At 50.7% G+C, this 144179-nt stretch overlaps 3 protein-coding genes across 3 annotated transcripts; 2 read left to right on the forward strand and 1 right to left on the reverse strand.

The window, feature by feature from the left end:
- The first annotated feature begins 11636 nt into the window (after positions 1-11636).
- PKLR (pyruvate kinase L/R) lies at positions 11637-21314 on the forward strand. The gene is made up of 11 exons (XM_082275184.1): positions 11637-11750; positions 11829-12008; positions 13179-13270; positions 13342-13473; positions 13775-13961; positions 15130-15400; positions 17143-17293; positions 17470-17622; positions 18057-18223; positions 19351-19532; positions 21111-21314. Exons 1-11 carry the CDS (start codon positions 11717-11719, stop codon positions 21215-21217), a joined length of 1656 nt encoding a protein of 551 aa, XP_082131310.1. The 5' UTR covers positions 11637-11716; the 3' UTR covers positions 21218-21314.
- Positions 21315-30045: 8731 nt separating this feature from the next.
- HCN3 (hyperpolarization activated cyclic nucleotide gated potassium channel 3) lies at positions 30046-75065 on the reverse strand. The gene is made up of 8 exons (XM_082275722.1): positions 72674-75065; positions 43383-43812; positions 41157-41318; positions 35531-35749; positions 35291-35437; positions 34962-35202; positions 34524-34688; positions 30046-31420 (listed from the first exon to the last, which is right to left on the reverse strand). Exons 1-8 carry the CDS (start codon positions 74710-74712, stop codon positions 30324-30326), a joined length of 4500 nt encoding a protein of 1499 aa, XP_082131848.1. The 5' UTR covers positions 74713-75065; the 3' UTR covers positions 30046-30323.
- A 45661-nt stretch (positions 75066-120726) lies between these two features.
- CLK2 (CDC like kinase 2) lies at positions 120727-138850 on the forward strand. Its single transcript, XM_082242775.1, has 13 exons — positions 120727-120841; positions 128521-128693; positions 129641-129866; positions 130826-130922; positions 131229-131295; positions 135947-136063; positions 136179-136345; positions 136424-136518; positions 137281-137410; positions 137497-137579; positions 137667-137746; positions 137849-137939; positions 138410-138850. The coding sequence occupies exons 2-13, from the start codon at positions 128521-128523 to the stop codon at positions 138593-138595; spliced, it is 1512 nt and encodes a 503-aa protein (XP_082098901.1). The 5' UTR covers positions 120727-120841; the 3' UTR covers positions 138596-138850.
- Positions 138851-144179: the final 5329 nt, after the last annotated feature.

Here is a 144179-nt window from a genome sequence, read left to right on the forward strand (position 1 = left end):
GACTGAGAGCCCCCCAACATTCCCCTCCCCCCACACCCAGACTGAGAGCCCCCCAACATTCCCCTCCCCCACACCCAGACTGAGAGCCCCCCAACATTCCCCTCCCCCACACCCAGACTGAGAGCCCCCCAACATTCCCCTCCCCCACACCCAGACTGAGAGCCCCCCAACATTCCCCTCCCCCCACACCCAGACCGAGGGCCCCCCAACATTCCCCTCCCCCACACCAACTGAGAGCCCCCAACATTCCCTCCCCCACACCCAGACTGAGAGCCCCCAACATTCCCTCCCCCCACCTAGACTGAGACCCCCAACATTCCCCTCCCCCCCACACCCAGACTGAGAGCCCCCCAACATTCCCCTCCCCCACACCCAGACTGAGAGCCCCCAACATTCCCCTCCCCCCCACCCAGACTGAGGGCCCCCCAACATTCCCCTCCCCCACACCCAGACTGAGAGCCCCCAACATTCCCCTCCCCCCCACCCAGACTGAGAGCCCCCCAACATTCCCCTCCCCCACACCCAGACTGAGAGCCCCCCAACATTCCCCTCCCCCCCACCCAGACTGAGGGCCCCCCAACATTCCCCTCCCCCACACCCAGACTGAGAGCCCCCAACATTCCCCTCCCCCCCACCCAGACTGAGAGCCCCCCAACATTCCCCTCCCCCCCACCCAGACTGAGAGCCCCCCAACATTCCCCTCCCCCCCACCCAGACTGAGGGCCCCCCAACATTCCCTCCCCCACACCCAGACTGAGAGCCCCCCAACATTCCCCTCCCCCACACCCAGACTGAGAGCCCCCCAACATTCCCTTCCCCACACCCAGACTGAGAGCCCCCCAACATTCCCCTCCCCCACACCCAGACTGAGGGCCCCCAACATTCCCCTCCCCCCACACCCAGACTGAGAGCCCCCCAACATTCCCCTCCCCCACACCCAGACTGAGAGCCCCCCAACATTCCCTTCCCCCACACCCAGACTGAGAGCCCCCCAACATTCCCCTCCCCCACACCCAGACTGAGAGCCCCCCAACATTCCCCTCCCCCACACCCAGACTGAGAGCCCCCCAACATTCCCCTCCCCCACACCCAGACTGAGAGCCCCCCAACATTCCCCTCCCCCACACCCAGACTGAGAGCCCCCCAACATTCCCTCCCCCACACCCAGACTGAGAGCCCCCAACATTCCCCTCCCCCACACCCAGACTGAGAGCCCCCCAACATTCCCCTCCCCCACACCCAGACTGAGAGCCCCCCAACATTCCCCTCCCCCACACCCAGACTGAGAGCCCCCCAACATTCCCCTCCCCCACACCAACTGAGAGCCCCCAACATTCCCTCCCCCCTACACCCCGACTGAGGGCCCCCCAACATTCCCTCCCCCCACCTAGACTGAGAGCCCCCCAACATTCCCCTCCCCCACACCAACTGAGAGCCCCCCAACATTCCCCTCCCCCACACCAACTGAGAGCCCCCCAACATTCCCCTCCCCCACACCCAGACTGAGAGCCCCCCAACATTCCCCCCCCCACACCCAGACTGAGAGCCCCCCAACATTCCCCTCCCCCACACCAACTGAGAGCCCCCCAACATTCCCCTCCCCCACACCCAGACTGAGAGCCCCCAACATTCCCCTCCCCCACACCCAGACTGAGAGCCCCCCAACATTCCCCTCCCCCACACCCAGACTGAGAGCCCCCAACATTCCCCTCCCCCCCACCCAGACTGAGAGCCCCCCAACATTCCCCTCCCCCACACCCAGACTGAGAGCCCCCAACATTCCCCTCCCCCACACCCAGACTGAGAGCCCCCCAACATTCCCTTCCCCCCCACCCAGACTGAGAGCCCCCCAACATTCCCCTCCCCCACACCCAGACTGAGAGCCCCCAACATTCCCCTCCCCCACACCCAGACTGAGAGCCCCCCAACATTCCCCTCCCCCACACCCAGACTGAGAGCCCCCAACATTCCCCTCCCCCCACACCCAGACTGAGAGCCCCCCAACATTCCCTCCCCCACACCCAGACTGAGGGCCCCCCAACATTCCCCTCCCCCCACACCCAGACTGAGGGCCCCCCAACATTCCCCTCCCCCCACCCAGACTGAGGGCCCCCAACATTCCCCTCCCCCACACCCAGACTGAGAGCCCCCCAACATTCCCTCCCCACACCCAGACTGAGACCCCCAACATTCCCCTCCCCCACACCCAGACTGAGAGCCCCCCAACATTCCCCTCCCCCCCACCCAGACTGAGGGCCCCCAACATTCCCCTCCCCCCACCCAGACTGAGAGCCCCCCAACATTCCCCTCCCCCCCACCCAGACTGAGAGCCCCCCAACATTCCCCTCCCCCCACACCCAGACTGAGGGCCCCCCAACATTCCCTCCCCACACCCAGACTGAGACCCCCAACATTCCCCTCCCCCACACCCAGACTGAGAGCCCCCCAACATTCCCCTCCCCCACACCCAGACTGAGGGCCCCCCAACATTCCCTCCCCACACCCAGACTGAGACCCCCAACATTCCCTTCCCCACACCCAGACTGAGAGCCCCCCAACATTCCCCTCCCCCACACCCAGACTGAGGGCCCCCCAACATTCCCCTCCCCCACACCCAGACTGAGAGCCCCCCAACATTCCCCTCCCCCACACCCAGACTGAGAGCCCCCCAACATTCCCCTCCCCCACACCCAGACTGAGAGCCCCCCAACATTCCCTCCCCCACACCCAGACTGAGACCCCCAACATTCCCCTCCCCCACACCCAGACTGAGAGCCCCCCAACATTCCCCTCCCCCACACCCAGACTGAGAGCCCCCCAACATTCCCCTCCCCCACACCCAGACTGAGAGCCCCCCAACATTCCCCTCCCCCACACCAACTGAGAGCCCCCAACATTCCCTCCCCCTACACCCCGACTGAGGGCCCCCCAACATTCCCTCCCCCCACCTAGACTGAGAGCCCCCCAACATTCCCCTCCCCCACACCAACTGAGAGCCCCCCAACATTCCCCTCCCCCACACCAACTGAGAGCCCCCCAACATTCCCCTCCCCCACACCCAGACTGAGAGCCCTCCAACATTCCCCCCCCCCCACACCCAGACTGAGAGCCCCCCAACATTCCCCTCCCCCACACCCAGACTGAGAGCCCCCAACATTCCCCTCCCCCACACCCAGACTGAGAGCCCCCCAACATTCCCCTCCCCCACACCCAGACTGAGAGCCCCCCAACATTCCCCTCCCCCACACCCAGACTGAGAGCCCCCAACATTCCCCTCCCCCCCACCCAGACTGAGAGCCCCCCAACATTCCCCTCCCCCACACCCAGACTGAGAGCCCCCAACATTCCCCTCCCCCACACCCAGACTGAGAGCCCCCCAACATTCCCTTCCCCCCCACCCAGACTGAGAGCCCCCCAACATTCCCCTCCCCCACACCCAGACTGAGAGCCCCCAACATTCCCCTCCCCCACACCCAGACTGAGAGCCCCCCAACATTCCCCTCCCCCACACCCAGACTGAGAGCCCCCAACATTCCCCTCCCCCCACACCCAGACTGAGAGCCCCCCAACATTCCCCTCCCCCACACCAACTAAGGGGCCCCCAACATTCCCCTCCCCCCCCACCCAGACTGAGGGCCCCCCAACATTCCCTTCCCCACACCCAGACTGAGGGCCCCCCAACATTCCCCTCCCCCACACCCAGACTGAGGGCCCCCAACATTCCCCTCCCCCCCACCCAGACTGAGAGCCCCCCAACATTCCCTCCCCCACACCCAGACTGAGGGCCCCCCAACATTCCCCTCCCCCCACACCCAGACTGAGGGCCCCCCAACATTCCCCTCCCCCCCACCCAGACTGAGGGCCCCCAACATTCCCCTCCCCCCCACCCAGACTGAGAGCCCCCCAACATTCCCTCCCCCACACCCAGACTGAGGGCCCCCCAACATTCCCCTCCCCCCACACCCAGACTGAGGGCCCCCAACATTCCCCTCCCCCCACACCCAGACTGAGGGCCCCCAACATTCCCCTCCCCCCCACCCAGACTGAGAGCCCCCCAACATTCCCTCCCCCACACCCAGACTGAGGGCCCCCCAACATTCCCCTCCCCCCACACCCAGACTGAGGGCCCCCAACATTCCCCTCCCCCCACACCCAGACTGAGGGCCCCCAACATTCCCCTCCCCCCCCACCCAGACTGAGAGCCCCCCAACATTCCCTCCCCCACACCCAGACTGAGGGCCCCCCAACATTCCCCTCCCCCCACACCCAGACTGAGAGCCCCCCAACATTCCCCTCCCCCACCCAGACTGAGGGCCCCCCAACATTCCCTCCCCCACACCCAGACTGAGGGCCCCCCAACATTCCCTTCCCCCACACCAACTGAGAGCCCCCCAACATTCCCTCCCCCACACCCAGACTGAGGGCCCCCAACATTCCCCTCCCCCACACCCAGACTGAGAGCCCCCCAACATTCCCCTCCCCCACACCCAGACTGAGGGCCCCCAACATTCCCCTCCCCCCCACCCAGACTGAGAGCCCCCAACATTCCCCTCCCCCACCCAGACTGAGAGCCCCCCAACATTCCCTCCCCCACACCCAGACTGAGGGCCCCCCAACTTTCCCCTCCTTCTACACCCAGACCAAGGGCCCCCCAACATTCCCCTCCCCCCCACCCAGACTGAGAGCCCCCCAACATTCCCCCCCCCCACACCCAGACTGAGAGCCCCCCAACATTCCCCTCCCCCACACCCAGACTGAGAGCCCCCCAACATTCCCTCCCCCACACCCAGACTGAGAGCCCCCCAACCTTCCCTCCCCCACACCCAGACTGAGGGCCCCCAACATTCCCTCCCCCCCACCCAGACTGAGAGCCCCCCAACATTCCCCTCCCCCACACCCAGACTGAGAGCCCCCCAACATTGCCCTCCCCCACACCCCGACTGAGGGCCCCCCAACTTTCCCCTCCTTCTACACCCAGACCAAGGGCCCCCCAACATTCCCCTCCCCCACACCCAGACTGAGAGCCCCCCAACATTCCCCTCCCCCACACCCCGACTGAGGGCCCCCCAACTTTCCCCTCCTTCTACACCCAGACCAAGGGCCCCCCAACATTCCCCTCCCCCACACCCAGACTGAGAGCCCCCCAACATTCCCCCCCCCCACACCCAGACTGAGAGCCCCCCAACATTCCCCTCCCCCACACCCAGACTGAGAGCCCCCCAACATTCCCTCCCCCACACCCAGACTGAGAGCCCCCCAACATTCCCTTCCCCCACACCCAGACTGAGGGCCCCCCAACATTCCCCTCCCCCCACACCCAGACTGAGACCCCCAACATTCCCCTCCCCCACACCCAGACTGAGAGCCCCCCAACATTCCCCTCCCCCACACCCAGACTGAGGGCCCCCCAACATTCCCCTCCCCCCACACCCAGACTGAGACCCCCAACATTCCCCTCCCCCACACCCAGACTGAGAGCCCCCCAACATTCCCTTCCCCCACACCCAGACTGAGAGCCCCCCAACATTCCCCTCCCATACACCCAGACTGAGAGCCCCCCAACATTCCCCTCCCCCTTACACCCAGACTGAGACCCCCAACATTCCCCTCCCCCACACCCAGACTGAGAGCCCCCCAACATTCCCTTCCCCCACACCCAGACTGAGAGCCCCCCCAACATTCCCCTCCCCCCACACCCAGACTGAGAGCCCCCCAACATTCCCCTCCCCCTTACACCCAGACTGAGACCCCCAACATTCCCCTCCCCCACACCCAGACTGAGAGCCCCCCAACATTCCCTTCCCCCACACCCAGACTGAGAGCCCCCAACATTCCCCTCCCCCACCCAGACTGAGAGCCCCCCAACATTCCCCTCCCCCCACACCCAGACTGAGGGCCCCCCAACCTTCCCTCCCCCACACCCAGACTGAGGGCCCCCCAACATTCCCCTCCCCCCTACACCCAGACTGAGACCCCCAACATTCCCCTCCCCCACACCCAGACTGAGAGCCCCCCAACATTCCCCTCCCCCACACCCTTACTGAGGGCCCCCCAACATTCCCCTCCCCCCACACCCAGACAGAGCCCCCCAACATTCCCTTCCCCCCCACCCAGACTGAGAGCCCCCCAACATTCCCCTCCCTCTACACCCAGACTGAGAGTTAGACAGGTTGGGATCAGTGGGGATCAGCGGGGCAGGTTGGGATCAGCGGGGCAGGTGGGGATCAGTGGGACAGGTGGGGATCAGCGGGGCAGGTTGGGTTTAGTGGGGATCAGCGGGGCAGGTTGGGATCAGTGAGGATCAGCGGGGCAGGTTGGGATCAGTGGGGCTGGTTGGGATCAGCGGGGCAGGTTGGGATCAGTGGGACAGGTGGGGATCAGCGGGGCAGGTTGGGTTTAGTGGGGATCAGCGGGGCAGGTTGGGATCAGTGAGGATCAGCGGGGCAGGTTGGGATCAGTGGGGCTGGTTGGGATCAGCGGGGCAGGTTGGGATCAGTGGGGCAGGTTGGGATCAGTGGGGATCAGCGGGGCAGGTTGGGATCAGCGGGGCAGGTTGGGATCAGTGGGGCTGGTTGGGATCAGCGGGGCAGGTTGGGATCAGCGGGGCAGGTTGGGATCAGTGGGGATCAGCGGGGCAGGTTGGGATCAGTGGGGCAGGTTGGGATCAGCGGGGCAGGTGGGGATCAGCGGGGCAGGTTGGGATCAGTGGGGATCAGCGGGGCAGGTTGGGATCAGTGGGGCAGGTTGGGATCAGTGGGGATCAGCGGGGCAGGTTGGGATCAGCGAGGCAGGTTGGGATCAGCGGGGCAGGTTGGGATCAGTGGGGCAGGTTGGGATCAGTGGGGATCAGCGGGGCAGGTTGGGATCAGCGAGGCAGGTTGGGATCAGTGGGGCAGGTTGGGATCAGTGGGGCAGGTTGGGATCAGCGGGGATCAGCGAGGCAGGTTGGGATCAGCGGGGCAGGTTGGGATCAGCGGGGCAGGTTGAAATCAGTGGGGATCAGCGGGGCAGGTTGGGATCAGTGGGGATCAGCGGGGCAGGTTGGGATCAGCGGGGCAGGTTGGGATCAGCGGGGCAGGTTGGGATCAGTGGGGCAGGTTGGGATCAGTGGGGATCAGCGGGGCAGGTTGGGATCAGTGGGGATCAGCGGGGCAGGTTGGGATCAGTGGGGCTGGTTGGGATCAGCGGGGCAGGTTGGGATCAGTGGGGATCAGCGGGGCAGGTTGGGATCAGTGGGGATCAGCGGGGCAGGTTGGGATCAGTGGGGATCAGTGGGGCAGGTTGGGATCAGTGGGGCAGGTTGGGATCAGCGGGGCAGGTTGGGATCAGTGGGGCAGGTTGGGATCAGCGGGGCAGGTTGGGATCAGTGGGGCAGGTTGGGATCAGTGGGGCAGGTTGGGATCAGCGGGGATCAGCGAGGCAGGTTGGGATCAGCGGGGCAGGTTGGGATCAGCGGGGCAGGTTGAAATCAGTGGGGATCAGCGGGGCAGGTTGGGATCAGTGGGGATCAGCGGGGCAGGTTGGGATCAGCGGGGCAGGTTGGGATCAGCAGGGATCAGTGGGGCAGGTTGGGATCAGCGGGGCAGGTTGGGATCAGTGGGGATCAGCGGGGCAGGTGGGGATCAGCGGGGCAGGTTGGGATCAGCGGGGCAGGTTGGGATCAGTGGGGATCAGCGGGGCAGGTTGGGATCAGCGGGGATCAGCGGGGCAGGTTGGGATCAGCGGGGCAGGTTGGGATCAGCGGGGATCAGTGGGGCAGGTTGGGATCAGTGGGGATCAGCAGGGCAGGTTGGGATCAGCGGGGCAGGTTGGAATCAGCGGGGCAGGTTGGGATCAGCGGGGATCAGTGGGGCAGGTTGGGATCAGTGGGGATCAGCGGGGCAGGTTGGGATCAGCGGGGATCAGCGGGGCAGGTTGGGATCAGCGGGTCAGGTTGGGATCAGCGGGGATCAGTGGGGCAGGTTGGGATCAGCGGGGCAGGTTGGGATCAGCGGGGCAGGTTGGGATCAGCGGGGATCAGTGGGGCAGGTTGGGATCAGTGGGGATCAGCGGGGCAGGTTGGGATCAGTGGGGATCAGCGGGGCAGGTTGGGATCAGTGGGGATCAGCGGGGCAGGTTGGGATCAGTGGGGCAGGTTGGGATCAGCGGGGCAGGTTGGGATCAGCGGGGCAGGTTGGGATCAGCGGGGATCAGTGGGGCAGGTTGGGATCAGTGGGGATCAGCGAGGCAGGTGGGATTCGCTCTGACAGATCCGCTCCGTGTGAAAGGGGCGGTAATCTGTGAACCCCGGTCAGATTTTTCCCACCATTGGGGAGATTTCTCTTCACTTCTCCACTTCCTGTCCCATAGACAAACAGGAAGTGAGGGGCCCCCCAGGTCACCAGGACCGGTGTCCCCATTGGAAGATTTCCTCTCCATTACTGGTCTGGTGACAACCCCAAATTTTGGGTTTATCAGGACAAATAGAGAAGATGAATCTCACTACCGGGGACACAGACAGCAAAAATACCTGACACCCCTCCCCCACCCCCATCCATCTAATACAAAGTTTGGCCACCACTGATACTTAAAGCTGGAAGCTGATTGGCTGCCATGCAGAGCGGCTCCAGTTTTGGTAAATCTCTCCCATAACCGACACTGATACTGACCGGTGTTATTTAGTATCAGTGTCAGTTAGTATTAGTCAGTGTTGGTGTCAGTTGGTGTCGGTGTCGTTTGCTGTCGGTGTCAGTCAGTGTCAATTGGTCTCAGTTTCAGTTGGTGTCAGTTTCAGTTGGTGTCAGTGTCAGTTGGTGTCAGTTTCAGTTGGTGTCAGTGTCAGTTGGTGTCAGTGTCAGTTGGTGTCAGTGTCAGTTGGTGTCGGTGTCAGTTGGTGACAGTTGGTGTCAGTGTCAGTTGGTGTCAGTGTCAGCTGGTGTCTGTGTCAGTTGGTGTCAGTTATGTTGGTGTCAGTTGTGTTGGTGTCAGTTGGTGTCAGTGTCATTTGGTGTCCATTGGTGTCAGTGTCAGTTGGTGTCAGTGTCAGTTGGTGTTAGTGTCAGTTGGTGTTAGTGTCAGTTGGTGTTGGTGTCAGTTGGTGTCGGTGTCAGTTGGTGTCGGTGTCAGTTGGTGTCAGTGTCAGCTGGTGTCGGTGTCAGTTGGTGTCAGTGTCAGTTATGTTGGTGTCAATGTCAGTTGTGTTGGTGTCAGTTGGTGTCAGTGTCCATTGGTGTCAGTGTCAGTTGGTGTCAGTGTCAGTTGGTGTCAGTGTCAGTTGGTGTTAGTGTCAGTTGGTGTCAGTGTCATTTGGTGTCCATTGGTGTCAGTGTCAGTTGGTGTCAGTGTCAGTTGGTGTCAGTGTCAGTTGGTGTCGGTGTCCGTTTGTGTCAGTGTCCGTTGGTGTCAGTGTCAGTTGGTGTTGGTGTCAGTTGGTGTCAGTGTCAGTTGGTGTCAGTGTCAGTTGGTGTCAGTGTCAGTTGGTGTCGGTGTCCGTTGGTGTCAGTGTCAGTTGGTGTCAGTGTCAGTTGGTGTCAGTTGGTGTCAGTGTCAGTTGGTGTCAGTGTTAGTTGGTGTCAGTGTCAGTTGGTGTCGGTGTCAGTTGGTGTCAGTGTCAGTTGGTGTCAGTGTCAGTTGGTGTCAGTTGGTGTCAGTGTCAGTTGGTGTCAGTGTCAGTTGGTGTCGGTGTCAGTTGGTGACAGTTGGTGTCAGTGTCAGTTGGTGTCAGTGTCAGCTGGTGTCTGTGTCAGTTGGTGTCAGTTATGTTGGTGTAAGTTGTGTTGGTGTCAGTTGGTGTCAGTGTCATTTGGTGTCCATTGGTGTCAGTGTCAGTTGGTGTCAGTGTCAGTTGGTGTTAGTGTCAGTTGGTGTCAGTTGGTGTTAGTGTCAGTTGGTGTTGGTGTCAGTTGGTGTCGGTGTCAGTTGGTGTCTGTGTCAGTTGGTGTCAGTGTCAGCTGGTGTCGGTGTCAGTTGGTGTCAGTGTCAGTTATGTTGGTGTCAATGTCAGTTGTGTTGGTGTCAGTTGGTGTCAGTGTCCATTGGTGTCAGTGTCAGTTGGTGTCAGTGTCAGTTGGTGTCAGTGTCAGTTGGTGTCAGTTGGTGTCAGTTGGTGTCGGTGTCCGTTTGTGTCAGTGTCCGTTGGTGTCAGTGTCAGTTGGTGTTGGTGTCAGTTGGTGTCAGTGTCAGTTGGTGTCAGTTGGTGTCAGTGTCAGTTGGTGTCAGTGTCAGTTGGTGTCGGTGTCCGTTGGTGTCAGTGTCAGTTGGTGTCAGTGTCAGTTGGTGTCAGTTGGTGTCAGTGTCAGTTGGTGTCAGTGTCAGTTGGTGTCAGTGTCAGTTGGTGTCGGTGTCAGTTGGTGTCAGTGTCAGTTGGTGTCAGTTGGTGTCAGTTGGTGTCGGTGTCCGTTTGTGTCAGTGTCCGTTGGTGTCAGTGTCAGTTGGTGTTGGTGTCAGTTGGTGTCAGTGTCAGTTGGTGTCAGTGTCAGTTGGTGTCAGTTGGTGTCAGTGTCAGTTGGTGTCAGTGTCAGTTGGTGTCGGTGTCCGTTGGTGTCAGTGTCAGTTGGTGTCAGTGTCAGTTGGTGTCAGTGTCAGTTGGTGTCGGTGTCAGTTGGTGTCAGTGTCAGTTGGTGTCAGTTGGTGTCAGTGTCAGTTGGTGTCAGTGTCAGTTGGTGTCGGTGTCAGTTGGTGTCAGTGTCAGTTGGTGTCAGTTGGTGTCAGTGTCAGTTGGTGTCAGTGTCAGTTGGTGTCGGTGTCAGTTGGTGTCAGTGTCAGTTGGTGTCAGTTGGTGTCAGTGTCAGTTGGTGTCGGTGTCAGTTGGTGTCGGTGTCAGTTGGTGTCGGTGTCAGTTGGTGTCAGTGTCAGTTGGTGTCAGTGTCAGTTGGTGTCGGACAGTAATCTGCGCTCTCTGGGAGTGGGAATGTCGCACAGGCGGTGGGGATTGGAGGGGGTGTGTTGGGGGGTGTGGTCAGGACAGGTATATATAGAACATTGCGGGTTCTCTATGGTAACGATGTGTTTTACCATGAAGGGGTTAATGGTCCTGCTCAGGGGTTAATGACTGTTATAGGGCGGGGAGGGGGAGGGGAGGAGGTAAGTTGTCTGTTATAGGGAGGAGTATCCCTTCCCCTCCCCCTCCTCCACTTCCTGGATTGCAGCTCAGACAGACAGACAGATTATTATCAGGTACAGGGAGGCGACCACACTGGGGGGGACAGCGATGGGGGAGGGGGTGGATTGTGTCCCTATTACTTCCTGAATTCTAGATCTATGTATCCAAAATGTACTACAACTCCCATCCTGCACAACTACCACCAACTTATTACAACCCCCCCCCCCCCCTGTGCTACAACTCCCATCCCCGCGTAATTACAACCCCCCCATCCTTCCCTAACTACCCCCCCATCCTTCCCTAACTACCCCCCCCCCCCAGTCCTACCTTAATCACAACCCCCCCCCCCCGTGTGGTACACCTGGCCATGCTCAGTATTTCTCTCTCTGCCAGCATGGTGGCGCTCCTCTCCCTTCACATGTGATGAGCGGCTGATCTGACCCTTTATGCCCCATTACCCAACCAACCCCCCCCCCCCCCCCCCTTCTGCTGACTGGTCATTTTCCACTAGGAGTTGTCACTATTTAACCCAGCCCCCCCCCCCCCCCCCCCCCCTGTGCGCTGTGGTGTCCAGACTGACCGCATTGTATCTGTGTGCGTCCAGAGAGCGGCTGTGTGGTCAGAGGACTGTGGGGGATGGAGAGAGTCTCCTCAATGGATGGTGTGGCAGGTAGGTCCTGTCCCGGGACTGTGTGTCTGACATGTCCGTCTTCTGTCCCTCATCTCTCTGTCTGTCTCGGGGGAGCAGCGGGCCGCAGACGTCTCTCTGAGAACATGGCGCAGCTGACCCAGGATCTCGGCACCGCCTTCTTCCAGAAGCAGCAACTCAGCGCCTCCATGGCGGACACCTTCCTGGAGCACCTGTGTCTGCTGGACATCGACTCCGAACCCCTGACCGCCCGCAACACCAGCATCATCTGCACCATCGGTAACCACCCCAACCGAGACGTAATGGGGGAGACCCAGGATAGGAGGTGGGGGGAGGGGAGGAGACCCAGGATAGAGGGGGGGGGGGGGCCAACACCTCCCGGGGGGGAGACCCTGGATAGAGGGAGACCCAACACCTTCTTGGAGCACCTGTGCCTGCTGGACATCGACTCCGAACCCCTGACTGCCCGCAACACCAGCATCATCTGCACCATCGGTAACCACCCTAAGGGGCCCCTCCCTAGAGGAGACGTAATGGGGGGAGACCCAGGATAGAGAGGGAGAGGAGACCCAGGATAGAGGGGATGGGGAGAACCCAACACCACCCAGGGGGACCCAACGCCTTCCTGGAGCACCTCTGTCTGCTGAACATCGACTCCGAACCCCTGACCGCCCGCAACACCAGCATCATCTGCACCATCGGTAACCACCCCTAGAGGAGACGTAATGGGGGAGACCCAGGATAGAGGGGGGGGGAGGAGAACCCAACACCTCCCAGGGAGACCCAGGATAGAGGGGGGGGGGAGAACCCAACACCGCCCAGGGAGACCCAGGATAGAGGAGGGGGACCCAACACCTCCCGGGGAGACCCAGGATAGAGGGGGGGGGACCCAACACCTCCCAGGGAGACCCAGGATAGAGGAGGGGGACTCAACACCTTCCTGGAGCACCTGTGCCGGCTGGACATCGACTCTGAACCCCCTGACTGCCCGCAACACCAGCATCATCTGCACCATCGGTAACCACCCCAAGGGGCCCCTCCCTAGAGGAGACGTAATGGGGGAGACCCAACACCACCTGGGGAGATCCAGGATAGAGAGGAACACCCAGGATATCGGGGGGGGGGACCCAACACCTCCTAGGGAGTCCCAAGATGGAGGGGGGGGAACCCAAACCCCTTCTGGGGGCAGCCAGGATGGAGGGGGGGGGGGAGAACCAAAACCTCACTGGATGAGCCAAGATGAAGGAATGGGACCCAACCACATTCTTGGGGCAGCCAGGATAAATGGGAGAGCCCCACCCACCTCTTGGAAGAGCGATTTGTAGAGGGGGGGGGGGGAACAAACCCCTTCCCGAACTAGCTGGGATAGAAAGGGAAGACCCAACCACCTCCATGGGGCAGCCATAATAGTGCTCGTAGGCCTCATTGCATGTCCTCATTGTGTCCCAGGCCCAGCGTCCCGCTCAGTGGAGATGTTAAAGGAGATGATAAAGGCTGGACTGAACATCGCCCGGCTGAACTTCTCTCATGGGACACACGAGGTGAGCATATGAGGCGATGTTACCAGAGAAAGTCGTGGCGGCTCCTCCACTAACCATTCTCCATCTCCCAGTATCATGCAGGATCCATCAAAAATGTCCGAGAAGCCACAGAAAGTTTTTCCACAAACCCCAAGTTCTACAGACCGGTGGCCATCGCTCTGGACACAAAGGGGCCGGAGATCCGAACCGGGGTCATCAAAACCGTGAGTAGGATGGACTGACTCATGGGAAAGGAAGGGTCTCCCCAACTGGGGGAGGGACCTGGTCCCTCATGGGTCTCCCCAAATGTGGGAGGGACCTGGTCCCTCATGGGTCTCCCGATTTCTCCAGCCCTCTCTGAGCAAGATGTTTCTCCGGTTTCTGATTGGATACTGGAGGCTCTACTCATTCTAGCTGCCAGGGGATGACGGTAGCTGGTCACATGATCACACACAATCGGTGTGAAATGGTTTTGGTGTGTCAGATGCCATTGGGGTCATTTCTGGACCTCTTGTCTCCTTGCAGGGGGAAAATGCTGAGGTGGAGCTGGTGAAAGGTTCCCTCATTAAAGTGGTGACTGATGACGCCTTCAAGGAGAAGTGTGATGAGAAGACCCTCTGGTTGGACTACAAGAACATCTTCAAGGTGGTGAAGGTTGGAGGACGGATCTTTGTGGACGACGGACTCATCTCACTGCTGGTCAGAGAGATCGGTAAGCGGGTTCTCAGAGATCGAAGGGGGGGGGGGGGAGTAAATGAGTTCTCAGAGATGGGGGGGGGGGTACATTTTTGGGGTTTATTGGTGGTATTTTTTGTATCTGAACGTCTCGTGCCCATCAGAATAACGTCTTATTGGCCGGAGATTCTGCTGAATCCAAAATGACTTCCCACCGATTTTGCAATTTTCTGATCATGGGGCGGGAGGGGGGTGACCCCAATGTTCAGATCATGGGGCAGGGGGTGACTTCTTGAGGGGGGGTGACCCCCAATGCTCGGATCATGGGGCAGAGAGGGGTGACTTCTTGAGGGGGTGACCCCAATGTTCTGATCATGGGGCAGGGGGGACTTCTTGGGGAGGGGGGTGACCCCCAATGTTCTGATCATGGAGCAGGGGGGTGACTTCTTGGGGGGGGGGGGGGTGACCCCCAATGTTCTGATCATGGGGCAGGGGTGACTTCTTGGGGGGGGGGGTGACCCCCAATGTTCTGATCATGGAGCAGGGGGGGTGACTTCTTGGGGGGGTGGGTGACCCCCAATGTTCTGATCATGGGGCAGGGGTGACTTCTTGGGGGGGGTGACCCCCAATGTTCGTATCATGGGGCAGGGGGTGACTTCTTGGGGGGGGGGTGACCCCCAATGTTCTGATCATGGAGCAGGGGGGGTGACTTCTTGGGGGGGTGGGTGACCCCCAATGTTCTGATCATGGGGCAGGGGTGACTTCTTGGGGGGGGGGGTGACCCCCAATGTTCGTATCATGGGGCAGGGGGTGACTTCTTGGGGGGGGGGTGACCCCCAATGTTCGTATCATGGGGCAGGGGTGACTTCTTGAGGGGGTGACCCCAATGTTCTGATCATGGGGCAGGGGGGACTTCTTGGGGGGGGTGACCCCCAATGTTCTGATCATGGAGCAGGGGGGGTGACTTCTTGGGGGGGGTGGGTGACCCCCAATGTTCTGATCCTGGGGCAGGGGTGACTTCTTGGGGGGGGGGTGACCCCCAATGTTCGTATCATGGGGCAGGGGGTGACTTCTTGGGGGGGGGGTGACCCCCAATGTTCGTATCATGGGGCAGGGGGTGACTTCTTGGGGGGGGGGGGTGACCCCCAATGTTCGGATCATGGGGCAGGACTCAGGAGGTTATATATTTTTTTCTTTCTTTAAAGGTTCGGACTTTTGTCTGGCGGAGGTGGAGAATGGGGGCAACCTGTGCAGCAAGAAGGGGGTGAATCTGCCAGGGGCAGAGGTGGACCTCCCGGCACTGTCTGAGCGGGATCGGCTGGACCTCCAGTTCGGGATTGAGCAGGGAGTGGATATGATATTCGCTTCATTCATCCGGAAGGCACAGGACGTCCACGCCATCCGCCAGGTGCTGGGCGAGAAGGGGAAAAACATCCGAATCATCAGCAAGATAGAGAATCACGAGGGGGTCAAGAGGTGAGATGGTTGTGGAACACCGGCACCCCTAGAGGGTCCTCCTGGTTTGTCTCCTCCAATTCTGTCTGCAGAGTATCCGGAAAGTTCTCACAGCGCTTCACTTCTTCCACATTTTATGTTACAGCCAACATGGATTCCATTCATTATTTTCCTCCAAATTCTACAAACCCCTCCCCCATAATGACAACGTGAGAGAAGATTGTTCGAAATCTTTGCAAATGTATTAAAAATCCCATGAACATAAGTATTCACCCCCTTTGCCATGTACATAAGTATTCACCCCCTTTGCCATGTACATAAGTATTCACCCCCTTTGGCGAAGCTCCTTTGGCACCAATTCCAGCCTCCAGTATTTCTGAGTATGATGCTACAAGCTTGGCACTCCTATTTTTGGGAAGTTTCTCCCATTCTTCTTTGCAGGACCTCTCAAGCTCCATCAGGTTGGATGGGGAAGGGTCGGTGCACAGCCATTTTCAGATCTCTCCAGAGATGTCCAATCGGGTTCAAGTCTGGGCTCCGGCTGGGCCACTCAAGGACATTCACAGAGTTGTCCCGTAGCCGCTCCTTTGTTATCTTGGCTGTGTGCTTAGGGTCGTTGTCCTGTTGGAAGATGAACCTTCGCCCCAGTCTGAGGTGCAGAGCGATCTGGAGAAGGTTTTCATCAAGGATGTCTCTGTACATTGCTGCATTCATCTTTCCCTCCATCCTGACTAGTCTCCCAGTTCCTCCCCACACCATGATGCTGCCACCACCATGCTTCACAGTAGGGATGGTATTGGCCAGGTGATGAGCGGTGCCTGGTTTCCTCCAGACATGACGCTTGCCATTCAGGCCAAAGAGTTCAATCTTTGTTTCATCAGAGCAGAGAATTTTGTTTCTCATGGTCTGAGAGTCCTTCAGGTGCCTTTTAGTAAACTCCAGGCGGGCTGTCATGTGACTTTTACTGAGGAGTGGCTTCCGTCTGGCCACACCCATACAGGCCTGATTGGTGGAGTGCTGCAGAGATGGTTGTTCTTCTGGAAGGTTCTCCTCTCTCCACAGAGAAACGCTGGAGCTCTGTCAGAGTGACCATCGGGTTCTTGGTCACCTCCCTGACTAAGGCCCCCCCTCCCCCGATCGCTCAGTTTGGCCGGGCGGCCACTCTAGGAAGAGTCCTGGTGGTTCCAAACTTCTTCCATTTACAGATGATGGAGGCCACTGTGCTCATTGGGACCTTCAATGCTGCAGAAATGTTTCTGTACCCTTCCCCCGATCTGTGCCTCCATACAATCCTGTCTCCGAGGTCTACAGACAATTCCTTGGACTTCATGGCTTGGTTTGTGCTCTGACATGCACTGTTACCTGTGGGACCTTATATAGACAGGTGTGTGCCTTCCCAAATCATGTCCAATCATCTGAATTTACCACCGGTGGACTCCAATCAAGTTGTAGAAACATCTCAAGGATGTACATGGGATTTTTTCCTTTCTTATTTTTAATAAATTTGCAAAGATTTCAAACAAACTTCTCTCGCGTTGTCATTATGGGGGAGGGGTTTGTAGAATTTTGAGGAAAATAATGAATGGAATCCATGTTGGCTGTAATATAAAATGTGGAGGAAGTGAAGAGCTGTGAGAACTTTCCGGATGCTCTGTATATAAAGGCCCCCCCTGGTTTGTCTCCTCCTCTCCCCTCTATATAAAGGGTCCCCCCCGGGTTTGTCTCCCCCCTGCTGTGTTCATGGTGACCTTTTTCTGCATAAGGTTTGATGAGATTCTTGAGGCCAGCGATGGGATTATGGTCGCCCGCGGAGATCTTGGCATTGAAATCCCGGCAGAGAAGGTGTTTCTGGCACAGAAGATGATGATTGGACGGTGTAACCGGGCTGGAAAACCAGTCATTTGTGCTACACAGGTAAGACCCCTCCCCCCCATTCCTGCCCTAATGAAAAGCATTTCCAGAAAGCCAAAATCAGAGCCATGGTGACCCCCAGGTTAGGAGGTTGAAGGTCTCTTCTGCCCCCTGGTTACCCTGGATCGGGGCTTGTTTGCCGATCTCCATGATCTGATCCATATCTCTGTCTCCTGTAGATGTTGGAAAGTATGATCAAGAAGCCACGCCCCACCCGAGCCGAGAGCAGCGACGTGGCCAATGCCGTGCTGGATGGAGCCGACTGCATCATGTTGTCAGGGGAGACGGCCAAGGGTCTGTATCCGGTGGAGGCGGTTCAAATGCAGCATGCGGTAAGTGAGAACTCCGAGCCACATCACATTGGCATGTTAATGAGGGAGAGGGGCAAGGGAATAAACTCCAGTTTTCTGTGTTGTGGGGGCGTGGTCCTCATACAGAGGTGGGCAGGGAAGGGGGAGGAGATCATATTTGTTACAGAATATCCTAGGGTCATTAACCTGGACTATAATCCACATCAATCCATGTGTCCGAGGCAGCCAATCTGCTGCTTGCTTTCATTATCCAACTTCCAGAAGCTGAGACGGTGGGAGGAGCACAATGACCAGATCTTAAAGGGGAACCCCAGACGCATCAAATCTGTCCTTATCAATGTGACGATGGGGGGGGAGTGTGCCCCACCTTCCTATACCCGAAATCTGCCCCCTCTCCGCTCCATCGATTGATCAGTCTTGGGGTTGGGTTGCTCATGTAATCTCTCTCCTATCAGATCGCTCGGGAGGCCGAATCCGCCATCTACAACCATCAGTTGTTTGAGGAGCTGCGCAGGTTGACCCCTCTGACTCAGGACCCCACAGAGGTCACCGCCATTGGAGCTGTGGAGGCCTCCTTCAAATGCTGCGCTGCAGCCATCATCGTCCTCACCATCTCCGGCAGGTATGGACTTCTCCAGGACACGCCTCTGATGGGGGGGGGGGGAGGGTTGTTTGGTCCTTGAAGCCAAAGGGCCAGCGGTGTGGCCCTTGGGCCCCAGCAGTCAGCAGAGGAAGCAATGGTTTGTAAAGGAGCTTATTATAGCCGTCCTCTCTAGCCGGTCCCCCAGACTGTCCTACAGCATGACCTCTCCCCTAAGAAGTCTTCAGCCTTTGTCTTATGGTATTGTATGTGGCCCTAAGGAGATATCGGGAGGGGGGGGGGGCACGGGCCCCTTTTTCTAAGCTGATAGCCATAAAGTGTCTTCCCAGAATGAAATAATGAGAACATTCACCCTGCCTTCCACCATGCCAACCGTTCACCCACCTGTCCATTCTGCCTTCCACCGTGCCAACCGTTCACCCACCCATCCATTCTGCCTTCCACCATGCCAACCGTTCACCCACCTGTCCATTCTGCCTTCCACCATGCCAACCAGTCACCCACCCGTCCATTCTGCCTTCCACCATGCCAACCAGTCACCCACCCGTCCATTCTGCCTTCCACCATGCCAACCGTTCACCCACCTGTCCATTCTGCCTTCCACCATGCCAACCGTTCACCCACCCGTCCATTCTGCCTTCCACCATGCCAACCAGTCACCCACCCGTCCATTCTGCCTTCCACCATGCCAACCAGTCACCCACCCGTCCATTCTGCCTTCCACCATGCCAACCAGTCACCCACCCATCCATTCTGCCTTCCACCATGCCAACCGTTCCATCTACCCTACTTTCTACCCTGCAAGTCCCATCGGTTAGGTGTGCCCAGACTGTGCCATATTTCTTCAGTACTGGTCCTGGGCCCCACAGATAGAAGAGGGACTCCAGAGATTCCTGAGACCTTACAGGCCCCCGATCACCATACAGATGACACGCCCCCCCTCCCCCCCCGGGTCCTATGGCAGAAGGGATGCTGGGGTCTCGGCATTCTATAGAGAGCTGCAGATACGTGACTGAGGTTGAAGGTGCAAACAGTCATTTCCTTCGTCATGAAGGGTCCCGGGACCCCCCCTCAGTGGATTCCGTGTTATTTCTCCAGCTGATCCATCATTCTGTTCTATTGATATTTGGATTATCTTCTCCTCCCAGGAGTGCTCAGCTTCTGTCCCGTTATCGCCCGCGCGCTCCCATCATCGCAGTGACCCGGAATGAACAGGTGGCTCGCCAGGCTCACCTGAACCGCGGAGTGTTCCCAGTCATATACCGGGAGTCCCAGCTGGAGGTCTGGGCCGACGACGTGGACCGGAGGGTGCAATTCGGCATTGAAGTTGGTAAGACGGATGCAGAGATTGGAGGGTTATAGAATTCTAATGTGGGGAAGGGTTCCCGACACCTTCCTAGGGGATATGGGGGAGCAGCTAGAGAAGGGGTGTGTATGGGGGAAGGGGGGGTCCTGCATGTGTACTGGGGTGCTCTGTGTGTATAGAAGGCTTACAGTTTACTGGGGGTGCTATGTACGGGGGGGGGGGGGGAGGGTTCTTTGTGTATGAAAGACCCTGTGTTTATTGGGGGGGGGGCACTAGGTGTGTATGGGGGTTCTGGATGTCTACAGGGGTGCTCAGTCTGTATTAAATATCCTGATTTTATAGGGGGGGGGGGGGGTTGTGTATTGAGGAGGGGGATTTGTATGTGTATGGAAGACCCTGTTTATTATTATTATTATTATTATTATTATTATTATTATTATTATTATTATTATTATTATTAGTATTATTATTAGTAGTAGTATTTATTATTGCTGTTATTTATTATTATTATTACTGTTAGTATTAAAATAGCAATAATTATAATATTTACTATGATTTATTATTTGCTATTACTAATATCACTATTCCTTTTTATTAATATTATCACTAATAATAGCAATATAAATGAAAGCAATAATAAAATCGAAATATTAGTATTTATAATGCTATTAGTGCGATAATTATTGCTATCAATAACATTTATATTACTATTTAATATTGTTTACCATTCTCACTATTGATTTGTATTATGAATATTCTTATTAATATCAATATAAATATTTGTGGTGTTGTTACTATATTATTATACATTAGTAGTAATATTCATAATAAAATAAATGAGTGATATTAGTAATAGTAATAAAAAGTTTATTAGTCGTAATGGCAATAATTTATATAATTTTGTAAATACAAATCTTTTATATTGCTATTTTTATTATTGGTGCTAATAATCATATTGCTATTTACAATTATTAGTAGTACTAAAAATAGTGTTATTAGGAATAGCAATAATATAATAGTAGTAATCCTATTAATATTGTAATATTAGCAGTAGTTATAGCAAGAATTATAGCAATAATAGTGATATTAGTAATAATAGCAATAATAAAAATAATATAAAAATGATTAGTGATATTAGTAATAAATATAATGTGAATAGACTGTGTATATATTTGGTAATGAATATTCGGGATAATAATGGTGATATTAGTAATAATAAATATAATATAAATAATAATAAATATATAAATAATAAATATAAATAATAAATATAATATAAATAATAATAAATATATAAATAATAAATATAATATAAATAATTATATAAATATAAATAATAAATATAATGTGAATAGGCTGTGTATATATATATATTTGGTAATTAATATTGGGGATAATAATGGTGATATTAGTAATATAAATAATAAATATTAATAATAATAAATATATAAATAATAAATATAATGTGAATAATAATAAATATAGGTGTATATATTTGATAATGGTGATATAAATAATAATAAATATAATGTGAATAGGCTGTGTATAGATTTGGTAATGAATATTCGGGATAATAAATAACACACATTTTCTATCGGACAGGGAAAGTTCGCGGTTTCCTCCACAAGGATGACATCGCCATCATCCTGACGGGCTGGAGACCCGGATCCGGCTTCACCAACATCATGCAGGTTATCAGAGTGTCGTAGAGCGATTGTCGCTGGCAGACGCGGCTGACCCACAGAGCTAGCACTCCACATGTATGTTTCCAGGGTGACCTTGTCAATAAATCTTTCCACAGCTTTATTGGTTGTCTCTTCCTTGTTTGGTGACGTTGTCCCCCCCCCTCCCCCCCGGCCGCGGCTGGACGGAGAAGGTTTGATGATTGAGGATTTAGAGACGGGAATTATCCCGTAACAGATTATTGGCCAATAAGCCGCCTGTACTTCCCGCCACACAGAGGGGGCGGCAGCGAGCGTACAGGAAAATGGGTTTACTCGCCATCTGTCCGCAGTGCTCTTTAGGGGGCGATAAGCCTGAGATGGGCGTTCGGGTTAATCCCATCCGGGGGGGCTAATGACAGGAAATTGTGCGTCCGGCCGCCTCATTCCTGACCCCCGCTAATCCATTTATGTTCAGGGAGGGACAGCTGTGAACATGGCACCCCTGCACTGGAGATTGGGGGGGGAGTGTAATCGGAGCCCCCCAGCATCTGAAATAGACGAGTGATTCCGTTCAGCCAGCTCTGTGATGCAGGCACCCCTGCCTTATAGCACAGTCAGGTCCTCACTGCAGTAAAAGCTGCACAGCTTGCTGAGGGTTGGGATTGGATGGCGAATGAGCAGAGACTTACAGATTAGGTTATCTTTGCTCTCTCCTCCAATCAGGAAGCTTCATTTGTCAGAGTTGCAGCACTTGGTAACACAGGAGCAGCTCACCTGTCACTGTGCTCTCCTCCTGTTAGCGATCTGCCTCCTGCAGTGATGCCACTCCCCCTCTCCCAGTCTGAGTGGTGTTGTGCAGAGACTGACAGAGTGACTGGATGGATGCCTGTTTATATTCTAAGCAGAGAATGTTCTAGTTGGCTGAAGTGGTGCCCCCCCCCCCTAGTGCACTCCAGGGCTGCCCGTGTGGGCCCCCCCCTAGTGCACTCCAGGGCTGCCCGTGTGGGCCCCCCCCTAGTGCACTCCAGGGCTGCCCGTGTGGGCCCCCCCCTAGTGCACTCCAGGGCTGCCCGTGTGGGCCCCCCCCCCCAGTGCACTCCAGGGCTGCCCGTGTGGCCCCCCCCCCCAGTGCACTCCAGGGCTGCCCGTGTGGCCCCCCCCCCCAGTGCACTCCAGGGCTGCCCGTGTGGCCCCCCCCCCCCAGTGCACTCCAGGGCTGCCCGTGTGGGCCCCCCCCCAGTGCACTCCAGGGCTGCCCGTGTGAGCCCCCCCCAGTGCACTCCAGGGTGGTCCGTGTGCCCCCCCCCCCCTTCTAGTGCACTCCAGGGCTGCCCATGGGTTCTTGTGTTCCCAGTGGCTCCCAATGCATTTCAGAACTTCCGGTGCACCTGTGACCACCCAGTACTCTCCAGAGCTTCCTGTTTCAGCCAATGACCCCCAGTGCATCCCCCATGTCTCCCAGAGATCCCCAGTGTCATCCGGTGCTCCTCCATCACACTGGTGTCTCCATAGTCTGTGGGACACTTCACTTGTCTGGTCTACTCACCCGGACTCCCTTCTCTCTGGTGATATGGACCCGTCTCCTATACATTGGTAAATTTTTTTCTCCGAAGGGAGATTGGGGGTGGGGGGGTAGATCTGTGCCCCCTAATATTGGATGGGTGGCTCTTCCTAGGGAACGTTGATGACCTCACGCTGACCAGAAGGTGACCGGCCCCATCCAGCTGTCCATGTTTTGTATTAAACCATGTCTGACCTGATTTGCAGCACGCAGAGGATTACGCTCAGTACTTTCACCTCCGGCTCTGCCCTCAGTGTCCCTCACGTTCCAGGAAACCACGGGAGGCGGAATCTCTTCTTGTATCATTCTATTGTAGAAATATCCTTTTTGTGGTTTTAATCTGCAATTGCTGCAAAAGTCTCGGAGTCCGGTCAGGATTTACCACACCCTCCTCTGCTCCTTTAGCTTGGCCTTTCCTTGAAGTATTTGAGCTCAGATTCAGAGATCCCTCTGCTTAGAATGTTCCATCCCCAGAACTGTCCTCCTATTTACTGCATGAGGAGCTTTATTCTTGTGGAATACCTGCAGAGAGTGCGGCACGGTTACCGGTAAGCTGTGGGTGGAGCACCTATAAGTGATTACCGTAATGGTAAACCCGGCCATTCATTGAGGAAGTGCCCTGGTATGGCCAATCCCAGTAACTACAGAACCCTGGAAGGTTGATTTTCACGGTTATGAAGAGGAAAGGTTTTGGGATCTGGGGAGGGGGGGAGAGAAACAAGAAGAAAAGACTCTTTGATGGTTTTACGGATTTATTTACAGAACTTATTTCCAAACAGGCTTTATATGTACAACATAAAATAAAAAAAGTCTGATGTTCCATTGAGACGATCGTCATGTAGATCAGTCAACTCCCCAACAATGTTACAGCCAGATTCTATGGCTGAGATGAGCTTGTCCCAGCTACGTCCATGGAGAGTCCATCTTTGTCCCACCTGTGTCTGACATGAGAGGATTCCTCATCCTCTACATTCATATACTTCACATACTATATGTCATGTAATGGGGTGACAAACATTTGAGCCTCTCGCTGCAACTACATGATGATGAGATACATGGAAAACCTACTACGCGTCCTCCAAGGTCTACGACGTGTCCTCTGGGATCTACCCTAACATCGGGATGGGTTTACATCCATGATCTGATACATGGAAAACCTACTACGCGTCCTCCAAGGTCTACGACGTGTCCTCTGGGATCTACCTTAACATCGGGATGGGTTTACATCCATTTACAGTTCTCTGGCCTCATAGTATCCATTGATAATAACATCCATGGAGAAATAAGCCAGCTACCCAAGGTTATCTACATTGGCCTACAAACAGGACACCACTCATGATCTCAGATTTGCCCCAGAATAAACTATATGGCCAAAAACCTGTGTACCCCTCGCCATTACATCTAGTTGGGACATATCATTCCAAAACCATGCCCAGTAATGTGGACTCCCTTCTTCCCCTTTGAGGATATCACAGTTCGCACTCTTCTGGGAAGGCTTTCTACAAGATATTTTGTCTGTGAGAATTTGTGAAGTCAGGTAGTAATGTTCAATGAGAAGACCTGGTTCACACACCAGGCCTCATTTTCGGAAACCATAATAGACCTGACTTGTGGATCAGGTCCCACATTGGGCACCACAAAAGTAGACCTGGCTCACCATTCATCCCAGGATGAGGTCGAGGCTCTGTGCAGGACACTCAAGTTCCTTCACACCAAACTGGTTATCCATGTCTTTATGGAGATGTTGGCTGAGAAGACCTGGCTTGTTCCAATTCATCCCAAAGGTATTCAGTAAGGTTGAGGTCAGGGCTCTGTAGAGGACACTCATGTTCATTCATGACCTCAAACCTACTGAACCTCTTTGTGATGAGAAGACCTTATTCCCAAAAGTGTTCCTTAGGGTTAAAGGCAGGTACTGATGTTGGATGGGAAGACCTTATATCAAAGGTCTTCCAAAAGTAAGGTTGAGGTCAGGGCTCTGCGCAGGACACTCAGGTTCCTCCACACCAAACTAATCAAACCATGTCTTTATGGAGTTGCCCTCCTCTGACCCTAGCCATTAACATTGAGTTGCCACTTTTTGTGGCTATACCATCCTTCACTCTTCTGAGAACTTTCCACAAGATTTTGGAGGGTGGCTGTTGGACTTTGTGTCCATTTGTCAGGACAAATGGATGTTGGATAAGAAGACCTGGCTTGCATGTTGGGCACCAAATAAAGACCTGCATTGCAGTCAACATTCATCCCAAAGGTGATCAGTAGGGAAAGGATCAGGGCTCCGTACAGGACACTCGAGTTACTCCACACCAAACTAGTCACACCATGTCTTTATAAGGTTGACTGCTCCCTTACCATGGCCATTCATATGGAGTACCGCCCCCCCCCCCCCCCCCCCACCATAGTGGAAGTTGCTTTCTTTGTGGCTATACCACCCTACACTTTTCTGCAAAGACTTTCCACAAGCTTTTGGAATGGGTCTGTGGGAATGTGTGCTAATTGGGGAGGTCCGGCACTGATGCTGAATAAGAAGACCTGGCTCACACATCAGACCTGGCTCAAAATTAGCATTTCTGTTCATACCAAATGTGTTCAGTAGGGTTGATGTCAGGGCTGTATGCAGGACACTTGAGTTCCTCCATGGCATCAAATCCACTGAACACTTTTGGGATGAGAATACATACATAGGGTTAAGGGAAGGTACGGATGTTGGGTGAGACCTTATACCAGTGATGGCGAACCTTTGCACCTCAGATGTTTTGGAACTACATTTCCCATGATGCTCATGCACTCTGCAGTGTAGTTCAGCATCATGGAAAATGTAGTTCTAAAACATCTGGGGTGCCAAGGTTGGCCATCACTGCACTATACCAAAGATCTTCCAACAGTAGAGTTTTAGCGTTTAGGTCAGCGCTAAGTGCAGGACACTAGCATTCTTCCACACCACCCTGGTCACACCATGTCTTTATGGAGCTGGCTTTGTACACGGAGGGGGGGGGGGGCACAGTCATGCTGGAACAGAAAAGGGTCTTCGCCAAACTGTTACCACAAGGTTGAAATTGTGGACAATATCTTTGTATGGGGGAGGATTACCAGGACTCTTCACTAGAGTCACCTGGACTTCATCATTTGAGGGGTCCACATACTTTTGACCATATAGTGTAGGATGAACTTTTCATCTGCCTCCATGCAGAATCTAGCTAATATCTCAGTCCTATCACAGACGCTACATCTAATTTATGAAGGAGTTTGACCATCTTCCCAACGTTCCAGCCCTGTCACTGTTATTTGATCATGGAGGATGAAACCGGCTTCCATATTTTACCATCTCTAGATCTATCCACCACCATGATAATGTGTTCTGAATCTCTACCCCCAGTAGGGTCATCCACCAAATGTCTCCTCTCCTGGTACAGTTCCACCATTGTCCATGGAGATGGAATAGCAAAGTGCCCTGTTCTACTTCTGCAACTCTTGACTACTTTTACTCATAAAAAAAAATATTTCCTTAACCACCACCGCTCAACAGTGATAGGATGACTACAGTTTTTACACCCCATAGTGGTGACGTGATTTTGTCACTGACACAACATAATGTGTGCTGAACGTCTATGTGAACGAGGGTAGACTTCACATTTTTTTAGCAGCCATGAGAGACTTCATGTATTTTAGATAAAGTGCTAAAAGATTACGGTCAGTGTAAATACATGACATATGTTCAATGTGATACTAAATTCATTGAATGGAGCCAACATTGTGTGACCTAATAAACCGTACTGAAATACCTTCATAAATGGAACTGTCCATAACTACGTATGAAAAGGCAGATACGGAATCTGAGGGACGTCACAGGAACATTGAGGAGCACACAGAACGGCCATCTTCCAGTAGATAGCCAAGTTTGTGGTGAAGTTTATTCATAGTTCGCCGGTGCCAGATAAATTGTTGGTCTTTTCTACCTCATTGTATCCTTTTGTTCCCAGCCTGTGTGCTCAGAAGGGCGGCTGAGGCCTTGTCTGTCATGTATAGGGCATCACCTCTCCTTAGAGGGGTGTCTTGTTGGTGAATAAGCTTAGGAGTGTGTTAAGCCGAGAGGCAACAGCATCACATCCCTTCAGAAAGACTCCGATGTAAATGTATTACGAAATAATTCCCTTTTTCTAAGAGCTGGAGACTCCAGGCACTGAGAGACCTGCAAGGGTAAACGCATGGGCTTATTCAGAGCCAGCAAGTACTGATGTATATAAGAGCAAGAAGGAGATTGGTTTTGGCAGGGCCCGTTTTCAACAATTTCAAGAGTGAAGAAATTAATTTTCTTAGTGAGGAACATGGGCAGAAAAGAACAATATAGAAGGGATGGAAGAACGGAACTGTGGACTGGGTACCAGATATTGAGTAGAGCAGAAGGCAGGAGGCCCCACACCTCAGGATAGATTAAAGCGGGGGGACCACACACCTCAGGATTTAGTAAAGCAAATGGTGGGAGGCCACACGCGTCGGGACTGAGTAGAGCGGGAGGCGGGGGCCACACACCTCGGGATTGAGTAGAGCAGAAGCAGGGAGGCCGCATACCTCAGGACTGAGTAGAGCAGAAGATGGGAGGCCACACACCTCAGGATTGAGTAGAGCAGAAGCCGGGGGGCCACACACCTCGGGATTGAGTAGAGCAGAAGCAGGGAGGCCGCACACCTCAGGATTGAGTAGAGCAGAAGCCGGGGGGCCACACACCTCAGGCTTAAGTAGAGCAGAAGGTGGAGAGGCACACACCTTGGGACTGAGTAGAGCAGAAAGCAGGAGGCCACACACCTTGGGATTGAGTAGAGCAGAAGATGGGAGGCCACACACCTCAGGATTGAGTAGAGCAGAAGACAGGAGGCCACACACCTCAGGATTGAGTAGAGCAGAAGCCGGGGGGCCACACAGCTCAGGCTTAAGTAGAGCAGAAGGTGGGGAGGCACACACCTCGGGATTGAGTAGAGCAGAAGGCGGGAGGCCACACACCTCAGGATTGTGTGGAGCAGAAGGCGGGAGGCAACACACCCCATTATTGAGTGGAGCAGAAGGGGGGAGGCCACACACCTCGAGATTAAGTGGAGCCGAAGACTGGAGGCCACACACCTCAGGATAGACATCTTGGTATAGAGAGGTCTCAGAGGTTGGAACAGAGGTTTTAAAAAGGTAGCATAGCTTTTAAACTGGTAAGGAACTAGGAAAGGTCTACGACATTGAGCATTGGTGGATAGCTTAGTCCGAATTTAGGGAAGAAAAAGATGCAGAAAAAATCGGCAAATTGTCAGCCATGAAATACCAAAATATACTTGACAGAACCTTAGCAAAGCAAAATCGGACAATGTCGAGTTCCAAGATGTTTCTGGGGGACAAGGAGGGATTGGATGGAAAAATTTGTGAATTTTTGGTAATGCGTTAATTTTTTAGCTGTATATAAAATATAAGATTGGCAATTCACGATCCATTTAGATGGCACATTCAGCGTATGAACCTGCTACCAGCTGGGGTGATCCGGGAAATGGACAATATGTAAATATCAGAGTTCATGAGATCGAAAACATGATTAGCTTTCAAAAGGAATCCTTCTGCACAATCTGTAGTACTGTGGATATTCCAGGAAAGCAGCTTAAGCCTCGTACACACGAGTCGAAATTCGGCCGGGAATTTTCGTCCGACGACCGATCTGCCGATTTTCAGCTTGTTAGTATGGTGCTCTCGACAACCGACTCCGACTTTTCGGCCGAAAACATTCTGGTGTGCAGGCTATAAAATTTTTGTCCACCGTCAAAACACGTCCGATTTTCGTGCAGTCAGTACAGATTTCGACAGGGAAAAATCTTATGAGCAAGACTGGGCATGCTCAGAGAAGAAAGAACACAAAGAAAGGAATCCAACACATGACATCACTTCTGAAGTATAATTCTGTCGGACGACAAAATTCGTGTGCAGTCTAGAGCACATTCCAACCAACAGACACCACTCTGGACAAAAGACGAACGACCAGTCGGCGGAAATTCATTGCGTGTGTACGAGGCTTAAGAGAATAGAAAGTCTAGGGTGGACATTAGAAACCTGGAGACCCAAGAAGAGACCTCATGGAATTTGTGACTCTAGAAAGTCTAAGGTAGGCATTAGACACCTGAAGACCCAAGAAAAGACCTCAAGGAATGTGTGATTCTAAAAAGTCTAGAGTAGATATTAGCCACCTGGAGACCCAAGAAAAGACCTCATGGAATGTGTGACTCTAGAAAGTCTAAGGTAGGCATTAGACACCTGAAGACCCAAGAAAAGACCTCATGGAATGTGTGACTCTAAAAAGTCTAGAGTAGATATTAGCCACCTGGAGACCCAAGAAGAGACCTCATGAAATGTGTGACTCTTGAAGGGACACAGAAAATACAATACCTGGAAGAGGCTGGGGAGAAGTGGGGAGCCTAGGAGGTCCATGGAATTACTTAGGAACTTGGGAAAAACACAGAGAAACTAAAAATTTAGGAATACTGGAGTCAGCGAGAGGATAGAGAAGTCAAGCACAGGGAATGTGGGCAGAGGGCCTTATGTCTACTCAACATGTACTCCATCCACCTTGCATTGTTCCTTGGTCATCCCAGGTTGCAAACCTCCTAACTGCAGTTGGACCATTGAGCCTCAGTTATCACTATTAGGAACAGCAACTGGAGGGTGTATGCAGAACCCAGTAGACACCTCACTATAAGATACTTCTTAAAAGTGGTCCAAAGTCTTAGCTTACTATCTGCTTATCTGTAACAAGCCACAAGTATATGGTCAAAGCAAGAGAATTTGGAATGTCCTGCTCATTGGTCAAATGATTGTCCAGAAACTCATATGTAAAGATTTACTTCTAGAGTATAAAGCTATGCGCAATATGTAAAGCCTCGTACACACGCAAGGATTGTTGGCCGACCGATCGGCCGTCTTTTGTCCAGTGTTGTTGTGTTGGTTGAAATGTGCTCTAGACTGCACACAAATTTTCTCGGCCAACAAAAACCAACTTCAGAAGTGATGTCATGTTCTGGTTTACTTTCCGTGTGTTTTTTTCTTCTCTGAGCATGCCCAGTCTTGCTCATCTGATTTTTGTCTGCCGAAATCTGTACTGACTGACGGAAAATCGGCCGTTGTGTTGACGGCCAACAAAAATTTTATAGCCGGCACACCAGATTTTGTTCGGCCGAAAAGTCGCAGTCGGTTGTCGGAAACATCATACTAACAAGCCGATAATCGGCCGATCGGATGGTGGCCGAAAATTCACGGCCAACAATCGTTGCGTGTGTACGAGGCATAAGGCTTGGTTACCCTCTGAACAGTGACAACCTCATGTCTACATTTAAGAAAGATCCCACTCCGCACCTAAGGATAATGGGCCAGTTGTTGAGCTTCTGCTTGGGACAGGTCATGTCTGGGAGACACAATGGAACTTGAGAAAGGCAGTGTTGGTAGAAACAACCACATTAGAATACAGCTGGTTCTTGGATTGCACTTGCAAATGCTCTGCGTGGATCAGAAAGCGTTTGGATTTTATTTTGGCCCTGTAAAGAGTTGTCAGTTTCTCAGGCCATTCATTCGTTACATGTTTGAGGGGAACTTCGGTTTAGCAACATCCACCTCGGGGCTGAAGACCACCGATCCCTTCCGAGATGGCCCTGGAGGTCGAGCTGAAGACACAGGAGACTGTGGAGTGACCGAGCTGCTGACTGGAGATGCAGACAAAGTGAGGGACCCTGTAGGCACCTGCGTTGTGTGAGTTGGAGGTTTACCAAGCGTTACAGACACAGAAGGGGAGGATTTATTACTAATGGATCCTGGAGAGTCAGCAGCTTGTGGAGAGGCTGCAGTGTCCTGCTGCTGCTGCTGGGCTACTCTGTTGGGCAGTGAAGGCTGAGAGGCTGATAGGAGACGGGCATCCTGTGACAGTCTCCCAATGGGCAATCCTTGTATGCTCCGGTGTTTGACGAGCTGTTGAGGGGAACTGGCCGCTTGCTGCATGAGCAGAGAAATGTGAGAACCACTAGCTCTGGACAGACTGTAGTGCAGAGTCCTGCCAGAAAGAGGTCCTGCCACCGCCTGAGCGCTCACAGGCCCCGCTGCTTGTTGCAAAACAGAGGTGGAGGCTGAAGTCCCACGTGACCGAGAAAGTTGCACTTGTGAATTCATAAGCGGTTTTGCAAAGGAAGCAGGCTCCACTCTCTGTATCTGGCAAATCCGGGAGGGAGGAACACCGGCACCCTGTTTTTGGAGGCCACTTGGAGAAGGGGATATGCCAATTGGAGTTTGCAAATGGGACTGGGCACCAGATGGAGAACTTACAGAAGAGGGCCTATAAAATCCAATGTTGGGTTGAGACCTTCTGGCCTGGCGGCTGGCATACGCAGTTTCAGGTAAAGATGATGGGGGCAGGAAGACATGTGCTTGAAGGTTCTGATGAGTGAGAGCAATGGCAACATTTGTGGTGGCTGCGGCAGTCTGCAGAGGGGCGTGAACCAGGGGCTCCCAGATGAGAGTCTTATTGTGTCCAGGATCCCGCATCGTCCCCAGTGTCTGCAGATCCTGGATGTTATGGGCCATGTCTTGATCATGTTTCACAATTTGCTGAATGATCTCATTATTAACTGAGCCTGAGCTGTTCTCTGCGCGTTTACGGAGCAGGATGGAGTTCTTCTTACCTGGGGAGGAGATGGAGACAAGGAGAGGAGCATGATGTCTGAGGGGAGGCTGGGGGCAATGGACAAGGCAGCTAACAGAAGATACAGACATGTTTACTAAGAAGGCCTAAAGGTAGATGGAGGCTGGTGGAGAAAAGGTCTAAATGTAGATGGAGGCTGATGGAGAAAAGGGCTAAAGGTAGATGGAGGCTGATGGAGAAAAGGCTTAAAGGTAGATGGAGGCTGATGGAGAAAAGGGCTAAAGGTAGATGGAGGCTGATGGAGAAAAGGGCTAAAGGTAGATGGAGGCTGATGGAGCAAGAGAGGCAGAGCACATGAAGGAGCAGAAAAAAGAGAGGGAAGCTAACAGGACAATGGGTAGAAATGTGAAATAAGGAGGCCAACGGTCTGGATGAGGGCAAGTAAGAGGAAAAATGTATATGGAGGATGCAGATAAATAAAGCAGAGCTAACATGGGGATTCGTATAGAAGAGGAGAATAACGGAAGAAGCGCAGGCCTGAGGGCGTTGTATAGGAATGGCAGCGATATCGTATAATTGATGAGATGAAGTGATATAGGAAAAGGCCGAGACATAATGTGGAAGGCACAGAGTGGAATAATACAGAGAATACGATGGGAAGAAGATATAGACATTCAGCTGGTTCACAAGGTGATAACAGGGTCAGGGGTCACAAAGTTGTGATTGACTGAAAAAAGTGTTGTGGAAGGATAGTGGATAGGATGTACTAAGAGGGGGATGCTGGATAGGATGAATTATGGGGATACTATGGGGGAATACTGGTTGGGATGAATTATGGGGGGATGGAGGGATAGTAGATAGGGTGTATTATGGGGGCATTGAGGGATAGTGGATAGGGTGTATTATGGTGGGATGCTGGATGGGATGAATTATGGGGCATTGAGAGTTAGTAGATAGGGTGTATTATGGGGGGATGCTGGATGGGATGAATTATGGGGGCATAGAGGGTTAGTGGATAGGGTGTATTATGGGGGGATGCTGGATAGGATGAATTATGGGGGGATGGAGGGACAGTGGATAGGGTGTTTTATGGAGGGATGCTGGATGGTATGTATCATGGGGTATGGAAGGATAGTGGATAGGGTGTATTATGGGGGGATGGATGAATAGTGGCTAGGGTGTATTATGGGGGGAAGCTGGATTGGATGTATCATGGGGTATGGAAGGATAGTGGATAGGGTGTATTATGGGGGGATGCTGGATTGGATGTATCATGGGGTATGGAAGGATGGTGGATAGGGTGTAGTATGGCGGGAAGCTGGCTGAGATGAGATATGGGGATATAGGATAGTGGATAGGGTGTATTATGGGGGGAAGCTGGCTGACATGAGATATGGGGATATAGGATAGTGGATAGGGTGTATTATGCGGGTATGGAAGGATGGTGGATAGGGTGTATTATGCAGGTATGGAAGGATAGTGGATAGGGTGTAGTATGGGGGGAAGCTGGCTGAGATGAGATATGGGGATAGTGGATAGGGTGTATTATGGGGGGTAAGGAAGGATGGTGGATAGGGTGTATTATGGGGGGGTATGGAAGGAAAATGGATAGGGTGTATAATGGAGGAGATGCTGGATGGGATGAATTATGGGGGTATGGAAGGATGGTGGATAGGGTGTATAATGGAGGAGATGCTGGATGGGATGAATTATGGGGGTATGGAAGGATAGTGGATAGGGTGTATTATGGGGGTATGGAAGGATAGTGGATAGGGTGTATTATGGGGGTATGGAAGGATAGTGGATAGGGTGTATTATGGGGGGTATGGAAGGATAGTGGATAGGGTGTATTATGGGGGGTATGGAAGGAAAATGGATAGGGTGTATTATGGGGGGTATGGAAGGATAGTGGATAGGGTGTATTATGGGGGTATGGAAGGAAAATGGATAGGGTGTATAATGGAGGAGATGCTGGATGGGATGAATTATGGGGGTATGGAAGGATGGTGGATAGGGTGTATAATGGAGGAGATGCTGGATGGGATGAATTATGGGGGTATGGAAGGATAGTGGATAGGGTGTATTATGGGGGTATGGAAGGAAAATGGATAGGGTGTATAATGGAGGAGATGCTGGATGGGATGAATTATGGGGGGTATGGAAGGATAGTGGATAGGGTGTATTATGGGGGTATGGAAGGAAAATGGATAGGGTGTATAATGGAGGAGATGCTGGATGGGATGAATTATGGGGGTATGGAAGGATAGTGGATAGGGTGTAGTATGGGGGGAAGCTGGCTGAGATGAGATATGGGGATATAGGATAGTGGATTATGGGGGGTATGGAAGGATGGTGGATAGGGTGTATTATGGGGTTATGGAAGGATGGTGGATAGGGTGTATTATGGGGGTACGGAAGGATGGTGGATAGGGTGTATTATGGGGTTATGGAAGGATGGTGGATAGGGTGTATTATGGGGTTATGGAAGGATGGTGGATAGGGTGTATTATGGGGGGTATGGAAGGAAAGTGGATAGGGTGTATAATGGAGGAGATGCTGGATGTGATGAATTATGGGGTTATGGAAGGATAGTGGATAGGGTGTATTATGGGGGTATGGAAGGATGGTGGATAGGATGTATTATGGGGGTATGGAAGGATGGTGGATAGGGTGTATTATGGGGGGATGGAAGGATGGTGGATAGGGTGTATTATGGGGGGATGCTGGATGGGATGTATTATAGGGGTATGGAAGGATGGTGGATAGGGTGTATTATGGAGTTATGGAAGGATGGTGGATAGGATGTATTATGGGGGGATGCTGGCTGGGATGAATTATGGGGGGATTCTGGCTGGGATGAATTATGGGTTGACTAAATAAAGTGTAAAACACTGCAGAATGGGGCAATTAGTGGCCCAGGAGACGCTCCAGGCGGGTATGTATTGAAGATTCAGATAGGATTCTATGACTTCACAAAGGCCCCATTCTGCAGTGTGAAGGATAATGGAATGGTCGAGGAAAGGACACAATCAGAGAACTGCACTGTCCCTCGATAGCGGATATGTGGTATGGTAATTATGATGGATTGTTGGCTGGGCCTTCATTACACAGTTGCAGTGCATTTCTCCAACTCCTGCACCCACCAATCCTATCCAGTCGGTCCATGGCGACCGTCTCAAACGCCCGCCTCATCATTGGGTATTCTTCCAGGACTTCGTTGAAGTTGTCCACAGAGAGGGAGTAGAGTCGGCAGTAGGTGTCAGCGCGCACACTGGCCGTCCTGCGTCCACGAGTCAGCAGGCAGATCTCTACAAAAAGAGAAACTCAGTTCCAACATTGACTGAACCAATAATTCATGGTATCCATGGTAAAGATCCTTTCCCTCCCCCATGGGCCATGTCATTGGGAGCCAACTCTCCTTGTCCACACCAACCAACTCTCCTCTACAGCATTCTAAGCATGGATACAAGATCATAATTGGTTGCTGTGGGCAGTATGAGGAGTGTTAGGATCTTCAAACATGGTGATTCCCAAATAATCAGTCTCTCAGAACAGATGCAGCCAAAACCGATGTGACTTACCACCGAAGTATGAGCCATCAGAGAGTTTGGTCTCCTTGCTGCCCCGGGTTAGAATGCTCACCACCCCATGCTGGATAAAGTACATCTTCTTCCCCACCGTGCCCTCACGAATGATGTAATCTGCAGGCTGGAACACTTCAAAGCGCAGCTTGGTCAACATGGCGGTCACAAAGTTGGGGTCAGCATTGGCAAAAAGAGGCATATTGGCGACGAGGTTGCGGCAGTTGAAATTAACAATCTCCTTCACGACAAAGAAAGATAAAGATTAGTGAGGAGGATGCCCTGAAGATGTGAGAAGTAGAGGACTTGTTCCTCAAAGACCACCTTACCTCTTTAAGAGGTTCGCTAAGTTCTCCGAGGATGTTCTCCTCATCAAACATCTTGCCCTGGTATCGGTGCTCGTAATACTCGTGGATTCTCTGGCGTGTATCTGGGGGCAGCTTGTGGAAGGACATGTACTGCTCCACCTGCTTATACTGTGAGGGGCACAGAACAGACATAGGGATCATTACGTGGACGAGGCCTACTTCTCTGTACTTCATTCATCACTTCCCTGAACATCTACCTACCTTCTCCTGGTATTGCCGGCGAGACGAGTCCAGCGACTGGATGAGGGCTGTAGCATGGCCGATAAACATAGCGTAACAGGTGGCCCCCACTATCATACTAAGCATGGTCAGCCACACATCGGTCATCCCCTCCGGAGGATGCTGGCCATACCCGATGCAGAGCATGTGGCTCATTGCCTTAAAGATGGCGTGGGAGTACTGCTTGCCCCAGGACTCGTTCTGGTGATGAAGAGACATTACATCAGAGACATGACATCAGAGACATGACATCAGAGAGATGACATCATAGAGATGACATCAGAGACATGACATCAGAGAGATGACATCAGAGAGATGACATCAGAGACATGACATCAGAGAGAAGACATCAGAGAGAAGACATCAGAGACATGACATCAGAGAGAAGACATCAGAGACATGACATCAGAGACATGACATCAGAGAGAAGACATCAGAGACATGACATCAGAGAGAAGACATCAGAGACATGACATCAGAGACATGACATCAGAGAGAAGACATCAGAGAGATGACATCAGAGACATGACATCAGAGACATGACATCAGAGACATGACATCAGAGAGAAGACATCAGAGACATGACATCAGAGACATGACATCAGGCACAGAATAGTCATGCTATCTCAGAGGATTAGTATTGTTTTTGGGGTGCAGAGTGTCAGAGGCCTTTCAATAAAGTTGTTCATGAATGACCATATGTGGCCTGAGAAGGTCTGTGCCCATACATACCTACATACATGTGTGGTGACACAGAAAAACATGCTAATTACAGGTGTCATCCAACCATGACCTCACCCCAGACAGGCCATGCCTCTAACAACCTGTCCAGGTAGGTATGGAAGCTGCCATTGCTGATTGCAGGCACTGGGGTTGGCCTGACTATCTAGAGAGTCACTGACTTGGAGCAAGCATGCAACCAGTGAAGTCCAAAAAGCCTGAGCTCCTGTCCAGTAATCACAGCTTCTGGATATCTACCCAGACAGGTTAACAATAACATATGAAACGACTTATCAGACTTACCCATGACCTGGTCCGTAATATGCAGTAAGCATGCACTGACTCCATGCAGCTGGCATGCACAGTCACATACCGCATACACGTGACATGCTTGTCCTCATCTTTCATCGTCATCATCTTCCATGCAGTGGATGCAGTCGATCAGCAGGCCCTATTGCCCTGCATGCTGCATGCGGCAGGCGCAAACCTGCACACCCTCCATGCAGCCAGTGTGCTCTAGCACATGGGAGAGTTGCAGAAAGGGAGGAGACGACCATACCTACAGTGACATGAAATGGGATACACATCTGGACAGCTGTAAAATGCATCCGTTATTTGTCTGTGCGTCTACATTACCTGTGCAACCACTTATTATTATTATTAAGTGTTTATGGAAAGATCTGTCAAGTGCGTGAGAGGACAGAAAGGGGGCATCCAACCAGAGGACCATTGTGTGTAGAAGCAGGACTTCAGCACCTCAGTGACATTAGTGGGTGAGTACAATAGTGTCTGTGTGGTCATGTGACTGAAGCACTACCTATGTTAAGACATTCTCACCCAGATTGTAGAAATGTCATCAGCATAGCAACGATTTCTCAGAAGGATCCAAAGCTTTATTCACATGGTCACATGGGCCCCTTCGTCAGGTATGACGTTGGTCACCTGCCTGATGAAAGGGCCCTGGGTGGCTCAGAAACATTGCCGTATGTGTACCGCGTGACCATGTGAAGAAAGCTTTGGATCCTTCTGAGGAATCCTTGGTGTACTGATGACGTTTCTACACTTTGATTGCCTACGGTTTCCAGCCAGTGGTCATTACAGCACCCAGCATTACTACGGCCATTTTCCAGAGCGTGTGTGTGGGGAATATTAGGTTTTGACATTCTCACCCAGGGTTCCTCCAGAGGTTGTCCGAGGCTCCTCCAGAGGTTGTCCAGGGTTCCTCTAGAGGCTGTCTGGGATTCCTTCAAAAGTTGTCTGGGGTTCCTCTATAGTTTGCCTGGGGTTCCTCCAGAGGTTGTCCTGGGTTCCTCTAGAGGCTGTCTAGGGTTCCTCCAGAAGTTTTCTGGGGTTCCTCTATAGTTTGCCTGGGGTTCCTCCAGAGCATGTCTCATGTCCCTCTACAGATTGTCTGGGGTTCCTCCAGAGGTTGTCCAAGGTTCCTCCAGACATTGTCCTGAGGTTCCTCTAGAGACTATCTGAGGTTCCTCCAGAGGTTGTCCAAGGTTCCGCCAGACGTTGTCCTGAGGTTCCTCTAGAGACTATCTGAGGTTCCTCCAGAGGTTGTCCAAGGTTCCTCCAGACGTTGTCCTGAGGTTCCTCTAGAGACTATCTGAGGTTCCTCCAGAGGTTTTCCAGGATTTCTCCAGAGGTTGTCCAAGGTTCCTTCAGAGATTGTCTGAGGTTCCATCAGAGATTGCCTGGGGTTCCTCAAGATGTTGGCCACAGTTCGTTTAGAAGTTACTAGGAGTTTCTTGAGCTACTGACCTCCAATTTAATGGGGCCTTCATAGTTCCAGTCTTCCCACTGACCACCAATGTAAGGAACATTCTTCCCACTGACCACCAATGTAAGGAGCATTCTTCCCACTGACCACCAATGTAAGGGACATTCTTCTCACTGACCACCAATGTAAGGAACATTCTTCCCACTGATCACCAATGTAAGGAACATTCTTCCCACTGACCACCAATGTAAGGGACATTCTTCTCACTGACCACCAATGTAAGGAGCATTCTTCCCACTGACCTCCAATGTAAGGGGGGGATTTTTCCTATAGCACCCACTGAATTAATTTTAGCAGGGGTTTCCTGAGGCCTGAAAGTTATTCAGGGGTGAGAGGATTGGGAAAGACTCTGGATGGTCATATGACTGTGGCACTACTATCATGGTGTGTGAAAGCTGCATGTTATACAGAGTGATGTTGGAGAATCAGCAGTGGGTATGATGGAGGATATATTGTACAATATTAGCAGTGGGAGGAGCTATGATCAGGCACATCACTGGGAAGCTCCCTTGAATAATCCTCATACTGACTTCTTACCTGGGATTTCATCTCTATGTGACCGGCAGGTGACTACCATTCACTAATGAGCCTCAGCTGTCATCTAATAATGAGGTGACACCAAGTTCTCTCTATGGAGATGAAGGGTTACAGGATGATCCCTACTGACAGCTGCTGCCTCTTCATACACGGAGGACACCTGAGAGTGGCAGCACGTGAGCCCAACAGCTGAATGTACAGGAGAAGTACAGGGAGGCCAAGGCATGGTCCTGCATCCTGGTACTGTAGTTCCCTGGTAGCTGGAGGATACCGGAGAGCGGCAGTACAGGAGTCCAGCAGCTGAATGTACAGGAGAAGTACAGGGAGGCCAAGGCATGGTCCTACAACCCATGTGCTGTAGTTCCCCGATAGTTGGGGGACACCTTAGAGCAGTAGCACAGGAGCCCAGCACCTGAATATACAGGAGGAGTACAGGGAGGCCAAGGCATGGTCTTACAACCCATGTGCTATAGTTCCCCAATAACTGGAGGACACCTGAGATTGGCAACATAGGAGCCCAACAGCTGAATGTACAAGAGAAGTTCAGGAAGGCCAAGGCATGGTGCTACTACCTGTTACTGCAGTTCCCTGGTAGCTGGAGAATACCTAAGAACAGCAGTACAGAAGCCCAACAGCTGAATGTACAGGAGAAGAAAAGGGAGGCCAAGGCATGGTCCTACATCCTGCTACTGTAGTTTCCCCCGTATTTGTAGGACACCTGAGAGAGGTAGCACGGGAGCCCAATGGTCCTACAACCTGGTATTGTAGTCCCTGAAAGCTGGAGGGCACATGAGAGTAGCAGCACGGGAGCCCAATAGCTGAATGTACAGGAGGAGTAGGGGAAGGCCAAGGCCTGGTACTGCAGTTCTTCAGTACCTGGAGGATATATAGGAATCCCAGGGTGCTTTTTCGGGAGCAGTCAGACTTTTCAGCACCCGGTATTGGCCTTTAGTATAGGTGAATGGTATCCTTACTGTCCCCAGGGCTGGAGAGCAGAAGCACACTCCGAGGGGTATATAAAAAGGAAAGAGGAAGGCGCCCCTGAGTACAATGTAAACCATTTATTGCATAAAATCAAGAGTCACTTACATGATAGTTAATAAAAGCAGGCATGGTGAGACGTCACAAGGGTTCGATCACAAGGCTCCCTACTGGCTCTCTATCCCGGAAGCCGTCCAGCAGCGTGGGGGGATGGAAGAAAACAACATAGAGCCCTAAGTGAGAGGTCCCAGGTCGAGCCATGGTCGCAGTGGAACGCACGGTGAAGGTTGTGTGCGTTCCACCATGACCTCGGCTCAGCCTGGGACCTCTCCCTTAGAGTTCCATGTTTTCTTCCATCCCCCCACGCTGCTGGACGGCTTCCGGGATAGGGAGCCTGTAGGGAGCCTTGTGATCGAACCCTTGTGATGTCTCACCATGCCTGCTTTTATTAACTATTATGTAAGTGACTCTTGATTTTATGCAATAAATGGTTTACATTGTACTCAGGGGTGCCTTCCTCTTTTCTTTTTAAGTACCTGGAGGATACCTGAGAGTGGCAGCACAGGAGCCCAACAGCTGAATGTACAGGAGGAGTACAGGGAGGCCAAGGCATGGTCCTACAACCTCTCACTGTAGTTCCCTGGTACCTGGAAAATACCTGAGAGCGGCACTACAGGAGCCCAATAGCTTAATGTACAGAAGTACAGGGAGGCCAAGGCATGGTGCTACAACCTGGTACTGCAGTTCCCTGGTACCTGGAGGATACCTGAGAGTGGCAGCACAGGAGCCCGGCAACTGAATATACAGAAGGAGTACAGGGAAGCCAAAGCATAGTCCTACAACCTCTTACTGTAGTTCCCTGGTACCTGGAAAATACCTGAGAGCGGCAGTACAGGAGCCCAACAGCTGTATGTACAGGAGTACAGGGAGGCCAAGGCATGGTACTACAACCTGGTAGTGCAGTTCTCTGGTAGCTGGAGGACATCTGAGAGCGGCAGTACAGGAGCCCAACAGCTGTATGTACAAGAGTACAGGGAGGCCAAGGCATGGTGCTACAACCTGGTACTGCAGTTCTCTGGTAGCTGGAGGACATCTGAGAGCCGAAGTACAGGAATCCAGCAGCTGAATGTACAGGAGGAGTACAGGAAAGCCAAGGCATAGTCCTACAACCTGGTACTGCAGTTCCCAAGTAGCTGGAGGACACCTGGCCTGCTAGATTCTCTCCCAAGGTAAAGATGTTGTTCAAACACTCCTAAGCACAACAGCTACAGATGGCCCCAGTCCAGAGTCTCCCTCATGTTTGTATTTGGGGGTCGTTCAGTGACAGTCACCAGGCAGAGACAGAGAGCGTCAGGAACACTGTGTGTCGAAAAAGCTCGGAGAACGCCGAGCCAGGAACGTCAAGAGCGAGACATCTGGCCAAATCTAATCACCAACAAGTATGTTGGAGCCGAGCTCTGCGCCGGGGAGCACGCCAAATCATTGTTTTTCATGGTTCGTTCTCTTGGCCGGGGGAGGGGTGTTTAACTCTATATTGTGAGAAGTGATGACATGGACTATGTGAGATGAGAAGAGAGAACTCACCACCATCTTGCTGATGTAGACCCAGCAGTCCTCCGGGAAGTCCTGGAGCATCGGAACCAGAAACTGAAGGCAGCCGTCCCAGTGACACAACAACAACATCATCCCGATCAAGTTGAAGATCCGAACCACCGCGCTGGCCAGGTCGTAGGTCATGTGGAAGATCTGTCCAACAGCAAACAAAGAGCAGTTGACTGTCCAGAGATAAAAACTCTCCTGCTGTCCAATATTAAAATGTAAGGCTCCTCAAAACCTTGGGTTTTTGTTGTGTGTTTAGAGTGAGGAAGAGTTGGACTCTCTGTCAGGTGTTTATTGCTGCCTGTGTCCCCAGGGGAGATGTACCCCTCTATCTGTGCTGGTGACCATTGTCCCTGAGAAAGAAAAGGAGGGGAAAACCCAAATTGTAGAGGTGTCTTCATAACAAGAGGTGAGAAGATATTGTCCAATGGGGGACACCTATTTGGGGGACAACACCCCGTGAGGGGAATTCCCTCACCTTGGGAGATTTCCTCTAACTTCCTGTTGTGTCTCTGGGACAGGAAGTGGAGGGATGTTTTCTCAAGGGTACACAGACAGCTAAAAATAAACTTTTCACCCTTCCCTACTCTATAAAAACCTCTGCACACAACTATGGCTTATTTATCAAAGTGACCTCTATAGGCATTGCAACTTACACCCACCTGGAACCTTCTATGTGCTCACACATGTATTTCTCCCAGGTCAGAACTTCTCACACCGCTCCTTGTACCCTCCCCTTCCACCAGATCCCCATCATCGTGCTATAAGACAATAACCATCCTGATTCAGTGCTAGAGGTGTCTACCCCTATAATTCTAGTAGTAGAGTTCTGAGACAACTTGGAAGCATCACCACAGACACTTTGAGAAAATACCTGACCTGACCTCAAAGAGTAAGGATTTATTATCTTATAGGAAACATCTAGAAATGCTAATCATGGATATGCAATACCCTCAAAAATAGGCACTCCTGTCCAAAGGCCTGTATATCTGCAGCGTGTGATGCTCTAAGCATTTAGAACGAGGCCAGATTTGTAGTGAGATTTGGTAATATCACCAATGTTCTGCTTACTGTTCTCTTTGCTGCAGAGGAAGCTGTACCTGAGGATCTGTAATGCAAGTTTTCCTTGCTTCATTCATTCTCTGAATCCGTGTTTTTTCCTCCTCTATCTATACCCCACCAGCCAACAAATCACCAGTTTTGGGGTGCAACTCTGACATGAGTTGTCAAAACCCTGCTTGTAGGTAGGTGAAGTCTGCTTCCTCCACTGCAGGTGGCACTACAGCCTGAAGAGGAAGTTGGGGAATCTCGGTTTCTCTGTGGTTTCCTGGTCCCCTAGAGGCAGTGTTCCGATTGGCTATGCTGCATCTAGGTGACCCTTGGCAGCCATCTTGGGTCAACAAAGTCCCTGCTCCCCAGGGTTTGGCGCACATTTGCAAGTTGGTAGTGTAGGGACAGATTCCCCATTTGTCAGGAACAGAACTAGCGGCAGAGAAAGGTTTCAGATGAGGAGGGAAAGCGTAGGGTTCACTACTTCTCTGGACTTCCTCCCGCTTGGGCACGAGAAGGCCAGGCCACATTCTGCCCCTCCTAACAAGTGCTCTCTATTCGGCTGAAACATGCTTCACTGCACACTATGGGGATTCGTGAGTGTTCCCAGTTGGGCTGTCTTCCCACCAGGGTTGTTGGAAACTGTCTTTGCTTTACTTCAATACAAGTTCTTTACATCGCACCTGGACTGTGTGTGTTATTGCCGCCATACCACACTGTACCTACCTACATACTTCCTCTACAAAGATGGCCACCTCCACACAAAAACACCATGCAGAACGAGGCCTGGATAATCAGTAATGGGGAAAGATCACTTGTAGAGATCCTGCAAGCAATGCTGGTGACTAGACCATTGCCCTCTAGACCATTGCCCTCTACCTACCACCTAGACCATTGCCCTCTACCTACCAGCTTCCACTGTACATGTTCTCTTTAAAAAATAAAACCTTTGATGTTGGCAGTCATCCTGGGGCCCCGCAGGCATGGCAAAGTCTCCACTGTTTGTCTACAGTTCCCCAAGACAACAGCCAACAGAAAAACTTTTGCCACTGGGCACACTAGATACCTTAGGAACTTAAAAATAAACATGAAGGAACAATGGAGTTATTCCTATTCCCACAAGGCTGACATACTACATGCATACGTCTAATGCAGTCTCACCTCTTCCCATTGGTGGATATATCGGATGAGCCGGGAGAGTCGAAGTAGTCGGAGGAGACTAAGAATTTTTGTAAACCTGACAATTCGTAAGGCCCTAGCCGTTTTGTACACCTCAGAGTCTACGCGGGTCTCCAGGTCCACGATGAGGAAAATGTAGTCCACGGGGATGGAAGAGACAAAGTCCACCAGGAACCAGCTCTTCAGATACTTCATCTTGATGGTGTGTGGATCCAGAATAATCTCCGTATTGTCCTCCACCACAATCCCCGTCCGAAAATTTAGAACTAGGTCAACCAGGAAAAAAGTGTCGGAGAGGACGTTGAAGACGATCCAGGGTGGGGTGTTCTCATCCTTAAAGAAGGTGATTCCCACCGGCAGAATAATCAAATTCCCGACCATAAGGAGGAGCATGATGAGATCCCAATAAAACCTGGACAGAGGTGACAAGGCAAAGGCGGAACACAGACAACGACAGGGTGATTGATGGAGGAGAAATATGGACAAAAGGAAGACAGATGGGATAGATATATAGTGAAGGTAAGACGTTACAGTTGGCACAAGATATGGACCGAACCATGAGGGATACACCAGGGTTTGGGGAGATCAACCATTGAACAAGACACAATATATACACCGAGGTCACAGACAGCACATAGAAAGGGGGGCAAAGTAGAGGACATGGGGGCAGCAGAGGACAGCGAGAAGAAAAAGAAAAGACATTTTTAATTCTGTTCAGATAATATATAAATCTTTAACAGTCAACATGGTTCAAGTATAAGTGACTAAAATCAGACATATTTCCCACCAATATACACAATATGGCCAAAAGTATGTGAACCCTCCCCCAATGATGGAGTTCAGCTATCACCGTTGAAGGGTCCTAGTAATACTCCATAAAACAAACACATTGGAGACAACTGAGCTCTTCCAACCTTGTGGTAACAGTTTGGTGATGACCCTTTTCTGTGATACCATGACTGTGTCCCCCCTGTGTACAAAGTTAGCTCCATTAAGACATGGGGTGACCACTTTGGCTTGGAGGAACTTGAGTGTCCTGCACCAAGCTCTGACCTCAGCCCTACTTTTGGAAGTCTTTTGGTATAAAGCAGGGATCCTCAAACTACGGCCCTCCAACTGTTGTGGAACTACACATCCCATGAGGCATTGTAAAACTCTGACATTCACAGATATGACTAGGCATGATGGGAATTGTAGTTCCTGAACAACTGGAGGGCCATAGTTGGAAGACTCCTGGTATAAGGTCTTCTTGTCCAACATCAGTACCTACCATTCGCAAACTTTTACACCCTTAACCCTACGGAGCAACTTTAAAATTAGGTCTTCTCATCCCAAAGGTGTTTAGCAGGTTTGAGCTCATGGAGGACCTTGAGTGTCCTGCACAAAGCCCTGACCTCAACCCTACTGTACACCTTTGGGATAAATTGGAATGTTGACTGCAAGCCAAGTCTTTTCTTAGTGCCCAACGTGAGGACCAAATGTGAGCCAGATCTTCTCATCCAACATCAGTACCTGACCTCATAAATGGGCTCAAATCCCCACACTCTCCTTTAAAATCTTGGTGGAAGTCTTCCTAGAAGAGTGGAGGATGTTATAGCCACAAAGTGGGGCAACTCCATGTTAATGGCCATGGTTTTGGAATGGGATGTCCATCAAACTCATATAGGTGTGATGGGTGGAGAAACGTGAATGTCCTGCACAGAGCCCCAAACTCAAACCTACTGAACACCTTTGGGATGAATTGGATCATTGATGGTGATCCAGGTCTTCTTATCAAACATCACAAATAAGCACAAATTCCCACAGACACCCTCCAAAATCTTGTAGAAATTCTTCCCAGAAGAGTGGAGGATGCTAGAGCCACAAAAGGGAGCGACTTAATATTAATTGAAAAACCCCAAAAATAATCACTGCACTAAAAGTAATAAAAGTAAGTAGGCAGCCAGCACAATATGTATGAGATACACTATACAAATAAACCACAAGAATACCAAAAGCGCAGCCCTCAAACAGGTGAACAGTGCAACAAAACATTCACAATATAGTTCACAATATCATCCATGAGGAAACTTCCACCAGTGAGTTCCTAATGAAATATATCATTTCCACCGAACGTGTTTTAGGGCACCCTGATGATGGCACTTATGACGAAACACGTTAGGCGGAGCCGGAAAGCATAGTGTCAGTGTGCATGTGCGCGTAGCCCCTAGGATTATGGGAATTGTAGTTTCACATGTTCTTATATGTACAGCGGGTAAAATCATGATTTGATCCTCCGCAGATTTTGTAAGTTTGCCCACTTACAAAGAAATGGCGGATGTATAGTTTTTATCATAGGTGTATTTTATATGATAGAGACAGAATATCAACCAAAAATCCAGAAAAAAACACAACAAATGATATAAATGAAGTTGCAGTTCAGTGAGTAAAATAAGTATTTGATCCCCCGGCAGCGACGGCAGTTGCTTCCCCGGCGTCTCCTCCCTCTTCCTTGGCCAATAGCATGGCCTCTCCTTTTGGCCAATCGGGAAACGGGTCTCATGACCAGCTTCCTGATTGGCCAGGAGGAGGATCCGCATGACAATAGTGAATTTTCATTCGCTATTGTCACACAACTAGGTGGGCGCGGGGCGCAGTGCTCTGCGCCCCTAGCCCACCTTTTTTTTTTAGCCTGTGAGAGCCTCTGGCTCTAATCACATGGTCAGAAAAAAAAAATCCCCATTGAACTCCATGCGTCCGGCGCCCCGCATGTAGATTAGGAGGCCGGACGCATGGATAGGGGGGCGGCGCCCCTGCGCCCCGTATGCACCAGCCACCACTGGTAAGTGGGCAAACGTACACAATCTGCAGGAGATTAAATAACTATTTTCCCCACAGTACAACATCCATGTAAAGTGATTTGAACCAGTTTCAATAAAAGTATATTATGGGATTTACACTATTAGAAGCGCTTTTCTGCTTTTTATGTATATTTTCTTGGTCTTGATCCAAAGGAGGGCTAAAGTGGACCAGTGAGCTGTCTTATCCCTCGGTGGTACATGGCAATGGAAGCAAAGAGCGCTTGCTGACTTCTCTTATGAGGGTAACATTCTCTCTGTTATGCCTTAGAGTGATTGGTGGAGCACAAGTGGTTTCTGCTCGCTCTGTTCTGGATCCTTCCCACAATCCTCAGTTATCACTTGAACAAACGCTTCAAAAAAAAGCTCATGTTGCACTTTTCAGGCGTTTCCATAGAAGTCTATGAAGACGAAAGCAGACCTGTGTGCCTGGAGGTCTCAGACAGTGTTGTATAATAGATTTATTCCTGGCTCCTGTTGCCTTCTCTCAGTTATACCAGCCCACGGCGGTGTCCTGGGGTATCTTCAGGTCACGGGGGATGAGTAGCAGCGAGATTCGGGCTTTAGTTAAACCCTCCAGTCTTAATGAAGAAGTAGTTAGAAGATTAGCCGAGAGCGTCTTGCGGTGACACGATGACTTTCAATCTCCACACACGTGGCTTATAGCGGCTCATTGATGGAGCTGATTAGAGGGCACCAGGGACAGCGACGGGGTCCTCGTTAGGCGGGAATCGGGGGGGATTTTATGGATGACAATGGCGGATGAAGAAGACAAATGGCTCACCTGGGTCTGCCAGTGACGTGCATCTCTATCTGCTCATTCATTGCGCTGTGACCTCTGCCTGTCCTTCTCACTCTGTACACAGAACTGAACCGTCTGTACGAAACCGCAGAGGAGAAACAATGCCAACATGCTCCGAATAACCAATACCAAGATGCCTATAGACAGTGGGAGACCATCCATGGATCCGACTATAGACAGCGGGAGACAATTTATGGATCTGCCTATAGACAGCGGGTGACCATCAATGGATCTGACCATAGATAGCAGGAGACATTAATGGATCTGACTATAGACAGTAGGATATCATCCATGGATCTGACTATAGACAGCCAGGGACCATCCATGGATCTGACTATAGACAGCCAGGGACCATCCATGGATCTGACTATAGACAGCCAGGGACCATCCATGGATCTGACTATAGACAGCCAGGGACCATCCATGGTCCTGACCATAGAAAGCGGGAGACCATCCATGGTCCTGACCATAGAAAGCAGGAGACCATCCATGGATCTGACCATAGAAAGCGGGAGACCATCCATGGATCTGACCATAGAAAGCGGGAGACCATCCATGGATCTGACCATAGAAAGCGGGAGACCATCCATGGTCCTGACCATAGAAAGCGGGAGACCATCCATGGATCTGACCATAGAAAGCGGGAGACCATCCATGGTCCTGACCATAGAAAGCAGAAGACCATCCATGGATCTGACTATAGACAGCGGGAGACCATCCATGGATCTGACCTTCTACCATGAGATGGTGGGACGACTGTTCATCTCTGAGCAGTCTGTGGCCCCATCTGCTCAGCCAATGTTGGGGAATCACTCATTCAATACGGATCTTGTGTCCATCCACTACAAGACCAATAGGGGGCAAGAACCACAGAGCGGCCCTACAATCTTCTTAATATACAAGAACTCTTCAAATAACTTTCAGGTGTCAGGGAACCCCCTATAATTGTTATTATTATATCAGGGAAGAATGTTCCTTACATTGGTGGTCAGTGGGAAGAATGTCCCTTACATTGGTGGTCAGTGAGAAGAATGTCCCTTACATTGGTGGTCAGTGAGAAGAATGTCCCTTACATTGGTGATCAGTGGGAAGAATGTTCCTTACATTGGTGGTCAGTGGGAAGAATGTTCCTTACATTGGTGATCAGTGGGAAGAATGTTCCTTACATTGGTGGTCAGTGAGAAGAATGTTTCTTACATTGGTGGTCAGTGGGAAGAAGGAGGAGGACACACCCAAGGAGCTCTCTGTGAGATCCAGCCCTTTTCAAGCCTGGGCCTTGCTTGCTAGCTTGGCCCAGGAACAATGCCTGATCCTGGGGGAGGCCCTGGGAGGGATCCCCCTGATGACACGGGGCCTAGTGAGGAGGAGGTGGAGGACCTGTCTGTGGGTCCAGGCCCCGATGAGAATGCGGATGTCTTCAGCCAGAAGGTTATCAATCGTTTTAGGGCGATTGGGAGAGCGGAAGAAAAACTTAAAGTTTTGAAGGCTGAACACAAATCCTTCAAAACCAAGTATTTCCAGGCCTGGAGTAAAAATCGCACAGCCATGAAGCCTGAGTTACAGGAATTGGAAGAAAGGGTAAAGGAACAAACTTTATTATTGGAAAGGCTGAAAGACAAAAGTGGAGCATTTAAAGAAAAATTTGACAATGAGAGGCGATTTACCAGCCAAGCATCAGCAAGTTCTGTGGATCAGCAGCCTCAGTTAATGGATGACCAGGCTCCATCTGCCTCTGCACCTCTCCCCCCATGCCAGAACTGGGAATCACCAGCGACAACCAGCCAGGGGGTTGAGAGTGGACATGGATCCCTGACATTCATCCAGCAGATGGAGTCACCCCTGAAAGCAGACAGGTTTGTATTTTCTGATGATCCATCAGAAATCCCTGAGGATGGGCAGAGGAGATACAGGCCAGCAAAGCCAGTAATGGTGGAGAAATCCCAGTACACCATGCTGCCATCCAACATGTCTGCCCCATCTGCTGTAGTGGATGGTGTCCCAGGTGAGAAAGAGCTCTGCATACAGCTACCTATTGGAGTTACCGCTGTGGAGAAACCGAGTGCAGACATGCAAGCCCCGGACCATCAGACGAATGTGGATGGACCTGCATTAAACACCCCAGGCATGGATTTTGCTGGTCTGGCTGAGACCAGTAGTCCCACGGCAAGCAAAATGGCTGCCAGCTCCAAAGAGCCTGCTTCATGTTCACCTGAGCCTCCCAGTCTTCCAGTGCTGATTGCTGATGGGGGAGGGGATCAACATAGTTCTGGAAGTGGAATGGAAGTAGCAATGGAAATATCCTGCAATGCTTTACCTGCTGCTGTGTTAAAACAGAATGCTATTTCCACAGCTGAAAACCCTGTCCTAGTGGAAGAGAAGATGACAGCTGGAGTTCTTACCAGTGCAGCAGCAACTATGGATTCTGCTGTGAAGACAACAGCAATAATAAGTATCCCAGCAAGTATAAAAAATGACAATGTTAAAGCAATGAATGTGGTGGGTGGTGGTGAAGGGGTTAGTAATGCTGGGAAAAATAAAAATGACATTTCTCCTCCTGCTCAGCAGAGGAAAGATTCGATTGCACAGATCAATCCCGAATCTGTGCAATCGTTATCTGCTAAGTGTGTGTCAGATAATTTAAAAAAAACTGATGGATTTTCTGCTGGGAGGAATGTTGGAAGCTATGCTTCAGCTTTGGGGAGTCACACCAGGGTGGGTGGTGGGAATTCTGTTATTAGTCAAAATTCAGGGAGGTTTGGTGGGTATAGGAGGAGGAATGTGGTACAGTTGAGGTGGGTGGGGGATGGAACTCCGCCAGTAAGGGGGAGGGTGGCTGAGTTGATTTTGGAAATGGGGTTTAAAGCCTGTGATATTTTTGCTTTAATTTGCCCGGTGGGGAGTTATGAATTTGATTTGTCGTTTGTAAAACCTGAAAGTTTGGATCTCTTCTGGGAGAGATTTAGGAGGTGCAAGGGCCTTCAGCAGTGGAGTGGTTTGGTGCCAAAAGTGATCTCAAGGCAGCCTCTGATAAAATCAGTGACCATTTTGGTGCGTAACGAATCCATACCAGAGGCTGATTTATTAGTATGGCTACGCCGATATGGCGAGGTCCTCACTCCACTGCGGAAGGTCCTTGATGAGCATGGGATATGGACAGGGGCCTGGACAGTGTCGCTAAAATTGGGGGTGCTGGGCGATGTAGTTCAGCACCTTCCCTGCTCAGCCTTTCTGGGTAGGGATAGGCTGACCATTTTCTACCAAGGTCAGCCTAAGGTGTGCAATAAATGTGGTGATAAAGGCCACTTTGCATCGTCCTGCACCCACAAGAAGTGCTCACTGTGCCAGGATTTAGGCCATTTGGCCAGAGAATGCACCCAGATTCGGTGCAATTTGTGCCAGCAGCTGGGTCATCCATATAGCCAGTGCCCAGAGGCACTGCATAACTTGCCAGGATTGGAGACTGAGCTGCAGAGGCTTGATAAAGAAGATGAAGCAGCTGAAGTTAGAGAGGAAATTGTTGTTGCCCCTCCTGTGTCTGTTGTGTCAGATTCTGTTTCCCCTAGTGATGTGGTCCCTGAGTCTGTGTCTGTTGTGTCAGATTCTGTTTCCCCTAGTGATGTGGTCCCTGAGTCTGTCCCTCCTGTTGTTCCTACATCTACTGTGCGTAGATCCTCCAGACTAGCGGAAGCTGCTGGGGGGGCGGGTATAGTGGATCTTCCCCCTCGGCCTACTCCACCTCCAGTCCCTGTCTCTCGACACCGCAAACGCGGCCAAGAGGGTGCAGGGGTGCTGGATGGTGGTGGGGTCGATGGGGTTGAGGGAGGGGTGTCCATGTCCCATGTCTCACCCTCTGTTGTGGAGGATTCGGATGATGAGGGGTGGGAGAGGACAAAGAGGAAGAAAAAGAAGAAGAGGAAGACCAGTAAAGCGGTCACTTCTTCCTTACAGTTAGAGCCAGGAGGGGTTCCTCTTGGCAACACATTTTCGGTTTTATCAGGGGAGGAGTTAGTATCCGATTTATCTACTTTATCATCTATGGATGAGGGGGAGTCACATAGTGTAAAGAGAGCTGTTTCGGGTGATGAGAGTGTGGTGGAGGTTAAGAAACGACTACCCCAATCATCCTGATGGCAGTGCCCGCTCTGATAAAGGTGGCGACCATTAATGTCGCCAGCGTGAAATCTGCAAGAGCTCGTGATATTGCCTTATTTTTGCTCAGTGAGTTTGATGCTGAGATTTTATTTTTGCAAGAGACCTGGCTCAATACTTTGGCCGATGTCCATCTAGCAAAAAGGGAGTGGAGATACGGTCCCTCCTTTTGGTCTCTTGCGGCTGAGCCTTGCAGCGGAGTTGCGGTTCTTTTTAAAACCGATATGGTAACGTGCCGGCGGATAATTGAGGTAGAAATGGGGAGATGCATGGTCTTAGACGTCTCTGTTAGGGGGCAGGACCTGCGCCTGATCAATATCTATGGACCGCAGTCAAAATGGGACAGGAAATGCCTCTTCACAAAGATCAAGCCCTTCCTTTTTACATCCCAGCAGGTTGTCTTTGGAGGTGACTTTAACACCATAATTAGGCCTGAAGACAGGAGGGTCTCCATAGACAGGCTGGGTTATGATAGCGTTTTTCTTAGAGATATGGTTAGACAAGCAGGCCTGGTAGATGTGCACATTAAGCACTGCCCTGGCAGCACGGGATTCACGTTTCAGAGAGGGAATAGTCAGAGTAGGATAGATAGGTTTTTTTTAAAGGAGAACTCTGCTTTCTCGGCTCCTGAGTTGAGGGCGGTGGAGTTCTCTGACCACTGTATGCTGTCTGTGACTCTGAATGCCTCGGACACTCCACCCAGGGGAAGGGGTACCTGGAAACTGAATTCGGCTCTCCTGGAAGATGTAGAGGTAAGACAATCCTTTGAGGATTTTTTTCAGGCACAGGTTTCTATTCTGGACTTTTGCAGCAGTAAGTCAGAGTGGTGGGAGCTTGTGAAACAAAGGGCGATTGGACTTTTCAAGGCCATAAGTAAGAAGAAGCAGCTTGGTATGTATATTGCCTACCAGCATTTGCGGAGGAAGCTTGATCGTCTTGTCTCGTATGGAGGAGATCCAGGGGAGATCTCGGAGGTAAAGCTTCTTCTTAGGAAGTGTCAATACGACCGGCATGCCTCCTTGGTTCTGGAGAGAGATTATGGGAAATATCACTCGCCTGATCCTTACCAGAACTGTAAGCAAGGCATAGCAGTTAAGACGGTCATAGGTCTGAGGGATAGTACGGGTTCCCTGGTGAAGTCCAGATCAGGGATCCTGGAGATCTTCAGGTCATATTACGCAGACCTTCTGGGAAGAAAGGACCTTAGTCGGGACAGGATGGAAAGCTTTCTGGATTCTACTCCAGGATTGGGAAATGATACATTGCCTTTGATGGATTTGACAGAACCAATTTCAGCGGATGAGGTAGTTCGTGCTATAGAGAAGCTGGCTACCAAAAAGTCGCCTGGGCCAGATGGGTTGACAGCTGAATTTTACAAGTGTTTTAAGTCCATTCTGGCTCCCTTTTTAACGGAGGTTTATAACAGCTGTTTAGATGAGGGTTCTCTCCCTCCCTCCATGAGGCAATCCGCTGTGATTCTTCTGTCAAAAGGTAAAGACCCCTCAATAATTGAGAACTGGCGCCCCATCAGTCTTCTCAATGTTGATAGAAAGATCTTGGCGAAGATTCTTTTTTGGCGCTTGTCGTCAGTAGCAGGCGATTTGTTGTCCAATCATCAGCACTGCTCGGTCCAGGGCAGAAGTACCTTTTCAGCAATTTTAGCTGTCCGGGAGGCTTTGGAGCGATGCAGGGCTGCTGGATGGAGAAAGTACTTGCTGGCATTGGATCAGGCGAAGGCTTTTGATCGAGTCAATCATGAGTACCTGTATTTGCTACTTGGTAGATACGGCCTGCAGGGGAGGTTTATTGATTGGCTGAAAACATTATATAAAGGGGCTGAGAGCTTCCCACTTGTTAATGGTTGGGTTGGACGGCCTTTTGAGGTTGGCTCTGGGGTGCGCCAGGGGTGTCCTTTGAGCCCCCTGCTATATGTATTCGCAATCGATCCCTTCATAAGAAGGTTAGAGAGTGGATCGTTGTGTGGGGTGCCTTTGGGCATTGCTGGTGTGCCGCCTTTGAAGGTCGTGGCCTATGCCGATGATGTGTCTGTTATTATCTCTGGGATGGAGGAGGCGCAGGAGGTGGTCTCTGTGATAGAGCAGTACACTGAGGCTTCTGGCTCTAAAATCAATCATGAAAAGAGTGAAGTTTTCTGGATGGGTGAGGAGGGTGAAAGCTTCGAACTTCCGGATGCCTTCCCAGAGCCCCAGCAGGAAATTAAAGTGTTGGGCATCAAATTTGGTCCTGGTGACTATGGTCATCGAAATTGGGAAAGCAGGTTGTTGAATGCCAATGCCAAGGTGGCAAGCTGGAAGAAATGGAAACTTTCCTTGAGGGAAAGGGTTGACTTGATTAAAACTTACCTGATCCCAATCTTTTTATATGTCAGCTTTGTCTGTATCTTGCCGGAATCTCTCTATGCAAGGGTGTACAGCTGCTTTTTCCAACTGTTATGGGGAAATAGGCTGAACCTGATCAAACGCAATGTAACTTACCTGTCCAGGCGGGAGGGTGGTCTAGGAATGGTCAACCCTATAGTTTTCTTTTCTCTGCTTTTTTTAAAGTATAATCTTGGTAATATGTTAGCAGAGACCCCGCCGGGATGGGTGGGTATTTTTCAATCTTGGTTTAGGCCTTTTCTGCGATGCTGGGAAGATGGCGGGCCAGTGAAAAGTCTGAGAGTCCGACATGGCAAGCTTCCGGCTTATGTTGCCCCGTGTCTGAAAATACTTAGGCAGTGGCAGGTGACAGTGGGGGATATCAAGTCCCTCCCCAGAAAGCTTCTGGAGAAGAGGATTTTGGGCTCTGCTTTCAGTGTGTCGCTGACCTTAAGGGATTGCCCAGGCCCCGTAATGAGGGAGGGGTTGCGTTTAATTAACTTAGGAAGAATCCCTTTGAAGTTTAGGGATCAAGCCTGGCTCGCTTTCCATGGAAGGCTCTATGTGAGAGGGAACCTGAAGCATCGCCCTGTGGATGATCGGGATTGTCCTAGAGCGGAGTGTGTTGGTAAAGTGGAGTCTATGGACCACTTTTTGCTCCAGTGTCCCTTTAACATAGAGGTGTATAAAAGGGTGGGGAGGGCTCTAGGCATCCCCTTTCTCTATCGCATGAGTTATGCGGAGTGGGTGTACGGGGCATTCCCGACTCGCTGGGATTTTGATTTGGATACACTTTTTCTAGTTAGTATAGTTGTCCGTTACTTCACGTGGAATGCACGGTGCCAGATTACCCTGCGGAAGAAAGTCCTCCCTGTCGAGGTGGTGGTGTACGATATTCTTGGTGAGGTTGGGAAGATTCGGGGTCTTGAGAAGGGCAGGGAGCCTCGAGCGGTCTGGATAAGGGCGTGGAGGAATATCAGACCTGCTTTTGGTGAACTGTCCATCTCTGGGTGAAAAGCTTTTTTCCTATGCTATTTCTTTCACGCCCTTAGCTTTTGTTGGTTAATATCTTCATTTTTGAAGAAGGGCTGCATGCATAATGGGGGTGGTTTTGTTTCTTGACCTCGCAGGTTTGATGTCTGGTGTGGTGGTGTGAGTCTTATTAAGATTATTTTTTCCCGGTAATGATGTGTTTCATGATGTGAGTTTTGTTTTTGCTGTAAAGGCAGTCTTTATTTGAGAGCAGAATTTGCTATGTATTTTTTTTCCCCTTTTCATGTAAATATGTATATATTTATTTATGTATATTGATTTTATGCTTATTGATTGCAAGACTTTTAATAAACAAAATTGGGAAGAATGTTCCTTACATTGGGGGTCAGTGGGAAGAATGTCCCTTACATTGGTGATCAGTGGGAAGAATGTTCCTTACATTGGTGATCAGTGGGAAGAATGTCCCTTACATTGGTGGTCAGTGGGAAGAATGTCCCTTACATTGGTGGTCAGTGGGAAGAATGTCCCTTACATTGGTGGTCAGTGGGAAGAATGCTCCTTACATTGGTGGTCAGTGGGAAGAATGTCCCTTACATTGGTGGTCAGTGGGAAGAATGCTCCTTACATTGGTGGTCAGTGGGAAGAATGTCCCTTACATTGGTGGTCAGTGGGAAGAATGTCCCTTACATTGGAGGTCAGTGGGAAGAATGTCCCTTACATTGGTGGTCAGTGGGAAGAATGCTCCTTACATTGGTGGTCAGTGGGAAGAATGTCCCTTACATTGGTGGTCAGTGGGAAGAATGCTCCTTACATTGGTGGTCAGTGGGAAGAATGTCCCTTACATTGGTGGTCAGTGGGAAGAATGTCCCTTACATTGGTGGTCAGTGGGAAGAATGTCCCTTACATTGGTGGTCAGTGGGAAGAATGTCCCTTACATTGGCGGTCAGTGAGAAGAATGCTCCTTACATTGGTGGTCAGTGGGAAGAATGTTCCTTACATTGGAGGTCAGTGGGAAGAATGTTCCTTACATTGGTGGTCAGTGGGACGAATGTCCCTTACATTGGTGGTCAGTGGGAAGAATGTCCCTTACATTGGTGATTAGTGAGAAGAATGTCCCTTACATTGGTGGTCAGTGGGAAGAATGTCCCTTACATTGGTGATTAGTGAGAAGAATGTCCCTTACATTGGTGGTCAGTGGGAAGAAGGAGGAGGACACACCCAAGGAGCTCTCTGTGAGATCCAGCCCTTTTCAAGCCTGGGCCTTGCTTGCTAGCTTGGCCCAGGAACAATGCCTGATCCTGGGGGAGGCCCTGGGAGGGATCCCCCTGATGACACGGGGCCTAGTGAGGAGGAGGTGGAGGACCTGTCTGTGGGTCCAGGCCCCGATGAGAATGCGGATGTCTTCAGCCAGAAGGTTATCAATCGTTTTAGGGCGATTGGGAGAGCGGAAGAAAAACTTAAAGTTTTGAAGGCTGAACACAAATCCTTCAAAACCAAGTATTTCCAGGCCTGGAGTAAAAATCGCACAGCTATGAAGCCTGAGTTACAGGAATTGGAAGAAAAGGTAAAGGAACAAACTTTATTATTGGAAAGGCTGAAAGACAGAAGTGGAGCATTTAAAGAAAAGTTTGACAATGAGAGGCGTTTTACCAGCCAAGCATCAGCAAGTTCTGTGGATCAGCAGCCTCAGTTAATGGATGACCAGGCTCCATCTGCCTCTGCACCTCTCCCCCCATGCCAGAACTGGGAATCACCAGCGGCAACCAGCCAGGGGGTTGAGAGTGGACATGGATCCCTGACATTCATCCAGCAGATGGAGTCACCCCTGAAAGCAGACAGGTTTGTATTTTCTGATGATCCATCAGAAATCCCTGAGGATGGGCAGAGGAGATACAGGCCAGCAAAGCCAGTAATGGTGGAGAAATCCCAGTACACCACGCTGCCATCCAACATGTCTGCCCCATCTGCTGTAGTGGATGGTGTCCCAGGTGAGAAAGAGCTCTGCATACAGCTACCTATTGGAGTTACCGCTGTGGAGAAACCGAGTGCAGACATGCAAGCCCCGGACCATCAGACGAATGTGGATGGACCTGCATTAAACACCCCAGGCATGGATTTTGCTGGTCTGGCTGAGACCAGTAGTCCCACGGCAAGCAAAATGGCTGCCAGCTCCAAAGAGCCTGCTTCATGTTCACCTGAGCCTCCCAGTCTTCCAGTGCTGATTGCTGATGGGGGAGGGGATCAACATAGTTCTGGAAGTGGAATGGAAGTAGCAATGGAAATATCCTGCAATGCTTTACCTGCTGCTGTGTTAAAACAGAATGCTATTTCCACAGCTGAAAACCCTGTCCTAGTGGAAGAGAAGATGACAGCTGGAGTTCTTACCAGTGCAGCAGCAACTATGGATTCTGCTGTGAAGACAACAGCAATAATAAGTATCCCAGCAAGTATAAAAAATGACAATGTTAAAGCAATGAATGTGGTGGGTGGTGGTGAAGGGGTTAGTAATGCTGGGAAAAATAAAAATGACATTTCTCCTCCTGCTCAGCAGAGGAAAGATTCGATTGCACAGATCAATCCCGAATCTGTGCAATCGTTATCTGCTAAGTGTGTGTCAGATAATTTAAAAAAAACTGATGGATTTTCTGCTGGGAGGAATGTTGGAAGCTATGCTTCAGCTTTGGGGAGTCACACCAGGGTGGGTGGTGGGAATTCTGTTATTAGTCAAAATTCAGGGAGGTTTGGTGGGTATAGGAGGAGGAATGTGGTACAGTTGAGGTGGGTGGGGGATGGAACTCCGCCAGTAAGGGGGAGGGTGGCTGAGTTGATTTTGGAAATGGGGTTTAAAGCTTGTGATATTTTTGCTTTAATTTGCCCGGTGGGGAGTTATGAATTTGATTTGTCGTTTGTAAAACCTGAAAGTTTGGATCTCTTCTGGGAGAGATTTAGGAGGTGCAAGGGCCTTCAGCAGTGGAGTGGTTTGGTGCCAAAAGTGATCTCAAGACAGCCTCTGATAAAATCAGTGACCATTTTGGTGCGTAACGAATCCATACCAGAGGCTGATTTATTAGTATGGCTACGCCGATATGGCGAGGTCCTCACTCCACTGCGGAAGGTCCTTGATGAGCATGGGATATGGACAGGGGCCTGGACAGTGTCGCTAAAATTGGGGGTGCTGGGCGATGTAGTTCAGCACCTTCCCTGCTCAGCCTTTCTGGGTAGGGATAGGCTGACCATTTTCTACCAAGGTCAGCCTAAGGTGTGCAATAAATGTGGTGATAAAGGCCACTTTGCATCGTCCTGCACCCACAAGAAGTGCTCACTGTGCCAGGATTTAGGCCATTTGGCCAGAGAATGCACCCAGATTCGGTGCAATTTGTGCCAGCAGCTGGGTCATCCATATAGCCAGTGCCCAGAGGCACTGCATAACTTGCCAGGATTGGAGACTGAGCTGCAGAGGCTTGATAAAGAAGATGAAGCAGCTGAAGTTAGAGAGGAAATTGTTGTTGCCCCTCCTGTGTCTGTTGTGTCAGATTCTGTTTCCCCTAGTGATGTGGTCCCTGAGTCTGTGTCTGTTGTGTCAGATTCTGTTTCCCCTAGTGATGTGGTCCCTGAGTCTGTCCCTCCTGTTGTTCCTACATCTACTGTGCGTAGATCCTCCAGACTAGCGGAAGCTGCTGGGGGGGCGGGTATAGTGGATCTTCCCCCTCGGCCTACTCCACCTCCAGTCCCTGTCTCTCGACACCGCAAACGCGGCCAAGAGGGTGCAGGGGTGCTGGATGGTGGTGGGGTCGATGGGGTTGAGGGAGGGGTGTCCATGTCCCATGTCTCACCCTCTGTTGTGGAGGATTCGGATGATGAGGGGTGGGAGAGGACAAAGAGGAAGAAAAAGAAGAAGAGGAAGACCAGTAAAGCGGTCACTTCTTCCTTACAGTTAGAGCCAGGAGGGGTTCCTCTTGGCAACACATTTTCGGTTTTATCAGGGGAGGAGTTAGTATCCGATTTATCTACTTTATCATCTATGGATGAGGGGGAGTCACATAGTGTAAAGAGAGCTGTTTCGGGTGATGAGAGTGTGGTGGAGGTTAAGAAACGACTACCCCAATCATCCTGATGGCAGTGCCCGCTCTGATAAAGGTGGCGACCATTAATGTCGCCAGCGTGAAATCTGCAAGAGCTCGTGATATTGCCTTATTTTTGCTCAGTGAGTTTGATGCTGAGATTTTATTTTTGCAAGAGACCTGGCTCAATACTTTGGCCGATGTCCATCTAGCAAAAAGGGAGTGGAGATGCGGTCCCTCCTTTTGGTCTCTTGCGGCTGAGCCTTGCAGCGGAGTTGCGGTTCTTTTTAAAACCGATATGGTAACGTGCCGGCGGATAATTGAGGTAGAAATGGGGAGATGCATGGTCTTAGACGTCTCTGTTAGGGGGCAGGACCTGCGCCTGATCAATATCTATGGACCGCAGTCAAAATGGGACAGGAAATGCCTCTTCACAAAGATCAAGCCCTTCCTTTTTACATCCCAGCAGGTTGTCTTTGGAGGTGACTTTAACACCATAATTAGGCCTGAAGACAGGAGGGTCTCCATAGACAGGCTGAGTTATGATAGCGTTTTTCTTAGAGATATGGTTAGACAAGCAGGCCTGGTAGATGTGCACATTAAGCACTGCCCTGGCAGCACGGGATTCACGTTTCAGAGAGGGAATAGTCAGAGTAGGATAGATAGGTTTTTTTTAAAGGAGAACTCTGCTTTCTCGGCTCCTGAGTTGAGGGCGGTGGAGTTCTCTGACCACTGTATGCTGTCTGTGACTCTGAATGCCTCGGACACTCCACCCAGGGGAAGGGGTACCTGGAAACTGAATTCGGCTCTCCTGGAAGATGTAGAGGTAAGACAATCCTTTGAGGATTTTTTTCAGGCACAGGTTTCTATTCTGGACTTTTGCAGCAGTAAGTCAGAGTGGTGGGAGCTTGTGAAACAAAGGGCGATTGGACTTTTCAAGGCCATAAGTAAGAAGAAGCAGCTTGGTATGTATATTGCCTACCAGCATTTGCGGAGGAAGCTTGATCGTCTTGTCTCGTATGGAGGAGATCCAGGGGAGATCTCGGAGGTAAAGCTTCTTCTTAGGAAGTGTCAATACGACCGGCATGCCTCCTTGGTTCTGGAGAGAGATTATGGGAAATATCACTCGCCTGATCCTTACCAGAACTGTAAGCAAGGCATAGCAGTTAAGACGGTCATAGGTCTGAGGGATAGTACGGGTTCCCTGGTGAAGTCCAGATCAGGGATCCTGGAGATCTTCAGGTCATATTACGCAGACCTTCTGGGAAGAAAGGACCTTAGTCGGGACAGGATGGAAAGCTTTCTGGATTCTACTCCAGGATTGGGAAATGATACATTGCCTTTGATGGATTTGACAGAACCAATTTCAGCGGATGAGGTAGTTCGTGCTATAGAGAAGCTGGCTACCAAAAAGTCGCCTGGGCCAGATGGGTTGACAGCTGAATTTTACAAGTGTTTTAAGTCCATTCTGGCTCCCTTTTTAGCGGAGGTTTATAACAGCTGTTTAGATGAGGGTTCTCTCCCTCCCTCCATGAGGCAATCCGCTGTGATTCTTCTGTCAAAAGGTAAAGACCCCTCAATAATTGAGAACTGGCGCCCCATCAGTCTTCTCAATGTTGATAGAAAGATCTTGGCGAAGATTCTTTTTTGGCGCTTGTCGTCAGTAGCAGGCGATTTGTTGTCCAATCATCAGCACTGCTCGGTCCAGGGCAGAAGTACCTTTTCAGCAATTTTAGCTGTCCGGGAGGCTTTGGAGCGATGCAGGGCTGCTGGATGGAGAAAGTACTTGCTGGCATTGGATCAGGCGAAGGCTTTTGATCGAGTCAATCATGAGTACCTGTATTTGCTACTTGGTAGATACGGCCTGCAGGGGAGGTTTATTGATTGGCTGAAAACATTATATAAAGGGGCTGAGAGCTTCCCACTTGTTAATGGTTGGGTTGGACGGCCTTTTGAGGTTGGCTCTGGGGTGCGCCAGGGGTGTCCTTTGAGCCCCCTGCTATATGTATTCGCAATCGATCCCTTCATAAGAAGGTTAGAGAGTGGATCGTTGTGTGGGGTGCCTTTGGGCATTGCTGGTGTGCCGCCTTTGAAGGTCGTGGCCTATGCCGATGATGTGTCTGTTATTATCTCTGGGATGGAGGAGGCGCAGGAGGTGGTCTCTGTGATAGAGCAGTACACTGAGGCTTCTGGCTCTAAAATCAATCATGAAAAGAGTGAAGTTTTCTGGATGGGTGAGGAGGGTGAAAGCTTCGAACTTCCGGATGCCTTCCCAGAGCCCCAGCAGGAAATTAAAGTGTTGGGCATCAAATTTGGTCCTGGTGACTATGGTCATCGAAATTGGGAAAGCAGGTTGTTGAATGCCAATGCCAAGGTGGCAAGCTGGAAGAAATGGAAACTTTCCTTGAGGGAAAGGGTTGACTTGATTAAAACTTACCTGATCCCAATCTTTTTATATGTCAGCTTTGTCTGTATCTTGCCGGAATCTCTCTATGCAAGGGTGTACAGCTGCTTTTTCCAACTGTTATGGGGAAATAGGCTGAACCTGATCAAACGCAATGTAACTTACCTGTCCAGGCGGGAGGGTGGTCTAGGAATGGTCAACCCTATAGTTTTCTTTTCTCTGCTTTTTTTAAAGTATAATCTTGGTAATATGTTAGCAGAGACCCCGCCGGGATGGGTGGGTATTTTTCAATCTTGGTTTAGGCCTTTTCTGCGATGCTGGGAAGATGGCGGGCCAGTGAAAAGTCTGAGAGTCCGACATGGCAAGCTTCCGGCTTATGTTGCCCCGTGTCTGAAAATACTTAGGCAGTGGCAGGTGACAGTGGGGGATATCAAGTCCCTCCCCAGAAAGCTTCTGGAGAAGAGGATTTTGGGCTCTGCTTTCAGTGTGTCGCTGACCTTAAGGGATTGCCCAGGCCCCGTAATGAGGGAGGGGTTGCGTTTAATTAACTTAGGAAGAATCCCTTTGAAGTTTAGGGATCAAGCCTGGCTCGCTTTCCATGGAAGGCTCTATGTGAGAGGGAACCTGAAGCATCGCCCTGTGGATGATCGGGATTGTCCTAGAGCGGAGTGTGTTGGTAAAGTGGAGTCTATGGACCACTTTTTGCTCCAGTGTCCCTTTAACATAGAGGTGTATAAAAGGGTGGGGAGGGCTCTAGGCATCCCCTTTCTCTATCGCATGAGTTATGCGGAGTGGGTGTACGGGGCATTCCCGACTCGCTGGGATTTTGATTTGGATACACTTTTTCTAGTTAGTATAGTTGTCCGTTACTTCACGTGGAATGCACGGTGCCAGATTACCCTGCGGAAGAAAGTCCTCCCTGTCGAGGTGGTGGTGTACGATATTCTTGGTGAGGTTGGGAAGATTCGGGGTCTTGAGAAGGGCAGGGAGCCTCGAGCGGTCTGGATAAGGGCGTGGAGGAATATCAGACCTGCTTTTGGTGAACTGTCCATCTCTGGGTGAAAAGCTTTTTTCCTATGCTATTTCTTTCACGCCCTTAGCTTTTGTTGGTTAATATCTTCATTTTTGAAGAAGGGCTGCATGCATAATGGGGGTGGTTTTGTTTCTTGACCTCGCAGGTTTGATGTCTGGTGTGGTGGTGTGAGTCTTATTAAGATTATTTTTTCCCGGTAATGATGTGTTTCATGATGTGAGTTTTGTTTTTGCTGTAAAGGCAGTCTTTATTTGAGAGCAGAATTTGCTATGTATTTTTTTTCCCCTTTTCATGTAAATATGTATATATTTATTTATGTATATTGATTTTATGCTTATTGATTGCAAGACTTTTAATAAACAAAATTGGGAAGAATGTCCCTTACATTGGTGGTCAGTGGGAAGAATGTTCCTTACATTGGAGGTCAGTGGGAAGAATGTCCCTTACATTGGTGGTCAGTGGGAAGAATGTTCCTTACATTGGAGGTCAGTGGGAAGAATGTCCCTTACATTGGAGGTCAGTGGGAAGAATGTCCCTTACATTGGTGGTCAGTGGGAAGAATGTTCCTTACATTGGAGGTCAGTGGGAAGAATGTCCCTTACATTGGTGGTCAGTGGGAAGAATGTTCCTTACATTGGAGGTCAGTGGGAAGAATGTCCCTTACATTGGTGGTCAGTGGGACGAATGTCCCTTACATTGGTGGTCAGTGGGAAGAATGTCCCTTACATTGGTGGTCAGTGGGAAGAATGTCCCTTACATTGGTGGTCAGTGGGACGAATGTCCCTTACATTGGTGGTCAGTGGGAAGAATGTCCCTTACATTGGTGGTCAGTGGGAAGAATGCTCCTTACATTGGTGGTCAGTGGGAAGAATGTCCCTTACATTGGTGGTCAGTGGGAAGAATGTCCCTTACATTGGTGGTCAGTGGGAAGAATGTCCCTTACATTGGTGGTCAGTGGGACGAATGTCCCTTACATTGGTGGTCAGTGGGAAGAATGTCCCTTACAGATGCCTAAAAAGAATATTGAGGTAAGTGATACCTTTCCGATTACTCAAAGAATTGCTCGGCTAATTTGGCTGCTCCTTCTCTAACCACATCCATGACCGGTCCATGTCATACTGGATAGGAACAATTTCCCAGGCGGCCGGGAACACCCCTCAGTCCCCTGGGAAATGCTGAGTGTGCGGCAATGAAAAGGAAACTCAGGCAACTCCACCAGGCCAACTCCCCTAAGGCCCAGCAGATGGAAACCACGGGAGGAGGTGTTCATGGCTCCAGTATACACAGCCATGGAGGAGTATGAGGGCAGACATGGCCAGAAGAAGCTGAGGCCAGACTGGTGAAGAGAGGGAGAGAAGGAAGACGAAGGAGACTGCAGAGAGTCAGTAAAACGCCCAGAGAGGAGCTTTGAAACAGACGGCGAGGATTAGTCAGCAGAAAACAAGGCAACAGATCGTTCCTCATCAGCCAGACTCCCATCTTCCCACCACATCCATCCACCGGGACCAAGATGATGTCAGACTCTTCACAAGCCCTCCCCACCCATACCTGATATATCTGAGCTGATGGATGATGGAGAGTCCCACCACCTGACACCATCTTCTGTCTCTGGATTGGAGAGATCATGATGAGGGGTTCCCACCATCCCTGTACTGAGTTACCGGGTCTGTACACCCGCTGTGCCCATTATGAGGGGTTCTCACCATCCCTGTGCCCATTATGAGGGGTTCCCACCATCCCTGTGCTGAGTTCCTGGGTCTGTACACCCGCTGTGCCCAGTATGAGGGGTTCCCCCCATCCCTGTGCTGAGTCCCTGGGTCTGTACACCCTCTGTGCCCATTATGAGGGGTTCCCCCCATCCCTGTGCTGAGTCCCTGGGTCTGTACACCCGCTGTGCCCATTATGAGGGGTTCCCCCCATCCTTGTGCTGAGTTCCTGGGTCTGTACACCCGCTGTGCCCATTATGAGGGGTTCTCACCATCCCTGTGCCCATTATGAGGGGTTCCCACCATCCCTGTGCCCATTATGAGGGGTTCCCACCATCCCTGTGCTGAGTTCCTGGGTCTGTACACCCGCTGTGCCTATTATGAGGGGTTCCCACCATCCCTGTGCTGAGTTCCTGGGTCTGTACACCCGCTGTTCCCATTATGAGGGGTTCTCACCATCCCTGTGCCCATTATGAGGGGTTCTCACCATCCCTGTGCCCATTATGAGGGGTTCCCACCATCCCTGTGCCCATTATGAGGGGTTCCCACCATCCCTGTGCTGAGTTCCTGGGTCTGTACACCCGCTGTGCCCATTATGAGGGGTTCCCACCACCCCTGAGCCCATTATGAGGGGTTCCCACCATCCCTGTGGCCATTATGAGGGGTTCCCATCATCCCTGGGCTGAGTTCTCGGGTCTGTAAACCCGCTGTGCCCATTATGAGGGGTTCCCACCATCCCTGTGCCCATTATGAGGGGTTCCCACCATCCCTGTACTGAGTTTCTGGGTCTGTACACCTGCTGTGCCCATTATGAGGGGTTCCCACCATCCCTGTGCCCATTATGAGGGGTTCCCACCATCCCTGTACTGAGTTTCTGGGTCTGTACACCTGCTGTGCCCATTATGAGGGGTTCCCACCATCCCTGTGGCCATTATGAGGGGTTACCATCATCCCTGGGCTGAGTTCTCGGGTCTGTAAACCCGCTGTGCCCATTATGAGGGGTTCCCACCATCCCTGTACTGAGTTTCCTGGTCTGTACACTTACTTGATGACATAAAGAATGATACAACTCATATAAAATGTGTATGACCCCACAACTCCACGTCCTCCACCTGGCCGACAATCACATCTCACAGCAGATAAGAATGATGTCAAAATGACAATGCTATCCATGGCAACACAGACACTTCCTGTCTACCAACTGTGACATCACCAGAGTCCAAATATGAGACAAATCTCTATAAATGTCGTCAATATAGCGTCACTGCTCTCCAGATATAAGATACAGTATCTGACAAAAGTAAGTACACCCCTCCCATGTGACAACACTGAAGAAATGAGACTTTGCTACAATGTAAAGTAGTGAGTGTACAGCTTGTATAACAGTGTAAATTTACTGTCCCCTCAAAATAACTCAACACACAGCCATTAATGTCTAAACCGCTGGCAACAAAAGTCAGTACACCCCTAAGTGACAATGTCCATATTGGGCCCAAAGTGTGAATATTTTGTGTGGCCGCCATTATTTTCCCGCACTGCCTTAACCCTCTTGGGCATGGAGTTCACCAGAGCTTCACAGGTTGTCACTGGAGTCCTCTTCCCCTCCCCCATGATGACATCACAGAGCTGGTGGAGGTTAGAGACCTCCCCCATGATGACATCACAGAGCTGGTGGAGGTTAGAGACCTCCCCCATGATGACATCACAGAGCTGGTGGATGTTAGAGATCTTCCCCTCCTCCACCTTCTGTTTGAGGATGTCCCACAGATGCTCAATAGGGTTTAGGTCTGGAGACGCTTGGCCAGTCCATCACCTTTACCCTCAGCTTCTTTAGCAAGGCAGTGGTCATCTTGGAGGTGTTTGGGGTCGTTATGTTGGAATACTGCCCTGCCCCCCAGTCTCTGAAGGGAGGGGATCATGCTCTGCTTCAGTATGTCACAGTACATGTTGGCATTCATGGTTCCCTCAATGATCTGTAGCTCCCCAGTGCCGGCAGCCCCAGACCATGACACTCCCACCACCATGCCTGACTGTAGGAAGACACACTTGTCTTTGTACTCCTCACCTGGTTGCCGCCACACACACGCTTTTTTTACAAAAAATGTGAGGGTGTACTTACTTTTGTGAGATATTGTATATTATGACATCACTGCTCTCCAGATATACAGTAAGAAATATTATACAGAAGTGACCAGATATAAAATATATTTTCCGGGTTTAGCATCTCCTGGATTGAGTTCTGGAGTAGTGAGGTATGCAAAGAAAGAAGCCTCCAAATCGGGGTCCCGATTTTACCAGCAGGCTGTATGAATGGCCTTTATCATCAGGGGCCTGAAAATGGTTCAGGACACCACCTAAGGTACAGGAGGTCCCCCAGGCCCAGAAGCCAGGGTGGGGGAGTGGTACAGCAGGGACAGGTGCAGAGGTCACATGTGGGGCTGTGAGGTGGTCTGAAGGAAGGTCCTACATCTGAGGTCCGAGCAGAAGAACTAAAAGAGTGAGCGAGGAGGCTGGAGGAAGCTGGGGTTATTGTATATTGTTTGAGGGGGGAGGAAGCTGGGGTTATTGTATATTGTTTGAGGGGGGGAGGAAGCTGGGGTTATTGTATATTGTTTGAGGGGGGAGGAAGCTGGGGTTATTGTATATTGTTTGAGGGGGGAGGAAGCTGGGGTTATTGTATATTGTTTGAGGGGGGAGGAAGCTGGGGTTATTGTATATTGTTTGAGGGGGGAGGAAGCTGGGGTTATTGTATATTGTTTGAGGGGGGGAGGAAGCTGGGGTTATTGTATATTGTGTGAGGGGGGGGGGGGAGCTGGGGTTATTGTATATTGTTTGAGGGGGAAGGAAGCTGGGGTTATTGTATATTGTGTGAGGGGGGGGAGGAAGCTGGGGTTATTGTATATTGTTTGAGGGGGGGGAGGAAGCTGGGGTTATTGTATATTGTTTGAGGGGGGGGAGGAAGCTGGGGTTATTGTATATTGTTTGAGGGGGGGAGGAAGCTGGGGTTATTGTATATTGTGTGAGGGGGGGGGGAAGCTGGGGTTATTGTATATTGTTTGAGGGGGAAGGAAGCTGGGGTTATTGTATATTGTGTGAGGGGGGGGGGGGAAGCTGGGGTTATTGTATATTGTTTGAGGGGGAAGGAAGCTGGGGTTATTGTATATTGTTTGAGGGGGGAGGAAGCTGGGGTTATTGTATATTGTTTGAGGGGGGAGGAAGCTGGGGTTATTGTATATTGTTTGAGGGGGGAGGAAGCTGGGGTTATTGTATATTGTGTGAGGAGGGGGGGGGAAGCTGGGGTTATTGTATATTGTGTGAGGGGGGGAGGAAGCTGGGGTTATTGTATATTGTTTGAGGGGGAAGGAAGCAGGGGTTATTGTATATTGTGTGAGGGGGGGGGGGAAGCTGGGGTTATTGTATATTGTTTGAGGGGGGGGGGGAAGCTGGGGTTATTGTATATTGTGTGAGGGGGGGGGGAAGCTGGGGTTATTGTATATTGTTTGAGGGGGAAGGAAGCAGGGGTTATTGTATATTGTTTGAGGGGGGGGGGAAGCTGGGGTTATTGTATATTGTTTGAGGGGGAAGGAAGCAGGGGTTATTGTATATTGTTTGAGGGGGGGGGGAAGCTGGGGTTATTGTATATTGTTTGAGGGGGGAGGAAGCTGGGGTTATTGTATATTGTTTGAGGGGGGGAGGAAGCTGGGGTTATTGTATATTGTTTGAGGAGGAATGGTGGAACCCCCATGTAGGGGTGTTGGATGTAAACTTTATGTTTTATTTTTCAATAAAAGTGACCATCATTCCCTGAAACTGTATTTCCTGATTAAACTCATTGGAAAACCCCCGAAATCTCACACATGGTATAATGACCAATGGCAGGGTGACTATAGAAAGTACGGGGGGGGGGGAGACTATGGAGATGGCAGGGGGACTATGGAGAGTGCAGGGGGACTATGGAGATTGCAGGGGGGCTATGGAGAGTGCAGGGGGACTATGGAGATTGCAGGGGGGCTATGGAGAGTGCAGGGGGACTATGGAGATTGCAGGGGGCTATGGAGATTGCAGGGGGGCTATGGAGAGTGCAGGGGGGCTATGGAGAGTGCAGGGGGGCTATGGAGAGTGCAGGGGGACTATGGAGATTGCAGGGGGGCTATGGAGATTGCAGGGGGGCTATGGAGAGTGCAGGGGGGCTATGGAGAGTGCAGGGGGACTATGGAGAGTGCAGGGGGACTATGGAGATTGCAGGGGGGCTATGGAGAGTGCAGGGGGACTATGGAGAGTGCAGGGGGACTATGGAGAGTGCAGGGGGAACTATGGAGAGTGCAGGGGGAACTATGGAGATGGCAGGGGGACTATGAAGATGGCAGGGGGACTATGAAGATGGCAGGGGGGCTATGCAGATGGCAGCAGGACTATGGAGATGGCAGGGGGACTATGGAGAGTGCAGGGGGACTATGGAGAGGGCGGGGGGATTATTGAGAGTATGGAGAACTATGGAGAGGGCAGGGAAATATGGAGAGGATGGGGGGACTATGAAGAGGGTGGGGGGCCTAGCAAGAGGGCGGAGGAAAATGGATATGAACAGGGGCCCTATAACCAGGGATGTCATATAACACATGGTGACTGATGACATATATGAACTGGGGCCCTATAACCAGGGAAGTCATATAACACATGGTGACTGATGACATATATGCACTGGGGCCCTATAACCAGGGACATCATATAACACATGGTGACTGATGACATATATGAACTGGGGCCCTATAACCAGGGACGTCATATAACACATAGTGACTGATGACATATATGAACTGGGGCCCTATAACCAGGGATGTCATATAACACATGGTGACTGATGACATATATGAACTGGGGCACCATCAATGCTGAGAAGGGTACATTTGCTAGCGCAGACCTTCAATACTTAGGGGCCCTCAGGATGTAAACCTGGGGTTATTGTATATTGTTTGAGGAGGAATGGTGGAACCCCCATGTAGGGGTGTTGGATGTAAACTTTATGTTTTATTTTTCAATAAAAGTGACCATCATTCCCTGAAACTGTATTTCCTGATTAAACTCATTGGAAATCACCCCCGAAATCTCACACATGGTATAATGACCAATGGCAGGGTGACTATAGAAAGTACGGGGGGGGGGGACTATGGAGATGGCAGGGGGACTATGGAGATGGCAGGGGGACTATGGAGATTGCAGGGGGGCTATGGAGAGTGCAGGGGGACTATGGAGATTGCAGGGGGGCTATGGAGAGTGCAGGGGGACTATGGAGATTGCAGGGGGGCTATGGAGATTGCAGGGGGGGGCTATGGAGAGTGCAGGGGGGCTATGGAGAGTGCAGGGGGGGCTATGGAGAGTGCAGGGGGGCTATGGAGAGTGCAGGGGGGGCTATGGAGAGTGCAGGGGGGCTATGGAGATTGCAGGGGGGCTATGGAGATTGCAGGGGGGCTATGGAGAGTGCAGGGGGGCTATGGAGAGTGCAGGGGGACTATGGAGAGTGTAGGGGGACTATGGAGATTGCAGGGGGGCTATGGAGAGTGCAGGGGGACTATGGAGAGTGCAGGGGGACTATGGAGAGTGCAGGGGGAACTATGGAGAGTGCAGGGGGAACTATGGAGATGGCAGGGGGACTATGAAGATGGCAGGGGGACTATGAAGATGGCAGAGGGGCTATGCAGATGGCAGCAGGACTATGGAGATGGCAGGGGGACTATGGAGATGGCAGGGGGACTATGGAGAGTGCAGGGGGATTATTGAGAGTATGGAGAACTATGGAGAGGGCAGGGAAATATGGAGAGGATGGGGGGACTATGAAGAGGGTGGGGGGCCTAGCAAGAGGGCGGAGGAAAATGGAGATGAACAGGGGCCCTATAACCAGGGATGTCATATAACACATGGTGACTGATGACATATATGAACTGGGGCCCTATAACCAGGGAAGTCATATAACACATGGTGACTGATGACATATATGCACTGGGGCCCTATAACCAGGGACATCATATAACACATGGTGACTGATGACATATATGAACTGGGGCCCTATAACCAGGGACGTCATATAACACATAGTGACTGATGACATACATGAACTGGGGCCCTATAACCAGGGACGTCATATAACACATGGTGACTGATGACATATATGAACTGGGGCCCTATAACCAGGGACGTCATATAACACATGGTGACTGATGACATACATGAACTGGGGCCCTATAACCAGGGACATCATATAACACATGGTGACTGATGACATATATGAACTGGGGCCCTATAACCAGGGACGTCATATAACACATAGTGACTGATGACATACATGAACTGGGGCCCTATAACCAGGGACGTCATATAACACATAGTGACTGATGACATATATGAACTGGGGCCCTATAACCAGGGACGTCATATAACACATGGTGACTGATGACATATATGAACTGGGGCACCATCAATGCTGAGAAGGGTACATTTGCTAGCGCAGACCTTCAATACTTAGGGGCCCTCAGGATGTAAACCTGGGGTTATTGTATATTGTTTGAGGGGGGAGGAAGCTGGGGTTATTGTATATTGTTTGAGGGGGGGGAGGAAGCTGGGGTTATTGTATATTGTTTGAGGAGGAATGGTGGAACCCCCATGTAGGGGTGTTGGATGTAAACTTTATGTTTTATTTTTCAATAAAAGTGACCATCATTCCCTGAAACTGTATTTCCTGATTAAACTCATTGGAAAACCCCCGAAATCTCACACATGGTATAATGACCAATGGCAGGGTGACTATAGAAAGTACGGGGGGGGGGACTATGGAGATGGCAGGGGGACTATGGAGATGGCAGGGGGACTATGGAGATTGCAGGGGGGCTATGGAGAGTGCAGGGGGACTATGGAGATTGCAGGGGGGCTATGGAGAGTGCAGGGGGACTATGGAGATTGCAGGGGGGCTATGGAGATTGCAGGGGGGCTATGGAGAGTGCAGGGGGGCTATGGAGAGTGCAGGGGGACTATGGAGAGTGCAGGGGGAACTATGGAGAGTGCAGGGGGAACTATGGAGATGGCAGGGGGACTATGAAGATGGCAGGGGGACTATGAAGATGGCAGGGGGGCTATGCAGATGGCAGCAGGACTATGGAGATGGCAGGGGGACTATGGAGATGGCAGGGGGGACTATGGAGATGGCAGGGGGACTATGGAGAGTGCAGGGGTACTATGGAGAGGGCGGGGGGATTATGGAGAGGGTGGAGAACTATGGAGAGGGCAGGGAAATATGGAGAGGATGGGGGGACTATGAAGAGGGTGGGGGGCCTAGCAAGAGGGCGGAGGAAAATGGAGATGAACAGGGGCCCTATAACCAGGGATGTCATATAACACATGGTGACTGATGACATATATGAACTGGGGCCCTATAACCAGGGAGGTCATACAACACATGGTGACTGATGACATACATGAACTGGGGTCCTATAACCAGGGACATCATATAACACATGGTGACTGATGACACATATGAACTGGGGCCTTATAACCGGTGACATCATATAACACATGGTGACTGATGACATATATGAACTGGGGCCCTATAACCAGGGACGTCATATAACACATGGTGACTGATGACATATATGAACTGGGGCCCTATAACCAGGGACGTCATATAACACATGGTGACTGATGACATATATGAACTGGGGTCCTATTACCAGGGACGTCATATAGCACATGGTGACTGATGACATATATGAACTGGGGCCCTATAACCAGGGACGTCATATAACACATGGTGACTGATGACATATATGAACTGGGGCCCTATAACCAGGGACGTCATATAACACATGGTGACTGATGACATATATGAACTGGGGCCCTATAACCAGGGACGTCATATAACACATGGTGACTGATGACATATATGAACTGGGGCCCTATAACCAGGGAAGTCATTTAACACATGGTGACTGATGACATATATGAACTGGGGCCCTATAACCAGGGACGTCATATAACACATGGTGACTGATGACATATATGCACTGGGGCCCTATAACCAGGGACATCATATAACACATGGTGACTGATGACATATATGAACTGGGGCCCTATAACCAGGGACGTCATATAACACATAGTGACTGATGACATATATGAACTGGGGCCCTATAACCAGGGACGTCATATAACACATGGTGACTGATGACATATATGAACTGGGGCCCTATAACCAGGGACGTCATATAACACATGGTGACTGATGACATATATGAACTGGGGTCCTATAACCAGGGACGTCATATAACACATGGTGACTGATGACATATATAAACTGGGGCCCTATAACCAGGGACGTCATATAACACATGGTGACTGATGACATATATGAACTGGGGCCCTATAACCAGGGACGTCATATAACACATGGTGACTGATGACATATATAAACTGGGGCCCTATAACCAGGGACGTCATATAACACATGGTGACTGATGACATATATGAACTGGGGCCCTATAACCAGGGACGTCATATAACACATGGTGACTGATGACATATATGAACTGGGGCCCTATAACCAGGGACGTCATATAACACATGGTGACTGATGACATATATGAACTGGGGTCCTATAACCAGGGACGTCATATAACACATGGTGACTGATGACATATATGAACTGGGGCCCTATAACCAGGGACGTCATATAACACATGGTGACTGATGACATATATGAACTGGGGCCCTATAACCAGGGACGTCATATAACACATGGTGACTGATGACATATATGAACTGGGGCACCATCAATGCTGAGAAGGGTACATTTGCTAGCGCAGACCTTCAATACTTAGGGGCCCTCAGGATGTAAACCTGGAAGGGCCACAACCTTTCAGCACTCACCTAAAGTCACTGTAGGGGTGGATGATCCAGGAGCCGGCAGATTTAACCCTTTGCTGTTCAATCTCCACCGCCTTGTGACTCCCAAACATCCGCAGAGAGAACTTGTTGACGGCCGGCTGAAGGAAGGCCCCAAACTGGCGTTGCATGAAGGTGCTCGACTCTTCCGACTCGATCTGCTCTGGGGCCTCAGACTTGGGAACCAGGTTGCTCACCCCAGGCGTTGATGATTGGCTGAGGCCTGAACCTGGAGATTGGCTTTCGCCAAGGCCTGGAGTTTGGTTGAGTCCTGAAGATGTCTGACTGAGGCCTGTGACAGAGGGCTGGCGTGGCCCTGAAGCTGGAGTTTGATTGCACCCAGGAACATTGGGCTGACAGGGGCCTGGTTGCTGACCATTTCCTGAGGTCTGAGTTTGGTTAGGCCCTGTAACCGGCTGGTTGGGTGAGACAGCAGCTGTCTGACTGGGTGAAGGAGAAGCAGATTGGTTGGATCCAGTAACCGAAGGTTGGTTAGGTAATGGGGCAGAGGTTTGGTTGGAGGAAGGAGAAACCGTTTGGCTTGATCCTTTAACAAAACTTTGATTGGATCCATGGGCAGAAGTTTGGCTGAGTACTGTAGAACTTCCTAGAACCGGAGATGGGTTGGGCGAATGGGCAGCAGTCTGGTTGGGTCCGGAAAAAGAAGGCTGGTTGGAGGCCAGGGCAGACGTTTGGTTGGGTCCGGAAAAAGAAGGCTGGTTGGAGGCCAGGGCAGACATTTGGTTGGGTCCGAAAAAAGAAGGCTGGTTGGAGGCCAGGGCAGAAGTTTGGTTGGGTCCGGAAAAAGAAGGCTGGTTAGAGGCCAGGGCAGATGTTTGGTTGGGTCCAGAAAAAGAAGGCTGGTTGGATGCCAGGGCAGAAATTTGGTTGGTCCCTGAAGAAGGAAGTTGGCTTTGTGTAGGTATAGAAGGCTGATGAGAAGCAGGAGTCGGAGAAGGAGACTGACAAAGACCTGGACTAAAGGACTGGGTAGGTCCTGCCATTGTGGTTGGTACAGGAGGCTGACCAGGTCCAAAGTTAGGATGCTGAGCTGCTCCAGGGACAGGAGGCTGAGTGGGCCTTAATGGAGGAGGTTGCTGTAGTCCAGAAACAGGCTTGTAAAAAGCTGACGTATGGTTGGGTCTGGGGATTGCAGTCTGTTTCGGAATCGGTATGGTTGCTCCACCAGAAATCTGTGACTGTTCTGTGGCACTAATTGGGGGCTGTGCGGAATTCGTGGGCAGAGGCTGAAAGGTACCTTGTGCGGGAGACTGTGCGGGTCCAAAGGCTGAAGGCTGAAGAGTGGGCCCTGAAGGTGTGTGTCCCAGAGAGGCAATCCCTGCGGGTTGCACAGGTCCAGTGACCAATGGCTGTATGGTTCTGAGGGAGTTGGGCTGTAAGGGTCCAGGGGTAAAGGGTGGCGCTGGTTCCAGGGTTGGAGGCTGCGTGGGTCTTGTAGCAGGTCCTGGGACAGAAGGCGGTAAGAGGGGTCTGGCAGAGGATTGCATTGCTCCTGGGGTACGAGGCTGCACAGGTGTGGGGGAAGGAAGCAGGGTAGCCGTAGGAACCGGAGACATTCTAGATGGAGTCTTACTATACAACGGGGCACCAGCCTGCTGATTCGGTTCAGAAAAAGGAGTTGGGCTTGTTCCTGGGACAGAAGTTTGGTTTGTTCTGGAGGACACATGGCTATCGGAGGGAGCGGGCGTAGTTGTAGCCTGTCCTGAACCTGGAAAGTGCTGGGGGGCTGCAGGGGAGGGGGTGTTTGGTTCTGCGAGCGAAGGCCCGGTGACAGGGGTTCTCTGGCTATGTCCGGCACTGAAAGGACCCGGAGTGAAGGTCGGAGGGTACTGACTGACTCCAGGAGTGGGAATCTTCTGTCCGATTCCAGAGGAAGGAAGATGCTGAGCAGGTCCTGTGCTCTGGATGCTGGGCACTGCTGTCACCTCTTCTCTTGCCATGCTGGCTTCTCCATCCACCATCATATGGCTGGCCTGGGAGTGCTGCCCATTCCTAGCTTCCATGGTGCTCAGTCAGAGGTCCTCCTTGGGGTCCCCATATTTTCGATCAGTGCGAGGGCTCCGGCCTGCCTCCCTGCACAGCCCGGCTCTGCCCTCCACACTGAAGAACACCAAATAAGCTCATTATCTCCATGACATTCTGTAACGGGAAAGCAGAGTGAGCCTGAGCACACACCCAGGTGAGGTGACTGGAGGGAGGAGAGTCGGAGACTGAGGCTAGGTAGGCAACAGAAAGAGGTCTCATGAAAGGAAGGAGGGAGGGTGCAGGGAGGCGAGCGATGACAGTGAGGGAGGAGAGAGAGGAAGGAGGAAAGGATAACGGGAGGTAGAGATGCTACCAGACTCACGCAGGAGGATGCTGGGGAACGGGAGGAAGAGGCAACCACAATGCCAATAGAGGGGAGGAAAGCAGGATAGAAGAATGGGAGAAAAGCAGGATAATGAACAGGAGGGGAGAAGGATAAAAGAATGGAAGAAGAGCAGGAAAATAGACAGGAGAGGAGGAAGATATAGGGATGAGAGAAGAGCAGGATAATAGACAGGAGGGGAGAAGGATAAAAGAATGGAAGAAGAGCAGGAAAATAGACAGGAGAGGAGGAATATATAGGAATGAGAGAAGAGCAGGAAAATAGACAGGAGAGGAGGAATATATAGGAATGAGAGAAGAGCAGGAAAATAGACAGGAGAGGAGGAATATATAGGGATGAGAGAAGAGCAGGATAATGGACAGGAGAGGAGGAATATATAGGGATGAGAGAAGAGCAGGATAATAGACAGGAGGGGAGAAGGATAAAAGAATGGAAGAAGAGCAGGAAAATAGACAGGAGAGGAGGAATATATAGGAATGAGAGAAGAGCTGGATAACGAATAGGAGGGGAGCAGGATAAAAGAATGGAAGAAGAGTGGGATAACCGACAGGAGGGAAGCAAGATAGAAAAATGGGTGAAAATCTGGATAATAGACAGGGGGGGGGGGGGGAGCAAGATAGAAGAATGGGAAAAGAGCGGGATAATGGACAGGAGGGGAGCAAGATATAGGAATGGGAGAAGAGCGGGATGATGGATAGGAGGGGAGCAAGATATAGGAATGGGAGAAGAGGGGGATGATGGATAGGAGGGGAGCAAGATATAGGAATGGGAGAAGAGCGGGATGATGGATAGGAGGGGAGCAAGATATAGGAATGGGAGAAGAGCGGGATGATGGATAGGAGGGGAGCAAGATATAGGAATGGGAGAAGAGCGGGATAACCGACAGGAGGGGAGCAAGATATAGGAATGGGAGAAGAGCGGGATGATGGACAGGAGGGGAGCAAGATATAGGAATGGGAGAAGAGCGGGATAACCGACAGGAGGGGAGCAAGATAGAGGAATGAGAGAAAAGCGGGATAATGGGTGGGAGTGGCACAAGATATAGGAATGGGAGAAAAGTGGGATAATGGACAGGAGGGGAGGGAACAAGATAGAGGAATGGGAGAGATGGGGAAGAGCGGGCTCAGGGTGATGTGTAGAGGGCAGAGCAGAAGAAGAGGTGATCAGACATGTGTCATAGGACAGGAGAGAAGAGGGATCAGACATATCAGGGAATATATCATCACACTGAGGGACAGGAGAGGAGGGATCAGACATGTGTCATAGGACAGGAGAAGAGGGGATCAGACATGTGTCATAGGACAGGAGAAGAGGGGATCGGACATGTGTCATAGGACAGAAGAGGAGGGGATCGGACATGTGTCATAGGACAGGAGAAGAGGGGATCTGACGTGTCATATGACAGGAGAAGAGGGGAATCAGACATGTGTCATAGGACAGGAGAGGAGGGGATCAGACATGTGTCATAGGACAGGAGAGGAGGGGATCGGACATGTGTCATAGGACAGGAGAAGAGGGGATCAGACATGTGTCATAGGACAGGAGAAGAGGAGATCGGACATGTGTCATAGGACAGAAGAGGAGGGGTCAGCCATGTGTCATAGGACAGGAGAAGAGGGGATCAGACATGTGTCATAGGACAGGAGAAGAGGGGATCGGACATGTGTCATAGGACAGGAGAGGAGGGGTCAGCCATGTGTCATAGGACAGGAGAAGAGGGGATCAGACAAGTGTTATAGGACAGGAGAAGAGGGGATCGGACATGTGTCATAGGACAGGAGAGGAGGGGTCAGCCATGTGTCATAGGACAGGAGAAGAGGGGATCAGACATGTGTCATAGGACAGGAGAAGAGGAGATCGGACATGTGTCATAGGACAGAAGAGGAGGCGTCAGCCATGTGTCATAGGACAGGAGAAGAGGGGATCAGACATGTGTCATAGGACAGGAGAAGAGGGGATCGGACATGTGTCATAGGACAGGAGAGGAGGGGTCAGCCATGTGTCATAGGACAGGAGAAGAGGGGATCGGACATGTGTCATAGGACAGGAGAGGAGGGGATCGGACATGTGTCATAGGACAGGAGAAGAGGGGATCGGACATGTGTCATAGGACAGGAGAAGAGGGGATCAGACATGTGTCATAGGACAGGAGAAGAGGGGATCGGACATGTGTCATAGGACAGGAGAGGAGGGGATCGGACATGTGTCATAGGACAGGAGAAGAGGGGATCGGACATGTGTCATAGGACAGGAGAGGAGGGGATCGGACATGTGTCATAGGACAGGAGAGGAGGGGATCGGACATGTGTCATAGGACAGGAGAAGAGGGGATCGGACATGTGTCATAGGACAGGAGAGGAGGGGATCGGACATGTGCCATAGGACAGGAGAAGAGGGGTCAGACATGTGTCATAGGACAGGAGGAGAGGAGAGAGGACAGGAGAGGGGTCAGACATGTAGTTATCAGACATCATCACACTGAGGGACAGGAGAAGAGGGGTCAGACATGTGTCATAGGACAGGAGAGGGGGGGGGATCAGACATGTGTCATAGGACAGGAGAGGGGGGGATCAGACATGTGACATAGGACAGGAGAGGGGGGGGGATCAGACATGTGTCATAGGACAGGAGAGGGGGGGATCAGACATGTGTCATAGGACAGGAGAGGGGGGGGGATCAGACATGTGTCATAGGACAGGAGAGGGGGGGGGATCAGACATGTGTCATAGGACAGGAGAGGGGGGGGATCAGACATGTGACATAGGACAAGAGAGGGGGGGGGGGATCAGACATGTAGTTATCAGGGAATATATCATCACACTGAGGGGCAGGAGGAACCCCGCTGGCTCTGTGCTGGAGAAGGTGTGGAGGAACATCGCTGAGTTGGAGCGCCATCCAGTGGTCACATGACTGCACATCCATATATATGGGGGAGGGGGGAAGGAGCTGAAAGACACAGCAACCTTCAGTCATGAGAAGACAGAACATGCTGATAGCAAATTTTAGGGTACCCCCCCCAATACCCCAACATTACAGAGAGGCACAAAGAGCACATTTCAGTATACCAGAGAGTTTTGGTGACCCCAGTGAGGCAAATACAGGGTACAGAGGAGTCAGGTGATCCCAGCGAGGTAATATTGGGGTACAGAGGAGTCAGGTGATCCCAGCGAGGTAATATTGGGGTACAGAGTCAGGTGATCCCAGCGAGTTAATATTGCGGTGCATAGGAGCCAAGTGATCCCAGCGAGGTAATATTGGGGTGCATAGGAGCCAAGTGATCCCAGCGAGGTAATATTGGGGTGCATAGAAGCCAAGTGATCCCAGCGAGGTAATATTGGGGTGCATAGGAGCCAAGTGATCAAAGAGAGGTAATATTGGGGTGTATAGGAGCCAAGTGATCAAAGAGAGGTAATATTGGGGTGCATAGGAGCCAAGTGATCCCAGCGAGGTAATATTGGGGTGCATAGAAGCCAAGTGATCCCAGCGAGGTAATATTGGGGTGCATAGGAGCCAAGTGATCCCAGCGAGGTAATATTGGGGTGCATAGAAGCCATGTGATCCCAGCAAGGTAATATTGGGGTGCATAGAAGCCAAGTGATCCCAGCGAGGTAATATTGGGGTGCATAGGAGCCAAGTGATCCCAGCAAGGTAATATTGGGGTGCATAGAAGCCAAGTGATCCCAGCGAGGTAATATTGGGGTGCATAGGAGCCAAGTGATCCCAGCAAGGTAATATTGGGGTGCATTGAAGCCAAGTGATCCCAGCGAGGTAATATTGGGGTGCATAGGAGCCAAGTGATCCCAGCGAGGTAATATTGGGGTGCATAGAAGCCAAGTGATCCCAGCGAGGTAATATTGGGGTGCATAGGAGCCAAGTGATCAAAGAGAGGTAATATTGGGGTGTATAGGAGCCAAGTGATCAAAGAGAGGTAATATTGGGGTGCATAGGAGCCAAGTGATCAAAGAGAGGTAATATTGGGGTGCATAGGAGCCAAGTGATCCCAGCAAGGTAATATTGGGGTGCATAGAAGCCAAGTGATCCCAGCGAGGTAATATTGGGGTGCAAGGGAGCCAAGTTACATAGTACATAGTAGGTGAGGTTGAATAAAGACAATAGTCCATCCAGTTCCCCCTGTGTAGGTGTGTGTGGGCGGAGTTCCCCCTGTGTAGGTGTGTGTGGCTGTAATCATCTCACATAGCCCTGAATGTTCTGATCCTTGAGATGTACGTCTAAGAGTCTTTTGAAAGCCACCATACTTCCCGCAGAAACCACCTCTTGTGGTAGAGAATTCCACACTCTTGTAGCCCTAACAGTAAAGAACCCCCCACGTTGCCTGAGGTTAAATTGCTTCTCCTCTAATCGCATTGTATGCCCCCGAGTCCTCATGCAATCCCTTCGAATGAACAGCTTTTTTTCTAAGCTAGGATCCCCATTAAGATATTTATAAATTGCTATCATGTCCCCCCTCAGGCGTCTCTTCTCCAGGGAGAATAAATCAAGCGATTGCAGACGTTCTTCATAGTCAAGGTCCTCCAATCCCCTAATTAGTTTAGTTGCCCTTCTCTGGACTCTCTCCAGCTCCAACACATCCCTCCTGAGGACTGGCGACCAGAACTGGACAGAATACTCCAGATGCGGTAGGACCAGAGTTTTATAAAGTGGAAGGATTATAGTCTTATCTCTGGAATACATCCCTTTCTTTATGCATGCTAATATTCTGCCGGCTTTGGCAGCTGCCGCTTGACATTGCATGCTGTTGCCTAATCTATCATCAACCAAGACTCCCAGATCTTTCTCCATTTTTGATTCCCCCAAGGGTTCCCCTCCTAACGTGTATTGTGTTTTTATGTTTTTAGTCCCCAAGTGCAAAACCTTACACTTCTCCACATTAAACCTCATTTGCCATGTCGTTGCCCACTCTGTTATTTTGTCCAGGTCATTCTGTAGGATATCTGCTTCATGCTGTGCAGTTATTGCCCTGCCCAATTTTGTGTCATCTGCAAAAACTGATATTGAACTCCTGATCCCGTCCTCAATGCTGTTTATGAATAAATAGAACAAGGTTGGTCCCAGGACTGAGCCCTGGGGCACCCCGCTTACAACCTCAGACCAGTCTTAGTATGCGCTGTTTATTACCACCCTTTGGACACGCCCTTTAAGCCAGTTCCGTATCCAAGACCAAACCCTGCTGTCGATACCTGCAGACCTTATTTTATAAATTAAGCGCTTGTGGGGAGCTGTATCAAACGCCTTAGCGAAATCCAAGTACACCACATCCACTGGTCTGCCCCTATCTAGCTCACAGCTCACCTCCTCGTAGAATGTTAAGAGATTGGTTTGACAAGAACGCCCATTTGTAAACCCGTGCTGGTTACTGCTGATGATGTTGTTGTCTTTAGCAAACTCTACGATATAGTCCCTTATCATCCCCTCCAGAAGTTTACATACTATTGATGTCAGACTGACAGGCCTATAATTTCCTGGGACATGCCTCTGGCCCTTTTTGAATATCGGAATCACGTTAGCTTTCCTCCAATCCCCTGGTACATCTCCTGTCCTAATACTGTCAGCAAAGATCAGGAACAGTGGTCTCGATATAACTTTACTGAGTTCCTTGAGTACTGGGATGTGATCTCAGCGAGGTAATATTGAGGTGCATAGGAGCCAAGTGATCCCAGCAAGGTAATATTGGGGTGCATAGAAGCCAAGTGATCCCAGCGAGGTAATATTGGGGTGCAAGGGAGCCAAGTAATCCCAGCGAGGTAATATTGGGGTGCAAGGAAGCCAAGTGATCCCAGCAAGGTAATATTGAGGTGCAAGGGAGTCAAGTGATCCCAGTGAGGTAATTTCAGAGTACAGAGGAGTCAGGGAACCCCTGTGAGTAAATATTGGGGTACAGAAGAAACTATTCACCCCAATAATGTAATATTGGGGTACAGAGAAGTCATGTAAGCTCAGTAAGATAATATAGACATGCAGAGACGTCAGATAGCCCCTGTGAGGTATGAAGAGTACAGGGGAGTCAGGTGACCTCCAGTGAGGAAAAACGAGGGCAAAAAGGATTTGGTTGACCCCAGTGAGATACTGGGGTACAAAGTAATCAGGTGACCCCAGTAAGGTAATACTGTGGTACAGAAGAATAGGGTGACCCTAGTAGGATAATACTTTAGTACAGAGGAGTCAGTTGACCCCCAGTAAGGTAGTATTAAGGACTTGGGGAGTAGTAAGGTAGTAGTAGTAAGGTAGTAACCCCCAGTGTAATATTATTGGGGTACAAAGGACTCATGTGGCCCCAGTAAGGTAATATAGAGGGTACAGGGGAGGTAGGTGACCCTATTGAGGTAATATTAGGGTACAGAGAAGTCAGGTAACCCCAGTGAGGTAATACAGGGGTTCAAAGGAGTCAGATGACCCCAGTGAATTAATACAAGGGTTCAGAGGAGCCAGGTGTGGGATAATACAGGGGTTCAAAGGAGTCAGGTGACCCCAGTGAATTAATACAGGGGCTCAGAGGAGCCAGGTGTGGGATAATACAGGGGTTCAAAATAGTCAGATGACCCCAGTGAGATAATACAGGGGTTCAGAGGAGTCAGGTGACCCCAGTGAATTAATACAGGGATTCAGAGGAGTCAGGTGACCCCAGTGAGATAATACAGGGGTTCAGAGGAGCCAAGTGACCCCAGTGAGATAATACAGGGGTTCAGAGGAGTCAGGTGACCCCAGTGAATTAAAACAGGGGTTCAGAGGAGTCAGGTGACCCCAGTGAGATAATACAGGGGTTCAGAGGAGCCAAGTGACCCCAGTGAGATAATACAGGGGTTCAGAGGAGTCAGGTGACCCCAGTGAGATAATACAGGGGTTCAGAGGAGCCAAGTGACCCCAGTGAGATAATATGGAGAGTACAGTGGGGGTCAGGTGACCCCAGTGAGATAATACAGGGGTTCAGAGGAGCCAAGTGACCCCAGTGAGATAATATGGAGAGTACAGTGGGGGTCAGGTGACCCCAGTGAGATAATACAGGGGTTCAGAGGAGCCAAATGACCCCAATGCGGTAATATCAGGGTATAGAAGAATCAGGTGACTCTGGTGGGATAATATTGGGGTACAAAGTACACAGACTGTATGGTGGATGGGGGACCACTGAGCAGCTCCTCTGATCATTATCTGATTCTTGTTGGGTCTCTTCCTCTTGATGGCTTCTCTAAGCCTGTGAAGCGTCTCGCTGGTCACGGTACGGCAACCTTCCAGAAGATCCAGAGAATGAGGTTCTTGTAAGACACCAGGACTTCCTGTGCGGGTGGCTCCTGAACCTCTTAGGGTAGCAGTGTGACCCCCATTCCATGGACTGATTCTTCATTTCCAGATCCTAAAGTTATGTCCACGTTTCATCCCCTGGACCCGGCTTGGCAAAACGTCTTTTCATTGGCTTCAAAAGCTTCCCGAAGATCAGACTTCCATCCTTCAAATCTGGTGTCACCTGCCGAGGTCCCCTCTTCCCGTACCCCAACTCCTCCACCATCTTCTCTATGGTTACAGTCCAGGAGACATTCCTTACCAATGGAAATTCAGACGACATTTTAGGTATTCAGAGATTCGGATGTATCCGAATTTCCAAATCACAACGGGAACAAATTTCAACCAATCCAAAATGAAATACAAGGAAAGAAAGGATCGGAATTTGATACTTCAATAAATAGCGTGCGGTACGAAGTGATAGAAGATGAGGATTCCTACCTAGGCTGCTCAGAGGAAGTCCACGTCCATCTCTATACAGAATCTAGAAGACGAGGATTCCTACCTAGGCTGCTCAAAGGAAGTCCACGTCCATCACTATACAGAATCTAGAAGACGAGGATTCCTACCTAGACTGCTCAGAGGAAGTCCACGTCCATCTCTATACAGAATCTAGAAGACGAGGATTCCAACCTAGGCTGCTCAGAGGAAGTCCACGTTCATCTCTATACAGAATCTAGAAGACGAGGATTCCTACCTAGACTGCTCAGAGGAAGTCCACGTCCATCACTATACGGAATCTAGAAGACGAGGATTCCTACCTAGGCTGCTCAGAGGAAGTCCACGTCCATCTCTATACGGAATCTAGAAGACGAGGATTCCTACCTAGGCTGCTCAGAGGAAGTCCATATCCATCACTATACAGAATCTAGAAGACGAGGATTCCTACCTAGGCTGCTCAGAGGAAGTCCACGTCCATCTCTATACGGAATCTAGAAGACGAGGATTCCTACCTAGGCTGCTCAGAGGAAGTCCACATCCATCTCTATACGGAATCTAGAAGACGAGGATTCCTACCTAGACTGCTCAGAGGAAGTCCACGTCCATCACTATACGGAATCTAGAAGACGAGGATTCCTACCTAGGCTGCTCAGAGGAAGTCCACATCCATCTCTATACAGAATCTAGAAGACGAGGATTCCTACCTAGGCTGCTCAGAGGAAGTCCACGTCCATCTCTATACAGAATCTAGAAGACGAGGATTCCTACTTAGACTGCTCAGAGGAAGTCCACGTCCATCACTATACGGAATCTAGAAGACGAGGATTCCTACCTAGGCTGCTCAGAGGAAGTCCACGTCCATCTCTATATGGAATCTAGAAGACGAGGATTCCTACCTAGGCTGCTCAGAGGAAGTCCACGTCCATCTCTATACAGAATCTAGAAGACGAGGATTCCTACCTAGACTGCTCAGAGGAAGTCCACGTCCATCTCTATACGGAATCTAGACGAAGAGGATTCCTACCTAGGCTGCTCAGAGGAAGTCCACATCCATCTCTATACGGAACATAGAAGACGAGGATTCCTACCTAGACTGCTCAGAGGAAGTCCACATCCATCTCTATACGGAATCTAGAAGACGAGGATTCCTACCTAGACTGCTCAGAGGAAGTCCACATCCATCTCTATACGGAATCTAGAAGACGAGGATTCCTACCTAGGCTGCTCAGAGGAAGTCCACGTCCATCTCTATACAGAATCTAGAAGACGAGGATTCCTACTTAGACTGCTCAGAGGAAGTCCACGTCCATCACTATACGGAATCTAGAAGACGAGGATTCCTACCTAGGCTGCTCAGAGGAAGTCCACGTCCATCTCTATACGGAATCTAGAAGACGAGGATTCCTACCTAGGCTGCTCAGAGGAAGTCCATATCCATCACTATACAGAATCTAGAAGACGAGGATTCCTACCTAGGCTGCTCAGAGGAAGTCCACGTCCATCTCTATACAGAATCTAGAAGACGAGGATTCCTACTTAGACTGCTCAGAGGAAGTCCACGTCCATCACTATACGGAATCTAGAAGACGAGGATTCCTACCTAGGCTGCTCAGAGGAAGTCCACGTCCATCTCTATACGGAATCTAGAAGACGAGGATTCCTACCTAGGCTGCTCAGAGGAAGTCCACGTCCATCTCTATACAGAATCTAGAAGACGAGGATTCCTACCTAGACTGCTCAGAGGAAGTCCACGTCCATCTCTATACGGAATCTAGACGAAGAGGATTCCTACCTAGGCTGCTCAGAGGAAGTCCACATCCATCTCTATACGGAACATAGAAGACGAGGATTCCTACCTAGACTGCTCAGAGGAAGTCCACATCCATCTCTATACGGAATCTAGAAGACGAGGATTCCTACCTAGACTGCTCAGAGGAAGTCCACATCCATCTCTATACGGAATCTAGAAGACGAGGATTCCTACCTAGGCTGCTCAGAGGAAGTCCACGTCCATCTCTATACAGAATCTAGAAGACGAGGATTCCTACTTAGACTGCTCAGAGGAAGTCCACGTCCATCACTATACGGAATCTAGAAGACGAGGATTCCTACCTAGGCTGCTCAGAGGAAGTCCACGTCCATCTCTATACGGAATCTAGAAGACGAGGATTCCTACCTAGGCTGCTCAGAGGAAGTCCATATCCATCACTATACAGAATCTAGAAGACGAGGATTCCTACCTAGGCTGCTCAGAGGAAGTCCACATCCATCTCTATATGGAATCTAGAAGACGAGGATTCCTACCTAGATTGCTCAGAGGAAGTCCACATCCATCTCTATACGGAATCTAGAAGACGAGGATTCCTACCTAGGCTGCTCAGAGGAAGTCCACATCCATCTCTATACGGAATCTAGAAGACGAGGATTCCTACCTAGACTGCTCAGAGGAAGTCCACGTCCATCTCTATACGGAATCTAGAAGATGAGGATTCCTACCTAGGCTGCTCAGAGGAAGTCCACATCCATCTCTATACGGAATCTAGAAGATGAGGATTCCTACCTAGGCTGCTCAGAGGAAGTCCACGTCCATCTCTATACAGAATCTAGAAGACGAGGATTCCTACCTAGGCTGCTCAGAGGAAGTCCACGTCCATCTCTATACGGAATCTAGAAGACGAGGATTCCTACCTAGACTGCTCAGAGGAAGTCCACGTCCATCTCTATACGGAATCTAGAAGACGAGGATTCCTACCTAGGCTGCTCAGAGGAAGTCCACATCCATCTCTATACGGAATCTAGAAGACGAGGATTCCTACCTAGGCTGCTCAGAGGAAGTCCACGTCCATCACTATACGGAATCTATAGGTGACCCCATAATACAAAGCACCCCCAAATTACTCCACATTTTACCTCACAGCCTTATTCCAACATGGCTTCCATTCATTATCTTCCTCACAGTCCCCCATAATGACAACGTCAGAGAAGTTTCAAATCTTTGCACATTTATTAAAAGAAAAAAATCCCATGTACATAAGTATTCACCCCCCTTCGCCATGACACTCAGAACTGAACTCAGGTGCCTCCTGTTTCCACTCTTCGTCCTGGAGATGTTTCTACAACTTGATTGGAGTCCTCCTGTGGTAATCTCAGTTGATTGGACATGATTTGGAAAGGCACACACCTGTCTATATAAGGCCCCACAGGTAACAGTGCATGTCAGAGCACAAACCAAGCCATGAAGTCCAAGGAATTGTCTGTAGATCTCGGAGACAGGATTGTATGGAGGCACAGATCGGGGGAAGGGTACAGAAACATTTCCCCAATGAGCGCAGTAGCCACTCGTGACGTAATATCGGGGTACAGAGGAGTCAGGTGACACTGGTGAGGTAATATTGGAGTATAGGGGTGTAAGGGTGACATTGGTGAGGTAATATTGGGGTATACGGGTATCAGGGTGACCCTGGTGAGGTAATATTGGGGTATAGGGGTGTCAGGGTGACACTGGTGAGGTAATATTGGGGTATAGGGGTGTCAGGGTGACATTGGTGAGGTAATATCGGGGTATAGGGGTGTCAGGGTGACAATGGTGAGGTAATATTGGGGTATAGGGGTGTCAGGGTGACATTGGTGAGGTAATATTGGGGTATAGGGGTGTCAGGGTGATATTGGTGAGGTAATATTGGGGTATAGGGGTGTCAGGGTGACACTGGTGAGGTAATATTGGGGTATAGGGGTATCAGGGTGACACTGGTGAGGTAATATTGGGGTATAGGGGTGTCAGGGTGACGCTGGTGAGGTAATATTGGGGTATAGGGGTGTCAGGGTGACATTGATGAGGTAATAACGCGGTATAGGGGTGTCAGGGTGGCATTGGTGAGGTAATATTGGGGTATAGGGGTGGCAGGGTGACATTGGTGAGGTAATATCGGGGTATAGGGACGTCAGGGTGACACCGGTGAGGAAATATCGGGGTGTCAGGGTGACATTGGTGAGGTAATATCGGGGTATAGGGGTGTCAGGGTGACACTGGTGAGGTAATATTGGGGTATAGCGGTGTCAGGGTGACACTAGTGAGGTAATATCGGGGTATAGGGGTGTCAGGGTGACATTGGTGAGGTAATATTGGGGTATACGGGTGTCAGGGTGACACTGGTGAGGTAATATCGGGGGTATAATGGTGTCAGGGTGACATTGGTGAGGTAATATTGGGGTATAGCGGTGTCAGGGTGACACTGGTGAGGTAATATCGGGGTATAGGGGTGTCAGGGTGACATTGGTGAGGTAATATTAGGGTATAGCGGTGTCAGGGTGACATTGGTGAGGTAATATCGGGGTATAGCGGTGTCAGCGTCACATTGGTGAGGTAATATCGGGGTATAGGGGTGTCAGGGTGACACTGGTGAGGTAATATTGGGGTATAGGGGTGTCAGGGTGACACTGGTGAGGTAATATCGGGGTATAGGGGTGTCAGGGTGACACTAGTGAGGTAATATCGGGGTATAGGGGTGTTAGGGTGACAATGGTGAGGTAATATTGGGGTATAGGGGTGTCAGGGTGACACTAGTGAGGTAATATCAGGGTATAGGGGTGACAGGGTGACACTGGTGAGGTAATATTGGGGTATAGGGGTGTCAGGGTGACACTGGTGAGGTAATATCAGGGTATAGGGGTGTCAGGGTGACATTGGTGAGATAATATTGGGGTATAGGGGTGTCAGGATGACACTGGTGAGGTAATATTGGGGTATCAGGGTGTCAGGGTGACACTGGTGAGGTAATATTGGGGTATAGGGGGGTCAGGGTGACACTGGTGAGGTAATATTGGGGTATAGGGGTGTCAGGGTGACATTGGTGAGGTAATATTGGGGTATAGGGGTGTCAGGGTGACATTGGTGAGGTAATATTGGGGTATAGGGGTGTCAGGGTGACACTGGTGAGGTAATATTGGGGTATAGAGGTGTCAGGGTGACATTGGTGAGGTAATATTGGGGTATAGTGGTGTCAGGGTGACATTGGTGAGGTAATATTGGGGTATAGGGGTGTCAGGGTGACATTGTTGAGGTAATATTGGGGTATAGGGGTGTCAGGGTGACATTGGTGAGGTAATATTGGGGTATCAGGGTGTCAGGGTGACACTGGTGAGGTAATATTGGGGTATAGGGGTGTCAGGGTGACATCGGTGAGGTAATATTGGGGTATAGTGGTGTCAGGGTGACACTGGTGAGGTAATATTGGGGTATAGGGGGGTCAGGGTGACACTGGTGAGGTAATATTGAGGTATAGGGGTGTCAGGGTGACACTGGTGAGGTATTATCGGGGTATAGGGGTGTCAGGGTGACATTGGTGAGGTAATATTGAGGTATAGGGGTGTCAGGGTGACACTGGTGACGTAATATTGGGGTATAGGGGTGACAGTGTGACACTGGTGAGGTAATATTGGGGTATAGGGGTGTCAGGGTGACACTAGTGAGGTAATATTGGGGTATAGGGGTGTCAGAGTGACACTGGTGAGGTAATATCAGGGTATAGGGGTGTCAGGGTGACATTGGTGAGATAATATTGGGGTATAGGGGTGTCAAGGTGACACAGGTGAGGTAATATTGGGGTATAGGGGTGTCAGGGTGACATTGGTGAGGTAATATCAGGGTATAGGGGTGTCAGGGTGACACTGGTGAGGTAATATTGGGGTATAGGGGTGTCAGGGTGACACTGGTGAGGTATTGTCAGGGTATATGGGTGTCAGGGTGACACTGGTGAGGTAATATTGGGGTATATGGGTGTCAGGGTGACACTGGTGAGGTAATATTGGGGTATAGGGGTGTCAGGGTGACACTGGTGAGGTAATATCGGGGTATAGGGGTGTCAGGGTGACACTGGTGAGGTAATATTGGGGTATAGGGGTGTCAGGGTGACATTGGTGAGGTAATATCGGGGTATAGGGGTGTCAGGGTGACACTGGTGAGGTAATATTGGGGTATAGGGGTGTCAGGGTGACACTGGTGAGGTAATATTGGGGTATAGGGGTGTCAGGATGACACTGGTGAGGTAATATTGGGGTATAGGGGTGTCAGGATGACATTGGTGAGGTAATATTGGGGTATAGGGGTGTCAGGGTGACATTGGTGAGGTAATATCAGGGTATAGGGGTGACATTGGTGAGGTAATATTGGGGTATAGGGGTGTCAGGGTGACATTGGTGAAGTAATATTGGGGTATAGGGGTGTCAGGGTGACATTGGTGAGGTAATATCGGGGTAGGGGGTGTCAGGGTGACATTGGTGAGGTAATATCAGGGTATAGGGGTGTCAGGGTGACATTGGTGAGGTAATATCGGGGTATAGGGGTGTCAGGGTGACACTGGTGAGGTAATATCAGGGTATAGGGGTGACATTGGTGAGGTAATATTGGGGTATAGGGGTGTCAGGGTGACATTGGTGAGGTAATATCGGGGTATAGGGGTGTCAGGGTGACCTTGGTGAGGTAATATTGGGGTATAGGGGTGTCAGGGTGACACTGGTGAGGTAATATTGGGGTATAGGGGTGTCAGGGTGACATTGGTGAGGTAATATTGGGGTATAGGGGTGTCAGGGTGACACTGGTGAGGTAATATTGGGGTATAGGGGTGTCAGGGTGACACTGGTGAGGTAATATTGGGGTATAGGGGTGTCAGGGTGACACTGGTGAGGTAAAATTGTGGTATAGGGGTGTCAGGATGACACTGGTGAGGTAATATTGGGGTATAGGGGTGTCAGGGTGACATTGGTGAGGTAATATTGGGGTATAGGGGTGTCAGGGTGACACTGGTGAGATAATATCGGGGTATAGGGGTGTCAGGGTGACACTGGTGAGGAAATATTGGGGTATAGGGGTGTCAGGGTGACATTGGTGAGGTAATATCGGGGTATAGGGGTGTCAGGGTGACATTGGTGAGGTAATATTGGGGTATAGGGGTGTCAGGGTGACATTGGTGAGGTAATATCGGGGTATAGGGGTGTCAGGGTGACATTGGTGAGGTAATATTGGGGTATAGGGGTGTCAGGGTGACATTGGTGAGGTAATATCGGGGTATAGGGGTGTCAGGGTGACATTGGTGAGGTAATATTGGGGTATAGGGGTGTCAGGGTGACATTGGTGAGGTAATATCGGGGTATAGGGGTGTCAGGGTGACACTGGTGAGGTAATATCGGGGTATAGGGGTGTCAGGGTGACACTGGTGAGGTAATATCGGGGTGTCAGGGTGACATTGGTGAGGTAATATCGGGGTATAGGGGTGTCAGGGTGACAATATTGAGGTAATATTGGGGTATAGGGGTGTCAGGGTGACATTGGTGAGGTAATATTGGGGTGTAGGGGTGTCAGGGTGACACTGGTGAGGTAATATCGGGGTATAGGGGTGTCAGGGTGACATTGGTGAGGTAATATTGGGGTATAGGGGTGTCAGGGTGACACTGGTGAGGTAATATTGGGGTATAGGGGTGTCAGGGTGACACTGGTGAGGTAATATTGGGGTATAGGGGTGTCAGGGTGACACTGGTGAGGTAATATTGGGGTATAGGGGTGTCAGGGTGACACTGGTGAGGTAATATTGGGGTATAGGGGTGTCAGGGTGACACTGGTGAGGTAATATTGGGGTATAGGGGTGTCAGGGTGACATTGGTGAGGTAATATCAGGGTATAGGGGTGTCAGGGTGACACTGGTGAGGTAATATTGGGGTATAGGGGTGTCAGGGTGACACTGGTGAGGTAATATTGGGGTATAGGGGTGTCAGGGTGACACTGGTGAGGTAATATTGGGGTATAGGGGTGTCAGGGTGACACTGGTGAGGTAATATTGGGGTATAGGGGTGTCAGGATGACACACGTGAGGTAATATTGGGGTATAGGGGTGTCAGGGTGACACTGGTGAAGTAATATTGGGGTATAGGGGTGTCAGGGTGACATTGGTGAAGTAATATTGGGGTATAGGGGTGTCAGGGTGTCACTGGTGAGGTAATATTGGGGTATAGGGGTGTCAGGGTGACATTGGTGAGGTAATATCAGGGTATAGGGGTGACATTGGTGAGGTAATATTGGGGTATAGGGGTGTCAGGGTGACATTGGTGAAGTAATATTGGGGTATAGGGGTGTCAGGGTGACATTGGTGAGGTAATATCGGGGTATAGGGGTGTCAGGGTGACATTGGTGAGGTAATATCAGGGTATAGGGGTGTCAGGGTGACATTGGTGAGGTAATATCTGGGTATAGGGGTGTCAGGGTGACACTGGTGAGGTAATATCAGGGTATAGGGGTGACATTGGTGAGGTAATAATGGGGTATAGGGGTGTCAGGGTGACATTGGTGAGGTAATATCGGGGTATAGGGGTGTCAGGGTGACCTTGGTGAGGTAATATTGGGGTATAGGGGTGTCAGGGTGACACTGGTGAGGTAATATCGGGGTCTCAGGGTGTAATTAGTGAGGTGATATTGGGGTATAGGGGTGTCAGGGTGACATTGGTGAGGTAATATTGGGGTATAGGGGTGTCAGGGTGACACTGGTGAGGTAATATTGGGGTATAGGGGTGTCAGGGTGACACTGGTGAGGTAATATTGGGGTATAGGGGTGTCAGGGTGACACTGGTGAGGTAATATTGGGGTATAGGGGTGTCAGGATGACACTGGTGAGGTAATATTGGGGTATAGGGGTGTCAGGGTGACATTGGTGAGGTAATATTGGGGTATAGGGGTGTCAGGGTGACAGTGGTGAGATAATATCGGGGTATAGGGGTGTCAGGGTGACACTGGTGAGGAAATATTGGGGTATAGGGGTGTCAGGGTGACATTGGTGAGGTAATATCGGGGTATAGGGGTGTCAGGGTGACATTGGTGAGGTAATATTGGGGTATAGGGGTGTCAGGGTGACATTGGTGAGGTAATATTGGGGTATAGGGGTGTCAGGGTGACATTGGTGAGGTAATATCGGGGTATAGGGGTGTCAGGGTGACATTGGTGAGGTAATATTGGGGTATAGGGGTGTCAGGGTGACATTGGTGAGGTAATATCGGGGTATAGGGGTGTCAGGGTGACATTGGTGAGGTAATATTGGGGTATAGGGGTGTCAGGGTGACGCTGGTGAGGTAATATTGGGGTATAGGGGTGTCAGGGTGACATTGGTGAGGTAATATCGGGGTATAGGGGTGTCAGGGTGACATTGGTGAGGTAATATTGGGGTATAGGGGTGTCAGGGTGACATTGGTGAGGTAATATCGGGGTATAGGGGTGTCAGGGTGACATTGGTGAGGTAATATTGGGGTATAGGGGTGTCAGGGTGACATTGGTGAGGTAATATCGGGGTATAGGGGTGTCAGGGTGACACTGGTGAGGTAATATCGGGGTATAGGGGTGTCAGGGTGACACTGGTGAGGTAATATCGGGGTGTCAGGGTGACATTGGTGAGGTAATATCGGGGTATAGGGGTGTCAGGGTGACAATATTGAGGTAATATTGGGGTATAGGGGTGTCAGGGTGACATTGGTGAGGTAATATTGGGGTATAGGGGTGTCAGGGTGACACTGGTGAGGTAATATCGGGGTATAGGGGTGTCAGGGTGACATTGGTGAGGTAATATTGGGGTATAGGGGTGTCAGGGTGACACTGGTGAGGTAATATTGGGGTATAGGGGTGTCAGGGTGACACTGGTGAGGTAATATTGGGGTATAGGGGTGTCAGGGTGACACTGGTGAGGTAATATTGGGGTATAGGGGTGTCAGGGTGACACTGGTGAGGTAATATTGGGGTATAGGGGTGTCAGGGTGACATTGGTGAGGTAATATTGGGGTATAGGGGTGTCAGGGTGACATTGGTGAGGTAATATCAGGGTATAGGGGTGTCAGGGTGACACTGGTGAGGTAATATTGGGGTATAGGGGTGTCAGGGTGACACTGGTGAGGTAATATTGGGGTATAGGGGTGTCAGGGTGACACTGGTGAGGTAATATTGGGGTATAGGGGTGTCAGGATGACACACGTGAGGTAATATTGGGGTATAGGGGTGTCAGGGTGACACTGGTGAAGTAATATTGGGGTATAGGGGTGTCAGGGTGACATTGGTGAAGTAATATTGGGGTATAGGGGTGTCAGGGTGACACTGGTGAGGTAATATTGGGGTATAGGGGTGTCAGGGTGACATTGGTGAAGTAATATTGGGGTATAGGGGTGTCAGGGTGACATTGGTGAGGTAATATCGGGGTATAGGGGTGTCAGGGTGACATTGGTGAGGTAATATCAGGGTATAGGGGTGTCAGGGTGACATTGGTGAGGTAATATCGGGGTATAGGGGTGTCAGGGTGACACTGGTGAGGTAATATCAGGGTATAGGGGTGACATTGGTGAGGTAATATTGGGGTATAGGGGTGTCAGGGTGACATTGGTGAGGTAATATCGGGGTATAGGGGTGTCAGGGTGACCTTGGTGAGGTAATATTGGGGTATAGGGGTGTCAGGGTGACAATGGTGAGGTAATATCGGGGTCTCAGGGTGTAATTAGTGAGGTGATATTGGGGTATAGGGGTGTCAGGGTGACATTGGTGAGGTAATATTGGGGTATAGGGGTGTCAGGGTGACACTGGTGAGGTAATATTGGGGTATAGGGGTGTCAGGGTGACACTGGTGAGGTAATATTGGGGTATAGGGGTGTCAGGGTGACACTGGTGAGGTAATATTGGGGTATAGGGGTGTCAGGATGACACTGGTGAGGTAATATTGGGGTATAGGGGTGTCAGGGTGACATTGGTGAGGTAATATTGGGGTATAGGGGTGTCAGGGTGACACTGGTGAGATAATATCGGGGTATAGGGGTGTCAGGGTGACACTGGTGAGGAAATATTGGGGTATAGGGGTGTCAGGGTGACATTGGTGAGGTAATATCGGGGTATAGGGATGTCAGGGTGACACTGGTGAGGTAATATCGGGGTGTCAGGGTGACATTGGTGAGGTAATATCGGGGTATAGTGGTGTCAGGGTGACAATATTGAGGTAATATTGGGGTATAGGGGTGTCAGGGTGACATTGGTGAGGTAATATCGGGGTATAGGGGTGTCAGGGTGACATTGGTGAGGTAATATTGGGGTATAGGGGTGTCAGGGTGACATTGGTGAGGTAATATCGGGGTATAGGGGTGTCAGGGTGACATTGGTGAGGTAATATTGGGGTATAGGGGTGTCAGGGTGACATTGGTGAGGTAATATCGGGGTATAGGGGTGTCAGGGTGACATTGGTGAGGTAATATTGGGGTATAGGGGTGTCAGGGTGACATTGGTGAGGTAATATCGGGGTATAGGGGTGTCAGGGTGACACTGGTGAGGTAATATCGGGGTATAGGGATGTCAGGGTGACACTGGTGAGGTAATATCGGGGTGTCAGGGTGACATTGGTGAGGTAATATCGGGGTATAGGGGTGTCAGGGTGACAATATTGAGGTAATATTGGGGTATAGGGGTGTCAGGGTGACATTGGTGAGGTAATATCGGGGTATAGGGGTGTCAGGGTGACATTGGTGAGGTAATATTGGGGTATAGGGGTGTCAGGGTGACATTGGTGAGGTAATATCGGGGTATAGGGGTGTCAGGGTGACATTGGTGAGGTAATATTGGGGTATAGGGGTGTCAGGGTGACATCGGTGAGGTAATATCGGGGTATAGGGGTGTCAGGGTGACATTGGTGAGGTAATATTGGGGTATAGGGGTGTCAGGGTGACATTGGTGAGGTAATATCGGGGTATAGGGGTGTCAGAGTGACACTGGTGAGGTAATATCGGGGTATAGGGGTGTCAGGGTGACATTGGTGAGGTAATATCGGGGTGTCAGGGTGACATTGGTGAGGTAATATCGGGGTATAGGGGTGTCAGGGTGACAATATTGAGGTAATATTGGGGTATAGGGGTGTCAGGGTGACATTGGTGAGGTAATATTGGGGTATAGGGGTGTCAGGGTGACACTGGTGAGGTAATATCGGGGTATAGGGGTGTCAGGGTGACAATATTGAGGTAATTTTGGGGTATAGGGGTGTCAGGGTGACATTGGTGAGGTAATATTGGGGTATAGGGGTGTCTGGGTGACACTGGTGAGGTAATATTGGGGTATAGGGGTGTCAGGGTGACACTGGTGAGGTAATATTGGGGTATAGGGGTGTCAGGGTGACACACGTGAGGTGATATTGGGGTATAGGGGTGTCAGGGTGACATTGGTGAGGTAATATTGGGGTATAGGGGTGTCAGGGTGACACTGGTGAGGTAATATTGGGGTATAGGGGTGTCAGGGTGACATTGGTGAGGTAATATTGGGGTATAGGGGTGTCAGGGTGACATTGGTGAGATAATATTGGGGTATAGGGGTGTCAGGGTGACACTGGTGAGATAATATTGGGGTATAGGGGTGTCAGGGTGACATTGGTGAGGTAATATCGGGGTATAGTGGTGTCAGGGTGACATTGGTGAGATAATATTGGGGTATAGGGGTGTCAGGGTGACACTGGTGAGGTAATATTGGGGTATAGGGGTGTCAGGGTGACACTGGTGAGGTAATATTGGGGTATAGGGGTGTCAGGGTGACATTGGTGAGGTAATATTGGGGTATAGGGGTGTCAGGGTGACATTGGTGAGGTAATATTGGGGTATAGGGGTGTCAGGGTGACACAGGTGAGGTAATATTGGGGTATAGGGGTGTCAGGGTGACATTGGTGAGGTAATATTGGGGTATAGGGGTGTCAGGGTGACATTGGTGAGATAATATTGGGGTATAGGGGTGTCAGGGTGACACAGGTGGGGTAATATTGGGGTATAGGGGTGTCAGGGCGACACTGGTGAGGTAATATTGGGGTATAGGGGTGTCAGGGTGACACTGGTGAGGTAATATTGGGGTATAGGGGTGTCAGGGTGACATTGGTGAGGTAATATTGGGGTATAGTGGTGTCAGTGTGACATTGGTGAGGTAATATTGGGGTATAGGGGTGTCAGGGTGACACTGGTGAGGTAATATTGGGGTATAGGGGTGTCAGGGTGACATTGGTGAGGTAATATTGGGGTATAGGGGTGTCAGGGTGACACTGGTGAGGTAATATTGGGGTATAGGGGTGTCAGGGTGACACTGGTGAGGTAATATTGGGGTAAAGGGGTGTCAGGGTGACATTGGTGAGGTAATATTGGGGTATAGGGGTGTCAGGATGACATTGGTGAGGTAATATTGGGGTATAGGGGTGTCAGGGTGACACTGGTGAGGTAATATTGGGGTATAGGGGTGTCAGGGTGACACTGGTGAGGTAATATTGGGGTATAGGGGTGTCAGGGTGACACTGGTGAGGTAATATTGGGGTATAGGGGTGTCAGGGTGACACTGGTGAGGTAATATTGGGGTATAGGGGTGTCAGGGTGACATTGGTGAGGTAATATTGGGGTATAGGGGTGTCAGGGTGACACTGGTGAGGTAATATTGGGGTATAGGGGTGTCAGGATGACATTGGTGAGGTAATATTGGGGTATAGGGGTGTCAGGGTGACACTGGTGAGGTAATATTGGGGTATAGGGGTGTCAGGGTGACACTGGTGAGGTAATATTGGGGTATAGGGGTGTCAGGGTGACATTGGTGAGGTAATATTGGGGTATAGTGGTGTCAGGGTGACATTGGTGAGGTAATATTGGGGTATAGGGGTGTCAGGGTGACACTGGTGAGGTAATATTGGGGTATAGGGGTGTCAGGGTGACATTGGTGAGGTAATATTGGGGTATAGGGGTGTCAGGGTGACATTGGTGAGGTAATATTGGGGTATAGGGGTGTCAGGGTGACATTGGTGAGGTAATAGCGGGGTATAGGGGTGTCAGGGTGACATTGGTGAGATAATATTGGGGTATAGGGGTGTCAGGGTGACATTGGTGAGGTAATATTGGGGTATAGGGGTGTCAGGATGACATTGGTGAGGTAATATTGGGGTATAGGGGTGTCAGGGTGACACTGGTGAGGTAATAGCGGGGTATAGGGGTGTCAGGGTGACATTGTTGAGGTAATATCGGGGTATAGGGGTGTCAGGGTGACATTGTTGAGGTAATATCGGGGTATAGGGGTGTCAGGATGACATTGGTGAGGTAATATTGGGGTATAGGGGTGTCAGGGTGACACTGGTGAGGTAATATTGGGGTATAGGGGTGTCAGGGTGACACTGGTGATGTAATATTGGGGTATAGGGGTGTCAGGGTGACACTGGTGAGGTAATAGCGGGGTATAGGGGTGTCAGGGTGACATTGGTGAGGTAATATCGGGGTATAGGGGTGTCAGGGTGACATTGGTGAGGTAATATCGGGGTATAGGGGTGTCAGGGTGACACTGGTGAGGTAATATTGGGGTATAGGGGTGTCAGGGTGACATTGGTGAGATAATATTGGGGTATAGGGGTGTCAGGGTGACAATGGTGAGGTAATATCGGGGTCTCAGGGTGTAATTAGTGAGGTGATATTGGGGTACAGGGGGTGTCAGGGTAAGGAAATATAGGGGTGTGATTGATTTGGCATATCGGGGTACAGGGGGTATTAGGGTGACACTACTGGGGTTCCGCCCATTCCCCTTGATTGGCGCTTACCTCCGATGCCCTGAGTAGCGATGGCCGCCGGAGCACGCTTGGCCACACCCTCCTCTTTGCTGATTGGCGCAGAGGCCGGAAGATGAGTATTTGGGAGGTGCGATGTGATTGGTCAGTTTCAGGCGGTAAATTGCAGCCAGAGAAGAATGGATACGCAGGCAGCAGTGAAGGGTCAGATTGGGGGAAGGGGACATTCAGTATCTGTGTGAGAGTTGTGGGTGGAGAGTGAAGGATTCTGGGAGTCGGAGTGATGGGTGCTCTCTGGTCATGACTGGGGGGGTGTTCTATGGTGGAATCATCAGTCATGTGACCTACAGTGGAGGTAATGGGTCATGTGATCAGGGTATAGGGAGGTGATGGGTCATGTGATCAGGGTATAGGGGGGTGATGGGTCATGTGATCAGGTTATAGGGGAGGTGATGGGTCATGTGATCAGGGTATAGGGGAGGTGATGGGTCATGTGATCAGGGTATAGGGGGGTGATGGGTCATGTGATCAGGGTATAGGGGGGGGTGATGGGTCGTGTGATCAGGGTATAGGGGGGGGGGGTGATGGGTCATGTGATCAGGGTATAGGGAGGTGATGGGTCATGTGATCAGGTTATAGGGGAGGTGATGGGTCATGTGATCAGGTTATAGGGGAGGTGATGGGTCATGTGATCAGGGTATAGGGAGGTGATGGGTCATGTGATCAGGGTATAGGGGAGGTGATGGGTCATGTGATCAGGGTATAGGGGAGGTGATGGGTCATGTGATCAGGTTATAGGGGAGGTGATGGGTCATGTGATCAGGTTATAGGGGAGGTGATGGGTCATGTGATCAGGGTATAGGGGGGGGGGGGTTGATGGGTCATGTGATCAGGTTATAGGGGAGGTGATGGGTCATGTGATCAGGTTATAGGGAGGTGATGGGTCATGTGATCAGGGTATGGGGGGGGGGGTGATGGGTCATGTGATCAGGGTATAGGGGGGGGGTGATGGGTCATGTGATCAGGTTATAGGGGAGGTGATGGGTCATGTGATCAGGTTATAGGGAGGTGATGGGTCATGTGATCAGGGTATAGGGGGGGGGGGTGATGGGTCATGTGATCAGGGTATAGGGGAGGTGATGGGTCATGTGATCAGGGTATAGGGGGGGTGATGGGTCATGTGATCAGGTTATAGGGGAGGTGATGGGTCATGTGATCAGGTTATAGGGGGGGTGATGGGTCATGTGATCAGGTTATAGGGGGGGTGATGGGTCATGTGATCAGGTTATAGGGGGGTGATTGGTCATGTGATCAGGTTATAGGGGAGGTGATGGGTCATGTGATCAGGTTATAGGGGGGTGATTGGTCATGTGATCAGGTTATAGGGGGGTGATGGGTCATGTGATCAGGGTATAGGGGGGTGATGGGTCATGTGATCAGGGTATAGGGGAGGTGATGGGTCATGTGATCAGGTTATAGGGGGGTGATGGGTCATGTGATCAGGGTATAGGGGGAGGTGATGGGTCATGTGATCAGGGTATAGGGGGAGGTGATGGGTCATGTGATCAGGTTATAGGGGGGTGATGGGTCATGTGATCAGGGTATAGGGGGGGGGTGATGGGTCATGTGATCAGGTTATAGGGGGGGGGGGTGATGGGTCATGTGATCAGGGTATAGGGAGGTGATGGGTCATGTGATCAGGTTATAGGGGGGGGGGGTGATGGGTCATGTGATCAGGGTATAGGGAGGTGATGGGTCATGTGATCAGGTTATAGGGGAGGTGATGGGTCATGTTATCAGGTTATAGGGGAGGTGATGGGTCATGTTATCAGGTTATAGGGGAGGTGATGGGTCATGTGATCAGGTTATAGGGGAGGTGATGGGTCATGTGATCAGGTTATAGGGGAGGTGATGGGTCATGTGATCAGGTTATAGGGGGGGGGGTGATGGGTCATGTGATCAGGGTATAGGGGGGTGATGGGTCATGTGATCAGGTTATAGGGGAGGTGATGGGTCATGTGATCAGGGTATAGGGGAGGTGATGGGTCATGTGATCAGGGTATAGGGGGGTGATGGGTCATGTGATCAGGGTATAGGGGGGGGGTGATGGGTCATGTGATCAGGGTATAGGGAGGTGATGGGTCATGTGATCAGGTTATAGGGGGGGGGGGGGTGATGGGTCATGTGATCAGGGTATAGGGAGGTGATGGGTCATGTGATCAGGTTATAGGGGAGGTGATGGGTCATGTTATCAGGTTATAGGGGAGGTGATGGGTCATGTGATCAGGGTATAGGGGGAGGTGATGGGTCATGTGATCAGGGTATAGGGGGGTGATGGGTCATGTGATCAGGGTATAGGGGGGGGGGTGATGGGTCATGTGATCAGGGTATAGGGGGGGGGGTGATGGGTCATGTGATCAGGTTATAGGGGGGGGGGGTGATGGGTCATGTGATCAGGGTATAGGGAGGTGATGGGTCATGTGATCAGGTTATAGGGGGGGGGGGGTGATGGGTCATGTGATCAGGGTATAGGGAGGTGATGGGTCATGTGATCAGGTTATAGGGGAGGTGATGGGTCATGTTATCAGGTTATAGGGGAGGTGATGGGTCATGTGATCAGGTTATAGGGGAGGTGATGGGTCATGTGATCAGGTTATAGGGGAGGTGATGGGTCATGTGATCAGGGTATAGGGGGGGGGGTGATGGGTCATGTGATCAGGGTATAGGGGGGTGATGGGTCATGTGATCAGGTTATAGGGGAGGTGATGGGTCATGTGATCAGGGTATAGGGGAGGTGATGGGTCATGTGATCAGGGTATAGGGGGGTGATGGGTCATGTGATCAGGGTATAGGGGGGGGTGATGGGTCATGTGATCAGGGTATAGGGAGGTGATGGGTCATGTGATCAGGTTATAGGGGGGGGGGGGTGATGGGTCATGTGATCAGGGTATAGGGAGGTGATGGGTCATGTGATCAGGTTATAGGGGAGGTGATGGGTCATGTTATCAGGTTATAGGGGAGGTGATGGGTCATGTGATCAGGTTATAGGGGAGGTGATGGGTCATGTGATCAGGTTATAGGGGAGGTGATGGGTCATGTGATCAGGGTATAGGGGGGGGGGGTGATGGGTCATGTGATCAGGTTATAGGGGAGGTGATGGGTCATGTGATCAGGTTATAGGGAGGTGATGGGTCATGTGATCAGGGTATGGGGGGGGGGGGGGGTGATGGGTCATGTGATCAGGGTATAGGGGGGGGGGTGATGGGTCATGTGATCAGGGTATAGGGGGGTGATGGGTCATGTGATCAGGTTATAGGGGAGGTGATGGGTCATGTGATCAGGTTATAGGGAGGTGATGGGTCATGTGATCAGGGTATAGGGGGGGGGGTGATGGGTCATGTGATCAGGGTATAGGGGAGGTGATGGGTCATGTGATCAGGGTATAGGGGGGGTGATGGGTCATGTGATCAGGTTATAGGGGAGGTGATGGGTCATGTGATCAGGTTATAGGGGGGGTGATGGGTCATGTGATCAGGTTATAGGGGGGGTGATGGGTCATGTGATCAGGTTATAGGGGGGGTGATGGGTCATGTGATCAGGTTATAGGGGGGTGATTGGTCATGTGATCAGGTTATAGGGGAGGTGATGGGTCATGTGATCAGGTTATAGGGGGGTGATTGGTCATGTGATCAGGTTATAGGGGGGTGATGGGTCATGTGATCAGGGTATAGGGGGGTGATGGGTCATGTGATCAGGGTATAGGGGAGGTGATGGGTCATGTGATCAGGTTATAGGGGGGTGATGGGTCATGTGATCAGGTTATAGGGGGGTGATGGGTCATGTGATCAGGGTATAGGGGGAGGTGATGGGTGATGTGATCAGGGTATAGGGGGAGGTGATGGGTCATGTGATCAGGTTATAGGGGAGGTGATGGGTCATGTGATCAGGGTATAGGGGGGGGGGGTGATGGGTCATGTGATCAGGGTATAGGGGGGGGGGGGGTGATGGGTCATGTGATCAGGTTATAGGGGGGGGGGTGATGGGTCATGTGATCAGGTTATAGGGGGGGGGGGTGATGGGTCATGTGATCAGGTTATAGGGGGGGTGATGGGTCATGTGATCAGGGTATAGGGAGGTGATGGGTCATGTGATCAGGGTATAGGGGGGGGTGATGGGTCATGTGATCAGGGTATAGGGGGGGGGGTGATGGGTCATGTGATCAGGTTATAGGGGAGGTGATGGGTTAATGTGATCAGGGTATAGGGGAGGTGATGGGTCATGTGATCAGGTTATAGGGGGGGTTGTAACGTGAGAATTACCTACCCCTCGTCACTTCCGGCCAGAAACAGCTGAGCAGCGCAGCAGTGCGAATGCTCACAGGGCCGGATACCTAAAGGGACAACAGAGGAGCATACTAGTGCGCATGCGCACTAGTATGGAAATAGCACGGTGTACCGTGGAAAAAACCTACCGAAGCGGCGGTTAAATAAAACAGCGGGGCTGTAATAGGAATCATCTCCGCTCCTGTGGCTGTCACTTCCCTGCTCTCGGCAACTAAATATAAAAGCGGCTGGCGTCTCCGTGATTTATGTTTACATACACCCGCCGCCGCTTTTATATTTAGTTGCCGAGAGCAGGGAAGTGACAGGCACAGGAGCGGAGATGATTCCTATTACAGCCCCGCTGTTTTAATATAACCGCTGCATTCCATACAGTGCCGTGAACCGGAAGTGACGAGGGGTAGGTTTTTCTCACGGGTAGGTAATTCTCACGGAACAGGGGTGATGGGTCATGTGATCAGGTTATAGGGGAGGTGATGGGTCATGTGATCAGGGTATAGGGGGGGGGGGGTGATGGGTCATGTGATCAGGTTATAGGGGGGGTGATGGGTCATGTGATCAGGGTATAGGGAGGTGATGGGTCATGTGATCAGGGTATAGGGAGGTGATGGGTCATGTGATCAGGTTATAGGGGGGGTGATGGGTCATGTGATCAGGTTATAGGGGGGGTGATGGGTCATGTGATCAGGTTATAGGGGGTTGATAGGTCATGTGATCAGGTTATAGGGGGGTGATGGGTCATGTGATCAGGTTATAGGGGGGGTGATGGGTCATGTGATCAGGTTATAGGGGGGGTGATGGGGTCATGTGATCAGGTTATAGGAGGTGATGGGTCATGTGATCAGGTTATAGGAGGTGATGGGTCATGTGATCAGGTTATAGGGGGGTGATGGGTCATGTGATCAGGGTATAGGGGGGTGATGGGTCATGTGATCAGGTTATAGGAGGTGATGGGTCATGTGATCAGGTTATAGGGGGGTGATGGGTCATGTGATCAGGGTATAGGGAGGTGATGGGTCATGTGATCAGGTTATAGGGGGAGGTGATGGGTCATGTGATCAGGTTATAGGGGGGGGTGATGGGTCATGTGATCAGGTTATAGGGAGGTGATTGGTCATGTGATCAGGTTATAGGGGGGTGATGGGTCATGTGATCAGGTTATAGGGGAGGTGATGGGTCATGTGATCAGGTTATTGGGAGGTGATGGGTCATGTGATCAGGGTATAGGGGGGTGATGGGTCATGTGATCAGGGTATAGGGGGGGTGATGGGTCATGTGATCAGGAGGTTATAGGGGAGGTGATGGGTCATGTGATCAGGTTATAGGGGGGTGATGGGTCATGTGATCAGGTTATAGGGGGGTGATGGGTCATGTGATCAGGGTATAGGGGGGTGATGGGTCATGTGATCAGGTTATAGGGGAGGTGATGGGTCATGTGATCAGGGTATAGGGGGGGAGGTGATGGGTCATGTGTTCAGGGTATAGGGGAGGTGATGGGGCATGTGATCAGGGTATAGGGGAGGTGATGGGTCATGTGATCAGGGTATAGGGGGGGGTGATGGGTCATGTGATCAGGTTATAGGGGGGGGGGGTGATGGGTCATGTGATCAGGTTATGGGGGGGGGGGGTTGATGGGTCATGTGATCAGGTTATAGGGGGGGGGTGATGGGTCATGTGATCAGGTTATAGGGGGGGTGATGGGTCATGTGATCAGGTCATAGGGGAGGTGATGGGTCATGTGATCAGGGTATAGGGGAGGTGATGGGTCATGTGATCAGGTTATAGGGGGGGTGATGGGTCATGTGATCAGGGTATAGGAGAGGTGATGGGTCATGTGATCAGGGTATAGGGGAGGTAATGGGTCATGTGATCAGGTTATAGGGGGGGTGATGGGTCATGTGATCAGGTTATAGGGGGGGTGATGGATCATGTGATCAGGTTATAGGGGAGGTGATGGGTCATGTGATCAGGTTATAAGGGGGGTGATGGGTCATGTGATCAGGTCATAGGGGAGGTGATGGGTCATGTGATCAGGTCATAGGGGAGGTGATGGGTCATGTGATCAGGTCATAGGGGAGGTGATGGGTCATGTGATCAGGTCATAGGGGAGGTGATGGGTCATGTGATCAGGTTATAGGGGGGGAGATGGGTCATGTGATCAGGGTATAGGAGAGGTGATGGGTCATGTGATCAGGTCATAGGGGAGGTGATGGGTCATGTGATCAGGTCATAGGGGAGGTGATGGGTCATGTGATCAGGGTATAGGGGGGGTGATGGGTCATGTGATCAGGTTATAGGGGGGGTGATGGGTCATGTGATCAGGTTATAGGGGGGGTGATGGATCATGTGATCAGGGTATAGGGGGGGGGGGGGTGATGGGTCATGTGATCAGGGTATAGGGGGGTGATGAGTATATGGATCATGTGACATGGAATGTTCTGGACTCATGGTCTCTCCTCGGTGTGTAGAGTTTGAAGAGGCGGTTGCGGAGCTGAACTCTGAGTTGGAACGGTTGAGCCGCAATATTCAGGGCGTCACCCAATACCAGACCTCCATGTTCCAGGTCACCAAAGTGATGGTAAGATGGGGGGCGTGGCAAAGTGCTGGGGAGGGGGAAGGGGCAATGGTATCCCTGAACCTAACACTTTGTGCCTTCGCCATGGCAGTGCACCTGGATGGACAAGATCGAGAACTTGGCCCAACACCGTGCCCAACACCCGCTGATGTGCGCACCGTCCGAATGACAGTCTGAAACGGAAGAGCCAGACATGTGGGGATACCCGCCCTCCAGATCCCGCTGGCGTGCCCGCCCTCCAGATCCCGCTGGCGTGCCCGCCCTCCAGATCCCGCTGGCGTGCCCGCCCTTCAGATACCGACCAATCGCTAAGTAAGGGGCTGACAATGTATGTATTGGTCAATAAAGGACTTGTGGTCTGTATCTCGGTGTATGTGGAATTTGTTGGGGAGGAGGAGCCACGCTGGGATGGATGGAAAGTATTAGAAGAGCTGAAATCCTTTCCTGGAGAAAATGCTGCAGCTCCAGGTTCTCACCAATGGTAATACCAATGTCTGCTCCAGTCCTCTGCTGAAGGGAAGGACAGGCCAATCCGCTCATATCCTTCCATTGTGATGAGATGACAGGAAGTGTAGAGGGATCAGGAGTACCTAGACACAGGAAGTGTAGAGGGATCAGGAGTACCTAGACACAGGAAGTGTAGAGGGATCGGGAGTACCTAGACACAGGAAGTGTAGAGGGGATCAGGAGTACCTAGACACAGGAAGTGTAGAGGGATCGGGAGTACCCAGACACAGGAAGTGTAGAGATGTCAGGAGTGCCCAGACACAGGAAGTGTAGAGATGTCAGGAGTACCCAGACACAGGAAGTGTAGAGATGTCAGGAGTACCCAGACACAGGAAGTGTAGAGATATCAGGAGTACCCAGACACAGGAAGTGTAGAGGGATCAGGAGTGCCCAGACACAGGAAGTGTAGAGGGATCAGGAGTGCCCAGACACAGGAAGTGTAGAGGGATCAGGAGTGCCCAGACACAGGAAGTGTAGAGGGGATCAGGAGTACCTAGACACAGGAAGTGTAGAGGGGATCAGGAGTACCTAGACACAGGAAGTGTAGAGGGATCGGGAGTAGCTAGACACAGGAAGTGTAGAGGGATCGGGAGTACCTAGACACAGGAAGTGTAGAGGGATCGGGAGTACCCAGACACAGGAAGTGTAGAGGTGTCAGGAGTACCCAGACACAGGAAGTGTAGAGGTGTCAGGAGTACCCAGACACAGGAAGTGTAGAGATGTCAGGAGTACCCAGACACAGGAAGTGTAGAGATGTCAGGAGTACCCAGACACAGGAAGTGTAGAGATGTCAGGAGTACCCAGACACAGGAAGTGTAGAGATGTCAGGAGTACCCAGACACAGGAAGTGTAGAGATGTCAGGAGTACCCAGACACAGGAAGTGTAGAGATGTCAGGAGTACCCAGACACAGGAAGTGTAGAGGGATCGGGAGTGCCTACACACAGGAAGTGTAGAGGGATCGGGAGTAGCTAGACACAGGAAGTGTAGAGGGATCGGGAGTAGCTAGACACAGGAAGTGTAGAGGTGTCAGGAGTACCCAGACACAGGAAGTGTAGAGATGTCAGGAGTACCCAGACACAGGAAGTGTAGAGATGTCAGGAGTACCCAGACACAGGAAGTGTAGAGGGATCAGGAGTGCCCAGACACAGGAAGTGTAGAGGGATCAGGAGTGCCCAGACACAGGAAGTGTAGAGGGATCAGGAGTGCCCAGACACAGGAAGTGTAGAGGGATCAGGAGTGCCCAGACACAGGAAGTGTAGAGGGGATCAGGAGTACCCAGACACAGGAAGTGTAGAGGGGATCAGGAGTACCTAGACACAGGAAGTGTAGAGGGATCGGGAGTAGCTAGACACAGGAAGTGTAGAGGGATCGGGAGTACCTAGACACAGGAAGTGTAGAGGGATCGGGAGTAGCTAGACACAGGAAGTGTAGAGGTGTCAGGAGTACCCAGACACAGGAAGTGTAGAGGTGTCAGGAGTACCCAGACACAGGAAGTGTAGAGATGTCAGGAGTACCCAGACACAGGAAGTGTAGAGATGTCAGGAGTACCCAGACACAGGAAGTGTAGAGATGTCAGGAGTACCCAGACACAGGAAGTGTAGAGATGTCAGGAGTACCCAGACACAGGAAGTGTAGAGATGTCAGGAGTACCCAGACACAGGAAGTGTAGAGGGATCGGGAGTGCCTACACACAGGAAGTGTAGAGGGATCGGGAGTAGCTAGACACAGGAAGTGTAGAGGTGTCAGGAGTACCCAGACACAGGAAGTGTAGAGATGTCAGGAGTACCCAGACACAGGAAGTGTAGAGATGTCAGGAGTACCCAGACACAGGAAGTGTAGAGGGATCAGGAGTGCCCAGACACAGGAAGTGTAGAGGGATCAGGAGTGCCCAGACACAGGAAGTGTAGAGGGATCAGGAGTGCCTAGACACAGGAAGTGTAGAGGGATCGGGAGTAGCTAGACACAGGAAGTGTAGAGTTGTCAGGAGTACCCAGACACAGGAAGTGTAGAGATGTCAGGAGTACCCAGACACAGGAAGTGTAGAGATGTCAGGAGTACCCAGACACAGGAAGTGTAGAGGTGTCAGGAGTACCCAGACACAGGAAGTGTAGAGGTGTCAGGAGTACCCAGACACAGGAAGTGTAGAGGTGTCAGGAGTACCTAGGCACAGGAAGTGTAGAGATGTCAGGAGTACCTAGGCACAGGAAGTGTAGAGATGTCAGGAGTACCTAGACACAGGAGGTGTAGAGGGATCAAGTGTGCTCAGGCTCAAGAAGTGTAGAGGGGATCAGCAGTGCTTAGGGCACAGGAAGTTTAGGAGGATCAGGAGTGCCTAGGTACAGGAGGTGTAGAGGTATCGGGAGCCTAGGAACAGGAGGTGTAGAGGGGATTAGGGGTGCCTAGGCACAGGGAGTGCAGAGGGATAAGGAGGGTCCTATAAATTGGTATATCCCCGTTGTCTGAGTACAGCCCACTTCCCTGTATCTGGGGCCATTGTCCCATCCAGAATAAAGGTCTGTCACATAGATGGGGTGGAGGACTGAGTTTCCTGCATCCCAATAAGCCCCTCCTCCGCCTGTAGTCCTATGGTATGGGATGGCTCCTTTAGCAGAGGCCGGTTTCCGTCAGCCCATCAGAATCTTCTCTGTACAATGTGCTATAGAGGATGGAGAGTTCCCGCCCCTGAGGGGTCCCACATTGAGGACTATTATTACTGGGGAACCCATTGTGGTGGTCTTTGTTCCTGGACCGATGTTCCTTCAAGGGGGACACTGATTGGCATGGATGGAGCTCTCTGGCCAGTCTGGGGAGGAGGGTAGCTGTCGGGGTGTGAAGGAAAGAGGGGGTGCTGGGGAGGTGGGATTCAAATAAACCTGAGGCCCAGCCCCTGGGGTTTCACTGGCCACATGCTGCTCTCACTACTTCTCAGTGGTTTTAAGGGTTCATTCACCTTTCCCAAAATACTTCCTTTACAGGTAAGGGGGGGGGGGGGGGGGGGTCTGGCCATTCCCATACTTCCTGAAGCCTGACTGGGAAACTTCCTAGGACATTACTAAGAGAAGCCCGTTGCTGGGGAGGGAGGAGGAGTGTGTGAAGGGGAGGAAGAGCGCCCTCCTGTGATGGTGGAGGGGTGCAGTATCGTCTTGGGAGTTTTCCAGTCAGGATTCAGGAGGTAAGTACACGGCCCCACCTATAGAAGGTGGTTATTCTCTGTGTGTCTGATAGAGACTGGTTTGGTGACCATATACAGTGCATTGCGAAAATATTCGGCCCCCTTGAACTTTGCGACCTTTTGCCACATGTCAGGCTTCAAACATTATTATTATTATTATTATTATACAGGATTTATATAGCGCCAACAGTTTGCGCAGCGCTTTACAATGTGAAACATAAAGATATAAAACTGTAATTTTTTGTGAAGAATCAAGTGGGACACAATCATGAAGTGGAATGAAATTTATTGGATATTTCAAACTTTTTTAACAAATCAAAAACTGAAAAATTGGGCGTGCAAAATTATTCAGCCCCCTTAAGTTAATACTTTGTAGCGCCACCTTTTGCTGCGATTACAGCTGTAAGTCGCTTGGGGTATGTCTCTATCAGTTTTGCACATCGAGAGACTGAAATTTTTGCCCATTCCTCCTTGCTAAACAGCTTGAGCTCAGTGAGGTTGGAAGGAGAGCGTTTGTGAACAGCAGTTTTCAGTTCTTTCCACAGATTCTCGATTGGATTCAGGTCTGGACTTTGACTTGGCCATTCTAACACCTGGATATGTTTATTTGTGAACCATTCCATTGTAGATTTTGCTTTATGTTTTGGATCATTGTCTTGTTGGAAGACAAATCTCCGTCCCAGTCTCAGGTCTTTGCAGACTCCATCAGGTTTTCTTCCAGAATGGTCCTGTATTTGGCTCCATCCATCTTCCCATCAATTTTAACCATCTTCCCTGTCCCTGCTGAAGAAAAGCAGGCCCAAACCATGATGCCGCCACCACCATATTTGACAGTGGGGGATGGTGTGTTCAGGGTGATGAGCTGTGTTGCTTTTACACCAAACATAACGTTTTGCATTGTTGCCAAAAAGTTTGATTTTGGTTTCATCTGAGCAGAGCCCCTTCTTCCACATGTTTGGTGTCTTCCAGGTGGCTTGTGGCAAACTTTAAACGACACTTTTTATGGATATCTTTAAGAAATGGCTTTCTTCTTGCCACTCTTTCATAAAGGGCAGATTTGTGCAGTATACGACTGATTGTTGTCCTATGGACAGAGTCTCCCACCTCAGCTGTAGATCTCTGCAGTTCATCCAGAGTGATCATGGGCCTCTTGGCTGCATCTCTGATCAGTCTTCTCCTTGTATGATCTGAAAGTTTAGAGGGACGGCCAGGTCTTCCTAGATTTGCAGTGGTCTGATACTCCTTCCATTTCAATATTATCGCTTGCACAGTGCTCCTTGGGATGTTTAAGCCTCCATTCACATTAGGTCGCTCCGACTTAGGGGGCGACCTGTGAAGTCGCGTGCAGCGCGACTTTCACGGACTTCACATAATGGAAGTCAATGCAAGTCGCCTCCAGGTCGCCCCGAAGTAGTACAGGACGCTTTTTCTAAGTCGGAGCGACTTGTGTCGCTCCTATTAGAACGGCTCCTGTACTACACAATGGGAGCGTGAGGACTGCGACTTGTCAGGCTGACAAGTCACGCTCCAAGTCGTACCAGTGTGAATGCGGTCTAAAGCTTGGGAAATCTTTTTGCATCCAAATCCGGCTTTAAACTTCTACACAACAGTATCTCGGACCTGCCTGGTGTTACGGGGCTTACCTTTGTTGGAATCTGTAACGCAGATATCCACAGTCCAAGGTGACCAGGTAAGAAAGCCACCTGGGCTGTGAATCTGTGCACGGGGGCTTGGCAGGGAAGGTGCTCCAATAAGCAGGACCGGCAGGAATACAATAGGAAGGGAAGTCCAGGAATGACTGTAGTCACTGGATGACACGAGTCCGGATAAGGATCAGGAGATGAGAGGAAGGTAAGGTAGCAGGAACAACATGGAGCGAAGGTAAGGATGGAAGCCGGGAGTCAGTCTGGAACACACGCTCAGGAAATAGGAACACAGGAACAAAGTCTGTCAAACAGGAACCATCTGGAACAAACATGAGCGATGAACTGACACTGCTCTAAGCGAGAGGCAGTGTTTTATAGCTTGCTTAATTGAGCAATTAGCTTCAGATGGACAATGAGAGACAGGAGCATACTCAGGTGAAGTCCAGCCCCCTAGTGCTGCAGGCAATACCAGATTAACAGGAGATTCCATAGGAGCTGAAGTGTGGCTCAGAGGTAGGATAACAGGACAGAATGTCAAAGTACACAGGTTCAAATCCCATGTCGGGTACTTAACGGCGGCCACACCTGGCCGCCTGTAATACATGGCGAGAACTGTGACACCTGGTGTGTTCCTTGTTCTTCATGATGCTCTCTGCACTTTAAACGGACCTCTGAGACTATCACAGTGCAGGTGCATTTATACGGAGACTTGATTACACACAGGTGGATTCTATTTATCATCATTAGTCATTTAGGTCAACATTGGATCATTCAGAGATCCTCACTGAACTTCTGGAGAGAGTTTGCTGCACTGAAAGTAAAGGGGCTGAAAAATTTTTCAGTTTTTTTATTTGTTAAAAAAGTTTGAAATATCCAATAAATTTCATTCCCCTTCATGATTGTGTCCCACTTGTTGTTGATTCTTCACAAAAAATTACAGTTTTATATCTTTATGTTTGAAGTCTGAAATGTGGAAAAAGGTCGCAAAGTTCAAGGGGGCCGAATACCTTCGCAATGCACTGTAGTAAATAGAGGAGACAGGGCCCCTGGAAGTTCTTCAGGAAAGATTCTGTGGCCCCTGTGTGTGACATATTGCCCCCCCCCCCCCCTCATACTCCACTCACCCATATATATATATATATATATACATACATACATACATACACACACTGAACAGAACTATAAATGCAAAACTTTTGCTTTTGCCGCCATTTTTCTTGAGCTGAACTCAAAGATCTCAGACTTTTTCTATATATATATGTGTGGCATATCAAGATGCTGATTGGACAGCATGATTATTGCACAGGTGTGCCTTAGGCTGCCCACAATAAAAGGCCACTCTAAGATGTGCAGTTTTACTGTATTGGGGGGTCTGAAAACCAGTCAGTATCTGGTGTGACCACCATTTGCCTCATGCAGTGAACACATCTCCTTGGCATAGAGGTGATCAGGTTGGTGATTGGTTCCTGTGGAATGTTGGACCGCTCCTCTTCAATGGCTGTGTGACGTTGCTGGATATTGGCAGGACCTGGAACACGCTGTCCTATATGCCGATCCAGAGCATCCCAAACATGCCCAATGGGTGACATGTCCGGTGAGTATGCTGGCCATGCAAGAACTGGGATGGTTTCAGCTTCCAGGAATTGTGTACAGATCCTTGCACCATGGGGCCGCGCATTATCATGCTGCAACATGAGGTGATGGTCGTGGATGAATGGCACAACAATGGGCCTCAGGATTTCCTCACCGTATCTCTGTGCATTCAAAATGTCATCAATAAAATGCACCTGTGTTCCTTGTCCACAACATACGCCTGCCCATATCATAACCCCACCGCCACCATGAGCCACTCCATCCACAACATACGCCTGCCCATACCATAACCCCACCGCCACCATGAGCCACTCCATCCACAACATACCCCTGCCCATACCATAACCCCACCGCCACCATGAGCCACTCCATCCACAACATACGCCTGCCCATACCATAACCCCACCACCACCATGAGCCACTCCATCCACAACATACGCCTGCCCATACCATAACCCCACCGCCACCATGAGCCACTCCATCCACAACATACGCCTGCCCATACCATAACCCCACCGCCACCATGAGCCACTCCATCCACAACATACGCCTGCCCATACCATAACCCCACCGCCACCATGGGCCACTCCATCCACAACATACGCCTGCCCATACCATAACCCCACCGCCACCATGGGCCACTCCATCCACAACATACGCCTGCCCATACCATAACCCCACCGCCACCATGAGCCACTCCATCCACAACATACGCCTGTCCATACCATAACCCCACCACCACGGGCCACTCCATCCACAACATACGCCTGCCCATACCATAACCCCACCACCACCATGGGCCACTCCATCCACAACATACGCCTGCCCATACCATAACCCCACCGCCACCATGAGCCACTCCATCCACAACATACGCCTGCCCATACCATAACCCCACCACCACCATGAGCCACTCCATCCACAACATACGCCTGCCCATACCATAACCCCACCGCCACCATGAGCCACTCCATCCACAACATACGCCTGCCCATACCATAACCCCACCGCCACCATGAGCCACTCCATCCACAACATACGCCTGCCCATACCATAACCCCACCGCCACCATGGGCCACTCCATCCACAACATACGCCTGCCCATACCATAACCCCACCGCCACCATGGGCCACTCCATCCACAACATACGCCTGCCCATACCATAACCCCACCGCCACCATGAGCCACTCCATCCACAACATACGCCTGTCCATACCATAACCCCACCACCACGGGCCACTCCATCCACAACATACGCCTGCCCATACCATAACCCCACCACCACCATGGGCCACTCCATCCACAACATACGCCTGCCCATACCATCACCCCACCACCACCATGGGCCACTCCATCCACAACGTACGCCTGCCCATACCATAACCCCACCACCACCATGGGCCACTCCATCCACAATGTACGCCTGCCCATACCATAACCCCACCGCCACCATTGGCCACTTCATCCACAACGTACGCCTGCCCATACCATAACCCCACCGCCACCATTGGCCACTTCATCCACAACGTACGCCTGCCCATACCATAACCCCACCGCCACCATGGGCCACTCCATCCACAACATACGCCTGCCCATACCATCGCCCCACCACCACCATGGGCCACTCCATCCACAACGTACGCCTGCCCATACCATAACCCCACCGCCACCATGGGCCACTCCATCCACAACGTACGCCTGCCCATACCATAACCCCACCGCCACCATGAGCCACTTCATCCACAACATACGCCTGCCCATACCATAACCCCACCGCCACCATTGGCCACTTCATCCACAACGTACGCCTGCCTATACCATAACCCCACCGCCACCATGGGCCACTCCATCCACAACGTACACCTGCCCATACCATAGCCCCACCACCACCATGGGCTACTCCATCCACAACGTACTCCTGCCCATACCATAACCCCACCCCCACCATGGGCCACTCCATCCACAACGTACGCCTTCCCATACCATAACCCCACCGCCACCATGGGCCACTCCATCCACAACGTACACCTGCCCATACCATAACCCCACCGCCACCATGGGCCACTCCATCCACAACGTACACCTGCCCATACCATAACCCCACCGCCACCATGGGCCACTCCATCCACAACGTACGCCTTCCCATACCATAACCCCACCCCCACCATGAGCCACTCTATCCACAACATACGCCTGCCCATACCATAACCCCACCACCACCATGGGCCACTCCATCCACAACATACGCCTGCCCATACCATAACCCCACCACCACCATGAGCCACTCCATCCACAACGTACGCCTGCCCATACCATAACCCCACCACCACCATGGGCCACTCCATCCACAACGTACACCTGCCCATACCATAACCCCACCACCACCATGAGCCACTCCATCCACAACGTACACCTGCCCATACCATAACCCCACCGCCACCATGAGCCACTCCATCCACAACGTACGCCTGCCCATACCATAACCCCACCGCCACCATGAGCCACTCCATCCACAACATACGCCTGTCCATACCATAACCCCACCACCACGGGCCACTCCATCCACAACATACGCCTGCCCATACCATAACCCCACCACCACCATGGGCCACTCCATCCACAACGTACGCCTGCCCATACCATAACCCCACCACCACCATGGGCCACTCCATCCACAATGTACGCCTGCCCATACCATAACCCCACCGCCACCATTGGCCACTTCATCCACAACGTACGCCTGCCCATACCATAACCCCACCACCACCATGGGCCACTCCATCCACAACATACGCCTGCCCATACCATCACACCACCATGGGCCACTCCATCCACAATGTACGCCTGCCTATACCATAACCCCACCACCACCATGGGCCACTCCATCCACAACATACGCCTGCCCATACCATCACCCCACCGCCACCATGGGCCACTCCATCCACAACGTACGCCTGCCCATACCATAACCCCACCACCACCATGGGCCACTCCATCCACAACGTACGCCTGCCCATACCATAACCCCACCACCACCATGGGCCACTCCATCCACAACGTACGCCTGCCCATACCATAACCCCGCCTCCACCATGAGCCACTCTATCCACAACATACGCCTGCCCATACCATAACCCCTCCGCCACCATGGGCCACTCCATCCACAATGAACGCCTGCCTATACCATAACCCCACCGCCACCATGGGCCACTCCATCCATAACATACGCCTGGCCATACCATAACCCCACCACCACCATGGGCCACTCCATCCACAACATACGCCTGCCCATACCATCACCCCACCACCACCATGGGCCACTCCATCCATAACATACGCCTGCCCATACCATAACCCCACCGCCACCATGGGCTACTCCATCCAAAACGTACGCCTGCCCATACCATAACCCCACCACCACCATGGGCCACTCCATCCACAACGTACACCTGCCCATACCATAACCCCACCGCCACCATGGGCCACTCCATCCACAACATACGCCTGCCCATACCATAACCCCACCCCCACCATGGGCCACTCCATCCACAACGTACACCTGCCCATACCATAACCCCACCGCCACCATGGGCCACTCCATCCACAACGTACACCTGCCCATACCATAACCCCACCGCCACCATGAGCCACTCCATCCACAACGTACACCTGCCCATACCATAACCCCACCGCCACCATGGGCCACTCCATCCACAACGTACACCTGCCCATACCATAACCCCACCGCCACCATGGGCCACTCCATCCAAAACGTACGCCTGCCCATACCATAACCCCACCACCACCATGGGCCACTCCATCCACAACGTACACCTGCCCATACCATAACCCCACCGCCACCATGGGCCACTCCATCCACAACGTACACCTGCCCATACCATAACCCCACCGCCACCATGAGCCACTCCATCCACAACATACGCCTGCCCATACCATAACCTCACTGCCACCATGGGTCACTCCATCCACAACGTTGACATCAGAAAACCGCTCACCCACATGACTCCATACATGCTGTCTGCTATCTGCCCTGTACAGTGACAGGGTGACAGTTTATCCATGAAGAGAACATCTCTCCAAAGTGCCAGACGCCATCCAATGTGAGCATTCGCCCACTCAAGTCGGTTACGATGAGGAACTGCAGTCAGGTGGAGACCCCGATGAGGACGACGAGCATGCAGATGAGCTTCCCTGAGACAGTTTCTGACAGTGTGTGCAGAAGTTCTTTGGTTCGGCAAACCGATTGTTGCAGCAGCTGTCCGGGTGGCTGGTCTCAGACCATCTTGGAGGTGAAGATGCTGGATGTGAAGGTCCTGGGCTGGTCTCAGTCCATCTTGGAGGTGAAGATGCTGGATGTGAAGGTCCTGGGCTGGTCTCAGACCATCTTGGAGGTGAAGATGCTGGATGTGGAGGTCCTGGGCTGGTCTCAGACCATCTTGGAGGTGAAGATGCTGGATGTGGAGGTCCTGGGCTGGTCTCAGTCCATCTTGGAGGTGAAGATGCTGGATGTGGAGGTCCTGGGCTGGTCTCAGTCCATCTTGGAGGTGAAGATGCTGGATGTGAAGGTCATGGGATGGTCTCAGTCCATCTTGGAGGTGAAGATGCTGGATGTGGAGGTCCTGGGCTGGTCTCAGACCATCTTGGAGGTGCAGATGCTGGATGTGAAGGTCCTGGGCTGGTCTCAGACCATCTTAGGGTGAAGATGCTGGATGTGGAGGTCCTGGGCTGGTCTCAGACCATCTTGGAGGTGAAGATGCTGGATGTGAAGGTCCTGGGTTGGTCTCAGACCATCTTGGAGGTGAAGATGCTGGATGTGAAGGTCCTGGGCTGGTCTCAGTCCATCTTGGAGGTGAAGATGCTGGATGTGAAGGTCCTGGGCTGGTCTCAGACCATCTTGGAGGTGAAGATGCTGGATGTGAAGGTCCTGGGCTGGTCTCAGTCCATCTTGGAGGTGAAGATGCTGGATGTGAAGGTCCTGGGCTGGTGTCAGACTATCTTGGAGGTGAAGATGCTGGATGTGGAGGTCCTGGGCTGGTCTCAGACCATCTTGGAGGTGAAGATGCTGGATGTGGAGGTCCTGGGCTGGTCTCAGTCCATCTTGGAGGTGAATATGCTGGATGTGAAGGTCATGGGATGGTCTCAGACCATCTTGGAGGTGAAGATGCTGGATGTGGAGGTCCTGGGCTGGTCTCAGACCATCTTGGAGGTGAAGATGCTGGATGTGAAGGTCCAGGGCTGGTCTCAGACCATCTTGGAGGTGAAGATGCTGGATGTGAAGGTCCTGGGCTGGTCTCAGACCATCTTGGAGGTGAAGATGCTGGATGTGGAGGTCCTGGGCTGGTCTCAGACCATCTTGGAGGTGAAGATGCTGGATGTGAAGGTCCTGGGCTGGTCTCAGACCATCTTGGAGGTGAAGATGCTGGATGTGAAGGTCCTGGGCTGATCTCAGACCATCTTGGAGGTGAAGATGCTGGATGTGGAGGTCCTGGGCTGGTCTCAGACCATCTTGGAGGTGAAGATGCTGGATGTGGAGGTCCTGGGCTGGTGTCCGTCCATCTTGGAGGTGAAGATGCTGGATGTGAAGGTCCTGGGCTGGTCTCAGTCCATCTTGGAGGTGAAGATGCTGGATGTGGAGGTCCTGGGCTGGTCTCAGACCATCTTGGAGGTGAAGATGATGGATGTGGAGGTCCTGGGCTGGTCTCAGACCATCTTGGAGGTGAAGATGCTGGATGTGGAGGTCCTGGGCTGATCTCAGACCATCTTGGAGGTGAAGTTGCTGGATGTGGAGGTCCTGGGCTGGTCTCAGACCATCTTGGAGGTGAAGATGCTGGATGTGGAGGTCCTGGGCTGGTGTCAGACTATCTTGGAGGTGAAGATGCTGGATGTGGAGGTCCTGGGCTGGTCTCCGTCCATCTTGGAGGTGAAGATGCTCGATGTGGAGGTCCTGGGCTGGTGTCAGACTATCTTGGAGGTGAAGATGCTGGATGTGGAGGTCCTGGGCGGGTCTCCGTCCATCTTGGAGGTGAAGATGCTGGATGTGAAGGTCCTGGGCTGGTCTCAGTCCATCTTGGAGGTGAAGATGCTGGATGTGAAGGTCCTGGGCTGATCTCAGACCATCTTGGAGGTGAAGATGCTGGATGTGGAGGTCCTGGGCTGGTCTCAGACCATCTTGGAGGTGAAGATGCTGGATGTGGAGGTCCTGGGCTGGTGTCAGACTATCTTGGAGGTGAAGATGCTGGATGTGGAGGTCCTGGGCTGGTCTCCGTCCATCTTGGAGGTGAAGATGCTGGATGTGAAGGTCCTGGGCTGGTCTCAGTCCATCTTGGAGGTGAAGATGCTGGATGTGGAGGTCCTGGGCTGGTCTCAGACCATCTTGGAGGTGAAGATGCTGGATGTGGAGGTCCTGGGCTGATCTCAGACCATCTTGGAGGTGAAGATGCTGGATGTGGAGGTCCTGGGCTGGTCTCAGACCATCTTGGAGGTGAAGATGCTGGATGTGGAGGTCCTGGGCTGGTCTCAGACCATCTTGGAGGTAAAGATGCTGGATGTGGAGGTCCTGGGCTGATCTCAGACCATCTTGGAGGTGAAGATGCTGGATGTGGAGGTCCTGGGCTGGTCTCAGACCATCTTGGAGGTGAAGATGCTGGATGTGGAGGTCCTGGGCTGGTCTCAGACCATCTTGGAGGTGAAGATGCTGGATGTGAAGGTCCTGGGCTGGTGTCAGACTATCTTGGAGGTGAAGATGCTGGATGTGGAGGTCCTGGGCTGGTCTCCGTCCATCTTGGAGGTGAAGATGCTGGATGTGGAGGTCCTGGGCTGGTCTCAGTCCATCTTGGAGGTGAAGATGCTGGATGTGGAGGTCCTGGGCTGGTCTCAGACCATCTTGGAGGTGAAGATGATGGATGTGGAGGTCCTGGGCTGGTCTCAGACCATCTTGGAGGTGAAGATGCTGGATGTGGAGGTCCTGGGCTGATCTCAGACCATCTTGGAGGTGAAGATGCTGGATGTGGAGGTCCTGGGCTGGTCTCAGACCATCTTGGAGGTGAAGATGCTGGATGTGGAGGTCCTGGGCTGGTCTCAGACCATCTTGGAGGTAAAGATGCTGGATGTGGAGGTCCTGGGCTGATCTCAGACCATCTTGGAGGTGAAGATGCTGGATGTGGAGGTCCTGGGCTGGTCTCAGACCATCTTGGAGGTGAAGATGCTGGATGTGGAGGTCCTGGGCTGGTCTCAGACCATCTTGGAGGTGAAGATGCTGGATGTGAAGGTCCTGGGCTGGTGTCAGACTATCTTGGAGGTGAAGATGCTGGATGTGGAGGTCCTGGGCTGGTCTCCGTCCATCTTGGAGGTGAAGATGCTGGATGTGAAGGTCCTGGGCTGGTCTCAGTCCATCTTGGAGGTGAAGATGCTCGATGTGGAGGTCCTGGGCTGGTCTCAGACCATCTTGGAGGTGAAGATGCTGGATGTGGAGGTCCTGGGCTGGTCTCAGACCATCTTGGAGGTGAAGATGCTCGATGTGGAGGTCCTGGGCTGGTCTCAGACCATCTTGGAGGTGAAGATGCTGGATGTGGAGGTCTGTGTACACATACACACTATTGGGACGCCGGCCATTACACACACATGAACTTTAATGACATCCCAGTCTTAGTCCGTAGGGTTCAATATTGAGTTGGCTCCACCCTTTGCAGCTATAACAGCTTCAACTCTCCTGGGAAGGCCGTCCACAAGGTTTAGGAGTGTGTATGGGAATGTTTCACCTTTCTTCCAGAAGTGCATTGGTGAGGTCAGGCACTGATGTTGGACGCGTGGACCCGGCTCGCAGTTTCCACTCTAATTCATACTCCTCATACACTATATATATATATATATATACTCCTCATACACTATATATATATATATATATATATACTCCTCATACACTATATATATATATATATATATATATATATATATATATATATATATATATATATATACTCCTCATACACTATATATATATACTCCTCATACACTATATATATATATACTCCTCATACACTATATATATATACTCCTCATACACTATATATATATATACTCCTCATACACTATATATATATACTCCTCATACACTATATATATATATATACTCCTCATACACTATATATATATACTCCTCATACACTATATATATATATATATATATACTCCTCATACACTATATATATATATATATATACACTCCTCATACACTATATATATATATATACTCCTCATACACTGTATATATATACTCCTCATACACTGTATATATATATATACTCCTCATACACTGTATATATATATATATATATATACTCCTCATACACTGTGTATATATATATATATACTCCTCATACACTGTGTATATATATATATATATACTCCTCATACACTATATATATATATATATACTCCTCATACACTGTATATATATACTCCTCATACACTATATATATATATACTCCTCATACACTGTATATATATATATATACTCCTCATACACTATATATATATACTCCTCATACACTATATATATATATATATACTCCTCATACACTATATATATATATATATATATATACTCCTCATACACTATATATATATATATATACTCCTCATACACTATATATATATATATATATACTCCTCATACACTATATATATATATATATATATACTCCTCATACACTATATATATATATACTCCTCATACACTGTATATATATACTCCTCATACACTGTATATATATACTCCTCATACACTGTATATATATATATATACTCCTCATACACTATATATATATATATATATACTCCTCATACACTATATATATATATATACTCCTCATACACTATATATATATATATATATATATACTCCTCATACACTATATATATATATATACTCCTCATACACTATATATATATATATATATATACTCCTCATACACTATATATATATATACTCCTCATACACTATATATATATATATATATATATATACTCCTCATACACTATATATATATATATATATATATACTCCTCATACACTATATATATATATATATATATATATATATATACTCCTCATACACTATATATATATATACTCCTCATACACTGTATATATATACTCCTCATACACTATATATATATACTCCTCATACACTATATATATATATATACTCCTCATACACTATATATATATATATATATACTCCTCATACACTATATATATATATATATATATATACTCCTCATACTCCGGGTGATATTCTCATGTATGGAGATACACGTCGTCTATGTATTTCTATTGTATACATGGAGGAGGGGGAGGAGACACAAGATGGCGGCTGGAGGTCACGTGACTCTCCTCAGTGCGCACAGAAGATTCTAGCTGGTGAGTGACGCCCTGGCCCCGCCCCTCCGACCTCTAACCAATGGGAGTCGCAGGCGGTAGTGACGGTGACTGAGGTCGGGTACGCGCAGAGTAGGCGGAGTCGTTAGAGGAAGGACGGTGTGAGGAGAGCGCGCACCGCAATCACGGACTTCTTGTGGGACAAGAGAACCGGGCTGGCCGCGAGGACGGTGAGAAGAGGGGGAGGGGAGGAGGGTACACCGTGCGGGGGGAGAGAAAGAGAGGGGGAAGGGGGAGATAACCGAACCGACACTCCGCTGTCACCGCAACATGGCCGACACCTCATCACAAAATGGCCGCCGTCCCATACCGATCCCTATACACCCCTCCCCCACCGAATACCGATCCCTATGTGTCCTATTCTCCTCATACCGATCCCTATGTGTCCCCTTCCCCCTCATACCGATCCCTATGTGTCCTATTCTCCTCATACCGATCCCTATGTGTCCTATTCCCCTCATACCGATCCCTATGTGTCCTATTCTCCTCATACCGATCCCTATGTGTCCCCTTCCCCCTCATACCGATCCCTATACACCCCTCCCCCACCGAATACCGATCCCTATGTGTCCTATTCTCCTCATACCGATCCCTATGTGTCCCCTTCCCCCTCATACCGATCCCTATGTGTCCTATTCCCCCTCATACCGATCCCTATGTGTCCTATTCTCCTCATACCGATCCCTATGTGTCCTATTCCCCTCATACCGATCCCTATGTGTCCTATTCCCCCTCATACCGATCCCTATGTGTCCTATTCCCCTCATACCGATCCCTATGTGTCCTATTCTCCTCATACCGATCCCTATGTGTCCTATTCTCCTCATACCGATTCCTATGTGTCCTATTCTCCTCATACCGATCCCTATGTGTCCTATTCTCCTCATACCGATCCCTATGTGTCCTATTCTCCTCATACCGATCCCTATGTGTCCTATTCTCCTCATACCGATCCCTATGTGTCCTATTCTCCTCATACCGATCCCTATGTGTCCTATTCCCCCTCATACCGATCCCTATGTGTCCTATTCTCCTCATACCGATCCCTATGTGTCCCCTTCCCCCTCATACCGATCCCTATGTGTCCTATTCCCCTCATACCGATCCCTATGTGTCCTATTCTCCTCATACCGATCCCTATGTGTCCTATTCTCCTCATACCGATTCCTATGTGTCCTATTCTCCTCATACCGATCCCTATGTGTCCTATTCTCCTCATACCGATCCCTATGTGTCCTATTCTCCTCATACCGATCCCTATGTGTCCTATTCTCCTCATACCGATCCCTATGTGTCCTATTCCCCCTCATACCGATCCCTATGTGTCCTATTCCCCCTCATACCGATCCCTATGTGTCCTATTCCCCCTCATACCGATCCCTATGTGTCCTATTCTCCTCATACCGATCCCTATGTGTCCTATTCTCCTCATACCGATTCCTATGTGTCCTATTCTCCTCATACCGATCCCTATGTGTCCTATTCTCCTCATACCGATCCCTATGTGTCCTATTCTCCTCATACCGATCCCTATGTGTCCTATTCTCCTCATACCGATCCCTATGTGTCCCCTTCCCCCTCATACCGATCCCTATGTGTCCTATTCTCCTCATACCGATCCCTATGTGTCCTATTCTCCTCATACCGATCCCTATGTGTCCTATTCTCCTCATACCGATCCCTATGTGTCCTATTCTCCTCATACCGATCCCTATGTGTCCTATTCTCCTCATACCGATCCCTATGTGTCCTATTCCCCCTCATACCGATCCCTATGTGTCCTATTCCCCTCATACCGATCCCTACGTGTCCTTTTCTCCTCATACCGATCCCTATGTGTCCTATTCCCCCTCATACCGATCCCTATGTGTCCTATTCCCCCTCATACCGATCCCTATGTGTCCTATTCCCCCTCATACCGATCCCTATGTGTCCTATTCCCCCTCATACCGATCCCTATGTGTCCTATTCCCCCTCATACCGATCCCTATGTGTCCCCTTCCCCCTCATACCGATCCCTATGTGTCCTATTCTCCTCATACCGATCCCTATGTGTCCTAATCCCCCTCATACCGATCCCTATGTGTCCTAATCCCCCTCATACCGATCCCTATGTGTCCTAATCCCCCTCATACCGATCCCTATGTGTCCTAATCCCCCTCATACCGATCCCTATGTGTCCTATTCCCCCTCATACCGATCCCTATGTGTCCTATTCCCCCTCATACCGATCCCTATGTGTCCTATTCCCCCTCATACCGATCCCTATGTGTCCTAATCCCCCTCATACCGATCCCTATGTGTCCTATTCCCCCTCATACCGATCCCTATGTGTCCTATTCCCCCTCATACCGATCCCTATGTGTCCTATTCCCCCTCATACCGATCCCTATGTGTCCTATTCCCCCTCATACCGATCCCTATGTGTCCTATTCCCCCTCATACCGATCCCTATGTGTCCTATTCCCCCTCATACCGATCCCTATGTGTCCTATTCCCCCTCATACCGATCCCTATGTGTCCTATTCCCCCTCATACCGATCCCTATGTGTCCTATTCCCCCTCATACCGATCCCTATGTGTCCTATTCTCCCTCATACCGATCCCTCTTATATGTACAATACCAATCTTACTGGTCCGTCCTTCTGTAGGGTAGTAGGAGATCTCGGGGTGGAAGGTCCGTCCTTCTGTAGGGTAGTAGGAGATCTCGGGGTGGAAGGTCCGTCCTTCTGTAGGGTAGTAGGAGATCTCGGGGTGGAAGGTCCGTCCTTCTGTAGGGTAGTAGGAGATCTCGGGGTGGAAGGCCCGTCCTTCTGTAGGGTAGTAGGAGATCTCGGGGTGGGATGGCCCGTCCTTCTGTAGGGTAGTAGGAGATCTCGGGGTGGAAGGTCCGTCCTTCTGTAGGGTAGTAGGAGATCTCGGGGTGGATGGTCCGTCCTTCTGTAGGGTAGTAGGAGATCTCGGGGTGGGATGGCCCGTCCTTCTGTAGGGTAGTAGGAGATCTCGGGGTGGATGGCCCGTCCTTCTGTAGGGTAGTAGGAGATCTCGGGATGGGAGTTTGGAGTGACCCCAATTGGACCCGAGGAAGACCTCTACCAGTAGGGGGGGGTGTATCCGAACTGCCGACCCCCACACTGTACTTGTGGTCTTCCGTCAGTATACGGCTTCCTCCAGTCTGAGCATAGATATCAGATATTCCAGCCGCCCCCCATACAAAGCTAGCCGACAACTTAGCTTGCATGTGTCTGAAAACATCAACTCCTTTATTGAAGAAGAAACAGACTTTTATACACTTGAGAAGAATGAGCCGAATATTTACCCCAAACATCACACAATGGTTAGATAACGAGGTACAGCTGACTCATCCCATCTAGACAAGGTTATCATTCACATGCTAATTAACTCAGCACACTTACACCAGACTGGAAGACCAGACTGCTGGCAACAAGGCTAAAACACAATACAATATGACACATTATTATAAGTATAAACACAGAACCCCTTATTATACAGACAATAGGAAGAGACCCCAGTATCAGTCCGTCAGTCACAGACTTCCTGGTGATGGTCTACAACAGTCTATCGGTCTCACAGTGTAAAGTGGGATTAAATCTTCATAGTCCTGAGAGATGATTGATAAATATTACCCTCCCATTTGAGTAATACAAACCATATTCTCAGTGTCCATGAAGTCCATCATTTTCTTGGTGGCCCAGTGCCTCTAATAGACCCCGGGTGACTTACACATAGGAGGAGCCTAGGGGGCAGAGAGAGATTTCCCAACCTCTCTAAGGTAAGCTGTGTTCCACGGACCCCCCCCAACCAAAGTGACTCCCGTCACATCTCTCCCCTTTCTGAAGGAGGCGAACGCAGGAGGGGACCCCAAACGGGTTGACTTTGAAGTTGGTCCATAGTTCCCGTCCCCCAATGTCTGTACCCACCCAGTACCCTAAACAAATTGTCCAGAGCATGACGTTACTCACCCAGGCAACCTCGGCCTCTCTCGTAGGACATACCTGCTGCGGGGGAGAAGCGTGGACTGTCCCTTCTCTCAGGAGTCCTTTCAGCCGCTGGAGAGAAGACAGGGTGGCTGGGCTCACTTCCTCAGGCTGTTGGGGATCTGGGCTGACTGTCCAGCATCCATGGGGTATACAGGTGGGGATTGTAGTCCCATCCACTTTCTCAGGAAACCCATCCTTTGTACGTTGAGGGCAGAGGCCAGCAGCACTCTGCTCTGTTGCCAGCTCTTCTGCTGTGTTGATGTCATCATTCTGGGGCGCCGTCTGCTGCTGGGGGGTGATCACCACCTTCTTACCCTGGGCCCCTGGAACTGCTGCAGGTGTGGGGCAGAGGTCTTGGACCCTCTGTCCAGTTGTCAGCGCTTCAGCTGTAGAAGTTTCTTGTAACTCCACAGATGGTGCTGGCAGGAAATCCCATGTCCCTGTCAGTGGTGTAGGAGAAAGGTCGGCTGCCTCTTCTCTTAGGGAGGCTGAAGCTGCTGGTGGGGTTGGGTAGAGTTCAGTGATGTTAGGCCCTGATGCCAACTGTTCCGCAGGGAAGTAAACTGAAAAGTCAGTGGCCTTGCACACATCTTCCTGGGTCACCATTTGTTGCAGGCAGAGGTCAGCAGCGCTAGGCCTGGATCTCCGCTCTTCTGCTGGAGGCTCACTGGGAGGTTCCTCCTCAGCAGAAAAGTCTATTAAATCCCCAGCCTCTGGAATTACTGAAAGTCCAGGGCATGGGCTGGTGGCTCTTGGGCCCAGTGCCAACACTTTGGCAGGTGATTTATCATCCATATCATCCTCCGATGAAGTCAGGTAAAACTGTAATCCGGGGCTGGATAGTGGGACCGACCCTCTCCACTCCCAGTGCTGTTTGCTGCTGCTGGGATGAGGGACCTTCAATCTCCTCTCCCGGTAACACTGGCCGGTGCTGAGCAGAGTCTAGCAGCCATCTATAGGCGATCTCCAGCTCCCTTTCCTGAATGGCCAGAAACTCCAAATCTTCCAGTGCCCAGAGCACTTCCAAGGTGTTCAGGATCTCTTCTCTGGAATCCATAATTTCCTCTAATCGCCACTCCAAATCACTCCCAAAGTTAGGGTCCCCTGACCACTTCGCCAATAACAGTCCCAGGCCGCTGTAGCCAAAGCCTTCCATTGGCACACTTGGGTTACATACCAGCGGAGAGCTCTGTAGCTCTCGTCCAATCTTATCTCCTCCTGGACAAGCCTGCTTAACTCGGCTTTCCATTCCTTGTGTGGTGTATCTCCCAAAACCAGCACCCACAATCCATACTGGGACCAGTACCCACAGTCCATACTGGGACCAGTACCTTTCCTGGAAGGAGGGTAGGATTTTTCCCTGGTGTCGCTGCTCACAGGCTAGCGCTTCCTTCCAGACTTCCAATCATACCATCATAGCAGGACCTTCTCTGACACCGGTCCTGTGCTGTATCCGCATCTCTCACAACCTTCTTCCGAGTTCTCTTCCTTGGCGGCTGATATCTGTACCTCTCCTCTTCTGTTCCCTGGACCTTGGATCCCGGTGGATGTTTGGATGTCCCAGACTGCAGGAAGCATCCCACCGCTTGCCACCAATGTAACGGACCTGCGACCCACACTGTTTGTGGACTTCCGTCAGTATACGGCTTCCTCCAGTCTTGAACATAGATGGATATTCCAGCCGCCCCCCATACAAAACTAGCTGACAACTTGGCTTGTATGGATCTGAAAGCAACTAACTCTTTATGAACAAAGACTTTTTATAGACTTGAGAAGTATGTCAGTCACTACATGAAGACTGACCCGAATATTTACCCAAAACATCACACAATGGTTAGATAACGAGGTACAGCTGACTCATGGCTAATCCCATCTAGACAAGGTTATCATTGACATGCTAATTAACTCAGTGCACCGAAACAAGCTGGGGTGAGAAAACTGCCCGGTAACAAAAGTAATACAAAATGACACCTTATCCTAAGTATAAAAACAGAACCCCTTATTATTCAGACAATAGGAAGAGACCCCAGTATCAGTCCGTCAGTCACAGACTTCCTGGTGATGGTCTACAACAGTCTATAGGTCTCAGTGTAAAGTGGGATTAAATCTTCATAGTCCTGAGAGATGATTGATAATTTATTACACTCCCATTTGAGTAATACAAACCATATTCTCAGGGTCCATGAAGTCCATCATTTCCTCCCTAATAGACACAGGGTGACTTAAACATAAAAGGGGCCTAGGGGGCTGAGAAGGATTTCCCAACCTCTCTAAGTTAAGCTGTGTTCCACGGACCCCCCCCCCCAACCAAAGTGACCTCCCGTCACAGGGATGTTTGGAGTATAAGGGTGTAACTAGCACATGGTGGGGAAGTCTGCTCCAGGAAAAGCTCCCTCTTCAGGTTGTGTTGGGTAGGAAAAGCAATCAGGCTGTATATTGATTAGAGCTGCTCGAGATCGCGATTCACTCCCCCTGACGATCTTAACATGACACTTGCTGGATTCTTTACATAGCTGTGAGGGAGCAGCTGTCAAAAAAAAAAAAAAAAAAAAAGCCTCCTGCAAAAGCCTATCAGCATGAGCCCCGGTTCACACTACTGCGTGTGCGGGGTTCGCATGTTATGTCGGAGCGCACTGCTCCGACATGACATGCGATCAGCTGTGCGGTGCGAGTTTAGCCATACAGTTTGTATGGCTAAATTCGCATCGCACCCGCAGCAAACACGCACAGGAGGCATTTTTGCTGCCGCATCAGGATCGGATCGCACAGCGGTTCACACTTGTGCGATCCGATCCTGTGCGAATTGCACGATCGCACTGCGATATGCGATCAAACTGGGGGTGTCGTTAAGATTACATTGACACCCCCAGCGGATCGCATATGGCAGTGTGAACTGCCGGGGGTGCGTGTGCGATGCGGGAACAGGCTGCGAATTCGCAGCCTTCCCGCATCGCATCAGTGTGAACCGAGCCTTAGGCTGCATTCACATGTCAGCTTATAATCGCGGGCAGAACCGCCGCGGTTCCGCCCGCGATTCGGAGATTTATTGCAAATCGCGGGACGCCTAGCGTTGCCCGTTGATTTGCAATAGCCCCCCAAACGCCGAGCGATGTTGCCGCGATTTACGCCCGCCAAATAGCGGCAACATCGCGCAAACAAAATCGCGGGACGCAATACGCTCCAAAGAAGCTCTTGTACTTTTTTGGAGCGTATTGCGTCCCGCGATTTTGTTTGCGCGATGTTGCCGCTATTTGGCGGGCGTAAATCGCGGCAACATCGCTCGGCGTTTGGGGGGCTATTGCAAATCAACGGGCAACGCTAGGCGTCTCGCGATTTGCAATAAATCTCTGAATCGCGGGCGGAACTGCGGCGGTTCTGCCCGCGATTATAAGCTGACATGTGAATGCAGCCTTAGTCTCCCACTGAACTGTAAACACAAATGATTACATTGTATCTTTTCTTTCCCTCTGCCGGAGGAAGGAAGTTTAACCTCTTAAAGACTAAACCTTTTTCCTACAATTGTTGCTTGCAAGTTAAATCAGTTTATTTTTCCTAGAAAAGTAGTTAGAACCCCCAAACATTTCTATATTTTTTTTTTTAGCAGAGACCCTGCAGAATAAAATGGTGATTATGTCACACTGTATTTGCGCAGCAGTCTTTCAAACGCAATTAATACTTTAATGAATAAAAAAATAAAACAAAACCGTAAAGTTATCCCAATTTTTTTTTATAATGTAAAAGATGTTACACAGAGAATCGTGATCTTTATTCCAAGCAAAAAAAAATCGTGATTCTCATTTTGGCCAGAATCGTGCAGCTCTAATATTGATTGGCTGGTTGTATTCTAGATGCCGCACTCCAGACGGTACCGGTCATCGGAGAGGCGGAGCCGAGGGAGTTACCACGAGCGTTACAGAAGCCGGAAGCACCGGAGGAGAAGCAGGTCGCGAAGCAGCAGCAGTGGCCGAGGCCGTGACCGGCGTCACAGGCGGGGTGACAGTTACCATGAAAGGTCGCGGAGGTGGGTGTTGTGTTGAGAAGATCCATGTAGTACTGAGGCTATAGTGGGGGCTGGGAACAGCACTGTATTTGTAATAACCCCCCTCAGGATCACATGGAAGGGTGATTGGTAGAGTTAAGACAGTGTATCGGTGGGGGGGGGGGGGATTACTGGAGGGCATGGTACTGGGGTCCAGGGGGAGGATTGGTGGGGGCATGGTACTGGGGTTCAGGGGGAGGATTGGTGGAGGACACAGTACTGCGGTCCAGGGGGAGGGTGGGTGCAGGGCATGGTACTGGGGTTCAGGGGGAGGATTGGTGGAGGATACAGTACTGCGGTCCAGGGGGAGGATTGGTGGAGGGCATGGTACTGGGGTCCAGGGGGAGGGTGGGTGGAGGGCATGGTACTGGGGTTCAGGGGGAGGATCCAGTACTGCGCTCCAGGGGGAGGATTGGTGGAGGATCCAGTACTGGGGTGCAGGGGGAGGATTGGTGGGGGGCATGGTACTGGGGTCCAGGGGGAGGATTGGTGGAGGGCATGGTACTGGGGTCCAGGGGGAGGATTGGTGGAGGATACAGTACTGCGGTCCAGGGGGAGGATTGGTGGAGGATCCAGTACTGGGGTGCAGGGGGAAGATTGGTGGAGGGCATGGTACTGGGGTTCAGGGGGAGGATTGGTGGAGAACATCGTACTGGGGTCCAGAGGGAAGATGGGTGGAGGGCATGGTACTGCGGTCCAGGGGGAGGGTGGGTGGAGGGCATGGTACTAGGGTCCAGGGGGAAGATTGGTGGAGGACACAGTACTGGGGTTCTGGAAGGAGCATTTGGGGGGGGGGGGGGGGGTTGGGAAGGATTGGTGGATGCCCATGGGTTTGGGAAGGGGGGGGTTCAGGAAGGGGGATTGGGTGCCATGGTTTGGGAAGGAGGGCACTTGGCTTTGGCGGTGACATTGCGTTTTTTTTCCCCCAGTTATGACGCACGTTCCTCGGACAGACGAGCGCACGATCGCAGATATGTAGACACGTATCGGAGGAATGATTACAGCCGGGACAGAGAGCTGTACTATGACGCAGAGTACCGACATTCTTATGACTACCGGCGCTCCCGGGAGGACAGTTACAGGAGCGGGAAGAGCACCCGGCGCAAGCAGAAGCGCAGGAAGCGTAGAACAAGGTCTTATAGCCGCTCGTCCTCGGTGAGTATTCCCCGGAGCTGAGCTCATTCTGCTCCCCCCTTTTCCTTCTCTCTTAGGGCAAGTCTCGGTAAGTGCACCCCCATACTGCTTCCTTTGTATTGTTGGGGTTAGTGGGGTGGGAGGGGGTAGTCCTCACTGAACGCATGCTAGATATTCCTGTATGTCCCCCCTTCCCCCGTAGTCTCTAGACGCCTGTAGTATTGTAGCCTGGCCTGTGTACAGAATACGCCTTATGTGTGTGTCCAATGCCGGCTCATTCTACTCTATACAATCCTGGGGTGCTGGTCCCCCCTCCCCCAATGGATGTGTATAAAGATACCTGGGGTATATAGGTAGCTCTTCCCCCCCCCAGTGTGTATACAGAGGTACCCGGGGTATGTAGGTAGCTCCTCCCCCAGTGTATATAGAGGTACCCAGGGTATATAGGTAGCTCCTCCCCCGGTGGAAGAGTGTATATAGAGGTACCCGGGGTATGTAATTAGCTCCTCCCCCCCAGTGTGTATATAATTGGCTCCTCCCCCAGTGGTCACATGGCCATCTGTAAGTCCTGGGGTGGGGGATAAATAAAGGGGTACTCCGGGCATCTTTCAGAATCTCTTCTTAGCTCCTGTTTTTCCTGCTTTTGCAAAAATGAAAAAACATGAAGCAGAATTGTTTTTTTCTTTTTTTTTTTTTTTTCTTTTTGTTTTTTTGTTTTCTTTTTATATATATTTTTTTATTTCTTTGATTTTCTGGTTAGTGTATTTGTATCTTGACCTGTTCCCTTGCAATATCCCTATCGTTATATATTCCTATGTGCCGTATGAATTGGCTGGGAATCTACTGCACACCCTCCTCCTACCTCAAACTACACTGTGAATGAATTTCCAAACCAACCAACCTTTGTGCCGCTGGTTTGAAAATCTGATTGGCTGGTGAATGGTGGTGTTTTGCCGGGAATGACGGGGTCCCCCGAACAGAGGAGTCGCCAGAGCAGCAGCAGGCAGGCCAAGAGTGTGGAAGACGACGTGGAGGGTCACCTGATCTATCGCAACGGCGACTGGCTACAAGAAAGATGTACAGCCAAATCGTAACATAATTTAGCTCTCTAGTTCTAAGATCCCCCCTCCCCCCAGAGACGCTGCACACCTGTCTGTCTTTATTTTTGTGTTTGATTAATGCAGAGAAAAGCCCCCTTCCTCCTCCTCCTCTTCCTCCTCTATATTATTTATCATACTTTGTATATAGACATCTGTATATATTTATATGCTAGTTGGAGGGCAGGAAGACAATAGAGTAACTGATTGTGGCCCAGATCTCACCTCCCCCCCTTCCCAGGCTCCTCCTCCCTGACCCCGCCTTCTCTCTGCTTCCCCCTCACAGATGAGATTGTCAGCACCCTGGGCGAGGGCACCTTTGGCCGAGTTGTGCAGTGTGTAGACCACAGACGGTGAGTGATAACGCTAAAGAAAGACAAACCTCAGACCAAACTATAAAATGAAGCACTATTCACTATCAACTTCTACAACACTAAGGGGGGGTATACAAATCACCATTCACTATCAACTTCTACAACACTAAGAGGGGGGGGGTATATACAAATCACCATTCACTATCAACTTCTACAACAGTAAGAGGGGGGGGGGGGGGTATACAAATCACCATTCACTATCAACTTCCACAACACTAAGGGGGGGGAGGGATATACAAATCGCCATTCCCTATCAACTTCCACAACACTAATGCCCCGTACACACGTACCGATTGTCGGCCGTAAATATTCGGCCGACTGCCGATTGTAGGCTTGTTAGTATGATTCTTCCGACAGCGCACTTTCGGCCGAACAGAATCTGTCGTGCAAGCATTAAAATTTTTGTTGGCCAACACCAGAACGGCCGATTGTTCGCCAGTCAGTACAGATTTCAGCTGACAGACAGCAGATTAGCAAGACTGGGCATGCTCAGAGAAGAAAAAAGACAAGGAAAGTGAACTATCACATGACATCACTACTGCAGTCGGCTGTTGTTGGCCGACAAAATTCGTGTGCAGTCTTTTGCAGTTTTCAACACATGACAGCCCTGGACAAAAGACGGCCGATCGTTCGGCCGATGATCGGTACGTGTGTACGAGGCATAAGGGGGGGGAGGGATATACAAATCACTATTCACTATCAACTTCCACAACACTAAGGGGGGGGGGGGTATATACAAATGCCAGGAGCCTAGCTAGTAAAATGGATGAGCTGGAACTGTTAGTACATGAGGAGGACATAGACCTTGTGGGAATAACTTGGTTCGACCCCTCACATGACTGGCTGGCCAATATCCAAGGGTTTTCTGTGTATCGGAAGGAAAATGGGGGAGGGGTATGTCTGTCAAGAATAATGTAAGGGTGATTGAGAGGAGTGACATTATGGAAGGGATGAGCATGGATTTAGAATCCGTGTGGGAAGAACTCCATAGGGAAGGGGAAAAGTAGTTGTGGGCCACCCAACCAAGGGGAGGAGGTAGAGCTGGAATTTATATCACTGTTGGGTAAAGTGGCAAAGCTGGGATCAGTCATCATATTGGGGGACTTCAATTATCCCGACATTGACTGGGAAGAGGGGACTACACACTCACAGAAGGCCCGTCTATTCACGGAAACCTTACAGGATAATTACATGTCACAGTTGGTGGATTCCCCTACTAGAGAGAATGCAATCCTGGATCTATTGATTACTAATGACCCAGACATAATCTCGGAGGAAGGAGTCCAGGACAATCTGGGCTCTAGCGATCACAGGATGATCACATTTAGTATAAATAACAATATAACAAGGCAAGTGGGGAACATAAGAACCCTAAACTTCAGAAGGGCAAACTTTCCAAAATTGTACTCAATGATGGAAAGGGTAAACTGGGACCAAACCCTGGGATCACTGACCACAGAGGAAAAATGGGAATGCTTTAGGAACATATTAAACAAAGGCATCTTGCAGTGCATTCCTATGGGAAATAAATTTAGAAGAGACAAAGCCAAACCTGGCTGACTAAACTGTAATGTTAAAAAAAAAAAAAATGGCCTTGAAGAAATATAAATCAGGGCACAGTATCGGCTTTCCAGCAATACAAGGAGGCAAATAAGCAATGGAATCCAAATGGCTAAAATCAACTTGGCCAGACAAATTGCAGAGGATAGTAAAAATTCTTTAAATATATCAACAGCAAAAAAACTAGGGCAGAGCATATTGCACACATAATTACCGATGATGGGAGGATGGTTACAGAGGACACTGATGCCTCGTTTCCACTGAGTGGAACGGTTCGGCTCGGTATAGTTTGGAATGGTCCTGCCTATTCAGGTGAGCATTTCCACTGCAAATTGGACTACCAGGGGCCATGCGTGGTTTACACCAAACGCGGTGTTTGTTTTGCGCTTTTGTTTGACGTGAGCATTGGCGTTTTCCTGTCTGCCAATCAGTGGAATGTATGGTGTGACGCCAGTAGCTCCACCTTAACCGTACCATTTCCTATGGCCCTACGTCTGAAGGAGGACCATGAATGGTGTGTTTTGGTTCGGTTGTATGGGCCACTTTCATAACGGGAAACACTCAAATTAGCGTACCGAACCAATCCGCTCAGAGGAAACGAGGTAAGAGAAGGCAACCGTGATGAATGCTTTTTCTCAGTCTTTACACAGGAAAATGAGGGGTACACTGACCATGACTGCATGGGGGGTACACTGACCATGACTGCATGGGGGGTACACTGACCATGACTGCATGGGGGGTACACTGACCATGACTGCATGGGGGGTACACTGACCATGACTGTATGGGGGGGGTACACTGACCATGACTGTATGGGGGGGGGGGTACACTGACCATGACTGTATGGGGGGGGGTACACTGACCATGACTGTATGGGGGGGGGTACACTGACCATGACTGTATGTGGGGGGGGTACACTGACCATGACTGTATGTGGGGGGGTACACTGACCATGACTGTATGTGGGGGGGTACACTGACCATGACTGTATGTGGGGGGTACACTGACCATGACTGTATGTGGGGGGTACACTGACCATGACTGTATGGTTAGTAGTAATACACAGGATTTGCCACTATGGCTAACAGAGGGTGAAATCAGGGAAAGGCTGGATAAACTTAACACAAACAAATCACCAGGACCGGATGGCGTACATCCGAGAGTACTCAAGGAACTCAGTAAGGTTATATCCAGACCACTGTTCCTGATCTTTGCTGACAGTATTAGGACAGGAGATGTACCAGGAGATTGGAGGAAAGCTAACATGATTCCGATATTCAAAAAGGGGCAGAGGCATATCCCGGGAAATTATAGGCCTGTCAGTCTGACATCAGTAGTATGTAAACTTCTGGAGGGGATAAGGGACTATATCGTAGTTTGCTAAAGATAACATCAGCAGTAATCAGCACGGGTTTACAAATGGACGTTCTTGTCAAACCAATCTCTTAACATTCTACGAGGAGGTGAGCTGTGAGCTAGATAGGGGCAGACCAGTGGATGTGGGGTACCTGGATTTTGCTAAGGCGTTTGATACAGTTCCCCACAAGCGCTTAATTTATAAAATTAAGGTCTGGAGGCATCGACCACAAGGTTTCAAAAGGTGGTAATAAACAGCGCATACTCAGGCTGGTCTGGGGGGGTAAGTGGGGTCCCCCAAGGCTCAGTCCTGGGGCCAACCTTGTTCAATTTATTCATAAACAGCATTGAGGACGGGATCAGTAGTTCTATATCAGTTTTTGCAGATGACACAAAATTGGGCAGGGCAATAACTGCACAGCATGAAGCAGATATCCTACAGAATGACCTGGACAAAATTAGAGTGGGCAACTGCATGGCAAATGAGGTTTAATGTGGAGAAGTGTAAGGTTTTGCACTTGGGGACTAAAAGCATAAAATCACAATACACGTTAGGGGGGGAACCCTTGGGGGAATCAAAAATGGAGAAGGATCTGGGAGTCTTGGTTGATAGACTAAGCAATAGCATGCAATGTCAAGCGGCAGCTGCCACTTCAATCCCACAGGAAGGGGGGTACTAATTCCACCCCCAGTTTAAAAATGGGTCCCGGGGTGGTGCCTCTAGCTGCAGACACTACCCCACTATAACCCCTTCAGACGATGTATAGGGGTACGTCAGTTTGCGGGGAGCAGTTAAAAAAAAATAGCACAGATGGAATCTGAAGTGATGAACCAGAAGTGATGGCACATCGCTTCCAGTCTACTATAGTGGTGAGCCAATCAAAACCCATCCTGGCTTTTCCTGGCAGGGACACTGGCTGGGTGCTCGGATGGAAGATCCTAAGCAAATGGTGGGTGGGGGGGAGCCTTGTACCCTCCCGCTCATTGTCAAGGCAGTCTAGGAGCTAGTTGGCTACTAGTGGCACTTTCTCACTGCAAGTACCGGCTGGGCTCTACTCGGCCCTGCTTGGTCCGGTTTGCTTTTCCACTGCTGGTACCGCATGGTACGGTATGGTTTGTTTTTCCACTAAAGTAGTACTAAAGTTAAGTGGGTGGCATAACAACGGGGTGGGTGGGATTCTCTGACCAATCAGTGGCTAGTAGTGACTGCATGCAAAGGATTGTGGGATATGGTACCTCTTGGAACCACAATCGAGGTGGTACTGTTTTAGAGAGCCGTACCGTTGCTTTTCAGTGCAGTGGAAAAGCACCGCCGTACCGAACCGTTCCTACGCCGTACCATGCGGTACCAGCAGTGGAAAAGCACAAAAGCGAGCCGAACCGTTCGGTTCCATGCAGTGGAAAAGCGCCATAGGATTGCATTACAAGAGCACCAACTGCCAGCTCTGAAAACCGTTACCGGGGTGATACCTGGAGGGGCCGATCTTCCCAGTACCACCATGTGAAGGCCGATTGACGTACCCGGTATGGGACCAATCACCAACTGGTTATACATTCTCATAGGATTGTCATCTGTGTGTGGGAAGTGTGCCGCCCTCTGATAATTACAGGGTGTGTAAATGACAGCTCTGAGCAGATGTGTGACAACATTGTCCCCTCGGGGGTGACAGTCGGGGGACACGGAAATCACTTTCCTCTTTATGTTTTGCTGCAGGGGAGGCGTCCGAGTGGCTCTAAAAATCATTAAAAATGTCGAGAAATATAAAGAGGCAGCACGGCTGGAGATCAACGTGCTGGAGAAGATCATTGAGAAGGACCCCGACAGCAAAAAGTAAGTGCCTGCCCCCTCCCCCGTACAGGCTGTGGCCCGGAGCCCCCCCCACCCTGTACCGGCTGTGCCCCGCCGATCTCCTCCCTCTCCCTGCTGATGTGTTTTCCTCCCGCAGTCTCTGTGTTCGGATGTACGATTGGTTTGATTATCACGGACACATGTGCATCTCCTTCGAGCTGTTGGGTCTCAGCACCTTCGATTTCCTAAAAGAGAACAACTACCTGCCCTACCCCATCCACCAGGTGCGGCACATGGCTCAGCAGCTGTGCCAGGCGGTGAAATGTAAGTACTGCTTGTGTCATGTGACCTGGCCGATCGCCATGTGACGTCCCCTCTCCTAATTCTATCTCTGATTGGCAGTTCTTCATGACAACAAACTGACCCACACCGACCTGAAACCAGAAAACATCCTCTTTGTGGATTCCGACTACGACCTGACCTACAATGTGGAGAAGGTGGGTACCCCCCCATATCACCTGATGATGTCATCCAGTGGGGGTGTATTAGAGAGGGGATGATGTCATCCAGTGGGGGGGGTATTTTGAGAGGAGATGATGTCATCCAGTGGGGGGGGGGGGTATTGGAGAGGAGATGTCTTCGGGTGTGGGAATATTGGGGGAGGGGGGATGATGTCATCCGGGGGGATTATTGGTGGAGGGGAGGATGATGTCGTCCGGGGGGGATAATTGGAGGAGGAGGGGGATGATGTCACCCGGGGGGGATAATTGGAGGAGGGGGGATGTCGTCTGGGTAAGATAATTGGAGGAGGGGGAGATGATGTCATCCAGTGGGGGGGGGAATTGGCGAGGGGATGATTTATCCAGTGGGGGGGAGGGGTATTGGCGAGTGGATGAATTCATCCAGGGGGGGGTATTGGTGAGGGGATGATTTCATCCGGGGGGGGGGTGGTATTGGCGAGGGGATGATTTCATCCAGTGGGGGGGGGGGGGGTTATTGGTGAGGGGATGATTTCATCCAGTGGGGGGGGGGGGGTATTGGCGAGGGGATGATTTCAGGTATTGGCGAGGGGATGATTTCATCCAGTGGGGGGGTATTGGCGAGGGGGTGATTTCATCCAGTGGGGTGGGGGGGTAGATGAGTAGATGGCCACCGGTGTGTTGGGTAACATGCACACCCCTCCCTGTTTATGGGTAACATTGTACGCCCCCTCCCCCCCCTGTTTATAGTGGGTAACGTTGTCCTCGTGTTTCTCTCAGAAGAGAGATGAGAGATTTGTAAAGAAGACGGACGTCCGAGTCGTAGATTTTGGCAGCGCCACATTTGACACTGAACACCACAGCACCATTGTGTCCACCCGCCACTACCGAGCGCCGGAGGTCATCCTTGGTAAGTGGCGCCTCCTGAGTACGTTCTGTGTACTCATGTTTCCTGCAGCCTTGTATGACCCCAGTTTTCCCCTCCCCTCTCCACAGAGCTCGGGTGGAACCAGCCATGTGATGTGTGGAGTATCGGATGTATTATCTTCGAGTATTATGTGGGCTTCACCCTCTTCCAGGTGAGTGTGTACCCCTATTGTATGTGAGCGGTGTCCCCTCCCCCCCCTCCATCCCAACTGTCCTCATGGTGGCGCTCTTCTCTGCAGACACATGACAACAAGGAACACCTGGCTATGATGGAGAGGATTCTGGGTCCGATCCCCTCCAGGATGGTCCGAAAGACAAGGTAAGGAATTGTGGGGGTGTTATCTAATGTGGGGGGGGGTGTTATCTGATGTGTGTGGGTCTCCAGGGGGGATTCATCTGACCTGTCACTCCTTACCTCCAGGAAGCAGAAGTATTTCTACCGTGGGCGGCTGGACTGGGAGGACGGCTCCTCTGCAGGGCGCTACGTACGAGACAACTGCAAACCTCTGAGGGTAAGAGAATCTGTGTTTATCGGGGGGGGGGAGGCGATTCATTGCAGAGGATGAGAGTCCCCTGTCCCCATATAGGAATGATCATGTGGGCCCCCCCAAACTAATAGTATAAGATGGGATCCCGTGCTCCCCCCATACCCCATACTGATAGTATTATAGGATGGAATTACAACCCCCCCCCCATACTGATAGTATTATAGGATCGGATCACCACCCCCCCCCCCCTCCCCCATATTGATAGTATTATAGGATGGGACCCCCCCATACTGATAGTATTATAGTATGGAATCCCATGCCCCCCATACTGATAGTATTATAGGATGAGATCACATGCCCCCCCCCCCCCCCCCATACTGATAGTATTATAGGATGGAATCAAATCCCCCCCCATACTGATAGTGATAGTATTATAGGATGGGACCCCCCCATACTGATGGGATCGCTATGACGCTGACTCCTCCCTCTTGCAGCGGTACATGTTGAATGACTCGAGCGATGAACACCGCCAGCTCTTCGATCTCATAGAGGGAATGCTGGAATACGAACCGTCCAAACGTTTGTCGCTGTCCGAGGCTCTGAAACATCCCTTCTTCTCCCCTCTGAAGAGCGAACACAACTTGAAACACTGGGACACAGGGCGGGACATCAGCCGATGACTACACTGGATACCAGCCAATGAGGGGTCATCCTGATCCCGGTCCTTCATGAACTGAACACTCAGCAGTCGCATTAAACTGTCCATATGTGAAATAATATTCTATATATATATATTCTGTACAGTCCGGAGCCCAGGCTGCCATGTACATAGAGAGTCCTGCTTGTGTGCTGGCACTGCTCCACCCGGTGGTGGGTGACCTGCACTGCACATGTACATTTTTTGTCCTATAATTTATAACGTCAGTGTTAGGGATGGGGGGGAGGGGTAGCGTGGCGCCATGCAGCTCGCAGTGTTTTTATATAAAGTTTTGTACAGTCTTTGTGAGAAATAAACACCTTATGTTTGTACGAAAACTGTGCGCCCTCCACTTTTAGTCCTCTCTGGTGATTGGGAGAACCGAATTCACATCCTGTGCCGTACGTAAAGCTATGGAGGAAGGCCGTTCTGATCCTGGATCCTCATACATTGGAAGATGTCCTCCTGGGATCTGCAGTGCAGGAAGGGGGGATGGAAATGTGGGGGCCGTGCAGGAAGGGGGGATGGAAATGTGGGGGCCGTGCAGGAAGGGGGGATGGAAATGTGGGGGCCGTGCAGGAAGGGGGGATGGAAATGTGGGGGCCGTGCAGGAAGGGGGGATGGAAATGTGGGGGCCATGCAGGAAGGGGGGACGGGAAGGGTGTGCCATGTGGGAAGGGTGGATGGGAAGAGTGTATGCCATACATGAAGGGTGTGTGCCATGTGGGAAGGGTGGATGGGAAGTGTGTGTGCCATGTGGGAAGGGTGGACGGAAGAGTGGGTCCCGTGTGGAAAGGTGGACGGAAATGTGGGGGCCGTGCAGGAAGGGTGTATGCTATACATGAAGTGTGTGTGCCATGTGGGAAGGGTGGACGGAAGAGTGGGTCCCGTGCAGGAAGGGTGGACGGGAAGTGTGTGTGCCATGTGGGAAGGGTGGACGGGGAGTGTGGGGTCCCGTGTGGAAGGGTTGGTGCAGGAAGGATGGAGTCTTCTGACTGGTCCACATGTTGAGTATGCTTCGGCTAAGGTGATGAAGGATGTGCAGGCCAAGCACTCAGATATGGGTTCTTCACTCTCCAAGAGACCTCTTCAGATCCACTCTGGATACCCTTATGAAGGATGCTAATTGGTAGAGTCCCGGTCTTCCTTGGCCAATGAAGCCCAAAGCTCAGTCTGGAAGGACTTTTCCCTCACTAGTGGTCAAGAAGTCACTTTTTCTCTGCCTCAAACTCTTAACTAGAACCCAAACTGAGCCCCCCTTGCCTTCTGCATATCCTGGAACTTTTAGGGCTACCAAACCCTTCAGCATGGGGTTGCCTCTCCCCAAACTGGTGGAACTTCAGATATTTGGACAGCTTGTATCTCCGAAGCTTGGTTGTCGGAGAAGGTTCCCAAAGGCTCCTAACTAGGGTACCCTCTCAGCCCCCTGCATGGCTTCAGGCTAACCTTACGGTGTTGCTGAGCAGATATGGAACACACTAATTGCCCCAGTCTCTGTTGCAAAACCATTTTAGGGGTTTTACTCCACCCGTCTCTATTCCAGAATGGGACATCCACCCTATCTTGGATTTCAAGGCTCTAAATGCCTTCATTTGGTCCTGCACACTCCATCATAGAACCCCTCCAGGTCTGGCATCGTGTCCCTCCATCAAGGAGACTTTCTGACCTCTGTGGACATCAAGGATGGATTCCTGCACCATTTCCATTGCAAAGTAGATGCTCAAACAGGAGTATTGAGTGCAAGAGGCCTTATTCTTCAGTCCAGTATCTGTACTGGGGACTGGCAGCCACTTTCAAGGGAGTGATTTGGCTAATTTCATTGCAGACCCCAACAGCACAACATTCTGTCGTCATGGGAATGGTCGGTCCAGTCTGCTGCCTAGGACTATGTTGTCCCTGGCTTGGTGGCTCAGGAATCCGTCTGTCTTTAAAAAGATCATCATGATTGATGTCGTCTGTTGGGCTGGGGAGGAGTCCTGGGCACCCTGTTGGTGCAGAGTCCACATGGACATCAGAGTAACCTTGTCTCCCACATTCTGTAACTCGCTAGAACTTCAAGTGTTGGGTCATCTGATTCCTCTCTGTTGGTTGTCTGACCAAATCAGAAGTCCTGTCAAGGTGGAGCAGATCCTGTCCTGGGCAGAACTTCAGATCCCAGCCTTGTCCACCATTTTCCTCCCAGATGTGGACAATTAAACCTCCTCAGGCAGCAGGATCTGGGTCCAACATCTGGAGGTGTTTCTGGACCTTTCACAAGAGGTTGATGCCCAATGTGGGCCTCCTGGCCTCCCAAGTTCAACAAACTGAGCAGGTGTGCCTCCATGTATAGGGACCCTGCGGTGGGTACTTGTAACGAGACCCTTGCTCGCTTCCGCTCTCCCGACACTCCTCTGTTTCTAGTGAGTCAGCTTGCAGATCGCAATGTCTGATGGTTCGGTCAACCAAGGCTCCGGGATCCGAACTACAGCTATGTGCTGTTCGGAATCCATTAGAACAAACACCAGGCAGGCTGTATGTAAGTTCAAACAGGAAGACATTTATTGGAAGTACACAATACACTTTTATACAGAATTTGGAACATCCTGCCCCCAACAACCGCTTTCCCATTGGTCAATTGCAAGTACATGCCGTTCTCCTTCAGGTCCTCCTTAGCCATGCAAATGAGGACTTGAAAATGAGTCAGCGGGGATTGGTCCAATAGCTTGATTAGAAGGACCATTATGTGTAATGAGACAGAAGCCCCCAGGGGACAATCAATGTACACAATAGTCAGACACAGAACAATGGTTACATAACGAGCCCCCAATACACATTACTCTGAGTGTCAATACATCCCTTAGCAGACAACAGGTGAGTTCATTAGCACACCCGACAATAGGTGAATGGAAAGCCACCTCAGACAAAAGCAACATTGTTAGACAGTTGGTCTCCACATTGAACTTCCTGGAATGACCATATTAGGAGTTGTATTTCCTGGTCAGAGACCTCAAGGCAAAAGGTTAACAAATCTCAATATTTCTACATGGAGACCTTGCTGACAAATATGAAGCAATCCAAACCATCACCCATCTGTCCTTAAATTCCAATGACGGTGAACACCGTCACAGTACTCTGGTGACTTTCTTCTCCCTGAACCTCTTGGAGGCCCTTCTGGTGGTTCTCATAACACCAGATTGGCCCAGGCACATGGGGTTCTCTTACTTCATGCAGATGCTCTGTGGGTTCTTTGTTTCAATAATTGATTTCTCACAAGGTCCATCACCATACGTGGAAGGCATGCTTCCCTCTGTACAGGATTCTCCATGGCCCTCAGTGCTATTAAGGGTCCGGTCTCTGCTCTTGCTGTTTTTGCTGTGGAGACTTGTTAGCGTTGCATTCCTTCAACACCTAAGGCTCCCCTGACTCCACCGGATCTGAATTTGGCTCTTCCGGTGCTTTAGAAATTGCTCTTTTGAACCTACTGGGAATATTCCTCTCGACTCTTAGGTGGCCCTTTTACCCATCACCTGTGCTTGACGAGTGTCTGAGGGGGTGGCCTTACCAGTAAAGAACCTTTTCTTGCCTTGGATGAGGACAAGGTGGTACTGAGATCCAGATATCCCTTCCTAAAGTAGTTTCACTCTTTCACTTCAAACGGTACATTGTTCTGTCTGTGGTTGAGCTGTAAGAGTCTCTCAGCCACCACTTCCATCAGACTCTTTCCTGATGGTCCTAATAAGGTGCCCTCCCTCTGGGGGCTCAGACAAACCATAGTGCCCCATCGTTGGTGTCAGTGGGAGGAATAGTGCCCCATCATTGGTGTCAGTGGGAGGAATAGTGTCCCATCGTTGGTGTCAGTGGGAGGAATAGTGCCCCATCATTGGTGTCAGTATCAGGGATAGTGCACCATCATTGGTGTCAGTGGGAGGAATAGTGTCCCATCGTCGGTGTAAGTGGGAGGAATAGTGTCCCATCATTGGTGTCAGTGGGAGGAATAGTGTCCCATCATTGGTGTCAGTGGGAGGAATAGTGTCCCATCATTGGTGTCAGTGGGAGTGATAGTGCCCCATCGTTGGTGTCAGTGGGAGGGATAGTGCCCCATCATTGGTGTCAGTGGGAGGGATAGTGCCCCATCGTTGGTGTCAGTGGGATGGATAGTGCACCATCATTGGTGTCAGTGGGAGGAATAGTGTCCCATCGTCTTGTCAGTGGGAGGAATAGTGTCCCATCATTGGTGTCAGTGGGAGGAATAGTGTCCCATCATTGGTGTCAGTGGGAGGAATAGTGTCCCATCATTGGTGTCATTGGGAGGGATAGTGCCCCATCGTTGGTGTCAGTGGGAGGGATAGTGCCCCATCGTTGGTGTCAGTGGGAGGGATAGTGCACCATCATTGGTGTCAGTGGGAGGAATAGTGTCCCATCGTCGGTGTCAGTGGGAGGAATAGTGTCTCATCATTGGTGTCAGTGGGAGGGATAGTGCCCCATCGTTGGTGTCAGTGGGAGGGATAGTGCCCCATCCTTGGTGTCAGTGGGAGGGATAGTGCACCATCATTGGTGTCAGTGGGAGGAATAGTGTCCCATCGTCTTGTGTCAGTGGGAGGAATAGTGTCCCATCATTGGTGTCAGTGGGAGGAATAGTGCCCCATCAGTGGGAGGAATAGTGTCCCATCGTTGGTGTCAGTGGGAGGAATAGTGTCCCATCATTGGTGTCAGTGGGAGGAATAGTGTCCCATCATTGGTGTCAGTGGGAGGAATAGTGTCCCATCATTGGTGTCAGGTAGAGGAATAGTGTCCCATCATTGGTGTCAGGTAGAGGAATAGTGCCCCATCATTGGTGTCAGTGGGAGGAATAGTATCCGATCATTGGTGTCAGTGGGAGGAATAGTGTCCCATCATTGGTGTCAGTGGGAGGAATAGTATCCGATCATTGGTGTCAGTGGGAGGAATAGTGCCCCATCGTCGGTGTCAGTGGGAGGAATAGTGCCCCATCGTCGGTGTCAGTGGGAGGAATAGTGTCCCATCATTGGTGTCAGTGGGAGGAATAGTATCTGATCATTGGTGTCAGTGGGAGGAATAGTGTCCCATCATTGGTGTCAGTGGGAGGAATAGTGCCCCAATCGTCGGTGTCAGTGGGAGGAATAGTGTCCCATCATTGGTGTCAGTGGGAGGAATAGTATCTGATCATTGGTGTCAGTGGGAGGAATAGTGTCCCATCATTGGTGTCAGTGGGAGGAATAGTGCCCCATCATTGGTGTCAGTGGGAGGAATAGTATCTGATCATTGGTGTCAGTGGGAGGAATAGTGTCCCATCATTGGTGTCAGTGGGAGGAATAATGCCCCATCGTCGGTGTCAGTGGGAGGAATAGTGCCCCATTGTTGGTGTCAGTGGGAGGAATAGTGTCCCATCATTGGTGTCAGTGGGACGAATAGTGCCCCATTGTCGGTGTCAGTGGGAGGAATAGTGCCCCATTGTCGGTGTCAGTGGGAGGAATAGTGCCCCATCGTTGGTGTCAGTGGGAGGGATTATAAGCAAACGAATGTCACCAGCACACCAAGGATCTCCAGAGTGTGTCCGGAGCTTTTTGCAA

This window comes from Pelophylax lessonae (assembly GCF_965119305.1).
Source record: "Pelophylax lessonae genome assembly, chromosome: 13".
Lineage (NCBI taxonomy): Eukaryota > Metazoa > Chordata > Amphibia > Anura > Ranidae > Pelophylax > Pelophylax lessonae.

Bases quoted from the DNA above. Each gene is read 5' to 3' on its own strand.
- HCN3 (XM_082275722.1), bottom strand. From the start codon at position 74,712: ATGGAAGCTAGGAATGGGCAGCACTCCCAGGCCAGCCATATGATGGTG. The intron at 41,319-43,382 runs GTGAGACTGCAT...GCTGTTGGACAG, and splicing joins ATATCCACCAATGGGAAGAG to ATCTTCCACATGACCTACGA. The intron at 35,750-41,156 runs GTGAGTTCTCTC...CTTCATCACCAG, and splicing joins TCTACATCAGCAAGATGGTG to AACGAGTCCTGGGGCAAGCA.
- CLK2 (XM_082242775.1), top strand. From the start codon at position 128,521: ATGCCGCACTCCAGACGGTACCGGTCATCGGAGAGGCGGAGCCGAGGG. The intron at 131,296-135,946 runs GTGAGTGATAAC...GTTTTGCTGCAG, and splicing joins CAGTGTGTAGACCACAGACG to GGGAGGCGTCCGAGTGGCTC. The intron at 137,747-137,848 runs GTAAGGAATTGT...CCTTACCTCCAG, and splicing joins AGGATGGTCCGAAAGACAAG to GAAGCAGAAGTATTTCTACC.
- PKLR (XM_082275184.1), top strand. From the start codon at position 11,717: ATGGAGAGAGTCTCCTCAATGGATGGTGTGGCAG. The intron at 17,623-18,056 runs GTAAGTGAGAAC...CTCTCCTATCAG, and splicing joins CGGTTCAAATGCAGCATGCG to ATCGCTCGGGAGGCCGAATC. The intron at 18,224-19,350 runs GTATGGACTTCT...TTCTCCTCCCAG, and splicing joins GTCCTCACCATCTCCGGCAG to GAGTGCTCAGCTTCTGTCCC.